Genomic DNA, 144,179 nt, shown 5'->3' with positions numbered 1-144,179 from the left:
GAACAAATCCCCCCCTTTTAAATAGTTTGTAAATAGAAGATGTTTTCTTCTTGTTTTGCTTAATTATTCTGGGTTTCATTGGTGGATAATTTCTGGAATTGTATGATTTGGTTTGTGAATGTTAGTGTTGTACATAAACTGTAAGCTGTGGAAAGCGTAAAAGAAACGCCCTTTTATAGAATTTCCTTAGTTAACTTGTGTGAGGGATGTGAATCCCTGATTTATTCCCCCCTGCTGCTGTGCATGCTTGGATGTTCTGGGCTGGGAACAGAATCAGAGCCAGCAGCCAGAGGAGCAAGGTGCTTCTCCAAGTTGGGGAATCTGGATTTTACGCCCTTTACTCCTACTAATTCAATGGTGACCTTTTGGGAAAGGTCTTTCCATGACTCAGTTTCCCCAGTGACAGAATCGATACTGCCTTCTGAAAAGCTCTCAGACGTGTTTACAAGTTCCAAATGCATTATTATTTGCAGGACAAATTGCAAATTTTAGATGAGATATTTCACTAAATTTTTATTTCCAGTGAATAGGCACCCTAAAGATTAACTTCTTAAGACTGTTCTAGCCAGTAAAGTTCAAAGGCTGAAATCCCCCAGGAAGTGAACTTAAAGAGGCTGTGGACAATATTGAGTGAAAAGTTATTTTAAGTTTCAACCTAGTATCTATGGACTGATTTTTCATAGTGATCACTTGTAGGTGTAGTCATGTTTGTGGGTAGCTCTATTTATTAATTTATTTATTTTAATTTTTGACCTATTCAGTGCTTTCTGTGACTTTAATTAGAGCCCTGAGGAGCACGCACGTTCCCACGCTTTGCAGATGTTTCTGCACAGGTACTTTTTGATCCATGCGAAGAGAGCTCTTAAATGATCTGCGAAGTCTGGGGTTTGGGAGACGGTGACTCTTCGGCATCACATGCAGCTCGGGTGGTCTGGGCTCCGCTGCCTTTCCGCTCGCCATTTCTCATCTTTGCTTTTTCAACACTTTGGCTTCACCATTAACTTGGATGAGGTTCACTCATCAAAAAGAGGGAAATCGAAACATATTGGTATTGGTCAAATGATTTCTCCCTGCCCACTAATTATACCTTTCCTTTTAGTATTTTATTCCCAAAGGAAGTCTTCTGGCTGGACCGTTGTTTAGAACTTCACCTTTTGCATTCACTTTCTAAAGGACTTTTGACAGCATCTGATAGAGCACCTCATACTTGTTCTTTTCTGAAATAGATTCCCGATGAGCTTCCACTGCTTTAAAAATAGTCCTTTGCGATTCCAGTATCTTGAACATTTAAATGCAGTGCATCAAAACAAAAACTCGTAGGTTTCAGTCACTTCACATTTAAAACAACAGGTTATTCCATGTCAGATCTGCTGGAATCGGTCAAGACACTGACCCAGCTCTGTGACTGCTGTGCTCACTGATTGCAGTGGGATCAGGATCTGGCCCTTGCTTAACGTAGAAGTGTGTTTGGTGGTCTCACGCCAGAGTACAGCTTCTAAGTTTGATAGAGCCACCAACCAGTGCGGGATCCTTGGAATATCATAACACACCATTGCATTTGTTGTGAGTCTAAAGCTTTGCTTTGAAGTTTGTTCCTTGTCCAAAATCTGGTCACTCTGGTTGTATTGATTATGAGGGGCTGAAAATATTGCTTTTCTCTTGTGCTGCCTCATGCTGATGAATACAGTTAATTCAACCATGGGAATATTTGAGTATTTACTATTCATAAATTATGAGGCAATGTCCAACCACAATGTGAATTATATTCTCACTAATTTAATAATGCAAAACGTTTTTTCTCACCTAATGTGTTAATAATAGCCTGTGTTGACACCACATGGATAATATCCTTCAGAGTGTATATTCTGTAAGGAGCTCATGTGAAACTGTCTTACTCTTCTCTGAGAGTAGATATTGTCATCCCACTTTATTGCATCCAAGAAGACACAAGTTCTGTTCAGAAATATGTATTTTTCAGTTAAAAAATACTGGTTTTCTCAGAATGTTTTGCTTGGTCTATGACAGCACTAGTAAGAATAACAGAATGAATTAATATTACTGCCCCAGCAGTGAAAGTTTGAATATGTATTGAGTTATTCTTAGAGTATTAAAGAGCAGACCCAAGAAACTGCATTCAAGCATATGCTTTCCTACCTCCAGAGTTCACTTTATTTCATTATACTTCTGGACTGGAGCAGCAGTGTGGAGAACTGTAAGATGTTTCTTTATATTGGATCTATTTTATATCTAGAGGCTACTGCTTAAGCTTCTTTAAGTTTGAACCCGATGTTGTGATATACTAAATTAGTGCTCTATGAGATGAGTGGGTATAGAAGTTTTCCAGATTTGTAACTTGCTGGACTTTTTTGGCATTAGAAATGCACACGATTTTTTTTTATTAAATTCAGTATTATTCTGTTTCCATGATGGTCAATTATGTCCATATATTCCATAATTTTGTTGGCTTTGAGCGTAGGAGACAATTAACGTTGATACTGTGCTGTGTCTGAATCCACTGACTGCGAAGTATGCAACATCAGATTATTTTGTTTTTAAGCAAATAAAATGTTTATGAAAGGATCTGCGTTGTCAGACGGTTGATGGTAAGACATAAAGTGAAGCTGCTCAAACCCAGTTGTGTAGAGCATGGTGTGACTACTCTGGTGGCTCATCAGCGTCACTCGGTGCTGGTGATTTCCCAGATATGGCATGGGAGCTTTCCCCATCATGCTGTCCTCTTGGTGCTTCCTCATTAATCTGCATAGACTTGAGGTGGGCCCCCTTCAGCCCTTTGCTGGTGATTACGGGGTCTCTCTTTTCCACGTCACCAAGCACTTGCGTGCCAACCTGGCCCACCACTTCCTCACTGGATTGAATGTTGTCACCTCCCTCCCTTGTCATTCCTAGTTTAAATCTCTCCTTACTGGTTGGCCAGCCTGTTGGCAAAGATGCTTTTTCCTCTCTTGCTCAGGTGGATCCCATCTCCTCCTAGCAGTCCTCAGTCCTCAAAGAGGGTCCCATGGTCGTAACAACCAAAACTCTGTTGCCAACATCAGCTGTGCAAACAGTTGTTGACCCACAGGACCCATCCATTGGGATATGGAGGGGCTCCCAATTGCCTGAAGTGTGGATCTGTAATTGTTTGTAATCTTTGGTTTTAAAATACTCAACTATGCTTAGAAATTCTTGCCTCCCTTCTTTTCTTTAATTCTTGTGGAAGCTTTTTGTCCACGCTTGAAGGAAGTGATCTCTTGTGCATCTTCATGGAGATGATTCCACGGCACAGATCTCCTGCCGTCGCTGTCTGTGAGTGATACTTCTGGTGATTGTTTCTGTGCAGAGGCCAGGTCATGCAAATGGATTATCCATATCTGCAGATTCCCTGCTGCTTTGCGATGTAGAGGTGCAGTTGGGTGGAAGCTGGTGTACCTGCCGTGGCTGCTTTACCACCTCCAGGTAAGCAGGAGGCATCAGTTGCTGGACGGTGAGGCTGACTCTTGATTGTGAGCACCACCTGTGAAACGGTTCCTGGTGAACTGTGTTTACTATTTCAGCACACTATTTTCAGTGAACTCTGTTTACTATTAACTGCAAACACGCCGGGATTAGACTGGGCAGCACAGACACCGTGCCTGCCCAACTGCAGCGTGCGAAGCAGCATTGCTATTCTGCTGCCTCGCGCAGGGCTTCAAACACACAATATTAATTCACTGCCAAACAAAATAAATTTGACAGCTGAGAAGGCTCTCTCCAGACTCGCTCCTCTGACACTGGGAAGACTAAACTGTTTGTAAAGACACCTATCACCCACTGACTTCTTTCCCGTGACACCTGCCTGTTCTGTCGAGATGCTTTTTTAATCCTGCCCCTTCAGTCAACACCTGACATAACTTTCGAGATCTAGTCACTCATACGGTGGTCGGTCATTCTTTGGTAATGTGTCTGTCATCGTGTTAAAACAGTCGTATGGTGACATACTTTATGGGCATGAACATGTTTTAGAGATGGACAAAAAGGATTGGCCTTTAAAAAGAAGTAAGGGTAGCATTTCCTTGCAGTGAAAAGACATATAATTTGAAATAATAGTATGTCAATAGTGCTTATAGGAAATTGTTGTAAAATGGGAATTTCAAAATCAGCCTTTAGCTGGGCAGGAGGACGGCGGTGCTTTCTAAAACAGGCCCCTCATCTGAGCGCGGCTCTGAAAATATTTGTTGCGCAGAGCCGGCGTGGTTGTTGTCAATGCGCTTCCATTAGCCGAGCCGCGGCGTTGTCGGGAGCAGATGTTAACACCGCACAGCATTGGGCTGAATCCTAATTGCATACCTTTTGACTGGTAATATCACATAATTTCAAAATGATTGAGTGAATGGTTATTTCAGATTAGGTGTAAAAGCTTACGGTTGTGATTATATATACGTATCCAGTACTTAACTTACACAGTGCTTTTATCAGGATGTATGTCTGAATATGTCTTATAGATGTAATTTTAAGTGACTCTGTTCGTTAAATCACAGATTATCCACTTTTATCCCAAACTATTAAACTATTCAAACTACGGGAGGTCACTGTTAATATAGCGAAGAATTAGAAGTGCAGAATGCTGTAAAGGGGTTCGCTGCCTGAGCGTGATCACTGGATGTCGTGCTGTAATTGCTCATTTAGCTAATTTAACAAATCCCAAAGCAGCTAGAGACTTTTATTTATTTAGATGTGGATTCTATATTATTTAAAGATGTTTTATTCGTGTGATTTTAAACTGTTTACTTTAAACCTCTAGAAAGAGAAGCTACAGTTCTCATTGTAATTTACTCTCTTTTTCTTTTCCTGGTTCCATTTGTTATTTGTGGGAAGTTACTATTTCAATTTAAAGAGGGGAATTTTATTACTCTAATTATTGTTTGCTGAATTACAGAAGTTCAAGTTATTTGAATGGTAACGAAATAGTTCTTGTACCATGTCGAAGTTAAAATAGTTCATAATACTGTATGTAAAAGGTATAATTTAAGATGGTTATAAGGGTGTATCAAGCAAGGCAGTTAATTTACAAGTTTGCTTAATTTTCTAACTGCTTCTATTTTCTTAATACATTTATGCTGTAATGTCCTCTAAACACATTAAAATGCATTATCAGTTGGTTAGCAAACCTCCCTAAAGATGTTTGTATTCATGAGGCAAGTGTAAACAGAAGAAACATAGCTTTATTTCACTTACTCTGCTGCTTTGTTCATTAAGCTAATTACTGTATTCTACATTCCTCTTTTTCATCTAGCTTGTTTCTGGAGCTTGATCCTTTCCCAACCCTGAATCGACTGTTACTGAACAGTTGAAGCTGAACAGGAAGGAATTGCAGGTGTCAACTCACAGTTTACAAATATGACATCTCCTCTGGCATACTGGAAATATGAAATATTGATTTATGTGCAGTAAAAGGTCTTATAAAAATGATCACATACACATGAGAGATTAATGCGCTGGAGATCAATAGAAATTTCATTCTTGACGCTAGACTGTCACCTATGGTGAAATGCTAAAATACAGAAATCAATATTATCTATGAAATGTCAAATTTATTATAATTATGAGGATGAAAGCTGGCCAAGTGGCTCCCAAGAGAGAAGGAAGGATAGGTTACTGTGCTGAAGCATCCTTCATGTCCCTTGTTCACTTGCTGCCAATTTGAGAGCAATATTGGTGCAGGGGGTTTTCAGGCATTATGTATCACTGTGCAGTAACAAATTCCTCCTGGAATATTTAACTCTTGAAACTGACAATAACACAAGCGTCTCCGTAGTCAAATGGTTTGCGAGTTTTAGGGGAATACAGTGCCTCGTCTGTGTGTGCTTATGTGCAAAATGCAGAGACATTTCTCAGCATAGATCATGATCTGATCCCAGCCTGCAGCCCACTGCTTAGCAAAGCTGAGCTTGGGGAGTTGCACGACGTTGAGATGATCTTCCTGAAATTTAACGTACTCTCACTTCTGTTCTTCGCAGTCATGTGCTGGGAGGGAATTTATCTGTTACCAGGCTTTGCATTTTCTATAGTCTTAGCTATCAGCTTGACTCTTAAAATATTGCCCTGCGGTCCCTACTGCGATGCGGTGATTCGCTGAAGGGATTTTTACGAGTTTGTGGCAGCTGACCCGCCTCATGTATCAAGTTTACAGAATCTCCCAAAAACTAACACAAAGCTAAAATGTTATGAACTCATCAGAAGACAATAAAAGATTACAGGTTCTTCACAGGTTTTTTTCTTTGTTTTAGAGACGTGATTTAGGTGGGAATATGCTCGGAGAATATTAGTAGGAAACACTTGTACATTGAGGGGTCTGTGTCAGGCTGGGACCCCTTCTGATATTACTACTATTGCTATTAAATGTATCATGCCATAAGAAAGGTTCTGAGTGTGGGACTTCTTGCAGCTGAACCCTATCTTCCTTAATAATACTTACGTTAGTTTTTATTTCTGTGGCGTGAGGTATTTGATTTCACTTGTCCAGGGTTAGCCACGTAAAAAAATTCCTTTTACGTCCCTTTTCTACCCTGTACCCCCTTGGTGCTTTTGTTCCGCTTTTACACTTAATCAGCCAAAATATCCTCATAAGTGTCTTTATTTCCCACTAGAGTTTTGTGCTCCGTGAGAAGACCTTCTGCCGCTCAAATGCCACAGGTAACATCCTCTAACCCTTTTTGAATAGCAGTTGTGTATAATGACTTTCTCTTCATTTTTATGGCCTTTGCCATACTTTTCTTATTTCAGTATTATCCTCTAGATGGGAAGGTGAGAATACTGCTCACTCACCATAATGTGACCTTGGCTACTGGTGCCTTTATCTTTGAAAGAAAAAATTTCTTTTGGCTTATCAATATTTCCTTTTCCTAATCTGCCGCGCACTCAGTCCTGATCTTGTCTGCCTTGCTTGTGGCTTTTTTGGGGGCAGCAAACTGGTATTCTCATATATCAGTAAAGGAATATAACTTCTGCTGCAGAAGTGGTAATAAATTTGGGTTAGAGCAAGCTCTGAATTTGACTGTACTCTTTTAATAGGCAAATAGCCTTTGAAATTTTGATTTTTTTTTTTTTTTAATATTCAGAGAAACGAAACTGGTACATATACCAATGCAAAAGAACATTGCATATTGCCACACTGCTGACCTGCAAGTGACACCTATAGTTATGAAGCCAGAGCTCCTTCTGAGTTAATGGACTCCTGGGAAGGACAAGTCCTGCTTTTCTACTACTTTTATGTGCTGCAAATCAATTGGCAGAAAAAATATAGAATCATAGAATCATAGAATAGTTTGGGTTGGAAGGGACCCCTAAAGGTCATCTAGTCCAACCCCCCTGCCATGGGCAGGGACATCTTCAACTAGATCAGGTTGCTCAGAGCCCCGTCCAACCTGACCTGGAATGTTTCCAGGGGTGGGGCATCCACCACCTCTCTGGGCAACCTGTTCCAGTGCTTCACCACCCTCAGCGTAAACAATTTCTCCCTTATATCTAGTCTAAATCCACCCCCCTTTAGTTTAAAGCCATTCCCCCTTGGCCTGTCGCAACAGGCCCTGCTAAAAACTGTCCCCATCTTTTTTATAAGCCCCCTTGAAGTACTGATAGGCTGCAGTAAGGTCTCCCCAAAGTCTTCTCTTCTCTAGGCTGAACAACCCCAACTCTCTCAGCCTTTCTTCATAGGAGAGGTGTTCCATCCCCCTGATCATTTCTGTGACCCTCCTCTGGACGTGCTCCAACAGGTCTGTGTCTTTCTTATGCTGAGGGCTCCAGAGCTGGATGCAGTTCTCCAGGGGGGGTCCCACCAGAGTGGAGCAGAGGGGCAGAATCCCCTCCCTCGACCTGCTGGCCACGCTTCTTTTGATGCAGCCCAGGATATGACTGGCCTTCTGGGCTGTGAGCGCACATTGCTGGCTCATGTCCAGCTTTTCATCCACCAGTACCCCCCAAGTCCTTCTCGGCAGGGCTGCTCTCAATCCCTTCATCCCCCAGCCTGTATCGATACTGGGGGTTGCCCCAACCCAGGTGCAGGACCTTGCACTTGGCCTTGTTGAACCTCATGAGGTTCACACGGGCCCACTTCTCGAGCTTGTCCAGGTCCCTCTGGGTGGCATCCCGTCCCTCTGGCGTGTCGACTGCACCACTCAGCTTGGGGTCATCTGCAAACTTGCTGAGGGTGCACTCGATCCCACTGTCTATGTCACTGATGAAGATATTAAACAGCACCGGTCCCAATACGGACCCCTGTGGGACGCCACTCGTCACCAACCTCCATCTGGACATTGAGCCCTTGACCACCACCCTCTGGATGCGACCATCTAACCAACTCCTCACCCACCGGACAGTCCACCCATCAAATCCACACCTCTCCAGTTTAGAGAGAAGGATGTTGTGGGGGACAGTGTCAAAGGCCTTACAGAGGTCCAGATAGATGACATCTGTAGCCCTTCCCTTGTCCACTGATGTAGTCACTCCATTACAGAAGGCCACTAGGTCAGGCAGGCAGGACTTGCCCTTGGTGAAGCCATGCTGGCTGTCTCGAATCACCTCCCTGTCCTCCATGTGCCTTAGCAGAGCTTCCAGGAGGATCTGTTCCATGATCTTCCCAGGCACAGAGGTGAGACTGACTGGCCTGTAGTTCCCCGGGTCTCCCTTTTTTCCCCTTCTTAAAAATGGGGGTTATGTTTCCCCTTTTCCAGTCAGTGGGAACTTCACCGCACTGCCACGACTTCTCAGATAAGATGGATAGTGGCTTAGCAACTTCATCCGCCAGTTCCTTCAGGACCCGCGGGTGGATCCCATCGGGTCCCATGGACTTGTGCACCTTCAGGTGCCTTAGATGGTCTTGAACCTGATGTTCTCCCACACTGGGCGGCTCTTCATTCTCCCAGTCCCTGCCTTTGCCTTCTGCAGCTTGGGCAGTGAGGCTTGAACACTTTTTGTCAAGGCAAAAAAGTCATTGAGTACCTCCACCTTCTCCATGTCCCAGGTAACCAGGTCTCCTGTTTCGTTCCGGAGAGGGCCCACATTTTCCCTCATCTTCCTTTTATCCCCGACGTACCTAGAGAATCTTTTCTTGTTGCCCTTGATGTCCCTGGCCAGATTTAAATCTATCGGGGCTTTAGCTTTCCTAACCTGATCCCTGGCTGCTCGGAGAATTTCTCTGTATTCCTCCCAGGCTACCTGTCCTTGCTTCCACCCTCTGTAGGCTTCCTTTCTGTGTTTGAGTTTGTCCAGGAGCTCCTTGTTCATCCATGCAGGCCTCCTGGCGTTTTTGCCTGACTTCCTCTTTGTTGGGATGCATCGCTCCTGAGCTTGGAGGAGGTGATCCTTGAGTATTACCCAGCTTTCTTGGGCCCCTCTTCCCTCCAGGGCTTTGTCCCACGGCACTCTGCCAAGCAGATCCCTGAAGAGGCCAAAGTCTGCTCTCCTGAAGTCCAGGGTAGTGAGCTTGCTGTGCGCCCTCCTCAGTGCCCTGAGGATCTTGAACTCCACCATTTCGTGGTCACTGCAGCCCAGGCTGCCCTTGAGCTTCACGTTCCCCACCAGCCCCTCCTTGTTGGTGAGAACAAGGTCCAGCATAGCACCTCTCCTCGTTGGCTCCTCTACCACTTGGAGAAGGAAGTTATCGTCGAGTTATATTGCTTGGTCCTCCTGAGAAATCAGGTTTGAACTAGAAAAAGTATTAATACTTTGTTTTGTTTTAAAAAAGAAAGTGATCATTCATGAAGAATAAGGTAGTGGATCACAGTTGCTTGCCTGGGCAGCACGGTTTGGTACCAGTGTTAGTCCAAAGATTTTAAGTTGGCATTGAAATCTTTTTACCCCATTTTACAGAGGATAAAGTTTATTCACAAGGAGATTTTTGCCAATTTTTCCAAAAACATTCAGAATTTAGATGTCCAACTTCAGATGGTTTGAGTCCAACTTTCAGCTATATTGTTTCCAAGGATTGGAAACTCGTGAAAGACACGAGCCCAAATCAGGTTCTGGGCTTTTAGTATAGATGCACATCAACAGAGACTGAAATACTTCTGCTCTTACGGCTTTTGCCAAATGCAAAGGAGTAAGCGCGTAATGGAGCAGCGAGACAGAACCCGCATCTTCCACGCTGTGTCTTAACACCTCAAGACCCCACGCTCTTCGGTCATAATCGTTCTGGGAAAGGATGGTTCAAAAAATAAAGATACTTCTCTTCAAAGGCTGTCTGTGTGGCAATTACATGCCTGCCCGATTCCTCCATGAGGAGGATTCAGCTACTGCTGTTTACAACTGAACGGACTAAACGGATCATTACAGTGAGAAAAAAAGAATTCTTTATCACCTTTAATTGCTAAATAATTTCTTATTCATACATCATTCATTTCATAATACTTTCCTTTTCCAGAACCTTTGCATTCTAACGCATAAAGAGTTAAGGAAACGTGTAGATGAAGTTTACTTCTGTTTGTAATACACACTTTTCTTTTTTTTTTTTTTACTTGTGGGGAGAGGCAGAGGAGGAAGAAAAAGTTTTTTTTTTTTTATTACACTGTAGCATTTACACAGTTTTTCTAAATAGAGATTTGGGGAGATTTTTCACCTTTTTCCCAGCTTCTTAAGGTTTTCTGTACCTCAAGTAGCCAAAGCAGTTCAAGTTAATACTTAATGCAACACACTTTAAGAGATAGACATTTCTTGCAGTCAGGTCTCAATTAAGAGATAAAAGACAAAAAGTGCAAAGCACTTGATAAAGCTCAGAATACAAGGACCGGCATGGAAGTGCTTGAAGCTGTCCATAGCGATAACTGGATAGTCAGCTGGAATCTTCTTGAAATGAAGTGGGTGCTCTAACTTATCAAATTCCACATATGGGGAAATTATTGGTGCCCACAGGGGTGATTAACACTAACTCAGTGGGTCAGAAACAAGCTGGGATAAAGGTGAAAACTGTATCTGACTATCAACACCAAATACATCCATTTAGAGAAAGATAGCGGTATTTTTTTTGCCTCTCTATATATCTTCAGTTGTGCAGGTTGTCAGGGTAGTCACACAGTAGAAGCGGCATATATAGAGTGTGCTGTGTAATGTGCAAATTGCAGTGCACATTAAAATGTAATCTATTTTAATAAGTCATATTAAGATTACATTTTAGATAATTGTATGTTTATCTTATACAACAAATATTTGCCCTGCTGCATGTATTCTCTGTCTCTGTCACTCTCTCTCTTTAAATTACAAGTACTAGCACCAAAAGAGAAAACAACATAACGTTTAGCTGATATAATGAAACAATCAGCTGAAGCTCAGGTAATCAAACCTAGGAGGTGATGTGTGGCTTGAAAGTCACGGCATCGCCACCAAGACCCCTGCAGTGGCAATGACCCGTGGTTCCCGTTCATCCCTGCGGCCAGTCCATGGGTAACCAATGGACCCACTGAGGTTGGTCAAGAATTCGGGGTCCAAAATTATCCCTGGTGTAAACAGGCACAAGTAACAACACTCATAGTCACTGAGTGGGTTCCTCGCCCTGGGTTTCAGGGCCGTTGGTGGCCTGTTCAGGTGTGTCTCTGGTTGTCCCCGTGGCAAGGAGCCTCCCGTGTCCCCATCCCGCTGCACAGCTCCATCGCGAACAGCCCCTGGGCACCTTCCTGCTCCTCCCCATGCTGCCCCTTACTCTCCTGCAAAATCCATGGAGCGACCGTACTGTCTGCCTTCAAATCCCTCCTCAAAGGTCACCTCTGCCATGATTCCTACAAAAAAATTGGCAGCGGGGAGGCAGCTACTGTGCCAAGACCACTGTTGCCACACTGACCATCACCCTCGTGTGGCTTCTCCCTGCTCCTCCCCTCCCGTGCCCCATCACCGGGGGTTAGGCTGCCAGTTTTTGGGGGGGTCGGTGCTTTTTTGTCGTGTAGTTTATACAGTACCCAGCAGAGGAGAGCTCAACCCTCTCACTGTCGCTACTGAAATAAAAATACATAAGAGAGAGGTCCTGTTAACAGGATTCAGAGGCCTGGATTAAGACAGTATTTAATGCTTAATTGTGAAATTATTTGAGTATGGGTTCAGGAATAGTATTATTTGGGTGCCCGTTTCAGGCTTTGGTGGTTTACTCATCATCTCATTCCTAGTTTGGTTTGTTTTTTTTTTCTTTGTGGTTACTGTTGCTCACTGTCTTTTTGTTCCCTGAAAGCTGCAAAACTGTTTGAGGTTTTTATTAGCTGTATTAGTAAGACAGGAGTTGATTAAGAGTTGATACCTGCAGTATGTTTCAAAGGTGATTAGGACAATGACTGTGCTACAGTAGAGCCATGATCCAGATAGTCTTTCAAAATGGTATTACTCCCATGGTTTAAATCATTAATGTATAATAAACTGACAATGTTTGCTTTTTATTTTTGGTCAACAGAAGCTGAGAATTCAAATAAAAAGATTCCTGGGTATCGGTTGCTGGAATATTCAACTGCCTATTTCTTCTTACTAGACGGTCACAAATCCTGGACACCCATCGCAGCTGGGGCTGTGGTAAGTATCTTTGTTCTGTGCATATACTATACAAGTTGTTTATTCAACCTCAGAGCCCATCACCCTGATTTGCTTATTCCATGAGCAATTTTTTTCATGTCTGGTAGATCTTTTCCTACTGTCTCAAGTACACAGTAAATTCAAACCTAGTATTTTGTCAGTTGACAGAAATTTAATCGATGATGGAAAATAAGACTAAATATAAACATTTCTTTTGTAAGAAAGTGTTCAGGAACAATCAGATGAACAATGGTGTCAGCAATAAAACTTTGAGTGAAATTGGACTGGCACTGGCTGACCCTGGCTGTAATCTTTGTTCTTGCGTATTGGACTTAATGTCAATAGGTTAGTCATGGTGACATCCTTCAGCCTTGAGAATTGAGGGCACCAAGCATCTTCTTCCCTGGCCACAAACAAACTAACAACTTCAAATGCCTCTTAACCTTCATCTCCATGAGCTTCAAAGGATCAGCATGAGACGCATCTTCATCCCTCATAGCAGCAGAAATCCAAGGACAATATGATCAGTGGGCTCAGGGGCTGCGCCTCCTCTTCTGCAAATGTCTTCTTTTATTCCCCTTCCCTTAAAAAGTAAGGGGATGGGAAGGCAGTTAGTATTTTGGTGTAGACCCTTATTTCCTGCAGGTATTTATAACTGTGATAGAGTAGATCCAAATTACTGATGTGAAAAATGTCCAGGGAGACTAAGGTCTCACTTGGAGTATTTTTTTGCATTTGTTTTCTATTTATTGCTTATAGTCAATAAGGGAAAATTTCGGTACCCAGAAACCTTTTCCTCTTTTTGCGTTTTTCCTCTGGTGCTTTCTCTTTTTGCTGTGAAAACTGCACATAAAAACCAATGTTAAAGCAGTGCCAGGTTTGAATAATTTAGCATTTCTGGGTCAGGATGTTCAGAGTGTAAGATGACCACCTAACGCTTGTGCGCTTTATTTCTTTTCATTAACACTGCATCAACAACTCTGTTCCCCCATTAAAAAGAGATGCTGTAATTCGCCAGAGGTAGTGAGAAAGCAGAGGAGCAGCTACAGTCTGTCTGACCACAGCGTCAACGTGGAGCAATAAAGGGGACTGATACCAACTGCTACCTGGGATGGGGGTGAAGCTGTTAGGAGATGCAGTTACACTAAGGGTACTTTCTAGTAGTTGCTTAATATTCCATGAGGTGTTTCCTGTTGCTTGGGCTGGTGCCTGGGGAAATACCATCCACTCCCTTAAAATAAGAGGAAATGTCTCCAGCAGCATGTTATACTCTAAGTAAAGTAAACTGAGTAAAGTAAAGGTTAATCAAAGTTGTGTCTTGCTAAAAGGACCTTGAAAGCTTAATTGTGCTCCTTGCATACGTGGCCAGAGGCTGCATAAATCCAAGAACGATCACTAATATTGCAAGCATTAAAGTGACCATGTTCGTTGCTCATTGCTGGTTGTTTTTACCCATTGGATTCAGTTTCCAGCTGCTTAGCGATGCTTCCATTTATTCATCAGACAGCCCTCTAGGTCAGCTCCAACTCAGGTATGTCTGCAGCTTCTTACCTGCCCATAAGGAAGGTAAGGAAGACCTGGACCAGAATGCAGTCTCTGATAAACCTGCACATCCCCTGACCACTTCTTCTCTTGCAAAAACCCTTTTGCTAACTCACTTGTACAACATTGAGTTGCAAGTCCAGATGTGTCTCAGTCCAAGTTCTGATGGCCAAGAATGTGAGAAATGTGGTGGGAATTGACTTCAGAGGGAATAGTATGGCATGGAAGAGCATGAGGGTGAAAACTCAGGCACTGCTGAAAATGACCCTCATTGACCAGAACCGCTACAAAGTTTAGCTTTTATCTAAGCCCTCTCAGGTTGAAGGAAACACACAAATCTCTAAATGAGCCATTAGGATTTAGTTCTCTGTTCGTACAGGAGATACAGACTTTGAGGGCCAAGCTCTTATATACATACATCTGTCAAGCAGCGAACAAGTCCTTCAATTCTCCCTGCTGTCGCTAATTACCACCTTGCAGACCCCTTGTAAGTCTGTGGCATTCCTTTAAGCAGTAAACTTTTTGGATCAGCTGGATCATCAGGGTCTTCTGATGCCATGGTGGGGCACGCGGTGTGACATCTGAAGTCCATGCTGGACCTTCTCGCTAGACCATTGTTTGTCAGCAACTTCTCCAGGCGGCCGTTTCCCCTGGTAAAGCACAGACAACAGTTCTTTCTTCATCACTTCTCTGAAGTATTTGAGATGTTTGAATCTGTTTAGGAAAAACACTGTGCTGTTTCTGACCTGCGCTAGTGAAACGAAGGAAGGACAAAAGAGGTAGAAGCATCTCCTGGAACGTGGTAGCTTTGCCATTTATTGCCCTGAGACAGGTTACCACTTGTGATGCAGATTTGAGGGCTGCCTGCTCTCTCCAGAGCTTTGGTCCGGGCTGTGTGCAGAGAGATAACCTCATCCTAGGTTAGGCATGTTTCTGTCTTCAGCTTTTATTTCTCGGGTCAGCAAGTATTGCTGAAATCACTGAAAATAAGCATAAGGAATGTCCCTGGAAAGAGGGAGAAATGGTCATTTATTAAACACTAGCTTTTCCCAGTCAAAGGAAAGCTGTACCCTGTCACACTATCTTAATTATATTTATTATTTCAAGCAGTATGGACTGGCACTTCTAACATCACAGCTAATATAACAGTCTACACAGGCTTTTCTTTTTCTTTTTAAGGCACAGGGCAGAAAGACAACTCACATTCCAGGGCCTGTTTGATAGCATGCCACAACTTGAGTTAAGCAGGTGGCAGGGTGAAATATAAAAGGCTTGCTAAACAAAGAATTTTTATTTCCTGGTTTGTGCCTGCAGGGGAGGAATTATGAAAGCAAAGCAGAAACCTGACAGCCAAAGAGCATCCAGAATTTTGAAATGAATGGTTTTATTGTTCTTTTATAAAGCTATGCAGATTAATTACAATTTACAAATAAAAGAGGTTTTGGCAATGCTGGACCATTAAAAACAAATAACAAATGACAAAATCGTTCGTTATACCTTAAGAAATTGGCTTCTAAAGCTGCCTGAATAAACTGTCTTCGTCCACTTGACTCTAGTCAGTGGACTCTACAAGCGGCAAAGCTCGGCTAGAGCGCAAGGTTTTTAGTCTAAGGCTGTGTGAAATGATACACAAATGGTAGCAGTTTCATTTTCCTGAGAGGTGAAATGTTTTTGCTGGGACCACTGACAACTGCCTTAGCAGCGTGCGTGGGTTTGGGGTGACCCCACGCCGAAGGCTCCGGTGCCGCGTTCCCAAGCCTTTGCTTCGTCTCCTTTGATAACAACCAAATACACAAACCAGCAGCTGCACTGCAGTCTCTTGCGCTGAAACCGTACTGCTTAAGCAATAAGCACCCCTTGCATTTCTGAAATTAATAAAGTTAGTTTGAACCTCAAATGTCACTTATTTGCTTTCCTATTTTCATAGGTGATTTCACTAAGCAGAAGCACTTGCTAATCCTACATTCACATAGATAGAAGGTCAAAGTTGGTCAGTGAGCCAAGAAATACCATATCAGGGTTTCTTTCCTTTCCAATTGAAAGAGGTATAAATTGTGGAATTAGTGTATTGATTGAAGGCTACAACTTCAAGCAATCAGTTTTTCTGGCTTGACAAGATTATTTTATCCTACTTTTCTTTTATTATTATGTGTTGTATTTGAGTCATCCTTCAGGCAGATGAAGTGACAGCTTGATTTAACTCAATAAAATCCACCAGTTAGGAAACCTACTGAGCCGAACAAAAGATGAAAACGACTGCAAGGGGAAGGTGCACAGTTAGTGTAAGCAAGCATAGCATGCTGAAAGAAGACAGTATTAACTGAAATTATGCTCTAATCAATGCATTTCTATGGAAACTTGGGAGAAATTTGTTAGACCTTTGTGCTGGGCCAGTGAACAGATAATGCTGGCTTTCTTATTAAAAAGTAAAAATAAAATTTCTGCAACTGAGTACTGAAAACAATACTTCCTTCGTAGCTGTGCTTTTGTGTAATTGCAGAAAGTTGGATAATGTTGCTTTTCTGACAAATTTGAAAGGAAATGCTTAACCAGGGAGTTATAAATGTGTGGTAATTAAAACAATATCAAGTCTTTGGACAGTAGGTCTTTGCTTTGTTATATATCAATAAACACAAGTTTGTTCTGTGTGTGTAGCAGACACAGGACTGTGAGCTGAGCTTGCAGGAGGGCAAGGGGGTGGAGGAGGAGACCCAGTGCTCTGCCCCAGCGGCTCCAGCCGAAGAGGCACAGGCGGTGTGTGCAGTGTCCTGCGGGATGCCGCCGTGCCCGGCTCTGACGCGGCGGGGGGTGCTATGGTGGCCACCCTGGGAAGGTGAGTCCCGGCGTGGCCAGCTTTGCAGAAGGTGCTAGAGCCATCTGCAGTAACCACAGGGGCTCAGGGGCACATGCATTGCACAGCGATGTACTGACGCCAGCTGTAACCTCCCCACTAACTAGTTGATGTTGACTGTTTAACCGGGGAGGTTAGAGGTAGATACTAAAATGCATATTTTTCATCTGCACACAATAGTTTTTCCTCTACAATCCTGTCTGAGTTGATCTGGGGAGTAAATAGCATAGAAAAAGGACGATGTAAGGTAGCGACCTCTTCCTCTTGCTGTTAGCCAGAGGTCCTGGTGCTTGTTCAACCCGGTTCTGAACATGTGCCTGAACTGCAGCCCAAATAAATAACCCATTTTTCACTTTGTCTGCATGGGAAATAGGTGCGGTACTGTACGATGGAGACAGTAATACGTTACGGGAAAGTGGAAACTTGCTGAAGTGAGTCTGTGAAGTGAAAAGTGTTGGCTGTTGGTGTGAAGGTGCCGGTGGCCAAGGTATAGCGGACAGCATTATCAATGAGATGTGGTACAGACGTTGCCTCTGAATTTCAGTGATGCAGCCGTATCTACCCACCGATACTGCTTTCTCAGTGGATGTGAATGGGAAAATGCTATATTGATGTGTAAAAAAAACTCAGTGTGTTATTTTGGAAGACAGAGTAGGAAAGGGTAACTTGAGACATTATTTTTGTAATTGTTTAGTCCTATTCCTAATCATGCTAGTTTCTCCTTCTATCGGAAGCCCCTAAGTCTCCTCTGGCTAATATTCTGTTAGTTGTACCGTTCACGTGGTGTTTTTCTCCTTACTCGGTGGACGCCTGCCACTGATCTATTATCAGCAAGGTAAGTGGTTCCTTTCAAATGGGACAGTGAGAACCATGTCATTCCAGTTTCTGTTGTTTCTTTAGAAATAATGTTTTAGTTGTCACAACCTGAGCGTTCATTACATGTGAGCTGGTACCAAACAGGACCTGGTGAGATGCTGAGTGTAAATATAGCAACTTTATGGTCCTCTACGCTGGCTATTAAGTGAGTGTATATGGCACAATAAATCTGAATTGTAGTACCTTGTCCTATTCTGGAAGGTTTCCTAGGCTGTTGATACTGCCCTTAGCAATTGGCCTTGATTTCCTTTGGGACCGTGTTACTGTTTGATTTTTTTCTTTAAAGAACTTCACCCAGAAGCAGGAAAACACAATTCTGACCATGAAGAGGTCACCGGTGTTTTACTCCTTCCTGGCCGGAGGGAAGGTGCAGTCCGGCAGCGGGTGCAGGCAGAAGGGGAGCGCTGCCCCTCCACGGGCGCGAGGATGCGATGGCACTGGGGGGCTTCATCTGGCACGACAAGGCAAAGGCTTCTTGGCGCGAAGGGCCGGAGGAAAGCAGCCGGGGGTTCTGCTGGGAGGGTGGGCACCTCCGAGAGAAAGGCTCGCGGGGACCTGCAGCCGCAGCGGGGCCACGCTTGCCGGTCTCTGCAGGCACAAAGCGAAGTCAGTGCTTTGTCTCGTGGTCACGCAGGGATGTTGCATCCGGGCCAGCATTTCTGGGTGATGTCTTTGCCACGCTGCCTTGCCGGTGTCTGCGTAAAGGAAGGTGGCACCTGCAGCACACTTGGGTAAGTCCAGGCAGGGGAAGCTCTTCAGAGTCCGCCCTTCCCTTCCTGAAAGCCTCAAATACCATATTTTGATCATTATTTTATTTGGGAGATGAGCTCAAGATCAAAATTATCAATGCTAATTCATAAATAATCTCTTGCTAAGTTATCTTATAGAGCCATTTGATTTACTGGTAGGTTTGGGGATTTTTTTTCCACTTAGAAGAATATATTGCACATGTGCAGTCTGCAGCATTCATGTGTGTTAGAATTGCTTTTAAAGTTACATCTCATAGTATATAAATATATATAAAATCCTCTGCTTTGAACAGTATTCCCATGACTAATAACTACAATTGCAGACCAATTGTATAACATTAACGTAGTTCGCCTGACTCTATTGCAAAAGATGTCTGGATTCACACTTTTCCTGCCTCTTCCATTTAAGTTCCTGTCATTAAGGTGATGTAAAAGCAGGAAAAGGACAACTCCCATTTAAGGTTTCATGTGAAAGACCAGACTGCTGCACGATTATTTTAAAAAACATGGTTTGTAACTTTCAGGGGAGTTAAGACCATGCATTAACATTCATTAACTTGTGTGTAATTTCTCCCACCCAACATTTCTTTACCATTTAAAATCGTTTTCATCTTTCTGAGGAAAAGCATATATTGTCATGATCTCCTTAAACTGCAGTTTGGTAAATGACTTGTTTAAATTTAAGGAAAAGAGGTTGTTGATAAGTATAGTTTTCTAATACTCTTCCTCAGCTGTCATTTACTTTGACTAAATTTATTTAAACCACCTTAACCTTTCAGAGAAAGGCCAGGAGATGTTTAAAAGAATAATATGTGTCTGACATTTTGGTTTACCAAAAGGACACCATCATAATTCTGTAGTGCCTCTGTTAAAAATAAGCTAAGAAAAGGAAACTAAAATCTCTTTTTCTTTCTGCTTAATTTTGAAAGAATGGAAAGAAATTTGATTGATAGTTGCATTAGAAAGTGACCTGCAAAGGTAATCACCAAATGCATTGATTTGTCACTGCACCAAGATGTGCTGAGCATCCTCCACGTACAGGTAGTCTTTCTCTCTCTAATAAACACCTGAGTGTTTTATTATCAAGAACATGCTTTTTTTTTGTGTTCTTCCTGGTACTGACCATTGACTTCTCCTGCGGCTCCTGCCTTGGCGTGGCACTGCCAGGCACCACCTCGTGCCGTGTCACAGCGTCAAGCGAACGCTTGCTGAGGTAGGGGCTGAGCATGGTTCTGATCAGGTAAGGTGGTCTTAAAAATACTAGATGGGTTTTAAATATTATTTCATTACAAATGCCCTTTGCTTTCTTTCTATTTTTGTGTGCTCTATAGCTGTTTTGTATAACCTAGAATTGTGGAAAGGAGGATGGAGAGCCGAAGTGACTATCCGTGGTTTGCACAGCAGTGTAGTTGGGTGACTGCGACTGAGCTTGCAAAGCAGTTTGCTCTGCAGAAGACCCAGGTGGCAACTGGTTTGTCTTCTCTAGGTTAGAAATGTCTTTGACTTTGGCATGGAAAATACAAACGTAGGCCAGATTCCCTGGCTGATTTTAACATAATGCTGTCTTGTTTTCAGCGTGTTTCCTCTTTGTAGCTATTTCTATTTAAACATTTCAAGGTCTCGGGAATTCATTGTCAAAAAACTTTATAAGTTAAAGAAGTGATTTTCTAATTATTAGTAATTTCAGAGTTACAGAGCTTCTTTCACTCATGTTGTTTTCTCAGACTGTGAATTACAGCTGTGTATCAACGGGCAACACAAGTACAAAAGTTTTACACGTTGTAGTTTTGTTATCCTGTGAGTTCGGGTACAAAGATATCTGGTAAATTCAATTAAATCCACTGTTTTTACTGTTTTTCAGCAGATCTGGCAAACATATCTGAATTTTAGCACTAGAAGAAGTGGCCAAATATGAAGCAAGACATTGCCATGTATGTGACTTTATTTTTATGTTTCATTATTATTATCCATAGGCCTTGTGGGAACTACGTGGACAGCGTGGTGGTTCTGAAGTGCTGCTGCAGGAGAAGGTGGTGCAGGAGAGCGGACGTTAATACACAGTTCCAGCCAGTTTCTTCTGTTTGTGCTGGGTGTGCATTTGCAATGGGTTACAAAAGAGACCCAAACATAACTTTATTATTGTGGGAAACCACCAGATTTATCTCTGTTTGGTGACATCACTTTCGGCAACTGACAGCCATATTGGATAAACATAGAGGAACCTGGAGCACAATGCAGTGTGACTTTATCAAGGGTTTTCAAACCCTGGTCAGTTAGAATGAGGTATTTTAATAACAAGAGAATCCCGTGTTCCTTTTGTCACCCTCTATGCATAGTGGCAAAAGCAATCTCGCCTCTAATTATACCCATTCCTGCAGAAATAACTGCAGCAAATGCGTGCATGCAGAAAAGCTGGCTGTGCTTGAAGCTTTTCGGTGCAACTCGGGCCGGGTGGGAATAAGCAGGGGTGAGCAGGAATTAAGTGAGTGTTTTCAGCTATATGTGATTGATAAAGGATCAAAGGTATTGTTTGTTTTCATTTTTAAGAAGTGATTAGGTGGTAGTGGATACTAACTTGCAAATAATCAGGAAAAGACTGCCTTTTCTTTGAATTGGTGGTTTGTTGTTGTCTTCTTGGTGCAATGGACTTTTTAAGCCCTGCTGCTCCAAGGGCTCAACTTGCACATAGTATTTTGGTTGTATTGTATTTCTTGGTGAGAGATTTTATTTTTCATTTCTCTATAACATTCAAAAGGCACAGTGATGTCAAAGTCATATATCCTGTCCCACACTAGCATTCACATTATTAGTATTATTTAATTTCTACAATAAAACTGGGATAATGAATTTTTTTACAGGGTGAACGCTTCATGACGTTCAAGTTTTCCCCTCTCTCCCTGGATGGAACAATAATCCTGCCCTGCTGCAGATTCCTGGCCAGCAGGCGTTCCTTTAATGGACACATCATTTTGCACTAAACTAAGACTTCATCAGATGTTCTAACCTTTTCACTAATAAGATGCAAAAGGTAACAAAATTCATAACTGCATGACAAAAAATGAGTTATAACAGCATGTATATATGCTTTTTGTTCAATCTAACATACTGATATATTCATTTGCGGAGGGCCACCGAGGAGGTCCAGGGCTGGAGCACTTGCCCTGTGAGGACAGGCTGGGGAAGCCTGGCTTGGTTAGCCTGGAGAAGAGACACCTTTGGGGCATCTAAACAGTAGTCCTGCCCGTACTTACAGGGGGGTTATCGAGAGGATGGAGCCAGGCTCTTCACAGTGGTGCATGGCGGGAGGATGAGAGGCAGCGGGCGTAAGCTGAAATAGGAAAGGTTCAGACTGGATATAAAGAAAACTTACTGCAATTTGAGTACAGCGAAGGAGTGGAAAAGGTTGCCCAGAGAGGTCTCCATCTTTGAGTGTTTTCAAGCCTAGACTGGCTGAAGCCCTGGTCTGACCCTGTCCCTGACCTGGCTTTCAGCAGAAGTTGGACTAGATGACCTTCTGAGGTCCCTTCCAACCTGGATTATCCTATGATGCTCATTCATTGTTTAGAGTATATAAATGACTACGTTGATAATATTTGAAATTGGGCATAGAAAATGAATATTTTTTTGACTGATGATTTTGGAAAGAGGTTTGGATGCATCAGGTATGCCTGCACTTTACAGTTGTGTCTGCATAATGCAGACATACTTAACCTACGGGAGGCCTGAGCTGTAAAGTAGCAATGGTGCAGGTCAGCTCTGCGTAAACGTATTAGTTCTGGGTGTGCACAGTTTCAGTAAGTTAGAAATAAGATTTTCCATTGTTTCTAGAAAGAACTGGAGAAAGTTTGCATAGCTTGTATTAATCGCCTCTTTCCTGGGGCTTGCAAATAGGTCTGGACTTTCCAAGTTTAGCTTGGCTGTCATTTTGGTTGCCCCTCACCATTTGTGGGTGTAAAAGGAGCTGGGCTAAGGTTTTGGATTTATTGAGAGAGATAATTTACATGGTGATGTGCATCCACTTGTTTTGTGTGATGCGGCCAGAGTGCCTAAATAACGTTATCTTGAATGTGCTCTAACCCTCTATTTGTAGAATTCAAGGCATCTGTTTTCAAATGATTAAAATCTTCTTTTTCTTAGCCCCCTCCCTTCCCCACCAAGATGAAAAGCAAACCCAAAACCTTTTAAATACTGACCATTGACAGGAAAGACTAGAAAGTAGATTTCTTACCCAAGGCCACCCTCTGTTGTTCTTCTTACAAAGCCAAGGCTGCTCTCTTCAGCCGCGAAGCCCCGGTTGGCCTGCTCAGGGTAGGGATGGCCGGCAGGGCCAGCGTGGTCGCCCACCGTCCCTTCGCTGATGACACCGCGCCACGCGGGGCTGTGGCACTTGCCTGGTGCCGGCTGTGTCAGCATAGGTGCACGGACACAGGTACTGGTACTATTCCTACAGGCACAAAACCAGGCTGTGCTGGTATAAGCCTTTTGTGCCATTTCTCTGTAGTTATTCTACTTTGACCACGCCAAGGGAGGTACGGTCTTTGGCTTTTGTAGAGAAAATCTGGGGTAGTATCTCTGTCCAGTATATTTAACTTCAGATAATGCCATCAGCTGCTCTGCTCTGCCAGCGTGATCACAACACCCCGTGAAGTGAGCATAGAAACTGTATTAAACGCAATTGACAATTTCTGCGAAAAATGTTTTCTTCTATTCAACAAGGGGATTAAAAAATTCTTTAAAATGTATTAAGGCATGGATACAAAATTTCAGAAATCAAAGTCTTTAAACTTGAGACCACGACTGGAGTTACACTCTTGCCCTCCCGCCCTTCCCAAAAGTCGTGTGAATTAAGGACAGTGTCAGCTGTGACTCTGCATTTCCCCGCTTTTGTCAGTTTGTGTCACAACCTTAGCGTTATTTAAATGAACTTTTTTTTTTTTAATTTAATATTCATATTCAGGTATTCAAGCCATAATTTCTTTTAGTAAAAGTGACATTTTGTAAAGTTCATTATTTTTTTACAGAGAAAATCTCCCGCACTTAAAAAAATAGACATTAAATAATGGAACGGCAGTGTCTCCAGGGTAGCAGTCATCCCTACGGCTTGTCATTTTAATACCTGAATACCTGTGAAAAAGAAGTTTGATAATACCTAGGTTATTTAGCCTGACCCGGGCTGCCTGACCGACTGGGAACTGCATCCCTCAGCGTGAGCTGCATCCCTGCACCTTCGCAGGGTCCTTGGCATCCCACGGGCACCCTGTGACTATGTTTCTTCTGACACTTTTGTGTGGCATTTTCAAGATGCGCCATGAAAACCTCTGTCAGGTTTGTCTCCAGCTTTGGTGTCATGGACGCGTAGCGCTGTGTGGGCACGGCGAGCTGTCTCATCGGCAGAGCCCTTCCCGGCCGGCAGCACCTCTCTGCAGAGGTTTGTAGGTGACGTGCACGAGTCACTGCACGTGGGTGAGGGCCTTGGGACTCCAGCTATTGTAAAATGAAGTTTATTGTTAATAATTTTTGTCGCTGAGAGGAAAGGTGAAGAATCGAATAACTTAAGATAGGTGGGAGAAGTGGATTGGAGGGGCATGTTGTCTACAGGCTCTTCCAGAAGTCCCCCATGCAGCAGTCTGGCCATTTGGACACTGTGGCCAGCATTCCCTTTTGTTCATCTTGTAGCAAAGTAACGTAAAAACTCAAAAGGAAATAGTTGTGCCTCCTTTTATTTTTAAGTGACATTGCCCTTCCTTGGAAGAAGATTGTGTTCACGAAGGAAAGCCTCCTTTTGTGCATTTATCTCAGCATTAGTTGGAAAAAAGTGACAGAAAAGGTGATTTTTGCCTATTTATGTAATATTTTTTGAACAAATTGTAGTATAGAATTATTACTGTTAGGAAGACCATAAGCATACCCACTGCAGTTTTCTTCAGTTTGTTAGAAATCCTTGCTCCGTACGTACCCTTCTGTGGCATTTGATAGCTGTGAATGCCAAGCGAGATCAGCACGTGCAGATGCTGCTTTTCTAACTGCTCCTTATTTTTCTGCAGCCCGCAGTGCGCTAAGCTCCAGAACAGCTCTCCTGAACCATTTAGGTTATGCGACTTTGTCAAGCACGTAATCCCACCACCTGAGCACCTGACTCGGTCCGAGCTCTTTTGTGTTTCCCCTCTCAGGAAGCAGCTGGCGGGTCAATACCTCCTTCAGCCGTCCCCGCAGCCATGCCATTTCAGGTCCTGAGGACCTGACTGCATGCGCACCAGTTTCAGGTGCGATACGGTGGAGAACAGGAGTGGTGAGCAGGACGCTGTCGTACGTGGGGGCTGTCTGTGATGCTATGAGGCGAGCAAGGAAGGTTTCAGGAAAACCTTTGTTTTCCAAATAGAAATAGGCCAACCAGCATGTAAAGTTTGATATTTTTAAGTCTTTCCTTTACAGGAACAGAATCAGAAGGAAAATGTATTCTGCAATACTTTTCTTAGGGTCTGGTTACGCAGATCCCTTATCATTTCAAAAATTAATTTTCTGTGTGTAGCTGGCAGATATGAAAAACCACTAAATATGAGGAAACTTAAAACATTCCTGATACTATCAAAATATAGAGTATATTTAGCCTACAGGTAAGTGGAGTAAACTTTGTTGATGTTACCGGAGCTGATCATATACTTCAAAATTGAATTTTGGTGGAAAACCTATGTTAATACCAAATTGCCTGTCTTAAGTCATTCTGTGTTTTAAATATTTTTAGAGATAGTTTCTCTTTTAAAAATAATTTTTGAATTTTAAGAATAAAAAGCTTCTTTGGCCATGAGCTATTCCTGTCTCTCAAACATGACAGTGTATATAGGGTTAGTGAATTATATAGTTCTAAAAGGTGCTAGTTGTCTGAGCAAATATGGATTTCTGACAAACACAGCAAACATACATGTTATGTTTTCTCTCTCTTCTCCAGTACTACATTAGGAATCTAATTTTTTATTTTTGTCTCGAGGAGATAATTTAATCTATTGTGTCCATTCTTTTTGATGGGCCATAAGGAGTCCCAAAAACTATTGTTTCTGCTGATGAAACTATTCTTATGCAAGAACATCATATTCATGTATCGCTTGGCCTTCAAAAACATTGGTGAAAATCATAGAATCATAGAATCATAGAATCATTAAGGTTGGAAAAGACCTCTAAGATCATCAAGTCCAACCGTTGACCCAACACCACCACCCACTAAGCCATGTCCCTAAGTGCCTCATCTACATGTCTTTTAAATACTCCCAGGGATGGGGACTCAACCACTTCCCTGGGCAGCCTCTTCCAATGTTTCACCACTCTTTCAGTAAAGACATTTTTCCTCACATCCAATCTAAACCTCCCCTGGCGCAACTTGAGGCCGTTTCCTCTCGTCCTATCGCTTGTTACTTGGGAGAAGAGACCGACCCCCACCTCGCTACAACCTCCTTTCAGGGAGTTGTAGAGAGCAATGAGGTCTCCCCTGAGCCTCCTTTTCTCCAGGCTAAACAACCCCAGTTCCCTCAGCCGCTCCTCATCAGACTTGTTCTCCAGACCCCTCACCAGCCTCGTTGCCCTTCTCTGGACACACTCCAGCACCTCAACGTCCTTCTTGTAGTGAGGGGCCCAAAACTGAACACAGTATTCGAGGTGCGGCCTCACCAGGGCCGAATACAGGGGCACGATCACTTCCCTGCTCCTGCTGGCCACACTATTTCTGATACAGGCCAGGATGCCATTGGCCTTCTTGGCCGCCTGGGCACACTGCCGGCTCATGTTCAGCCGGCTGTCGACCAACACCCCCAGGTCCTTTTCCGACAGGCAGCTTTCCAGCCACTCTTCCCCAAGCCTGTAGCGCTGCATGGGGTTGTTGTGGCCCAAGTGCAGGACCCGGCACTTGGCCTTGTTGAACCTCATACAATTGGTCTGGGCCCATCGATCCAGCCTGTCCAGGTCCCTCTGCAGAGCCTTCCTACCCTCGAGCAGATCAACACTCCCACCCAACTTGGTGTCGTCTGCAAACTTACTGAGGGTGCACTCGATCCCCTCATCCAGATCATCGATAAAGATATTGAACAAGACCGGCCCCAAAACTGAGCCCTGGGGAACACCGCTCGTGACCGGCCGCCAACTGGATGTAACTCCATTCACCACAACCCTCTGGGCCCGGCCGTCCAGCCAGTTTTTGACCCAGCGCAGAGTACACCTGTCTAAGCCATGAGCCGCCAGCTTCTCTAGGAGAATGCTGTGGGAGACGGTGTCAAAGGCCTTACTGAAGTCCAGGTAGACCACATCCACAGCCTTTCCCTCATCCACTAGGCGGGTCACCTGGTCATAGAAGGAGATCAGGTTGGTCAAGCAGGACCTGCCTCTCATGAACCCGTGCTGGCTGGGCCTGATCCCCTGGTTGTCCCGCTCATGCCTTGTGAGCGCCCTCAAGATGAGCCGCTCCATAATCTTCCCCGGCACCGAGGTCAGGCTGACAGGCCTGTAGTTCCCCGGATCCTCCTTCCCGCCCTTCTTGTAGATGGGCGTCACATTGGCAAGCCTCCAGTCGCCCGGGACCTCCCCCGTTAACCAGGACTGCTGATAAATGATGGAGAGCGGCTTGGCGAGCTCCTCCGCCAGCTCCCTCAGCACTCTCGGGTGGATCCCATCCGGCCCCATAGACTTGTGAGCGTCCAGGTGGCGTCGCAGGTCGTTGACTGCTTCCTCTTGGATTATGGGGGGTTCATCCTGCTCGCCGTCCCTGTCTTCCAGCTCAGGGGGTTGAATACCCTGAGGACAACTGGTCTGCCTGTTAAAGACTGAGGCAAAGAAGGCATTAAGTACCTCAGCTTTTTCCTCATCCTCGGTGACAATGTTCCCCCCCGCATCCAATAAAGGATGGAGATTCTCCTTGGCTCTCTTTTTGTCATTAATATATTTGTAAAAACATTTTTTGTTGTCTCTAACGACAGCGGCCAGATTGCGTTCTAGCTGGGCTTTTGCCTCTCTCATTTCTTCTCTGCACGACCTAACGAGATGCCTGTACTCTTCTTGAGTCGCCTGCCCCTTCTTCCACAAGCGGTAAACTCTCCTTTTTTTCCTGAGTCCCAGCAAGAGCTCCCCGTTCAGCCAGGCCGGTCGTCTTCCCCGCCCATTCTTCTTACGGCGTACAGGGACAGCCTGCTCCTGCGCCTTTGAGACTTCCTTCTTGAAGATCGTCCAGCCTTCCTGGACCCCTTTGCCCTTCAGGACTGTCTCCCAAGGGACTCTCTCAACCAGCGTCCTGAACAGGCCAAAGTCCACCCTCCAGAAGTCCATGGTTGCGGTTTTGCTGGCCCCCCTCCTTACTTCACCAAGAATGGAGAATTCTACCATTTCATGGTCGCTAAGCCCAAGACGGCCTCCGACCACCACATCTCCCACCAGTCCTTCTCTGTTTGTAAACAGCAGGTCGAGCGAGGCACCTCCCCTGGTCGGCTCACTTACCAGCTGTGTCAGGAAGTTGTCCAGGAACCTCCTAGACTGCTTCCTCTCTGCCATGTTGTATTTCCAGCAGATGTCCAGGAAGTTGAAGTCCCCCACGAGAACAAGGGTTAGCGATTGAGAGACTTCTGCCAGCCGCTTGTAGAGTAAATTGAGTAAATGCTTGCTTAAAGCCCTATTTCTAAGAGTAATAGCTTCAGTTCATTCTTTCTGTAGCTCTTGGTAATTCCTAAGGAAGCCTCAAGTTAATGAATATACACTCTCCAACTTGTTCCAGTATCAAGGAGTGCCAAAGGCATGATTTCATACACTGGTAGTACTTTCTGTTCGAGTCCCCAAGGACCAATTCTAAAAGTGCCACAGTAATTAGTGCCCTGTAACATTGTTGTGACAATAAATATCCTACTTTTGAGAGGGAAAAAAACCCTACCCCACACGTGAAGAATGAATATGAATTAATTTTCAAATCTACACACTACAAAAAAAGGTCAAATGCTACAGAGGTCAAATGCCTGCTACAGCAGGATGTTTTGTGAAAGCCAAGTGAAATGTCTTAAATTTAGATGAAACCTTAGATTATTTTTCTTTACCTTTCAAAAACATTCTTATTTTTTTTTTTTTACTTAGGGCAAATAATTTGTTGAAATTTTTATATGTACCATATTTTAGACTCCATATACTTTGTGAGGTCATTTCCTAGTAACAGATGGAATACCCTCAAACACAATGCCTGTAATTATTTACAACCCACAACAATATTAAAAAAAAACCCAAACAACAAAGGCAATGCAAAAAATTTAAGTGTGGATGTGTTCCCAATGGCTTGTTCTCCAAATGGAGCCTCGAGGATGCTCCACATAATTCACCTAGACACCATGGGCTAGTAATGTGGCATTTCTCTCAACTATGTCAGGAGAAGATATTTTAAAATATTGTTTTATGTTGAGGTCAGAAATGTCCAGACCGTTCTGCCCTGTCTATCTTGCTAAGAAATTTTTTGCAATTTTACTTCATCTAGAAACTTGTCTCTACATTAAAAAAAAAAAAAAAAAAAGAAATTTTTGTGTTTCATGGGCGGTTTTGCAGACCGTGTGTGTGAAGGCAGGTAGCTCTGCAAATGAGATATTTGAAAGCATCTAAAGAACGTATAAGCTTGAATGTAAGAGGACCAGCACTCCTAAATCACTGTTTCAGCCATGAAAACAGCAGCCTTACGATGAGTCTTATACCAGTAGATGCAATATCTCCTTTTAGGTAGTGGTTTTCAAAAAATTAGGAAAACAGGCAAACAGACCATCGTAGGAGGAGGCAGTATTACAAACACTGTGTTTTGATTTTGCAGTAGCCTCTCTAACTCAGGATCTGTAACTCATGATATATTATGAATATTCATTAAAATGTGGAACTTGAAATTGTTACTGTGTCTTACAAAGAAGGAAAGACAACCGCTTTTGGAATTTGGGAGGGAGCAGTTTACTGTACCCTGGAGCTGTTTCTGTGAAATGGCAGTGTGTGTAAATGACACAGGGATTTTTCAGCTAAAATGGTACTATCTATAGATATGTAATAATTATAAAATGGCATATGTGTACAGCATCTTCTAGTTATTATAACTCTCGTAATGTGCTGTCCAGACACACAGAAAAGCACAACTAGCCTGTCCAGTGATCTTCTGGTCCGTGGGGCTTTGCACACAGACTAATAGCAGGTCTGAAAGCACATGGGCATGCTGAGCACAGCCAAAAAAAGCCCCCGCGCTCCGAAACTCTGGCTTTTAACATGGCTGTTTGCTGAGACTTGAGGCATCTCCAATAGTGTTCTTGGGGTTTCGAACTGGCTCCAAATACAGACACGGATAACATGAACCTGCTTGCAAAGGCCAACGTGGTCTGAGAAGAGTAACAGTGAACTTAACAAACCGATGGGCAAGAGGTAAATACCAATCTGAAGGTGACTTTGCATGAATGAGATGTGTTATTTGTTAGGAGCAACCTCTACAAAGATATAAGTAGAGTAGTCTCAGTTGTTCTGGCTAAACGCCGGCTCAGATATTTAAGGTTTAACTTTGTTGGATAAGTTTCAGAGAACATCTTCCAGTTTTATTGTATGTTCGTAGTACTGGACCGACCACTTGGAGGAACAGCATCTCACTGTACCTGGTGCGGGGAGCGAGGGTGGTGGTGGCTCTCCACACTTGCTTCAGCCACCCAAGGGATTGCTGGCTGTTATTGCGCTTTAAGAGCCATCCACACCTGGAAACGTTATTTATTCTCCATCTCCACAGAGCTCTGTCTTCATGCTCAGGTTTCCATAGGGTGGCATTTTGCCATCTTTGGTGGCATTTAAGGAGAACTCTGGGTCGGTGCTTGTAATAACACTCATCTTTAATAAAATGACTTGGTAACTGAGAATATAGGATCCTGTAAGTAAGGAAGAGAGGGGAATCTGTTTGTCACACTCTGTGCCCAGCCACTATCACCAGCTGATTTTTGTATTATCTGAGCTGAATATTATAAGCTTTTTAAAGGGGCAGATCCCCCTTCAGTTGCAGTGGTGCTCCATCAGGTGCCTAGTGTCACATACCTTGTATGACAAACATTTGATGTGACACTTATGCATGAAGATTGCTCCAGAAATATTTTTATAGGTCAGACTAAATATCACACATCCAACCCTTCAGTCAGGTAGTGGAGCCGTCTGTGATTGCTGCTAATGGTCTTGGAAGTTGCTATGGTTCCTGGTAAACACTTCCCGTGGCTTCTGTTCCCGTCTTCATCAGAGTGAAGGGGCAGAGAGCAGCAGGGACATCAAGTGAGTTGGTGCCAGCATTAGCTCCAGGTTTCTCTGGACAATCAGCTAATCCAACTGGCCGTAATTTCTATTTCCTCCTCCCTGTTGGAACCTCACCTGGTATCCAGCTATCCCGACAGTTCAGCTGTGCCCAGCTTCCCTGGCCGTTCAGTGACTGTACAAACCTCCTTGTCCTCTATAAACCTCTCACAGGTCTGTGTTCCCTGAGTTGCTTGCCCCCAGCCAGGTGTTTTGGTGAATGATTGAAAAAGGGGTACATGGTGGTGAAGTCGAGGAAACATGAACAGGCAGGGCCTTGGAAACGCCTACATGCTCTGTAAGGATTAGATAATTAGGAAGGATGTTACAATGCTAATTATTATCTGAACCTCTTGGGTATGCAGGTGTGTCCCGGAGATGTTGGGAGACCTAGGGATGCTTCTGATGTGTTTAGTGCACAGTGGGGCCATGAATGAAATTAAAACAGGGTGTCTTGCAGAGTTTAGCCACTTCTCTTTCCAGTCCTTGTCCTGAAGCTGCATCCTGAAACAAAGAAATGTAAAACAATTTGAAAGCTGGGATGAAGAGAATTTTAATTATATAAAAGTTGGGAATAGTTTTTAGTATCCTATCATCTTATGAAAAATAACTGAGGAAAGTGATAGTTGGTATTTAGAAATGTAGTTGCATAAAGCAAATATGCGACAGTTTTTAATTTTATTTTAATCATCTCAAAGACCTATTTTGGCTGATAATTTACAATATATGTTTTTCTGATATTTCTCTGTTGTCTTTTGGGAGACTCTCAGGGAAGGGGAAGGGAACATTGCAATGTTGAAAGCAAGTGAGCAATCCTCTTTGCTTTGTCTTCCCTCTTCCTCCCACCCTTGCAGCTTGCTACGGAGGTAATTCAGCACAGAAATCTCTGATTAGCTCAATTTTCAATTATGCTTTCCCGTCACCTTTAAACAACTGCTGCTTAACCCATGTTACAGAGAATGAGTTGCAGATTCAGAAACAGATATCTAGCCAATTATATTCTTTTATGTATTCCAGATAATGCCAAACAGGTTTTATATTTACTTATGTAGGTTATTCTCATGCTATGTGTGCTGTGGGTGTTTTTTATCTACAGTTGACACCATAGGGACTCTATTGCAATGTGTGTCTGTGAACAACTGACTAAACGTCTTAAATGCTTCTAATATAAACACAGAAAAAACTCCATGTAGCAATTATTGAACTAGCACAAATGTTTCACTGATTTTAATGGCATTCAAGTGGTAGTTTTTTTCTTTATTAAGATAAACAATGGAACTAATTGGAATGCCACAAAAAACTCTGTTAAGTAACAGGAGTATCGGGAACTCTTTTCTGCTTGAAGTGACCAGAGGAAGCTGTCTGGCAATGGGGCAGGAGGAACACACTTGTGCGTTCAGGTAAATTTTGCTGTACATTTGAATTTAGGAAACAAATGTAACACACTGAATTTTGGAAGCATGACACTGGTAAGAAGATGAGAATCCACAAAAGGAGAATCTAAAGAATGGAGGCTGAAGAGATACTGAGGGACCATCTTTTTAAAAAGGAGCAATAAAGTGAAAAGAGTATGAATTATTACTTACATTAGAATATAATACATTATTTATTGTGCTAGGCACTCAATACTACGTAAGAAAGTCTTCCTGTCCAAAGCTACCATCAGCTAAAGAGGCAAGAAAGTGGTTGGATAGCAGAGGGGATGTCCTGGTTTTGGCAGGGATAGAGTTAATTTCCTTCCTAGTAGCTGGTACTGTGCTGTGTTTTGGATTTAGGATGAGAACAATGTTGATAATACACCGATGTTTTAGTTGTTGCTGAGCAGTGCTTACACTAGTCAAGGACTTTTCAGCTTCCCGTGCTCTACCGACTGAGAAGGCTGGAGGTGCACAAGGAGCTGGGAGGGGGCACAGCCAGGACAGCTGACCCAAACTGGCCAAAGGGCTATTCCATACCATGTGCCGTCATGCTCAGTATATAAACTGGGGAAAGCTGGCCGGGGGGGCCACTGCTCAGGGACTGGCTGGGCATCGGTCGGCGGGTGGTGAGCAATTGTACTGTGCATCACTTGTTTTGTATATTCTTTTATCATTATTACTATTATTGTTATTTTCCCTTCCTTTGCTGTCCTATTAAACTGTCTTTATCTCAGCCCACAAATTTTACTCTTTTTTTTCTCGATTCTCTCCCCCATCCCACTGGGGGGAAGTGAGCGAACGGCTGTGTGGTGTTTAGCTGCCTGCCAGGTTAAACCACAACAGGGGAGCAGAAAGTTTTCCCAGGGATGGCTGTCGGAGGGAGGAACAGACCCTAAGTCTTGCTGATGCACTGAAAAGATCATGATCATTGTAGATAGTGATGATTTCTGATGTTTAGCAGGAGATGTGGATGCTCTACTGTTCAGTATGTGCTCTAGAACCATAGCCATTGATTTGTATTTAATAGGTTTTTCTATGGATGATGCAGATTATAGTAGTTTGTAGTGTTTATGAATGATAGACCATGCTGCAGTGGTTTTCAAACTGAACCAGAGTCAACAGTGTTGTGTTATTCTGAAAAAGACCAACTTCACAGAGGACTCCATGAACAGGAAAATAACCTTAAAGACGTGGAGTATCATTTGCTCACGAAGGGGAAGACCTCAGCTGGGGTAGAGTACCCTATTTTGGGCAGCCTGTTTCAAGAGTTAGGAACTGCTGGAAAGAAAAGCAAAATGTGTGATGAGAAATGCAGCAAACGTGACCTATGGAGAAGTGTTGAGAGATGAGGCATTGCTTATTCTACAGGATACTAGAGGAAAGCGTATCAACAGTCTTCAAATACGTAGAAAGACTGTTGCCAGAAGGGGTAGGACGATCTGCTCTCCACATTCACTTGGATAGGATGGGAAAAGGTACATTTATATTGTAGCAAGGGAGGGCTGTATTAGGTATTAGGAGTTTCCATACAGTAAGACGAGGCAAGGATGACAATAGGTTCAGCACGCGGGGTGTATGGGATTCATTGCTGGAGGTGTTCAGGGCTGACATTGCCAGGAATGGTTTAGGTATGGGTGATGCTGTCGGGACGTGTGAGAGAAAACAGTGGTATTTTTTAGAACTCCTGTGTTGTTACTGGTGGGGACTAAAGAGTGCTTCAGTTATTCCTATGTAAACATCTGTTTGTTTACCTGCTGCAAACAAGGTTTAGCTATTCTAGAGGTTTCCCTCCCTGACCCGGGAGAAAGGAATTTTACTTTTCTGTGTAAATTCTCACTACATCACAGTTCCTTTCCTTGTAGTTGTTTTATGATATAGTAAATAATAATGTGCACTTGTTAAACTACCACTAGGCATGGCCTCCTACCTATATGTTTCACCCTGACATGTTCCACTGTAATAGGTTTAGTACATGTTGGCTGCATTTTAATCCAGAGATTGGGTCAGTGCAAAGTTCTTTGAGTTCCAGTCTGATGCAGCAGACAGTGAAGATCAGTTCATGATGTTTTTTCCTGGGGTTGCCTGAGATCTTTTGGGCAGGACTGACACCAGGTTGGGTTTTTTTTCCTGATGAATATCCAGAAAAATGTTTGAAAGACTGTTGAAAGACGTGTTGTCCCTGTCCACATGGTCTGGAGCAACCCAGTGAGCCACCTTTGTGGCGTCTCACCCCAGAACCCCGAGATGTGCTAGCTGCTCTTTCGTTTCCGTGTGCCTGTGAAGTCTGGGTAAAGTAGCAGCCTGCAGTGTCGGGTGCTTTGAGTTTGACCAACATCATCCCCACGTACATCTTGTTATACCTTTCTGATGCTTTTCAATATCTAGTTTCTTTTGTATTGTGGTCTGAATTTCAGCAGTCCTCAGCTAGTTAGCGCTCTACCTTTACTCCCTGCTGACATCACCAAACGGCCTTTGATACTTCCCTGAGCTTGGTTTGTGTGGTTAATATTGAGTGTATCAAGCTGCTCTTATTGAAATTTTTAAGGTTAGGTGACTGACAGATCTTTCCTTAATTTCTTTAACTTTCTAATAATCCTTTGTTTTTATATTTTAATGGCCTCCATGGGATGTACTGTAATGTATTTATTGGTACACACAATCGACGCTGAATTTACATTTTGAGTTTAATTTCTGTTTTGACAAACACTGCCTTTTCATCAGATATTATCAGTTCAAAATGAAGAGCCCTTCTCCCCTCAGGCGAGAGCTGAAGACTTTTCCTGGGGCGGGAGGAAGGGACTGTGACTCGGGACGTGTCGTCCTGATGCTCTTCCTCCTCGGGAGCTGTTCGCTTGCATCAGACTTCCCAAATTAACAGTGTCCAGACTTACTGTCATCTGGAACTGATGTTAGATTTACCCCAAACTGTTTGAACAAAGCTCAGGAGGGGAGGCAGCTGTCTCCAGACTCGCTGTCTATGCCTTTTATCCAGTTCTGACATAATTTATTGGAAATGAGAGGAATTGTTTCAGAACAAGCGTCTCTGACAGCTTGGCAGATTGATGGAGAGCTTTTCTGATTTCATCTCTTTTTCTTTTTTAAACGATGCCTTCCTACCACTTGCCAATCTCTCAAGTATCATCGGTGTCATGATATCAGATGCCGAGATAGCAAGTTCCTGAATTAGCGTTGCAGGGAGGAGGTTATTTAATTTACTGTGGTCTGTCTCTTGGCTATTTATCCTCTTATAAAATTCCTAAGTTTTTCTAGTGACATGTGGAACACATGCTATATGAATTGGATTTAGCCTAGGAAGGACCCCACCAGGTCACCTAACATGCCATAGGTGCTGAACTGAGACCTGGGCAAGCCGTGCCGTTTGGGATCCAACCCTGCAACAGGGAATGAGGCAAAACTCTCACTGTCTTTCTCGAGTAAATACTGTGTGCCTACTCCCCACTTCAAACGTGTCCTTCAATAGTTCTGTGGTTTAGGAAATCCCATACTTTGCCCTAGTGGAAATGCAAAAATGAAACTAACAATTTTTCCGGTTTACTTACTGGTGGCATCACTTAAATAGTGCTTGGGACTGTCGGCTCAATAAGGAACACTTCCCAGAAAGAGCAGTGTATAGTATGGCTTACTTACCAGTCATAAACTGTCACTTCAAACAACATCACATGAGCAAGTATGTTGATAAAGACACCTTAAAGAATTTTACCAAATCAGTAATTTTTAAAAGATTTTTTTCCTTCATTCAGAGGAAAAAAAAAGATTTCTCAAAAAACCCCCTTTAAATACTAGTATTTCTGTTTAGAAAATGAGCAGCTTGCCAGAAAGACTCTTCCTCTCGTACCTGCCTTCTTATCTTCAGCTCTGATCCTGTGAAACATGAGCTCAACTTCTGGTAACAGTTCCGTGCTGTTCATTGAGTATAAATATTAGCTACACAGGTGAAATTTAGTAGATTTAGTCCCTTGCTGTTCTTATGGCTTACCTGATTAGGTGACTGACGTTAAAATGAATTATAGCCACAAATTGTTTGTACTCAGGAAAAGAGGCATTAAACTGGGTTGTTTACATTATTCTTGCAGCCATTCCTCTTCCCCATATGTGCCATTTTTATGTAAGATCTTGATTCTTTGCAAAATGTCTGAATTCTCTTCCACAGTCCTGGTGTGAAAACATAGGTGTCCAGAGCAGCACAGATACTGGCCGACATCATCTATATCGGTTATAATATTTTCCTCTCTCTAGGGGTGTCTGAGGTTTAAATCCTTGCTACACACACACACACACACAAACCCCTTTTTTTCTGTAAAGTCACTTTCAGGTGTCTGCCTAGTAGAATTTTAGAAGTATTTATTATTCTCTTTCCTAGGTTTCTCCAGATGTATAGCTACAGGGTAATATTACTGAATAGATTAGTGCAGCTGGTTAGGAGACACTGTGCTAAATAAGTAGAGCATCTGTGGTTTGTCTAGGGAGGTTGAATTTCAATTAATTAAATGTGCACCTAACTTGCAAGGATCTTTTGCATTTCAGTTAAACTGACTTCAGAGCAGACCTAAGATTTATTCTTGCCTTTTAAATTAACTGCCAGATCCTTAGCTGATATAAATTGTTGAGCCTCTCTTGACATCAGCAGAGCTCAGTTTACACCAAACAGGGGTATGGATCATGACAGAGAAATAGACTTTGTATGAGCCCAAGTACTACGTGGCCGCTGCAGTAGTTCAATGGAAGTAAAACATTTATTTACTTGAAAAACAGAAGAATGTGGGTTTTTTTTTTATATTTTCTGATAGTTTTTTCCCTAGGATTATCATAAAAAGTATCTTTGTGAATTTAAGAGATTAACATGTTTTTAGTATTTTAATTAAAGTTGTTATTTAGAATTATAGCTGTTTGGTTTTTTTTAATATGTTTATTTTTGTTTAGTAGAGTGAAAGAGGAAGTCGGTAATTTTTCCCTGGTAAAATGATGTTGGCACAATTATTTATCAGAATCATAGCTGCAGTCTACACCACTTACGGTTATACCTGTGATGTTTAGATGAATTCCTGCCTTAATACTCTGTCAAAAGGTCTTCTATCATTATTCAAATATTTGGAAAATGGATTTTTATGAAAAGGCATTGTAATGCTGAATGCTATCAAAACCTTTCCCAGAACATCTCCAACAAATTAAAGAACCTGATAAACGCTAGGTATTAAATAAGATAATTTGGAAAGTGTAGAACTAGGCTAATGTTGTTTTTCAGATACACATTAAGTGCTTCGAACATATGTCACCTTGTGATACCAGATTGCTGCCCCTGGCCTCAGAACACACATGGCCCTTCTTCCCCTGGTCGTGACTTCGCACAAATCGTCAGTCCTGGATGGAGCGCAGGCTGAGCACCTGTATGTGAAAACATTTAAAATCGCTCTTCCTCCGACTGTCGCCATGCCCATCCATGGGGCAATGTTCTCCTCCCCGGGGTGTGCCGGGCACTTGGCACTCAAGGGACTTGCCTCAGTTCCCTCGGCGTCCCAAAGTCACCAAGATGACTAACTTGCCCCTTAAGTCATGGGAGAAACCTGCTGTTGAATTTCTAAAAGGGTGCACAATTTCTCAAAATCTTTGCACAGTTCTCATCTTTTCTTTGGTCTTTCCTCTCGCATCACGCAACGCCAGCCCCTGAGTTGATCCGTTCTAGGAATGCAAGCACCTTCTTCCCCCCCCTGCCCTGCTGAAGCCGCAGCAGGAATGTGAAAACACTTTTCCCCTCAAAAGGCTAACCAGCCCTTTTCAGATTCTTTTAAATAGGTATCAATACCTGGCTTTTACAAACAGGAGAAATTAAACTTTGTAGCATTTTGCTATTTGAATGACCTACTCAGTGGAATTACAGCAGCAAACTAATCCTTTAGGAGAGATGGCTCTATCAATCTTTGGATTTTTCTAATGTGGAAGCTACTCAATTGCATCTCAGAAATCAGGGAGGTAATTACTCATGCAGACAGCACAAAATGAAAAAAAAAAATGCAAGTTCTGCTGAGTATCCCTTTTAGAATAAGCAGTGGAACAAGGAAAACAGCCTCGATAATCAGTCAAATTCTTCCACTAATTTTTCAGGTGTTGAAGGCTATAGTGAGGATACATGCTATGAAAGTTAACAAAGCAAAGTGGCTTTAATAGAGGGTTTTACAAGAGAAAAAATGCCTCTTGTTAGGCAAACATACTATTTTAGATGTAGTTCCCTATGTTACAACTTCATTGTTTAAAATAAACATGCTCTGAGATAAATACATTTACAGATCTCTTCCGAGGCATTTTGCTAGTGACAACATCCAACCATCCAGTAATCAGTGCACCAGGGTAGATGCTGATTCTGTCTGATGAGCGTCACCAACCTGCAGATGAAGTCAGGGAGGTACAGCCTTAGTGCAGCACTCACACCCTGTTATCACTAATAAATGATAATGTATTTAATTTTAAATTCAAGTGCTACTAGATAGATACAAAGAAAGTACATATAGAAATGTATAATGTAAATAATAGTGGAAACAACTGAAAAGAACTAGTGGTTTTTTACATCTTGGATTGCTTTGAATCCTATCTAAACTATTAGTCTAAAATATTATTAGTCTAAAATATTATTACCAGGGTTGGATAGGCTCTCCTGCAGGAGAGGTTGTCATAAGGAAGTGGATAGCTGTATTTATTGAGTAAGAAGCTTCTAATCCAGGGGAAAACTTTCAATGCAGCATCTAACATGAACACCAGTAAACTTGGTATTCAGGTAGGTATGGACCATATTCTCCAACATGACTCCAAGAAGGCAGCTGCAATCTTGAGATTTTTCTCTCTTTTCGTCTAACGTGACTTTGGGCTAACTGCAGCCGTGCCTTCATGTAGTTACCACGGTCTGAGGCCGTGATCAACCTAACATTTGTTAGATTTATTATAATGGTCTACTTGTACATGGTACTCTGCAGTTCTTCATTGTCAGTGAGGGTGTTACTGGTAGTTAACTGGAGTGGCTGGTGCTCACTGTTAGAGACAGTAAGACTTTTGTTTTCCTACACTATGTATGACTTCTTTTTTGAAATATATATTCTGAACTGTGCTAAAACCAGCCACTGAAAAAAACACCATTTGAAGGGCCACCAGGTGCTGATGAATATGGTCACCTGAGATATACGAGGATGTACTTGATACCTCTGGAAGCATATAATAAGGTTTAACTTTCCAAATAGTCATTCATGGGAGATTGATTTAGTCTTTTAGTCCAGCTGTGTCCAGTCAGGTTTTGAATATCTCCAAGGATGGAGACTCCACAGCCTCCCTGGGCAACCCGTGCTGGTGTTTGACCACCCTCACAGTAAAAAGTTTTTCTCAGGTTTAAATGGAATTTCCTGTATTTCAATTTGTGTCTATTGCTTCTCGTTGTCTCTTGGCCTTTGCAGCCTGGCTCCATCTTCTTTATTCCCTCCCATCAAGTATTTGCACACATTGATAAGACCCCCCCAGCCTTCTCTTGTCCAGGTTGAACAGTCCCAGCTCTCTCAGCCTTTCCTCATGGGAGAGGTGCTCCAGTCCCTTAATCGTCTTTGTGGCCCTTCGCTGGAGTCTCTCCAGTATGTCCATGTCTCTCTTGTACTGGGGAGCCCAGAACTGGACACAGTATTCCAAGGGTGGCCTCACCAGTGTTGAGTAGAGGGGAAGGATCACCTCCCTCGACCTGCTGTCAACACTCCTCCTGATGTAGCCCAGGATGCTGATGACCTTCTTTGTGGCAAGGGCACATTGCTGGCTCATGTTCAACTTGGTGTCCAGCAGGACCCCCAGGTCCTTCTCTGCGAAGCTGCTTTCCGGCTGGGCAGCCCCCCAGCATGCCTGGGGATGTTCCTCCCCAGAGGCAGGACTTTGCATTTCCCTTTGTTGAACTTCATGAGGTTCCTGTCAGGCCATTTCTCCATCTTGTCCAGGTCCTTCCAGATGGCAACATGACCCTCTGGTGTATCAGCTACTCCTCCCAGCTTTGTGTCATCTGCAAATCTGCTGATGGTGCATCTGCCCCATTATTGACATTATTGATGGAGATGTTAAACAATGTTGGCTCCAGTATTGCTCCTGGGATCACCTTGCTGGTGACTGGCCTCCAACTGGACTTTGTGCTGCTGATCACAACCATCTGAGTCCAGCTGTTCAGCCAGTTCTCAGTCCACATCACTGTCACTTATGTAGTCCTTACTCCATCGCTTTGTCAATGAGAATGTTGTAGGAGCCAAGATAAGCACTATCCATTCCTCTCCCCTTTTTCACCGAGCCAGTAGTCTCATTGTAGAAGTCTGTCAGGTTGGTCAGGCATGATTTCTTCTACATAAATCCATGGTGACTATTCCTTCACATGTCTGGAAATGGTTTCCAGGATTATTTGCTCAATCGCCTTCCCAGAGATCAAGGTGAGGCTGACCAGCCTGTGGTTCTCCAGATTCTCCTTCTTGAAGGTAGAAGTGACATTTGCTTTCTTCCAGTTTCGGAAGCATCCCCTGATCACCAAGATCTTTCAAAGTTTATCAAGAGTGGTCTTGTGATGACTTTGGCCAGCTCCTTCAGCACTTGTGGGTGCATCCTATCAGGGTCCACAGACTCATGTCTGGTCAGTTTGTGCAAATGTTCCCTAACCTGGTGCTCCTCCACCAAGGCTAAGTCTTGTGTTGAACTTTCCCACTAGTCTTGGGGACTTTGGGTTGCTGAAGGCAAGTCTTACTGAGTCTTACAAGACTGAGGTGAAGAGGACATTGACTGCCTCAGCCTTTTCCATGTCCTTTGTCACCAGATCCCCTGCCCCATTCAGCAACAACATTTGCCCTGGTCTTTCTTTTGGTGTTGATATAAACGCGTAAGGACGACAACCATGGAACCGTTCAAAAATACTCAGCTCTGAGTCTTCCCGGTAAAGTGTAAAATATGCTTTTAATGTAAGCCACATACCTTTAAACATCCGTAAAAGATTAAGCAAATACGTTGGAGAGCGTTACTGTATTAAAACAACAGTGACTGCCATGTACGTTTGTTGATGTCAGTGTGGGCCTGTTGACATATGCAAGGGTCTTTTTCAAAAATTCATGAACTGAGAAGTCTTACTTTTTGTTTAAATTTTGAGACTCCTGAGGAAACAGGGAGGTAGCAGGGCTGCTATCAAATGCACCGTCAGTTAGAATAAAAATCAAAGGGATGTTTTTGAATGAATGTGAGGGCCCAGAGGGTCTCTTAGACACTTTATGCCAGATGCCAGAGCAGAAGTGAAAGTATGCTCTGTGCCTAACCTGAGAATTCGTACTGCGCTTCACCTGTGTTTCAGGCAGCCCAGCTTGTTCGCTCACACACGGTTCCTAATTTGAAATAATGATATTTGGAGAATACTGATTGAGCATAAATAAAGAACATTAAGTCCCTTAGTTCTTAAAGCTTTCTTGATTTCAGTAGAGCTATGGTAATTTACGCCCCTCCAAATGCAGCTGTGAAAGATAGCAGAAGTGTACACAAATTCCTGCAATTGCTTTATGTCTAAGTCACTCCATCTTATATGTCGGGGCACTGAAACACAATTCTACATAATCAGGTATTTTGGAAGTTGCCCTGTCACATAACAATTCACCCGTCCTTTTTCTTTTTAAAGCAAAACCAGAAACGATGCGGAGGTACTATGTTTTCTACTTTGCATGCTGCCTGGGACACCTGTGTTGATCTGCCATTTCACCGAACCTCCAAACTGTCAAATATGAGTTTCAAAAAATTAAACCCGCCACCACGAGTGCAATATGTGTTTTGCAGTGTCTGTTGCGGTGCTCCCCTGGGCACTCGGGAGCAGCCGGTTCTTGGGGTGGCAGTCCTTGGAGTGGGGGGACAGCCCGGTGGGACACCCCTCTGCACCACCGCCACCGGGTGGGAGTGCCCTGTGTGAGTTTGCCCTGCAGATCACCACCCACCGCGCTCATCGGGTGCTCTCCCTGAAGGACTCTCCTTCACCCTTCGCTTGCTCGGAATTGCAGCTTGGGCAGCACAGAGACCATCCTGGCTGGGGTAATACTAAAAGGACCGAGTGCTCGAGCCAAGGAGCTCTCAGTTCCTGAAAACTGAAAACCGCCGGGTGGGTGCTGCAGGCTGTACAGCTGGCTCTTCACGGACCGGAGACATTCATTTTCCTAACCTGCTGCTGCTCCTGTTGATTTCTCACCATGTTTAGCTGTGCTCATGTCTGGGCACCCGCAGAGACAACTGGGTTTTAGGGTTGGTTTGTTGGTTATTTTTGATAACGGCACTTGACTCCACCCAAACTACCCCACATACACCAGGATGTGGCAGAAAATACGGAGGTGAATGTACGCCTGAGACTAACGCCACCTCTCCAGGCTTTCTGAAAAAATGGGGGTAATACTCCCAGTCTGGGCAACAGCATCCAGTCTGTCCAAACCTCCCCTGTTTTCAGCTGAGGATGAAATAACTCTTGGCTTCTGTCCGAAACTGGTAATGCTGCTGTGCGTGGTGCAGTTATCCATTTTCATCATCCAACTCAGGGAATGGTTCAAGGCTTAATTATTCAGTATCTGCAAAGCACCTTGAGATCTGCAGATGAAAGACTCCACAGAAGTGCAAAGTACTATTTTTATTATAGATTTCATGGACAGAAGTGGGGGCATGCTTGACCTGATAACGTTAAAAGCCTGGTGGGCTTGCCAAGCTTTAATATGATCTGTTAAACGCAATATTAGTGGGGTGTCTGGGTCTGAGCAGCTACAGTTCTGATGACATGTAATTCACATTCCCTCTCTGCTATAGGCAAAACTCCTCGTGCAATTACCACTGGGATTTGTGAAAGGAGAAGATATTTTTCACAGATGGTTCTCTTCCTCCTTATTTTTATCCATTCGTAGCATCCTTCTAAATATTCAGACTGAGTGGATGTTTGCTAACTCTTGATATAAGTAAAGGGTTTTTATTTTTAAAATGTTTTAAGGAAATAATCCTTTTTTCAAGCTTTGTCAAACATTTGCCAAATTAGATGGAAATATTTCTTCTTCAGCATTTACAGATGATATATTTGTGCATAATTGATACAACTCATGTCTGTATGTTAGCAAAATAATTGTATTGTTTTATCTAATTATATATTTATCTAATAATTTTAAAGAAGATTAACAAAGAAGATCACCTTTCTCAACACGTGTACATTTATATATATGCAGACGCACTCATTTATATGTATATATAAGTATGCATGTGTATGTGCTGTAATGTATCTGTTTGGGATATTAATAAAAGCTTATAATTTGTACTAGCTTAACTTGCATAAAATCACAGACCCTCCTCCAAAGCCAATTCATTAATTGCTAGAACAAGAACAGGAAAACATAAATAATCTTTCAAGGGAATAATTTTCTAAAAGTCAGAATCTGCAAAGTATCTTATTTTTGATATCATGAGTATAACGGAAAGATTCATAAAGGTAAGAAACTCCCCTGTTTCAGGATTGAAATATTTGTTGCTCTTTTTGCAGTGGTGGGAGATTCGTGTCTTCATTATAATAAACTACAGTATAGTTAAGGGACTGGTCATGTTTAAAAGTGTTGCTTACTTTAAAAAACATGCATATTTGACACTTCAGAATTATTTTAGATTGCAAAATAAAGCAAATATATTTAACGCAGTACATTCTGCAGAAGCACCTTTTAGGGGAAGAAACCCCCGGAACCAAATTGCATGCACATAATCCACTGCATAGATCATGTTGTTCTTGTACAAGCATTTAAAAATCCTGATCAGATTTAATACGCTGGATAGAGCTACGTTAATCTGTAATCATGTGTTTAGTTACAAATTCAGCATGATATCCCAGAAAACGGTGCAAAATAAATAAAGCACTTCCAGATAAGTTCAAACTTGTGTCTTACTTCCATACATATTTTTTTACATTCACAGCAGGTTACTACGTTGTGCTCATCTTCATACTGGAATAAACTTTATTCTGTATTTTTTAAGCTCACAAAACTTAAAATATTTATTTATTTTTAACCTTTCTGAGGGGGGAAATAAATCTGCTAACATCACTTCCATTATCCCTTTTTCACCAATTAGGTCATCAGCACCCGGGTGTTTGTTTTTGGCCAGGAACCTTCAACCTTTAATTGGACATTGCACCAGCCCATCAGAGGTACATTTTGAAAATCAGCCAGAACGCCCAGAAATACAAATATCTCCCTCAATTTTCTGTGAAGCTCAAAGGAAATAGCACACGTAGAAAGGGTGCCGGCAAGACCAAGAGCCTGAAAAGCACCTGTAAGGGATGAGGCGTTTCCAGAAAGGCTGGGCTGTTGTCCCTCTGCCTCTCTGAGAAGCGAGGTATTTTCCTGGGGGAAAGCCCATGGCTAAAGCATCATTATCACAGGAGCCTCACAGCATGCAGAACAGCATCGCCCTCCTATCCGAGGCAGGCAATCAATGAGATTCATCTCATCTGACCTTAAATACCCCTAACAGGCACTTCTTGGTCTAAGCTAGTCATCAAGTCTTCTTCCACAGATAATGGAGTCCATGCTATGCTCTTAAAATATCTTGAGATAAACATAAGGCAGTCTTTCTTTTCCTATGGGAGGAACGTAAATGACGGTTTACACCTGCTAGCTAGCTAAAGCTTGGTGGGATGAGGCCCAGCATTAGTGCCTGGCAGGTGAGGCTCCGTTGGTATGTCTCTGGGGCTGAGCTGTTGCAGGCAGATCCATCAGGCTGCCAGGGACCTCTGCTGAGTCCTGCCCTGCGCTGGCTTCTCCTGTAGCTTGGAAGTTTGGTGAGACTCATGTCTGCCAAGGCTTACAGGCCTGATCAGGCTTACAAGCCAATGTTCTTCTGGACCAGGTATGTTTCAGCTCTTGTTTTGTGTAAACATTCAAGCAAGTCTAACAAATAACCTTCTATGAGCAGCTGCATCATTTTTTAATGTGACATACTGTATTGATGAATATTTCCTGTTTAGTTAATGTGCAGAAAAGAAGATCCAACTGACCTTCCATCAGTCTCGCAGTGATTTAACAACTGTAGATTTCAATAGAGTTACTATCAATTTATATTTACTTTTCATATCTTTTTCTGCTTATGTGACACACCATGAGACTCTTCATGCCGATCCAATAACATCTTTCTAGTTACTTCTCCCCTAAAGAAAAGTTTTTTATTTATGACTATGCCTCCCTCCCCCATCTGCCCTTTAGCCGATGTCAATCCATTTTATGTTACATTTATGTCTATTCCGCTTCCTTTCTTTCTTTAGACCTCAATCTCTGTACAAAGACCTTAATCTCTGATGTGGAACTTTGTCAAATGCTGTCTGGGAGTCGGAATGCGGCTGCCCGCTCCAGGAAGGCAGAAGTCCTCCTCTAACAGCAGAGGTATGGCTGGGCCAGGAAAATACTGTGGGTTTGCGTTTGCAGAAGTTTCACGGCACAGCTAGGCTGGTGAGCCTTCTCCATCCCCCTGCGTCCACCTACGAATGCACACGTTCTCTGTGGGTTATTTTCCCCTTAACGCAAACCACCTATCACTTGATGCAGTTTGTTCTGTACTGGGATTATGGCAGTTACTAACAGAATAGCTCAGCTGAAGTTGATTTTAGGAGGAACACTTCGGTCCTTATATTTGGCCTTGTATAGAAGAGGTGGTTGTGATCTTGCCTTAATTATGCAACAGAATAACAACAAAAACAAAGACTTGTTCTTGTGCCAGTTCACAAGGTCAGATATTTTCAAACATGTGGTCTATTATTAGACGCCCAAATCTATTAAAAATGCGTCTATTTTAGCATTACCAGATCCACGTTGTTTTGTGTAACTACTTTGTTTCATAATTGCTATTTCCCTTGGTCTGGCTTTTTCTTCCTCTTCTATGGTTTTCTAAGGAAACACAAAGATACAAATTTTATACAAAATGGAACTGTTGGATGGGAGGTCTTCAAGTGCACCAGCTGATAAATACTTGCAGGTGGGTTTGGTTCATGGTTTACAGTGCTGTTAAGTACATACCAAGTGTTATTTCTCTTGAAGTGTGTTTTGTAGGGAAAAGTTAAATTGAGGGCAGGAAAAGTTGTGGGTTTGTATTTTTTTTTTTTAAATATCAGATTTAATTTCTTTAGGAAGTAAATGTTATCACATTTGTGTAGAGAAGCAGTTGATGTCTATGGCATACTGTTAGTTTTGCCACTGCCAAACGCTTGGGAAGTCTCTTAATCTTTATGTGCATCAGTATTTATAAAATAGGTGATGTTTATCAGTTAGTGTGAGGGAGAGGTTTTACATGTCCCTTTGCATGGGAGACATCTTGGAAGTACAAAGAACTTTGGTGCCTGCGGTTTCTTGCTAACAATTCCTCCTTTCTGACTCATCTGTGATTTTAAAAAAAAACAAAACAAACCCAACCTAAAAACTTCTCCTAAACCGTAAGCAAAACAATATCACAAAAAATGCAATAAACAAACCCTTTCACTGGCCTCTACTTCATCACACCCTGCTCCTTCCCACGTGCCTGGCCAAACAAAGAAAAAAACCTGAGAAGCTGCTTTTCTCAGAGCTGGACAACAAAAACTAAGAACCAGCTGAAAGTGAGGCAATATGTGGTGCATTTCTCATTACTCATCAGCTAATTGTTCCTTACATTTCCAACTAGTTTCTCTTCCACACCTACATGAGCTTGCTTTTTCTGTGGTCAAATGCCCCTCTCTCAAGCTGAAGTCTTGCTGATCGTCAGGGTATTGATTCAGCCCACGAAAATATGTTGCATGTTGCAAGTGGAATTTACCCTCTGACCTCCAGCACCCCCTCTCCTGTGACCAACAAGTATTGTTTTCTCCTCCTTTCCCTTTCGCTGGCGAAAGCTGCTTTTCGCCCGCTGCAGACACTTGGTGCCGTGCCAGCGGCGGGTTTCCTTCACGCCTCCTCCTTTTACGTAAACCAAAGAAAATGCAAAATGGATTGTTTCCCTCTGCGGATGGAAAACCCCCACTTCTTTCCAAGTCCGCTCCAAACTCCACCCCAGACGTTATTTCTGAGTGGTGTGAGCAGCGGAGGGGCCGGGGGGCCGGCACAAGGGGGTAGATCTAAGGTGCCGAAGCTGGGACTTGCACGTGCAGTTTCTGAGCAGTAAGCTAACTCACGCTTCTTCTTTCTCTGGTGTTGAAAGACATGGCCAAGGCAGTCACGAGGAGCCTCGTTTTACCCCGCTTCGTAACAAGGAAGCGCTTTAATTTCAAGTACAGTCAATTTAGAAAAAATTAAAGGCGATGCCTCTTTCCATGCCTGCCACAGAGGGTTATCAAGTCAGATGCTGTGGCGGGATTTAGGAAAGGGCTCAGATAATTTTATGGCCTCTAATAAATTTTGTAGCTACACAAAGTAAAGTAATAATAAAGGTAATTAAGTCTCAAGCATCAAAATATAAACTGATTGACAGTGAAAATGGGGGAAGGAAGAGTGTGCCATATATACAGCAGAGCACAAGAGGCGGCTGTGTTTGTATTGCGTTAATTTACCAGTCCATGTAGGAAGCGGTATTCTGAGCTAATGGGATGTGTGCAGAGCTTCCCTCGCTTGAGGAGCTGATGATCTAATTGAATTGCTGATTGTTCCCAGAAAGGGATGTGCAGGAGATGCAGTATCTCCTGGCTTGGGTCCTAGTTCTGCTCTTTTGTCTTCCTCACTTTCTGCATCCCTCCTCTCTCTGTCCTTTACAAATACTCAAATACTGCCACAGCTGATTTCCACTTTGAACTCCTCCACTTCTGCGCAGTAACGTGTGCTGCGAGTAGCACGTCACAATTCTGCTGTAAAATCAGTCTGCGCTTTCTGAAAAATTTCACATACATGCTGAAAAGAAAAACCTCTTAAAAGATTCCTCTCTTGTTGTAAGAAAAGTTCTTTTCATGTGATGCTGTTTTATCAGTATTGTGCAGGCATCTAAAGAAAAGGCTTGGGAGGAAGAGTCGATAAAACTAGAAAAGGGCTCCAGACAATAATAAAAAACCCCACCACGCTGCTGAATATTAGTGAGGAATCGAGGAAGACCGTTCTCGATTTGGAAGCTGGTGCTGGGGAGAGAAGGGACCCTTCCCCTCCTACACCGTCTTTGACTTCTCGCAGTCATCCCTTCCAGCACCGCCTTTTTGTGGATGCTGCTCTGCCAGGAATTTGCCAACACTGGTAGAGATGCCGGGTGCTTGAAGGGGCTCCTTTGCTCACTGTTCAGCTGCTTTTCAGGTAGCAGATGGAATTAAATACCTTTTATTATTCACCTATGCTTTTTTTGTGGAATTAGATAGTGAAAGTGTAAAACTTGGTTTCAAAGCAAGATGAAAACGCAGTATTTCACCAAGACAGCTCTTTTGTCTTTTCATTATTAGCCAGTGATCAGTGTTTTGTTGATAATCTTTTTTTTTTTGTACTTTACTAATACAGCCAAGTTAATCCCAATTTTTGCATTACTGCTAATGCTAGTACAAACTAGCTAATAAACTGCTAATTTTTTCCACTGAAATTCTAAATCTTGATAAATTATTAACTGTAATTTTGATAGTGTCATCCTAATAATAAAAATGTTAGCAAATAGTTCATCAATATTCTGCAGATGGATGAGAACTCTTTTGCTTATTCTTTGAAGCTGTTGCTACCATTGCTAATTCATGTAGCACAACGCTACTATTTTAAACATGCTTGCAGAACCCATTCATTTATAGACACCTGTTTTTCTGTTTAGCATATATACATACACACAGAGAGAGACTCTGGCTATAATGAAGTTAAAATTAGCTGGATTTCAGAAAACTTTAAATCAGACCCTATTAAAAATAATTCTTGACTACTTTTGGGAATAGTGCATTAAAATGAAATATAATTCCGGAAAGCAGCAACAGGTGAAAAAAAAAAAAAAATACAATTTGCCATGCTATATTTTCATGTGCCACTATTGCTCAGTTCGTATTTAATTCAAATAGAGCCTAAGCCTGTTTCTTCCTTCTGTTATATTGTTTTATTAGAGAAGATGCTAGCCTGTATTAGCCACTTATTAGATAAATACAGGAAAACTGCTTGTCATTTATGGGTTTATCCATTATCATCTCGAACATCGGATAGAGTAGCCTGATTTCAAAGTGACAGCTGGTGGAACCTCTTCTTGATACATGCTAATCCAGTTTTTATTATGGAAAAATTGCCTGTGCTTTCAGAGAGTGAAAGGCAGTTACGAGATGTAGCTGCTGAGGGTGGAACCTTATGATCTCTGCTATAACAGCCTAAAAATGAACCATTATCTTCCAGGGTAATAGCATCCTGGTAAAATATGGACATAGGATAATTTATGGCGTGAACATGTCAAAATGTACAGTTACTCTGTCTCTTTCATGTGGTAAATAAAAAATAGCTGGTTCTCCAGCGACGCTAATTCATGTGATTAATGATTTTGTGGGAGTGGACAGAGGTGCACCTTTGGCTGCATCCGCAGATAACGTGGCGCCGGAACGATGCCTCTCGGCTCTTTGTCCTGGGTGGGAGAGAGCATCTGAGAATAGCATTGTGTGGACCCTGATGCCGTGGGGAGGACGCGGGTCATGGCTGGTGCTCGGGGGTCCTGCAGGCGGAGTGCAGGCTCTCATTCATTAGCCTTGATTGGGGCTGGTGTGATCGAGACAGCTGCTGAAGACAGACAGAGTTGAGATGGACCGGGTAAAATTCTCAGTAAAGTTTGTATAAACCTCAGAACTCGGTCGGGAAGGATGACGAGGGGCCGAGCTTCAAAATCAGAGAGAATACATGACTCTGAGCTGCCAAAAAAATATTGTGCCTCTTCTCTTTTTCAAAATCCAAACCAAGATAATGCAACCTCCGCTTGTGGAGTGCGGAGAAGCAGCTCGCTGGACTTTCAACTCCTGGATGACAGATGGAAAGATCAGCTGGCTATTTTGTTGCTCCCCAATTATTAATTTATCACTAAATATATTAATAGAGTCACTAGATAACAGAATATCATTTATTTGGGAGAATAATAGGTGTTCTAAACCTTGCTTTTTCTTTTCTCTTTGAATTTATCAGATTTCACTCACTCCAACGTGCCTGTCCAATCTCTGATTTAAGTCAAACATGCTAGTTTAAAACTTGAACTAGAAAAGAATTAGCATTGTGTTATCCATACTTGTCTCACTTTCTGAAGCTTAAAGTTTTATCAAAGCTGAGAGTCTACGAAGGTTAAGTGGCCTTGAATGTACAGACCCTTAAAGACACTTTCCTTACAGACACTGAAATGAAAGAAATACTCTCAAAAGGAGCCGTGTTTAAAAAAAAAAAAAAAAAAAAAAGGAGGAGGAAGAAAAAAAAAAAAATCTGTTCTTATGTCTGCCTCTGCTTTTTACTTTGAACAAATTATTTGTTTTACCTGTGGATATGTTCTGTAGAAATGATATGATTTTACCTATCTCAGTAAGGTAAAGCAGCATGAATTTGTGTGTGTGCATGAATGTCTAACTGCATACAGCATTTCAAGACTTTTAGGAGAAAAGTTTAATATGAATTATGAAAGTAATAATGAAGAAAATAGACCAGTGGCTTGGGAGGAGCCTTAGTTTTTGTCAGAGCTGGATTGAGCAGTCCCAAAAATCAGGTGTTTTTCTCCAAGTTGATGTTGTGTTGATTACGTCTTACGTGATGTTGACAATCACGGTTCAGATCAAGCTCCTTCAAAATGAAATTCAAGGCTGCACAGAAACAGAGGAACCCATCGTTACCAAAGTTCGATCTCTGCAACCTGATGCAATCTCTGATGCTATAAACAGACTAAAGAAATATATGAGAACATATATAAAGAGTCAATCTGCTCTCTAGCTCGATAGCCCTATTGCTTTTATAGGGCTTTCTGAATTTAACTGAGACCCCTAAGTATATTTGTTGCTATAGGGAGCTTATACTGTTGTTTAAAAAATTATATTGGCAATGATTCATGAATTTCCCACAATACCTAGAACCTGCATTTTCCAGAATGCTGTATTACACTATTGGATTACCAAGCAAATTAATTTTAAAGCATGCTCGGTGGGGAGGGAAGATATAAATGAATATGTACCAGATACAAAGAATTAAATAAACATGCAAAAATTGGTACCTACAAAATTGATTTTTGTCAATATTCTATAAAATGGTTGTCCTGCTCTTGAGGGATGAAATGTGTATTTCTTCCCCATTGTCCTCTTTTCTCTCCCCATTAGATATATTGCCTCTCCATCTCAAAATTGTTAGTCATTGCAATTGTCATTTAGGAGAAACATTTAGTTATCTTGCCTTGATTTTTTTTTTTTTTTTAAAGTATAACAAAATTCTATAAGAATTTAGCCTGACACTTAAAAAAAAAGGTGCTAATTACCACTGACTTTCAGTGAAACTGCAATTGATACACTTAAAACCTTAAAAAAATTCCCAGCCTCTGGAGGCAAGCTGTGAGATGTCTCATTGATCGACCACGTGCTTGCTTGTACGGGGCCAAAAATGTAGACAGAGCCCGGTTCCTGCACAGGGGGAGCCATGCTGGGGTCTACTTTATGCTTGGAGGCGCGGTGGAGGAGCTGGGGCTGGCGAGGTGACCGCCCCGCGGCCGGTGGTGGGTCTTTGTGTCGGGGACCGTAGGGCTCCCAGCCTTTGTCGGTGCTCCCGTCTGCTCCTGGGACTTACGACAAACCGAGTAATTAAAACGTTACAGCACCATCCTGTTACCGTTGGATTTAATTGCAATGCGAGGAGGATCATGCCCACTCACTAGTGTTTCTGGGGAATAAAAAGAGGTTCTTAATAAATTCAGTAAAAACCAGGAAGCAGTTCTTTGTAAGAATGCTGCAAAAAAAGAAAAAAAGGATATATTTAAAAAAAGAAAAAAGTTTCTTATGTGTTTTTTTTAATTTATTTTTCTATTTAAAGTAATTTTGGCCTCTAAAGAAACTATTGCCTGTTCCTGCACTAGTTAAAAGAGAGTCTGAGAACATTTCTCCCCAACATTATTTATTTACTGGCTCCCGGCTTCTCGGTTTTATGACTGATGCTGAAGACTCTCCCTGCCTCTCATCCTCTAACGTACTTTGATCTCATCGATTCGTGAACATTTACAGTTTTCTCAGGGACTGCTGTTGTAAAAACCTGGCTCTGCTGTAGACGAGAACACTTGCAGCTGATACAGGATGGATTTCTGCTCTGGTAAATGGTGGTACCTGGAACAGTTCGGAAAGCAAGCTGAGTGTTCCCCAATACCTACTCACTTCTTATCCAGACACAGCTGGGAGCCCCAAAAAATACTATTGGAAGTCCCCTCCAGAGAAGTATTTACGCTGTCTAAATTAGATTAGGTGGTTGGCTTTGATCTAGAACATCTCAAGTTAGCAAACTGTCTTTATATAGTCGAAGGAGCAATGTAAATATCTCCCATGTGTAATTCAGAGAGCACGAATTAGATGTGTAAAGGTAGGTGAGTGCTGCCCCAGGTAAGTATTGAGGACAGACCAGTCAGTTGGTCCTGTTTGAAATTTCTGGAGTATAAACAGGAGACGTGATTAAATATGACTTCAAAAACATGGCGAGCAGTTGGTTTTTGGTGAGGTCATCTTAATTATTTTAAAAAGAAATCAAGTGTGCAGCTACAGAAATGGCTTTAGCTGCTCGAAAAGGAGCTGGTTTAAGCTCCCAAAGAAGAATGGGGACTGTATATGGGACCAAAATTCGCTGCTGTACCCTGGGTAACAGAGTGGCTTTTTGAGTACAAACCAGCCCCTGCGCAGTAATTTGGGGTGGAAAGGCTCCCACGTGCTCCTCTTCCATCCTGGTGCAGCTGACAGTCTGGCCATAAAGTTTTTAGTGAAAAACATGCCTTGAACTCATATGAAATAGTTTTTTTGGGGAGCGTTGGGGATTTACTGTGTTGGGAAACTGCCTACAAATTGATCATAGAATCATTGAGGTTGGAAAAGACCTCTAAGATCATCGAGTCCAATGTGATGATACTTATTAATATTCCCCGTTCATACAAACAGTCCCATTTACTGTGGCGAATGTGGGCTGTGCATGTGTCTAAGAAGTCTTGTTCTGGGTTTTGAAGTTAAAATCTGTTTCGTTTTGTAAGAATGTTTCTCATACATATGGCATATGTTATTTTCTGCCTTTACTATAAAACACAGAAATCCTAAACCTTTAGAAAAATGCATGGAAAGGATGCAGCCATCATAGCAAGGAGATGGGGACCTTGCTCAGCCAGCACCGCTGTTCCCCGGGCTCCAAATTGCGACCGGTCTTGTATATCGCAGGCTCCTATATATATAGGCACATGCGTGAGCTAAGGATGGCGTTTCATCCGCGATTCTGAATTTCCTGGGTTCTGTGGATTTAACTTATTTGAACACAGTTTTCTGTGATTTAATATAGAATTATTTTAGATCAAAAACTGGTTGGAAAATAGCTGACACTCTTTTTGCTGCTGCTTCCCCCCTCCTTTTTAAAGGAAAGAGCTTTATCTTAATTAAAGTTTAATTAAGGATCACGTTTGGCAGTACTTTTCACACCGATCTACACCAGCAGATTTTCTAAGGCTTAACTTTATCGTGCAGAAAATCCTCTTTTATTACTCCCAACCTGTTGTAAAAGCTGTTGGCACAGAGCGATGGATGCTTCATTCAGTGGCCTTGTTTGCCGCTGGAAAATTCCCAAGTCTCTAGAGATAGCACCACTGTGGTTCAATTTAATATCTGTCCTATCACTACAAGACTCTAGCTCATTATTAATGATACTATTCATTAATTTCTTGTTGGGCTGATGTTGTTATTTATTAAAATATTAAAGAAAGCTCCTGAGACACATACATAATGAGGGACACCTCCATTTCATGAGCTATACCAGCTGAGGGAATGAATATAGTGTAGATTTACCCACACCGCCATACTATATCCCTCCCTCATTAGTCCTGCTACATCTCTGAGTGACACTGTAAATTCATTTTGTGCACTGTCCAATCGGAGCCTAATACAAATGTGGGGCTCTTTTTTTTTAATGAGCCATTCCTATGCAAAATGAATTGACTACTGTCTAACTCATCTAATCTGCCTGTGTTTGGGGGAAGGACTAAATTGCCTATATTTATACAGGAAATAAATAAAAGCCGACATATTTTTCCCTTTTCAGTCTTACATTTGGAAAATTTCAACATAATAAATTCTACATTTTAAGAACCTGCCACCTTAGTTAACTAAAGCCCAGCATGACATTTAAATGCATGATAGTTGTATTTAAAAAAGCCTCGACAAGCAGTTTGTACACTGCATTGGTCATTTGATGTCTTTCCTCAGGCGCTCAGGTATAGCCTACAGAAATTCCAAGTACACTTGATGTATTGCTCACCCTTTTAATCAGAGGGATTTCAGACCGCATCTGCTTTGAGCATACGAGGCTGGTCAGAGTCGCATGAAGAAACTGCGTATGGCAAAATAAATCAAATAAACTTGTAATTAATTTAGCGATGATGCCACACTTTTATTTTGGTTATTGGAAGAGAGGCTAGTATTAAGGGTCTTTTTTGGCTGAATGAAAATGATGAAATCTGCATAACAATTGAGGTAGCATCTGAAGGTAAAGTTTTAATTTGTTCTATATGGTTGTTATTTTCACCCCGTGCAAATAATTACTGTGGTGAAGAAATACCTCACTGTTTTAAGAGGATTAACTGGGCATAATTGCAGCCTGTTTTGATCCCTCTTTTAATAATGGATCCTCTCAATCCACATCCCGTACAGCAGCTTTGTGTGGATCGAAGGCTGCTTCCAAAGCATTTATACATACCTAGCAGGTCTTTGTACTGTATATTTATAGTCATTTGTTTCTGAGGAAAAAAACCTGTTACCTTGGTACTCCAAAGCAGACGATATATGGCACAGCACCCTTAGTCCCAGAGAAAGACCAAAAAATCACGAATGCCTGGCACGATGGGTTGTAATGACGTAGTAACGTACCGCTGAATGCACTGGTTATACAGCAGTGAAAATTTCTTTAGAAGATGAACTTCTGGAAGTTCTTCTTCCTTTTCTTCTTGTCACGAAATATGAATTTCCTGAAGTGACCACTATATTGCTTTAGTGATGTGTCTGTAAATTTAGAAACTCCCCTTGTTTCAACACAGTAAGTCCTTTATTATATGTTTCTTGCTAATAGTCTGGTCTGGCCTCATGAATTTATTCTTTAACTTTGATTTTTATTTTTTTCTTGGAGTTGACTCTAATTTAATGTATTTACAGATCCTACATTCATGCATTACATCAAATGGTTTTAGCTGGCACTCTGTCTGCAGCGGATCTGTCATTTGCGGGTGTGGTTTCAGAGACCTGGGCATTGGGATGTCTGCCTCAGCCCTGCGGCCACGGCGCTCAGGGTGAAACGCTCCTTCAGAAGGTTTCTAGTGGAAGTGTTGTCTTTTAATGTGATTTTTATAATCCCACGCAATAGATTAACGCACAGACCACTTGCGTTGTGATGCCTTACATCATCACGCGGTTAAGAAGGAGCGTTCACTGGGAGCTAGATCGCACTGTGACGATCTGCCCTGCGAAGGGCAGTGCACAGGTCCTGACCCACTGCCCGCTGTGTCGCGGCGGCTGCTGGTGGTCTATGCCAGCCAGATGTGACATGGTTGTCCATGCCGCAGCTGTGGGTGCTCCTGTGCGGGACACGGGCAGTGCAACCCTCCTGCAAGGAAGCCTTTCCCGCGGCGGTGCCCGGCGCGCTGGGATGCCCGCACTGTGCAGCGAGGCACTGGCCTGCGTGCAGCATCCTCGGGTCTGGCCTGGCGTAATTAACACTCATTTGTGTGAGGAGGGTTTGGCTGAAACAGTTCCAAGTGAGCATTTTTTTACACTTTTTACTGGTGTGGTGGTAAACGTGTTGAAGGCGTGTCAGCCTGAAGTGGAAAGTTCAACAAATTTGTGTTTTTCCCCACAATTTCATCACATTAAACATAAATTGTTTTACCAGGCAGTCTTGAATTTGATTTTTTTTAATAAACGTTGTGAGAGGATGTTTCCTGAAGGTACCCCATGAGTGTTTTCAGAAATCACGTTTAGGTTTTGAGGTGGGCATGGCTCCCTCGCAGGAGAATTTCCCACATGCCTTTGAGAGCTTGATCAAGTAGAATTGTATTTTGACAACTTGCTTAATACTCTGTTCACACTGTCAAAATCTCTCTAATGTGCGTACAGAGACTGTGTGTGACTTGAGGTCACCAAATGAGATAGTTATGGACCAGGAGGATCTGTGGGTGAAATTTTAATTTTGCCTGGACGGAGAAAAACTCTGTTCTGAACCTAAAAATGAAGGCATGCCACTTGGCTTCGCAGAAGGTATTCTGGTGCTCCTGTGAGAACTGTAACCTGTGCTTTGTGCTCAAAGTCAAAGATCAATATTATTAGTGATAATTAAAAAGATTGGGAAGTCTGGAATCCCGCAATAGCAAAGGATAGAGTAGATTGAATAAAACTACTAAAAGGAGACAGGTTCAGAATGCTGCGTCCCTGAGATCTGAGAAAACTTGGGGGAAAAAAAGAAATCTCTCCCCTGCAGCCTCCGAGCATTGACATCTCTGACTGACTGGAGTGCTCAGACAAGTTTCTTCATGTATGTTAAAGATACTCGGGCTCTGATCATCTAAAGCAGTAAGGGATTTTTGGACTAATTGTGCAACCGAGTTTCAACCATCAGAGTTTTTGGTCTGTTGTCTGGTGCTGCCTTCTCAATGCCATTCCCTCGTAGGGGTTTTTTTTTGGCCCATCGTTTGCTTGCAGAGGTACAGAGCTGCAGTATTGCCAAGTCAGCTGTAAAAAAAATTATGGGATCACACCCATGAATTTGCTAAATAATAATAAAAAAAATCTTTGCATGCTTTTGTTCAAATAATACATTTCATTCTTTGCATTTACCTTTTCAAGCCATTATAGGTTGCTTCAAGCTTCTTTTACAAAAACGAGCCCCAGAATATACTTGTAATTTGTCATATTTGTATAGCTCTAGAAGCATCCGTAGTCATGCGATATTCCTAGGCTCATGGTTAAGAGTCAGTAGCGCTGGCACTGTTAAGCACCAGTAAATCCCCGGCTCGCCTCAGAGTTGTCTGTGCTGTGAAACTGCCAGCGCTGCACCCAGAGTCCAGCTGCAGCATCCATGGCAAATCCGTATCAGCAAATGCATCTGGAGGGCAGTCCTCGCTGTGAAATTAAATAACTACTGTTGCTGCTTTCAGAGGGACCGGGGTATTTAGTACAGTGCTGTAATTAAATAGTCCCATCCATTTGATCACGAAAAATCATTTGTGAATTGTTCCATGAGAAACCATCACAGCAATATAACATTGTTATTTCAAAGGCTGTGATGTTTTCTTTGCCTTCTTTCAATTAACTGTTAAAGGTTTTAGTCTGAGTCTGTGATGTAAGCTTTTACTGAAAATATGTTGCCAAAGCCAATGGAGCCCTCGGCACCGCTATTGCATGTGATTTGTGGGAAGGGACAATTTGCTGGAGGTCTCTGAGGCTCTGTGGGGAGGGTTAATAACTCCTGGAGAGGTGGGAGAAAAGAAAGAATTTTGTCTCCTGCAACCTGCGAGACTATGAAATGTTTCCAAGTGTAATTTTCTTGAAGTTAAAGTTGAGGTTATTAAGGTTCACTTAGCAGATAAAGTTTGCCACAATTTTCTTGGTCTCTATGATAAGATGACAAGATTTCTAATTTATAAAACCAGAACAGTATGTTGGGGGCTATGAACCATGCTCAAGGGATACACTGAGGTACTTCGAGCTCTTCTCTCTCACATGTATTTTTATTTACAAGGAAATTTGAAAGCAATGTGTTTGAACTTCACTCAGTAACCCCTCAGAGTTGGTTTCAATTTGTTTGTCTTTGTAAATAGCCTGTGGTATCTGTATAACCACCGTGAAGGATGGGGAGCTGGGAGTCTTGCTGACAATATGGCTCGTTTTAGGCTGCTGGCATCCCAGACCTGTGGAGCTACTGTGTTTCTGACCATTTTATAAATGGTATCTCCGTTGAAACTGCTGGGAAAACAGGTTACCTTTGAAAGAAGAACGGGTTAATATCAACGTGGAGGAAGAAAAGTGCTTTTATATGGAATTTGGAAGATTATTACATTTCTGACTTCATGACTTTCATTGCATTCATTGTTCTGGTGCTTTACAAAAAAATGAAGGGGTGCCCTGTATAAATGTGCATTTATTGCATTACAAACATATAGGAAAAGCACATCCAGGACTTCTGGGGTGTGTTTCAGATGATGGAGATGTCTTGAGTTTGTAATGGCATCATTATAAAAAAAAAACCCAAAGAGAAATGTAAAGTTCAGCCAAAATCTGCCTCATTTTATGCTCTCCCTCATGAGTGCTAGCAAGAAAACCTTGCTGCTCCCTCATGGAAAGTATAAAGCCCTGGGCAGAAGTGAGAGCAACTGAGCTTGTCCTAACTACTGCTGCTGTGGGGTTAAAAGATTATAAAATGTTCTGGTTCATAAGACTATAAGAGAGATCCATAAACATATAATACTTCCATTGTTTCAAATTTATTTGAGACTGAATAACACAAATTCTACTGGAATTTTAGGAGGGTGCATGAACTCTGCTGCTCTTCTTCATCCTCTGTACACACACGCGTAACAGGTAAGATGCTGTACTGTCAGCAGTGTACCCTAACAAAACCTGCTCATGTGTGAGTCTGGAGGACAACACACGCAGCTGGAGTCCATGATCTGTCATGTTACTGAATTTCTGAGACATGGGTCAGTTATATCAGTGCACAGTTTTAATATTAAGTTTTACAAAGGCCCCCGCTTCGGTCTCCCTCTGCCTCCTGCCGCCCAGACCGGGGAAGCCCTCCTTACTCAGCCTCCTGCCCCAAAACTTCTGCATCAAAATTGCAGTTTCCATTTGACCTGAAGGACCTCCCTTATGAACGGGGCACTCCTGCTTTAGAAACTCATGAGCTGGGGAGTCAGCTGTGCCACCTGGAAAGTTTTCCTAATAACTAATTACTGGTACTTAAAAAGGTGCAGTTACTTCTAGTCCAAATGTACCTACCTTAAAACTGCCGGCTGTTGTTGGACCTTTTTAGTCTTTGCCTAGCAAATTAAGGGATGCTTTGTTCTCAGGAATTTGTAGCTCACACAAGTAATTTATGACCAAGTCAATTCTTAACCTTCTTTCAAATAAACTAAGCAGGTTGAACTTCATCTGTCTTTCCCTATGTAGCGTGTTCTGCAAACTCTAGTTGTTCCCATAGCGCTTCTCGGGACCTTTTTTAATTTTTCAACATCTTTTTTTGGAATGTGGACACTAGAAGAGGATAGATTGTCCCATTAATGGCCTCGCTAATACCATATACATTGATAAAACTACCTTCCTATTTTTACTTGATATTCAGTTTCCTGTCACTGACATATTAGATTAAGAACTAGAGAGAGCACGAAAAGTTATTTCTGTCTTCTTGCAGTTTTATTAGTGCAAGAGAACAGCTACCTTTCATATCAGCTATGTTTGTTGTATTAATGAGGGAAAAATAGCCATTAACTGGCCTTAAGCATGTACTTGAATTTCAATAAGTGGTTTCTTTGCATAACCAAGAACAGATTTCAGATCAGACTTGGATATGGCCAGTTTTTAAAACACGGACACTTCATTTGTAAGGTTTTCAAATGCTAAGGTTGGATATCTTAAATACCCGATCATTTAAACTCATCCAGTGTTTGATTTTTAGGTCTTACTGCTTCATCCAAGCTAAAGATGAAAAGAAGGGTGTTAAAAATGTATAAATATGCTCAGTTACTCAGCCATCTCTAATTGCCTAATACCCCTCCACACATTACTTAGAAGTGGATCATGACTTAAGAAGACTTAGGTATATTCCACAGCTAAAATTTATTGATTTCTTGAACAGGTCTCATGGTAGAAGAAAGCACAAAGGCAGTAGTATGTCTAATATAGCTATTTAAATTCTCAGAAACACCTTAGTTTTGGATATAATGCAACTGTCTTGATCATTGCAATACACTTAAATATTGAAAAACACGTATTCCTTCTCCTGTTCTGCAGAAATTGGTTACAAGAGCTTCAGGATGGGAAAATAGTGGCTGAGACTCCCTGGGCAGGCAGTGCCTACCTTGTTTTGAATCACACACATTAGAAGCTTTACTCACTGCTGCAAATTGATTCTGAGTGCACCTCTACGTTTAAATCCTGCCTCCCCATTTCCAGGTGCTATCAGTCTCCACTGGAACGTGGTCATCCCTGAGCAGCCTGCGCCTGCTTTTATCGTGCAGGGCAAGACATTTACATAACAAACCAATACAGATTCAGATCCTTTTTGTTGTTTTTGTATCCCTAGCAGCAGCTGTGTTTCTGGCTTTCTTTTTCCATTTGCAAGCTGGAATGGGAACATTTTGTGTATTTCACAGCTAAAGCCTTTCTGCTACGGTTTAAAGTCGTCCCGAGAGCACCAATAAAATAAGCTTATGGCCTCAGTTTCTAATGAGTGATGGAGTTGCAATCAGTACAGATAGAACCTGTTCAGCAGAGAGAGGGAGAGGGACGTGGCTGTGTTAATGTGTCCTGGTTATTATTTTTTTTTTCCTTCCGTAACTGTAATATGTTATCCATACTTAAATTGGTAGGCGGAAATAAATGGAGCCTCTTACTGAACTCTAATCTTCCTCACTTGCACATGCCCTAGAGAATGCGGCGCTGCTTTTCAGGAGATAATAATTACAGCCAAAATGATGTTCTGCGAGCTTCCCTTATCTTAAATTAGGACAAGATTAAGGTCTAAGGAGTCTGTTTGTGTTAGCTTTTTGGAAATAATGGATGTCTAGTTCAGATTTCTTCAGCATTCCAGAATATTTATTTATTGTTGAGTTTTTATTTCTTGCTGTGCACTCAACCTCTTATCTTTCATCGCTGAAAAAAAAGTAAAAGTATAAATCTATATTTCTCAAGTTAAAAATTTGGTTGATAGGTGTTTCAAAGGATTTATATGTATATATAGCAGTCCTTCTTCCAGGCATATTTGGTTTTGAAAGACATTTTTACCAAGAAAATACATATAAATAGTAGCTTCTCTGTTTAAAGCCACTATATTAATTCTAGAGTTATGCAAAAATATGTAGGTTCATATTCAGGAGGCATATCTGTTATACATAGACTCTTCATGCCATCAAACTCTAATGCTCTGCTATTTAAATTAAACAAAAAAAGGCATAAAACTTTCAGAAAGTTGCAGGAAAAAAAAACCACGTGACTTTGCCTATTTAGCGAAGCCATGTGTATGAAAATCATTTTTATTCCCTTCTTTTCAAACTCAATGTACATATGTTATGTGACTGTAATTACGCTCCTCAGGGTGTGCAAGGCAAAAGGTGGTAGTCAGGTGAAAAACAACACCGGGAGATTGATGATACTATGTTTTGCTAATACGATGCAAAAGATGCTAAAAGATTATGACGCTCACATTTCGCTGTTCTATTACTGTGGTCTAAATGTTGTTTCCTCGGTGGCTTCTGAACTGATATTTCACTTATCTCAACTGTCTTTATTAAAAAAATGATTAAAGCCCCCCAAGAAAAATGAAAACAGAAGAACAAAATAATCTCACCCTCGTTTTCTATGAAACCATTTTAAAGGCTCTCAGGACATTGTTTTTCATCTTCAGATTAGAGATGTGTGCTTATTCAGATAATCTCTTCTGCATACATGATGGGCTAATACTACCTAGCAAGATGCAGAAGGGAGATTGAGGATATGAAGGCAACTAATGCAAGCAAGGTTCTGATGTACTTTTAATTGGGCGATAACACATTATTGTCCATTAGTTTCCTGAGGACAAGGTCAGGTAAAAACATTTAAAAACAGGTTTTAATTGTAAGCAAGTGGTTTTGCTTGCAATGTAAGTAGATGTAAGTAAGTGGTTTTGATTAGCAGTAGTGGATTATAATAAGGTTCACACGTCATTTATATCCTGATGACGGACTGCATTCTTGGTTCTGTAACATACTTGAAGGCTGGAAGATCCGTAAGTGTTAATCTGGGTTGATATTTTATAAACAATATATGTTTCTCAACTGTCAGGAGTTCTTCAGTTACCTGATCCTGGGGTGGATTGAAATTAGTGGCCACTCAGTGCAGAAGAGACTCTGTTTGGTGTGGTCTGACAGTCTTCACTGCTGACCCTCCAGCTCAGGAACAGCCAGCGTTCCCGTTTCACACGTGGAGTTTCCCGTTTTATTTCCCTCTGCTCCAGGTTTCAGTGGATCCGCTGCTCTTCGGAGACCTCCCGCCCGCAGCTGCGTCCACACGTGGCAGGTTGAGGGTGCACCCCTCCTCCCCACATCTGAGCCTGAGCAACAGCAAACCTCCCAGGTCTCCGAGATCAGAAAGAAAACTAATTCGATAGGGAATGGGACGCTTCGAATATGTTGCCTTTTGCCTCCTTGCTTTTCAGCATCCCGTTGCTGACTGTGTTGTGCATTCTCCTTCTCTGTCCCCTTCCTCCCCTCCCCATGCAAAGGCTCTCCAAGAAACCAGGCTTGGGAGCACACAAATAGCGATTCCAGGCCCTTAGGTACTACTCTTACACCTTTTTCATCATTGCTTGCTTTCTTTTAATGAAGAGATCTTGCGCTTCCATGAATATAACAATAATCAGTCACTGCATTCAAGATTTATTCAAATCACCTTTTTATTGATGAGGACCTTTGGCCAGTCAGGGGTGGAAAGGGTTTTGTTTGGTTGTATCTTGGAAAATGAATCCGTTTCTCCTGTGACATTACAAGTGGTCGGGGATACTTGGGTGAGCAACAGCTCTGTAATGGTCTGGCTGGTAATGGAGGAACATGGTGTGCAGAGAGAGAGGGTGGGAGGAACGTGCATCATGGCTTTTGCATCTGCTGTTTTGTTTGCCGTTTATACTGTGAGTTCTTCAGGGTCAGTAACCATCTTCGCTGTGAGTTTAGTGCATTACAGAGTGGATTTCAGTCCACTTTGACAGTTTTGCACGCAAATATTGAGTAACAGCGATGGTGATGAGTTGGACGGAAGAACAATGATAGTTCTTAGCGCCATTTCTGAGCCTGGAGAGACACTGAGCAGAGGACCATGGTGTTACGTCTTGACAAAATGCTGGAAAATGATTGCAGCTACCTTTGTTTTCTGGATAGTTTGACAATACATGTATGGAAAACTGGTTTTTCTGTTTCACAAATATTCCCAGGTGAAGACTGATGCCTGGGTATATTTGGAATATCTTGTTGAGCCAATCATTTGGGAAACTGTTTTCCCCCAACAAACAGGAGTCATTTTTGTGACCTCAAGATCTTCATACAGCTGCCCAGATACAAAGTTGTGCTAGACAAGAAGTAATAGCCCACTGATATAGGATACAATAAACACAAATACACAACCCCAAACTTTTAAAATAAAATTGATTAAATATATGGCTTTCTTTCACCTTGTTTGCTGTAAAAACCTTTCATTTCTGGAATTTGTTGATGAGACTGTTCCCTGGCAGCATACCGCCTAACCATGCCACGTGAGCAACCTGATGGTTATCAGGCCAGTTTTGACCTCACAGCATTTGTATTTTCCCCAGTGTAAGTCTACGGATTTACACAGGGAAAGAGAGTAACTGCAGGATTCGCTAAGATCTTTCGCATCTCTAAAACTATCGCCTAGCTGTGAGTCTATGAGGTGACGAATTGGATGTTAAATTAACAGGGGGCGGGGGGGGGGAAGTCAGTAATTCTGTAAGGAATGCCGTGCCTAACTCCTTTGGCAGTGTTTCAAATACACTGCAGTATCCCCTTTTACCCTTAGAACCCTTTGGTCTGCTGCGGTAGCGAGGCGTCGAGATTCCCACCCGAGCGGTGTGGGCAGGTTTCGCTGCCGTACCACAGGTCGTCATTTAAGCGATCTCCTGTGGTGTCAGTCACCCCCGTTTCGGTGATGCTTAGCTGGTTCACTGTGGATGGGTCGGCTGTGGATCGCTGTGGATCAGACCCGGAGGCGAAGGCACCTCTGGAAAGAGGAGTCCGGGGGAGCTGGGCTAAGCTGGTTCATTTGCACCTTCTAGTTTGCGTAGTCACTAGGAAGTCTCGGCTTTTTTGATAGTCCTTGCATTGTTGCTATTTGTAAATTGTTTAATGTTACTGTATGCTAAACATTTCACCAGAGGTCATGGTTTTCCTAATGGAATTGCAAAGATGTTTCATTTGACGATGCTATGAAACGCTCCATTACTAATTCTTTTAACTTTTTCTTTCTAACTACTACATGTGAACGTCCCGCCCTGCCTTTTGTGACAAATATTAACCAGGACACAGCTTAACACACGAGTAACGTTCGTTTTGGATTCCTGTTCCTTATTTGCAATGAAGTGCAGTCGCTGAACGAATTGCTATAGATCCATTTCATGAATAGCCCAATTTCAATAGCGTGTCTATAATAGATGTCCCTAAAAATCAAACAGAAGAGGCCCACACAGTATAAGCTGCAAAATTACGGAATCAGGATGCACTTACATCAGAAACCACATAGTTTCTTACAGGTAACGGTACAATGTGACTTGTAGCTTACACAGAAATAATGTGGAATTTTTTGACAGGTTGCAGTTGTGAATTTGACTGATTTACTCTTTAACAAATGGGTATTTCTGTGCACCTGGTCACAAATATTACATGTACTTTGGCTGGGTTTCTTTGGTTTTGTTTTTTTAAGGAGACATCCTTTTAATCTGCTTTATAACAAATAGATTATTCTTTCAAAATATTTGGTGAACCACAGTTTCTCATTTTGCAACATACACCATCTTTTTCTTCTATTTTAGTTATAGGGAAATTCCTAGACCTGAAAAGTGGGCAATCTTTGCTCTTTCCTCAGAATCTGAAGAGCTAATATGCTTTAAAAAAATCTCCCAATAGGTATTCAATTCCTACTGCAGGCAGGCATTTTTTCTCTATTTCTGATGGTGGACTAACAGAGACACTTTCAAAATTTCTCAATAGCTTTGCACCCAAAATATAAGTGCCCTTACTTTGACTCAGGTTTGATTAGGACTGCTGGCACTTATTACAGATTAAAATCACATTCAAAGTCTCTGCGTTTTGAGCTTTACCGTAAACCAGGCAAAATCGCCATCACTCATCTGATTCTGCACCCCCTTTTTTTCTGAAGCTTTTTGCCACCTGCGTGGAACTCCTGCTATCTGATTTTTTTATATGCTACTGCCATTAGACTGAAATGATTTTTCTTCAGTTTGCTCAAAGACAGATTTAAAGTCAGGTCCCAGAGGTAGCAGGAAAGTCGATCCCCTAAGCTACTCAGTCATTGTTTGCTTTTTTACATGTAATATCCTATTTCTAAGCCAGAGTGTAATTTAAAATACAATACACACTACATAAACACATCCTTTGGAAATTTTGTAATATGACATTTAATGGAAATTAACTGCTTTTATTGTCGTGTTTTGTTGCACCCCCAACCTGAAAAATGGATAAACCTACTTTATATCATTCAGAAATATTTCTCAGTCCTTTCTTTTTGTCAGAGTTCCTTGACTTTAAATCAATGTAGCTGTAATAATGCTGTTGAGCTCATTTAAAATACATCCAAAGATATAAAATTTTAAGTACAGTAGTCCACCTAAGAATTAAATCTGTATCTCTTACCCATTAGTTACCTTTTAATGCCACTTGAAAACATACAGATCTGTAGGGAAATACCAGTTAAACCTTCATATTTATTGCAGAGCTGAGAACAACAAAGGGTTACTTTAGCCCAGGCATTGTAAGTACAAGCAACAGGACTCCATTGGCTTTAATTTGTCCATGTCTTTCATTTGATACTACCAGTATTAATAGCTTTGCAAGGAAATTCTGCAGTCATTAATCATAATAATTAATCAGATCCAATTATATTGCATATAAATGCGAACAAATTGCTGAAAAAATAATGATCTATCACCAACATGTCACAAGGAAAAAGAGACTAAAATAGTAATTAGAAGCAGGGATTTAGTTGTGTACAAGTACTCTGCAACTGATTTTAGCAGTATGATGATCTGATGATGTAATTAGTGGAAAGAAAGTCTAGCAGGCTTTTGCAGCAGACCCCTTAATGACTGTGCAACTCAAAAAAATTAAAATCCTTGTATTAGTGACTGTTTTTACATTCACCACTAATTCCTTGTTTTTTACAAAGAAGAGTAGAAAAACATGGCTTCAGGCATTTTAGACCAAGCTTGCCTTGATATATTTCAAAAATTTTCAAAAGCCCCTCTAAAACTGGGGTGGGGCAGCAGCATTTTCCCCCAGTTAAAAGGGTGTAACCTAGTATAGATTTGTACAGTTCAGTGGAAATATTCAAGTGGAAAAAAGGGACCCGTATTTTCATTTCACTGCCATGCACTGTATAACCAATTTCTGTTCAAAGCAGCAAGTTGGGTTGGGTTTTTTTTTGTTTGTTTGTTTGTTTTTTTTTTGTTTTTTTGTTTTTTTTTTCTTTAAATGGTACTTGCATGTGGCCAGGATGCTCCCATGCAGTTCGTTAACTCTCGACCCACCCTCTCCCCCAAATCCATACAGCCGTTCCTTTCCCTCCAAGGCAGATTTTCAGTGGGGCTTTCGGTACAGCATAGCTTTACAACGCGCTCTGCTCTTGTTATGCACACTGCTGATTAGCACGCTAATGAGTATTAAAACATTCTTTTTAGGAAAAGCACCCCCAAATCTTTAAAATGTTCTGCATTGGTCCAGCGGATTACACTTGAAACAGTTAACTGAAGATTGATGAGCAGTTTTATGACAGATTTTCTACTTGAAAATAAATGTTAAGTTCATCATAGTTTTCAATACTAAGCACTGCACTTTACTGCCTTTGATCTCAGTGTTGTGACTACTACAAAGAAATAAAACCTTATCTTACCTTTTCCAGCATCTACTGCAGAAGACCTCAATAATGCATAAGAACATCTGGAAGTACGGTAATTTCAGCTATCAGAGATAAGAATTGACACAAAACAGGTAAACCCTACAAAGTCATCATGTTGAAATGAGCTGATTAAGGTCTGGTAACATAAAACATCATGTATAGTGTTTTCATGCCTGCTACATCTTCCCATTTTATATATAAAAAAAGGAATGCCAATTATTTAATCCTTTTCAGTATGTTTAATAGGTTGATTAGCTGGAAGCTATATTATATTTTTACATAAAGAGACAGAAGTGACGGCAAATCTATTGCCATATACATCTATTTAGAGTTAACTGTGAGTTCATAGAAAATACATGGGCATAGTAAACAGGGTTTTGAAATGACAATTTTTTACTGGTTGCAAGTGCTAATTGCTAGTTTCTCAAGGGTATAGAATTAATCACCTGCTAGATTTACAGTCTCTAGGTTGAGACCTGAGGATGGAGGCAATAAGAAAAGCTCTTGAGGGACATATCATATGGTGAGTCTAAATATCAGTCTCTATGCATATGTAAATTGGCAACAAAGTTTTTTCAAAGCTCAAGTATGCTAATTTCAAACAGGCAAGACTAAAGCTAGCTTTTAGCAGCTGTTTAACGTCTGCCTGTGGGTGGTAGAGAGAGCTTAAAATACAAGCAAACAGTGGTGCATAAGTAATTAAGCAACATTTTGCTGGGCATAAATAATTCTGTTTATATTGCTCTTTGAAGAGTATAGAATACAAAATAAGAGATCAAGTGCACCTTTGGTCACCAGAGGTTAACTGTTCTTCCTCTTTACCTTTCCTTTGGTTTCACATTTTTAGGGAAGAATTAAATGAGGGTCAATGCGGCGCTCTGTCATTTGTATATTAAAGAACTTCATTTAACAGTGCGGCAAAACAAATGCTTAAAAGTTTTTAACGTACCATATTAACAGTTCAACAGCTATTCTCAAATAATTTCGCTTCCTAGAAACTTCCCTTATGCTATGAAGTGGGTCTGAAATGGCCAATTTATCTATTTTTAGAGCACTGCACTTTCACCAGATTAGACAAAGTTGATAAAATTATGCTATATGTGCTATTTTGTTAAATTGTAAAAATCAGTGAGTCAACTTGACTATTTTCAAGGTCATAAGGCTGTTGATAATCCATAAAACAAAATAGCCTGACTTCTGCAGTTGTTATAATTTAAATTATTGCATGCATTAAAATAATAAGATGGTTGCCATTATGGTATTCTCCTAAAACCGAGAGTTACTGAAGTGACTGAACACAAAATGCTCGTGTAATTTTGATAGCTGCTCTGAACTAGCAGAATTGACTAGAAGCTTGAAAAACTAAAACAGAGAGATTTAAAAAATATCTCATTTCATTCAGTAAAGACCTTGAAATTAATCACAAGGAAGATGAAAGATGTAACATGATTTGGAAACATCTAGTCTGGAAAAAAGGATTGTGAGTACTAGCTGTGATAAGAGTCAGGATTTTAAAACTTGGTTTTGATTTAATGTTGATGATTTAAAGAATTAGTAGTTAAAAGAACTAGTGGTTCGTAGAGGAAATCCTCTGTACCTATGTGCTGTGTTTCTATAGCAAAAGCTAATGCAAATATTACCACCGTTTTGGCAGAACTACTGTTACCAGTTTGTTGTCCTGGGGAAGGCAGACAACTGTCGGAGAGGAAAGAGACGTGTTCGTGCAGCAGAAGTGCTGACCGCAAGAGTGTTTGGCATTTGCAAAACGGGGCTCGTGCCTGTGCGCTACGGGTAACCTCTGCGGCGCGGGGTTGTGGGGGGCTGCAGCCGCCGAACGGGAGATCCTGGGGAAGCTGGCAGAGGCGGGGGGCCGGCACGTCTCCTCTATTTTTGACACCTCCGTATGTCCTTGGGAGTCCAGTTTAGTGGATTTCCCGGGTAGGTCCTGGCTGCAGCATCCTGCGCCCAGGATGTTTGTGCAGGGCAGGGGCAGCGCTGGGGGCTCGCTGCTGTCGGGGACCCCCGTCCCTCCCCGCTGCGCGCCTTGGGTTTGCCTTTCTGAATACCTGCGAGTCAACCTGGCTCCCAGTTTCTTGTAAGTCAGGCGTTTTTTTTTCCTCCCCTCAGAATCTCCTCACCTATTTCTTTTAGTTTAATTATTCATTTCCTAATTCACTTGCCTCTCCCTGCAGAACTCGCCTGGCAATTTGTCATTGTGGCTGAACAACGCTGCGTGGGTCAGAGCCGAGGTGTTAACGCTAGCGTCGAGACTGATGGGGGAAATGTTCTTTGAGCCCAGCCACCAACACAGCTCATTAAAGACCCCAGATTGGCCATACTTGTATTTAGTGTTGCAGAAATATCACTTTACAGGCTCCAAATCACAAGCAAGAAGTGGCACGCAGAATTTGGAGATTCTGCATCTGTACCCATATCTGCATCCGTAGCTGTTCCTGCCTCGTTCAAAATGGGGACTCTTACCCGCCATTGTGGGGGTTTCCCATAAAATGAGCATAAGGAGGAGGATTTTGTCTGGTCACGAGGACCAGTGGTGCTGAAAGAGGAGATGAACTGGAAATACAGTTGCATAAATTATTCTAGGTCACTTACTGGTGACCGTATAGGGAGGTGGCGGCTGTGACGCTCTGGGTATGGACAGAAGAAAGCCTCAAGAATGGGCAATATACTCTGTATAAACATGATGAAACAGCGCAAGAAAATACAGATGTGAATGGTCCTCGAGACATTGAAGAAAACAAACCCAAGCAGATTTTGGTTATGCCCGATTCATGGTATTATATGTTAAAACTCTGAGAGAGTTGAAAATTTAGCTTTTTGCTAAATTGCTGTCACGATGCTTGCTGTGTCAGAACAAAGCTATTTAAAGTTGTTCACACTCTAAAAGAATATTACATTTCTCGGTGTGTACTTGGCAGTTGGACTAGATGATCATTGTAGGTCCCTTCCAACTGAAATAGTCTATTCTATTCCATTATACTTTTAAAATACCTAGATATTTAATTCCTGAATGATCAGCCTATATTTGCTGTTTTGATTATAGTTGTCATTTTCTACCCCTTTTGCTAAAGTTTCTTCTTTCTTGCCTATAAATATTACTTGTTCAGGCTCGTTTTCTTCTCTGAACCTCTTCTCTTTCACCTGCTTTGGGTGGTAGTAGCTTTTCTGCCTCTCCAGTTGGAGGAAGCCAGTTTTTCAAGCATTCTTGCCTTTCGGTAGTCAGCATCAAGAAAGCAGTAGATAGCACTAAGGACAGTCTAGCAATTGAGATATTTTTGGTTTTGTAATTATTTGGTCAGAGGAAGAGGTGATAAATGTGTTCACATTTATTTTTTGTCTTAAAAAAGAGTTGTTTACGACCTTCAGGCTCCCCTTCAATAACTGAGCAGATATTCTTTTTTTTTTCCAGATTTTTTTTTTTGTTCTTTTGAACAAACAAAAAGGACCCTTCTGTCTGAAAGACAGTTTGTTCCCTTCGTGGCTTTTTGATTTTACAGGGTGCCTCTCAGGTCATAGATGTCACGCGGGTTTTGAAGCCTTCCCCGCTGCTAGGCGGGTTGGATGTGATTCCTCAAGCCCTCTTGTTCTTGTACTCGCGATGGTCAAACCTGTACCGCCTCGTGTAGAGGAGTCTGCTTCTCACGTGGCTTTGTGAAAAATCAGGCTGTGTTCACCTGGGAAAGAGGCATTTATTGATCTCCTTAAAGATTTTCCTTGTTAATCCATGGAACTTATACTGAATATAATTTCTGCTTTCAGTTAGCAGTAAGAACCAAACTAAGGAAAAAAAAAAAAAAAGGAAGAAGAGAAAAATATAATTTGCAGCCAAACTGCTAGTTACTGGAATAAGAGAATTCTTGCAGAAATATTTAATGTAATCAGATTTCTTGCCAGATTTATGTTCTGGGCTTTCACTTTTGCAGTAGTTAGGGGATCTCAGAAAACTTTTGGGTGTTTTTGTTGACACTGTAAAATCCAGCAACACAGGGAAGCTTTCCTTGAGAAATTTCAGCTTTGATTCCTGTCCGTTTAGGCAGCTGTCTTTGCAAAGCACATCACCATATTCAGGCTGTGCTCTCCTATGTGTCTGCATGCGGCTTCCTTCAGGCTCAGTAGGATTTTTATACATATGAGAGGGGAGAATTTGTCCCTCAGCTTATCTTAGAGTAAAAGGATCATCCGTTACAGGGGACAATAGTGCAGCTCTGGAATACTACATTTTATTAGTATATCTGGAGAACAACATCCTGTATTGATTTTTCATTTTATTTTGTTTTTCCTCAGGGCTTTTTTATTGGTGTGATTATGTGAGTTTGCTTCCACCTGCTACCAAGCACTTTCTTTCATCTTATAGGCACTAATTTACATAAAACCTAAAAGCAAGAGATAATAACAAATATTTGGCTATTTCATGAATTTTAAAATTGTTTTCATTATGAGGGAAAAATATTTTTGCATAGCCTTTATTTCCTACTGAATTTTTGACTACTATCTGTAAAGTAAAAAAAAAAGGGGAATTTCCTATTTCTCTTCTTTTGACTAGTATTTTACATTTGCTTGAAGATAAATGTTTTACAGTGAAAGCAATCCGATTAAAAGAAAGTAACCTGCTGCCAGTGCTGTTAACTTCCCAATAATATTATGGGATTAAAAAAAAATATGCAGTAAGCTAACAGCCCAGTCAGTTTCCACCAATCCTAGAAAGATTTCTTTAAGCTCCGAGAAACTTGCACATTATATTAAAAAAAAAGCTCTCTTCAGCTGTCACGCTGCTGTGGCAGAATTTAGTTCTGTTCTCAAGAGCTTCCTTGTCCCATGAGTGCAAAGACAATAGTACACTATATAGAGAGCCAATAAATCAATTAGCTTTAACAGCCAGCGTTCAGGAAATGCATTTATTCTCTTCAATGAAAACACAGTTTTTACTTGTAGCCATACTTCATACTGTTAAGGTCAATTTTTCATGTGGAAATTAAATCCAGTGGATGAAAAACTGCTTGTATATTCCATAAAACGGGAAAGAAATGTTCTTCGTGATGTGGGATCGCAAGTTTGTTTTATTTGTAATTATCCTTCTTTAGAGTAATTGAGATTCTAAACAGTGGCTAATAGCTTGGCTGTCTCAAATTGCTACTGCCTGTAACTTTACCTTTCCAAAAATAAGTGATCTTTTCAATTGCAACACAACTACTAAAGCCTGGGTCATTTTAGAACAATTAATTGAGAGAGGTGATTAATAGCTTAATAATGGGTTGCTCTGTAAGTGCAGGGAACGCACAGAAAAGGAATATGCAATTTTGTTTCCCTAAAACATAGCCTAATTGAAAACTCAGTGGTTAGCCTTCCATGCATGCCCAAGACGTTTCTTTTGAGACCGTGGTTTGATGTCATCTGAGGCAACCGTAAATCTCTGCTTCCACTTAATCTCTTGGGTGCTGTGAGCTGAGTGACTCCAGAGGAGTGCAAGGCTTTGGACAGTGACCTGCACCTGAAGGCAGGTAATGCCGGAGAGCCTTTAAACACGCAATGCACCGGCTACGCAACGGCGCTTGCAAATGGGTAGATACTATCAGTCCCATTTTACAGATGGAGGCATGAGGAAGAGAGGCCCGAAGAATTGACCAAGGCAACAAGCCTGGAGAAGGGGAATCCAGGACTTCCACTCCTGTGCTTCTTCCCCTGCTTCAGAGGTGTTCGACATCTGTATTCATGGGTCTGAGGGAAGTCTACGAGCTTTTCCCAAGGGGGAGAGAAGCTGGAGAAATGCAAATGTAAAGGGAAAAGAGCAGGTTTATTATCAGTGGTCTTAAATTCTTCACATGGGAACCATCAGCTCCAGGTTGCAAATAAAAAAAAAACAAAACCACCTAACAAAAAATAAATGTTAACGGAGAACGACTACTCAAGATCATGCCTCAGTGAGACAGAAAAAAGCATGGTACCTTGCCTTGCTGAACGCACAGATGCTCCATGAGCAGATGCTCACGCCAAGCTGTGGCTGTGAAGCAGGGCTGGATTTGTAAACAGTCCGCTTGTACGAACTGAGAGTCACCAAGGAAGGCAGAGCCTGCTTGAGCAGAACGGGTCAGGACTCGCCCTGCAAAGTGTTTCAGGTCCCGAGCTGGTATAGATGCGAGTCCTGGCTTCCACTTCTGCCCGCAGTCAGGAAAAGCAAATTCTGTGCCTGAAAAGCAACTTCTGGTTCACTTTCCTGTTTCTGCCTCTTTCCTGGTACAGGTCATGGAGGTACAAGGTAAAAGGTGTCTTCTCCACGGCCACAGTGCATCGTGAATAATGTGCTCACACTTTTTACGTTCGTGTAGGTAGTGGCATTATGCAGACACGCTTGCGTGCAAGGTCAGCCCTGTCTTTGCTTTCTGGGGCAATTTCAGTAACTTTTTGAAAATGTAGCTTCAAAGCCCCAGCTGAGTGTCCGCAGAGGTTAGAAGGACAGTGCAAAGGTCCGGAGCTACTGCTGTATGCACCACACACCATTTTGTACTGATTCACAGGATCTCTTCTGGGCTGTGACAGCACGGGGAGTGATGGGTCTTTATTTCTGCCCCCTCCTTTATTTTTTTTTTTTCTCTGTGGGCATAAACAATGTTTACAGACCTGGTAAGGAACTGGTTTTGCCAGAGGACTTTGGGGGGGTCTCAGGCAACAGCTAACTTGAGCTTCACCACTCTGGGTTGCACTGCAAGTCCGACCTCAACTACCTGTCTGCCTATTAAAATATGTTAGAAGAAGGTGCCGTAGCTTGCTTTATGTATCAGAACTAGTGTGGCCAGCAGGAGTAGGGAAGTGATCGTGCCCCTGTACTCGGCACTGGTGAGGCCGCACCTCGAATACTGTGTTCAGTTTTGGGCCCCTCACTACAAGAAGGACATTGAGGTGCTGGAGCGTGTCCAGAGAAGGGCAACGAGGCTGGTGAGGGGTCTGGAGAACAAGTCTTCTGAGGAGTGGCTGAGGGAACTGGGGTTGTTCAGCCTGGAGAAAAGGAGGCTGAGGGGAGACCTCATCGCTCTCTACAACCACCTGAAAGGAGGTTGTAGCGAGGTGGGGTCGGTCTCTTCTCCCAAGTAACAAGCGATAGGACGAGAGGAAACGGCCTCAAGTTGTGCCAGGGGAGGTTTAGATTGGATGTGAGGAAAAATGTCTTTACTGAAAGAGTGTTTAAACATTGGAAGAGGCTGCCCAGGGAAGTGGTTGAGTCCCCATCCCTGGAGGTATTTAAAAGACGTGTAGATGAGGCACTTAGGGACATGGCTTAGTGGGCATGGTGGTGTTGGGTCGATGGTTGGACTCGATGATCTTAGAGGTCTTTTCCAACCTCAATGATTCTATGATTCTATGATTCTATGTATGAAAACTGCACTGGTGAAGATGCTTTGCTCTGTGTACCTAACCGTTGCCTCTACCCAAAGTCATGGGTGTAGCTTTTCTGGTTCAGATGTCCAGAAATCAGCAGGTACAGGTGCTTGATGGGGCTAGCGGGCTTCAACTTTATAGGTGATGTGATTTCCTGAGCTTCTGGTGAAGAGAAGGGAGTCATTGACGAAGCTGCTGTCACTGATAATTTGCCTTGAGATTTTTGTACTGGTGAGTGTGATGGTTTTGGGTTTTCCTCACCCTAGATATACAAAGTGAGCAGAACTGCACTTTGAAGCTGCATTGGTTTATCTTCTATAAACTGTGGTTTTGGGGTCTTGCACTGGCCGGTTGTACAGCTTGCACGGGGGGTGTTTGCGGCAACAGGCAACCTCTCCAGCCCGTGGCCAATTTCAGGGGCAGTGCTGGGGTACTTTTGAAATTATAAATCCTGTGCATTTTTGAAACAGTTCTGCCCAGGTTATGATCTGTTGCTGTGTTTAATCTTTCTGGAACAGAGGGCTCAGGGTAGTTGCAAGTTTGGACAATTTAAAAATCTTTATAAAGGAACATAGTCATGCAATGTTTATAGGACAAAAAATTCTTTACAGCCTTTGTCCTCAAACTTTTGCTGACCCTTTGTGTCTCTCATGTTTATAGATCTCAGTTTCTCACACAAATTTATCTGTGTTTGCTGCTACCCATGCTGTTTACAGACAGAACAACACAAATCCTTCCAGAGGTCCCTTCCAGCACTTGTTCCTTGGGTCTTTGTTGTAATGCAAAAACCAATGCAAGTGAGAAGAGCAGGCAGTTAAAATGAAACTGAGTCCCTTCTTTGTGTTCACGGGGAGAAGTGGAAAAGGTTCTGGCCCTGCTTCACCTGCAGAGAAGCAGGACTAGAGTCCGTGCTGCATGTTTCAAAATGATGAGCTATAGTAAAAAAATATTCTTTATGCTTGGTAGAAGTTTAAATAAACTTCATTTTAAAACCAGCTAATGCATTCATTTACATTAATTAATGCATCCTAAACTATAGTAATTAGTTGTAATTATCATTTGGCTGGAGTACAGGTAGAACTTGGAGTGTGACTCTTCAGTCTGATATTTTTGCATTTTCCACAGACAAAGCAATGTCTGCAACATGTGAAGACATTCTTGAATAGCAGATATTTCTGTATAGATTTGTATATTGGACATCAATGAAAAGATTCTCAGAAGTTTCATGAAAAACAATTTAAACTGTCTTGCAGCATTACGGGGACAAGATTCTTCAAATTCACCAATGGTGAATTGGTCTTGGTCAGTAGCTCCAGTATACAAGCAGAAAGCCTGTGTTTTGCACCAGTTTTATTTGTGCAAGGTTTAGCAGAGCTCGTGTGGCAGAGGACGGTAAGAAACAGCAGTTTGGGAGTCCCAATGAGAACGGTAGAACTTGTGAAGGAAGCTGAGCATGCCCTAAATACTGGACCATTGGAAGTCATACTGGCACTGCAATGGGGAAATTGGGTGGGAAGGGATTTTGTAAATCTCTGTTGCAGTAGTTGACCTCATGCTGAGTTTCCTCAGACTCGGGTCAATAATGAACACATTTATTCTCTCCTTTTTGTCTGAGAAGTCCATCAGAGAGAGTGAATGGAGGTAAATAGAACAGGGCTCTGAAAAGGAAGCAGAAAATAAGATTTTTATTGTAGCATTTGCATAATAGTCATCTTGCAAAATTGCTTGGAAATAATAGGAGGAGGAGATGGGGATGAATAGGTTAAGTAGAAGGACAGTCAATTTTTAGTCATGTTAGAAGTGGTAATGTTTTCTCCTCTCTTTGATGCAAAGAGTAGTACCCCTCATGTAAAGAGGGGAGTTTATGGCAAGGTGACGTGAGGGATTAACCGAACAAGGTGTGCAAAGCTAGAGGAACAGTGTACTGTGATTCCAGCCCAGGAGATACCTGGTCAGGAGAGAAGACTTGTGAGGTCATTATTAATGCTTCAAAAAAAGTATTTTAGAAACTCTTACAAAACCCTGGTGCTTAGGACTTGTCTTTAAGTTGTCGGAGATCCTCCCATCTTACTGAAGGAATGAAGTTTTACTTTGTCTGCGTGTTCGTGTGTCCTTGATTTTTTCTGTGGATGGGAGGCGTGACCCCTTCGTTTCTGGGCTGGACCTGCCTGCGGTTGGGCAGCCGTCGCCGCGGGATGGAGGTGGTGATGGGTCTTGCCGCGAGCCATGCCTGTCCCGAGGTGGCAGCTCCCTCCAACTCCAGCACCCAGCGGCTAGAGACAGGCGTCTTTTTCCTAATTGTCGGAACACGTCCCAAAGCAATGCGTTTCTGCTGACCAGCCACGTGTTGGTGTCTGCCGTGATTTGCACGGGCGGTGTGAGCAGGCAATCCGGCGTGAGGAGGGTCCGTGTGGGTGCACGAACAACCAATCTCAAGGACAGCTCATGTTGTTTCTCCATGAGAATCTAATTTTTTTTGTGTGCAAAAGGTGAAGAGCCAGGTAAAAAGAACTTATTACACTCAATACATTTTAGTAACCGTTAACTATTTTACTGATTAATTGACAGCTGACCTCCGGGTAGAACTCGCTGTTCTGTACAAAACAACATCAGCTTATTTCTCCCATTTTTTGCATTTGATCTGCGCTTGCAAATGGTAGGTGGCTTAGCACGCATCGCCTTATCCCTCTGAGCTAACACAGACGGGTGGGTCGTGCTGAGATTGGGGAACTTGGTGCCCGGTTCCCACATACGGACCCTCTGCTGTACTGCAGACCAAGGGAGCAAGACACCGTCTGTTGTCACACTACAGGCAAATTTCCCCACTGGTACAGAGTGCCTTTGAGGCTGCCATTTACATAATTTTTTTCTTTTCTTTGTGTGTTTTTGTTTTCCCCTATTATTGTAATGTCAGCAAAGAATATTATTTAGAGAGAATTAACTTATTTTTGAATAACTTCATCGTTAGCAAATTTATCAAGCACCCGAAGTTTCTTCACCTTATGCCATCAGAAATATTTAATTATGTAAAAATTTTAAGATTAAATATAACGATAATGAGTAACCACAGCTAAACTGACAGAAACATGCTTGTTTATTTTATGCTAATTTTTTGAGGACATTGTAAGGTTTGGCAAGAATTTAAATTCATGCTCGAAATGTATTGATTAGTGAGACTTAATTTTTCTTTAGCTCTCTCTGATAGTGTTGTAAATATTTTCATTTGTTACACATAACAAAATATACATTAATCTGTCAGAAAATAAATGGTTTTCTTCTGGCCACTATGGCTTGAGGGATTTATTCCAAGTCAGTCGTGTTACTGTTTGCCCTCAGGATGTATAATATATATTTTAAGGTAATGTGGATTACTGTAAGACACTTATATTATTTGTGTGATTAATATTAGTATTACAATGAATGAGGTCCTGTGGTCTTACTTTGCTCTTATAGTGACTTAATCATTTCTCACAACAGTGAAGTCATCTTAATAAAACATTCCATAGAGTAGTTTGTTTTTTTCTCAGATATGACAAATGCAGCTACAGTAAGATGTGAATTTTCTGTTATTAAATATACAGTATCATGAATTTAATTTACTGTAAGACATGTACATGATATCATTATGTAGCAGAGTGAAATTTGAATTCAAGCCCATTTCTCCTCACCCTGGTGGGACTGGAAAGAAGACTATGGTAAACCAGTATATTTTTAAAGTTCATTTCTCAGCACAACCGACTTATTCCTGAAGTTTTGGATGTGGAATTTCACACGCTGAAAAAGGTCAGCCCTGTAGATGCGTATTTAAAGTTTCCTGTGTGTAATTTGCCACGATACGCACACAGACTTGGTCCTCTGCATCCCCCAAGTCACAGTACCATGTCCCCCAGCACTGCATCTTCTCTTTCTTCACTCTGAATGTGTGGACCATCCATGCTGGGGTGTGACCCGTCCTCCTGCTGCCAGAGTGAAGTCCAGTTTAAACAATGAAACCCACGGTGGGAAAGAGATTAAGGCTACCACTTGCCCTCCGTGCTGTGCTCCTTCCTACACCACCTCGAGAGCCTTGCCACGCCGGCCGCAGGGTGGGGAGAAGTCCCAGCTCATTGCAGATGCTCTTGAGGGATGAAATATCCCAAGCAAAATTTGGGTCCTCGGCATGGGCTGAGAGGTGGCCAGCAGGCAGGCTTTGCCCACTGCCTTTCCTGAGCAAGGCGGAGGATAGCTGCCGCAGCGGCGGCGTGAAGTCCAACCACTGCCACATGTCTCCTAGCGGGTAAGCTGTTCTCTGATTAAATTATTTAATCATATTACTTCTTAACTGCCATCAAAGCCTTAATGGCTAAATCTTAAATGGGCTAGTTCTGGGATTACATTTCTGCATGGGGCTTGCAGAGTTGCCCCAAAACTGGTGGTGGAGCGTCAAAAGCGCTGGGCTCCCGCGTCCTGCCCTGGGCAGGGGAAGCGCACGGGAGTTACCCTTTCTTGTTAAGTAGTGAGCATATGTGTATTGTTTTAATTAGCCTTTAGGCACGTTTACTATGACTGAGGCAGCACAGCGAAAGGTTGGCCTGGTACCCTTGTACTTCTTTAAAATCATTATGTTAGTAAGGTGTTTTACACACAACAGCACACCATGCAGTTCAGTGTGCCATATTTGCTGCGATGGACATTACCATGCACAAAAACCCCAGTGAAACATGTATACTGTGTGTTGTAAACACTCAGTTAAATAATGTCCCACCTGAATAGGGTATCTGTACCCTTTCTGTGTGCCTGATCACTTAGGAAAAAGTCTGAATAGATAAATCATCTTTGCAGTGTCTCCAGGTTCAAACCCTTCGCCCCGGTGGCAGGAGCCCCATCCTCTCCAGAAGCACCATGTCCCCAGCGGGAGATGCACTAGAGCCCTAGAAAGGGCTTGGAGCAGAGAACGAACACGTTTGTGGCAGAGGTGTTCAGACCTAGTGTCCAAGGTGCGTAGATATTGCCCCTAAAATTTAACCCACGTACTGCTGTGTCACTCCCTATGCCGCTGGCTGCCTGTCGTCAGCGCTACTTTACGGTACAGCAAATGATGGGTGTTCAGAAAGCAGAGTCCCTTCTCCGAAGCTTTGAAAACAGCTTATGTGGTGTAAACAGGGTGCTTTATGAAAGAACCTCAGTAAAACACTGGCCTTCTTACATAGCAAATATGTATCACGCATTTTACGGTTTAAAAGTACTTAAAATTATCATGCTTCTAGTGAAAGTTGTCTACAGTGCAAAAGAATGATGTTGGTAATTACAATAAATTCAGCTAGGATACGGTGGACAAGAGCTTTAAAAACTTCAGAAACATCAATTAAAGCCCAAGTTCTGTGCAATAAGCATCAAAAATTGATAAAAACTCAAATTTAGGTTTTTAGATTTAGTGTTTAAATCAATCAACTGCAAACAAGATTTAATTAAAGAATATTATTTCAAAGTGTAATTACCTACTGGGATTAGAATGAACCTCTATTGCCCATAATGTTCTCCTACTGTGATCCCACACTGAAAAATGTTGAGTTTTAGATTAATATGCATCTTGTAAGTACAAGTCCTAATCTCAATCTTAAAGGACATTTAAAACACACTTGGAACCTTCTATGCAATCAAGCACAGTGTGACTACAATGTCCACCATGCTAAATTTGTGATTACATTTTTTATGTGCATGATTTAAATCGCTTTAGCAGCCGTCCAGGGAGCATTTTACCCTGCATATTAATTACACAAAGGCTTTGTCATGTGAGGGTCTCAGTGGTCATGGTCTGTAATCCAGCTCATTTGAACTGTGAGTACAGTTTTTGAGCATGCTGTGCACATCAAGCTCAGCTTTAAAGCTAGAATATGCTGAGATGGTTAACAGGTATGGTTCCTGCTTAAGGAATGAATGCCATTTACTTAGTGACACCTGCAAACTAATTGCTTAAAAATCTGAAACTGAAAAAGCATGCTCACAAAGCTTTTGCAAATATACAGAAAGACAGGGTCTGGTATTCCAGCATCTGTTATCTCCAAAAAGCAAAATCCCAGTAAAAAATACTGGAAACCAACCACAATTCTTACTCAAATGGATACTTATGTTATTCTTTTGATTCAAACTACTGGTAGTTAAAACTACTTAGTACTTAATATTTTTAATTACTTGTTTTCTTCCTTTTCATCTGAATATGCTTTCCTTTTTAAAAAAAATTATCTCATCTAGTCTAGGGTTTTTTTTTTATTTGTCCGTCTTATTTGGATCATAAACTCTTAGTCTGCAAGGAATTTACTGTTGCGTATAATGCCGCAAATCAATCAAGTGTATCTATAATAAAGCTGTAGTAAACATTTTGATACACACTTTTCTCTGCGTGTATGTATCTTTTTAGAATCTGCTTTAGCCATTTAAAAATCTGTCATTATAGTAGCTATGAAAAAATATGTCTTATGGTTAAATTTAGGAATACAAGAGATGAAAGATCTGATGAGATCCTGGAGAACCCTGTTCTAGTGCAGGAGACCAGGCTGGACCCCATCTGCCAGGCGCACTTGCACAGTCCTATTCTGATCAATAGACTTCTTCTGTCAACAAAGAGCCCAGGATTTGCTTTTTTAGTTTAGTCATAGGCCAGATTCTGCAATCCTTAATTATTTCTCACTTAGGAAACATTTAATTGAAGCCATAAGTAGGCCATATTTTTATTATTCTAATGAGATTCATGGGACTAATCACGTAGCAGAGACAGACTTGGAACCTCCGTTCTCTTTCCTTTTGCGCAAGAACAAAATGAGACTAATGATACTTAAAAATGGTGCTCAAACCTTTAGAAAAAGCACTTTTTGACAAATCTGTGCGAGTGGTTTGTGGAAGGCATTCCCATGCAAGCTCAGAGACCTGCAAAGATTTGAGAGAGGGGCACGTTTCTCACTGAATGTGTCTTCCGAGCTGTTACGATTAACGCTGTATTTTTTTGGTAGCGTTCCCAAACCCGGCCACTGGTGGCTGGCTGCCAGGAGCACCTCTCACAGCGCTCAGCCGAAGTGCCCCGGTGGCTCCACGTGATGAGCTCTCAGGAGCAGATGCCACGGCTCTGGAGGTGGAGGGGGCTCCTCGCCCGCACCTTCCGTGGCCGGGGGACCAGGCGCAGGGATGCGTTAAAGGGCAGCAGGTTTGTCCTCTGCACCTCCCGCACCTAATGCTCGCCCCGCGGGTTCCCCGAGAGGGGAGCGGGCTGCACCCGGGTCTCCCTCTGCACACCTCCGCTGGGAAAGACAAGGAGCTACGGGCATCACAGGGGGGATAGAACAAAAAAGGTCACTACAGTGAATCATACAGAATTCCGTGGGATGACTGCTGTATTAGGTGTTTGCTGCGTGCAGGAGAGCCTTGCCAGGCTCTCGCGCTGTGCTCAGCGGAAGGGAGGAGAGCGTACGCTGTGCGGTGACCAACAGGATTTGGAAAGGAGAATTTGTGACTTGACTGCAGATGGACTTTTCACTCTTTGTCTGCTTTTCTTGGAAAGCAGAGATTGCTTTTATGTTCTTGGAGGTTTGTACAACTTCAGATTTTCTGAAATTTGTATTCAGAAAAATCAACCACATTTCAAGTGATAGGATTTTTCAGTTACTAAAAGGCAATTTCCTCCGTTTTTAAACTTTTTAAATTAAATTTCCAAAAATACTTTACCAGTAAGAAGAAAAAAAGTGAAAGCAAATCAATTTGGAAAATGCATTTGTGTTGCTCTAAACCCTGTCCATAGTTGTGCATATTTTGTTGGTCTTAACCAGCAGTAACAAAAAACCCCAAACCCTATTCTAAATAATCTGGAGTAGGATTTGTTATAGTTCTTCCACGTGAAGTCTGGGGAGTAGTTTGCAAGGCAAATGTGGTAGGGATGCTGGTATGACTCTCCAGCTGGTGGAAGAAGTAGGAGACTGATGCCCGTGACTTATTTCTCAATTCACTGGCCAAACTTAAAAGAGAAAAGAAGTAACTTCAGTTGTATCGTTTGAATGAAAACCCTTCTTCTTCCATTTTCGTAAGATTTTGAACACTAGACAAGTAAGCAAATTGGAAGGGAAAACACTGTTTCAAGATAAAAAAACCCTTCATTGTCTAGCTTTGAAATACCTGTATAAAATATTTGATTTTTTTTTTTTTATTTTTCACAGTAGAAGCTGTTCTTCAGATTTAGCCAAATCTGTGAATTTGGTGTTTTCCTGTTCTTTTTGTTTTTCCCCGAAATATGATTAGTCCAATCAAAATTCACACAAACTTTTAATATTTTTTCTTTTTCATTCCTACTTTTCCGGCGTTTCCTGATGGGAACAGGTGGTAACCTCAGAGGAGCTGGTTATTTCCCCTGTCTGCTGGCGTATGCTCAGCGGTGTGCGGCTGGGACGGCTCCGTGCCGAAGGCAGAGATTACCCGGTGCCGCTCTCCCAGCGTTCCAACAGAACTTTCTTTTTCTTGAAACTTATGCTAAAAGACCCATGCATGTTTTTGAAGTGAAAATGCCATTTCAGTGCTCAGGCCCTGCCTCTAATGTGTTTTATAGTGCCTTCTAATAGAGATGCACATTAATGAAATCTGTACTCTCAAGTTGGGAAGCTATTTTTCTTGAAAACCCACCCCAAATCCGTGGCCTTTTACATTAAATTTTAATCAGTCTCGAATTTTGAAATCTCAGCATAAAGCTGTTGATATCGGTCTCCTTTGATAAATTATAAAGGTAAACTTTAATGAACAGTGAATAGAATCACCTTTGCTACTTGGGGGTAATAGAATAAAAAAGCAAACAAACACATTTTTCTTACTGCCACATGCCTCTCCTTAATAATAAGTTTTGTGTCTTCTGCAGAAATAGATGCTGTATAAAGTCTCATTAAATTAGCTGACTGATGGAATAAATACACAGCCCATGGCTCTCCAGTCCATAGTAAACTAAGCAAGGGTCTTGATATCTTAGAGTTCTGCTTATTTACACATGCCTCGGACTCTTCTCACAGATATGTAAATTATTCTGGTTAAAACTAAATGCTAAAGTCTACACCATTAGTCTTCCACTTCATGATCTCCACATGGGGCTGTTAGAGGGATAATGTACCATACAATACACGGTTTACTTTTAATTAATAGAAAAAAAATGTGAAATGAATATTAAATGTAGCTTAATGTGAAAGAAACCTCAAAGCAGTATGGTTGTTATTTTTTTTTTAAATATTCAGCTCTGCTTCAGCATTAGAAAACAAGAAATGTAGTAGCAGCCTGGAAACATCATTAAAGCATGGGGAAAGAAGGAGAAGCAGGTAAAGGCAGTGGGAAAAGGAGGTCAGTCCCAGGCTGTTTGCCCTGGAGGGGGGATTCTCGTCCGGGGAGGCACGGGGGCCTCTGCTCAGAGCCCCCGAAATATTGTGAGTGGTTATGCTCACAAGTCCCCGGGCACCCTGCTGGAATCATACCCCACCATGTAAAGCATGAATTGCAGAATCTGGTATTAAATCTTAATATAAAAAACCCTCATCAAATAGAAGCATTTAATTAAAACACAAGATCTGTTTGTCTGCGTTATAATTCAATGTGTCAAAATTAATGCCCCTGTTTTTAATAAATAGAATTACCAATTCACAAACAGTTTATCACACTGTTCTCAACAACGAAATAGAATTTTAATTATATACCATTATTTATTGCAATGAAATGAGCGTGTTCCATAACATTTGCCAACAGTACAAGTTAAGATTTAAGAAGAAAAGCTCCACTAAGTCGTGCTTTTCTTGGGTGGCATCCCCTTTGTCTCATTGGGCTCACCTAGGATAAGGTACGAATCTTGCAATGAGACAAAGACTGTGAACAGCCCTGCGGAGGCTTTAGGAGATAACAAGGTACTCGCTGAAGGCACTTATTTGTAAGATTAAAGGGTTTGAACTAAAGCCTGAAATTAGTAACTTTTCATCCCTTTTACCAAGACAAGCCAGTGTTTTGCAATAAAATAAAGACCCTGCATTTTAAAGCCTCTTCAGCAGGCGGAGTGTGAAACTAAATGCTACTTGCTCATTTCTAAATTATTCATACATTCTTAATTGTGATGTTATCCTTATAAATGATAGTAATGGTACCATTTAAAGCCTAAAAACCAGCAAGCACCTGCCAGTGAAAAGGGTTCATTTAATGCACGGCAGCTGAATCTTTAATACAGGGGATAAATGAGAACGCTCTGCTGGCAAAAATACAGCAAAACACTTGATTTTTTACAATGAGGCGTTAAGTAACCTGAGCTGATTGCTGGGTGGGATGGGAAATCCAGTGCCTGGTTCCCGAGGAAAACTCACAGACAGGATAGTTTAACTGTCCTGGGCTCTGTCTGGAAAAGGGGGCGTAAAATACCGGCTCAACTTCCGAGGAACATTTCTGCTTTTACTGGCAAAATGACGTAGCTTGCTCACCTGCATGGAACGAGGTAAAAGCATGAACCTCAGCTGGAGACTGGTGGTTTCACCCGAGGGGCTCAGGCTGGGCTGTTGTCCCAGACCGGTGGTGGTCTGAGGTGGTGGCGCAGGGAAATTTCCTTGCCATGGTCCTTGCTCTGTCCTGTCATAGGTAAAACCATGGGACATACCATCCTGTAATCAATTGCATGGTATTTCTTCTGGGAAACAAGAAGAATTACAGAAGAAATATGGCCCCTAAAGAAGAAGTAGGACCTGGAGTGGGTGGTGCCAAGTCCTCTTTCAGGCACCTGGAGGTAAGTGTAGGGCTGACCCGGGTAATGCGACAGTCAATGTTCCTATTTCAGAGAGGGTACAAGGTGTGTTTAAACAGGTAGCATCCCTTCTTTTTGATTGAAATAACAAAATTGTTCCGAAACTTGCACGTTTTAGGGATTGGTCATTGAAAACAAAAAATGAAGATCATAATTTCAAACACTTGTTTAAATTATTTAAAGTGTGCAAAATCATGTTGTTTCAAAAACTTCAAGGAGGTGCAAGACTGGAAATTTTTTTTAAGTCCACTGATCAACAACCGAGCATTAAGCTTTCGTGCGCAAAGCTATATTGATTTCTTTGTGATTCCCGAAGTGGGTCACAGTTTGGGAGGCTTTTAAGGGCTTTTACATCCTCGTATTTTTCCAGAGACTCATTCCTACCAGGCTTGTTTGCAGGCGACCCAGTCACGTTACTTTTGGAGACAGCTGCTGGGGCTTTAGCTGAACCCCACCAAAGCTGACCGTGTGTTTCCACAGATGGTGGTAATGGCAATCACCCTCCTCGTTGTCTTAGTGTGGCCAGCTGGGTGGGAGGAGGAGGAGGGAGAGGAAGAAGAAGGGTGCCGGTAGGGAGGAGGGTCCTGGACAATTTCTGTCATTAGCTGGTGGGGCTGGAGCAAAGCAACTCTCAGCAGCGCAAAGTAACGTGCTCTGGTGGAGTCCTGGAAAGAAGAGTGTTTAGGTAAGCTCTTGATGAGTGGAAGTGGAAAAAAGCTGTTATTTTGCCATGAAATGTTTGTATATTATTTGTACTTTCTTTAAAAGCAATAATCAAGAAACATATTTACAATACAATTTTTGTGTTAAGACGTGTTTTTGAGATTCACTGAGGCTGCTGATAACTCGCATTTTACTCGGCTCTGATAGAAAGTAAATCAGCGTCACTTTTGTTTCTGTTTGGTTTCACTTTCTGTTTCGTGTACAACATCTAAAGGCCACCGAGGCACAGACGGAGCTGGCGGGGAGTGAGCTGCGCTTAGGGACTGTGCTGTCCCGGGGAAATGCTGTAATATGCCTCTGTTTCTTGATCTTCTGAGAATCGTCACTGTTGGTTACTAAAATGTTAAAGTGGGGACAAGGATAGGGAAACTCTGGAACTGTTTTGGCACAGCCTGAGATTCCCTGAAACTCTTTTAGTGGCAAAATGGGCTTTAGAAAACCTTACGCGGTCTATTTTCCACAATATACGTTAGGCCCAAACTGAACTGATGCTGCCTTAACAATATTCTGGATAATTTTTATAATTATGTTTATTGGATGCTCCTTTGGGATCTCTCAGGTTGTCTCTTAGAGTTAAGTCCCTGAGACTGGTGATGGCCGGGACTTTCCGAGTCTGTTGGATGACACTAAAGCTAGGGGAAAGGTCAGACTGTCCAGGGAAATGCTTTTTGTCTTCCAAGATTTGGCTGTAAAACTTGGAAAGGAAGCTTGTTTATTAGGGCAGAATGAAATATCTGCTTCCCAAGTAAGTTGTGAACCTGCTCCGTATTGACCTTTTTCCATGCGGGCCACACTGCAGGGTGAAGTGTCCCTGTAATTAGATTCTGTGGTTTTAGTTAAAAATGTAGAAAGATCTGGTCTCCAGAATTGGTATTTGGAACCTCACCTGCATCACAGACCCGATAACGCTGGGAGCCTCGGTGTCTGATTTTTACCATTAAGGAATATCGTGAGCTGCCCAGTCTAAGGGGAGAGGGGCCAGAAAAAAAACGACTAACTTCTTTTTTTGGTGTGTGTATTAATACACTGGGTTTACACTCTGCGACTTTAATTTCCGATAGTCGTAGTGCAATGAGTAAGTTGGTGTTTTGGCAGCCTCTGCTGATGACTATCTCGGCGTTGTCCTGTGTTTGGCACAGTTTGCCGTTGCAGCATCCCCGTGGCCCAAGGACATCCTGGGATGGTGCTGCTGGTTAGGGCTGGTGTGTGTCGCAGTCGCCCTTTGGAAATCTGCTGCTCTAGATGAGGTCCGCAGTGAAATTATCACTGCGAATCCTGAGTTTTCCTCAGAATTAAAAGCAAACAAACAGAAAAACTATGCAAATTCCTAGTGCGCTCCCTAATATGTCATTGGACCATAAACTACAAACTGAAGATAATGAATGCGTTCTCGTAATACTTTCCTGCACGTTTGTTGTAAAATACTAGCATTTCCAGTCTCTGTGTTGCAGGAATACACTTAGCCCAGGCTTATTACAAGCATCACATTTAAGATCATTCAAGATCCCAAAAGCCAAAATAAATATATTTACAGATGAATATGTCCCAGCGCTGTAACAAATGCAGCAAATTCCCAGTGGGATTCCTTTTCCATGCTCGCTTCAAAGCGTGAGTCACAGACAATTTTCTGTATGGGTTATGCCTCAGGGCACTGTTACTAGGGGGGGAAAAGAAAAGTAGATTCATTTAGTTAACCAGTCTTTATGCCTTTTCTTCATAGTCTGCTCTAGGTAGAGTTTTCATTTTCTAAATAACAGGGCCCAGAGCTCTGGTTTGGGAGTCTCCTTGATGCTACAGAGTTCAACTTTTGCACAGAATAAAATAACAGTTTCTGTTGTCTTTGGGTGTTTGTTTGTTTTTTTTTCTTTTTGTTTTTATTTTTAATCTCAGCAGAAGGAAAAATACAGTCCTAGCAAAGCACAGGAACAGTAGGTAAATATGAAAGGAAATCTGTGCAAAAGTTGTGTTTTGAGAACAACTGCGAGCAGCTCGCTTACAATATTAGCAGGATGAGCGGATGGAAGCAGCTCTCATTCCTCGGGCAGGCTGGGATCGCTAATGCTGCGGTTTGAGGGGCCTCCGGGCGCTCACCCCTGGGACCGCGGAGGGATGGTAAGCTCCTGTGTTCACAGCTTCCTTGGTGTTCTCCATCTGTGATCTTGTATGGCATAAGCCAATCTTCTATAGGATGGTTAGATTCCTCTGTCCTTCTAGTGAAGAAAAGAAATTTATTCAAACATACCTTTAGTGAAATCTGAGCGCAGTGGTTTTATAGACAGCAGGGACAGTCTTAATTCTGTAGATGTGAGCGTTATTTGCAAATAAATGCCCTTCATAATCTCTAAAAATTATTATTCAGGATGTCTTCCCATCTCACAGATGAACTATGAACTAATGGTTCCTTTTTGCATAGCTCACTTGACAAAGAATTGGTAGATTTTCTGTGTAATTTGCTATTATCCTAAAACTCTCAGCAAACCAAAATGCCAACCTGGGTTTTAAAATGTGATGTGTTTGAAAATGGAAATTTGACCACTCCAAATAGCAAAATCTTCATTTCCATTAGGATTTTTATGAACTGTCTGATTATAGACCAGAAAAACTCACACTGTTCTACAGCCTCCTGCGATGCACTAGACAAAATGATGAAAACAAAGGCAATTATTTGTACTGGGAATGGCATGTTTCATTTAATGATTTATCGGAGAATATAGTCACATTGGAGGCTATTACATTTTCAAGGATATATTTACTTTTAAAGGCCGTAAGTCTGTCTCAGACCCTGTACTCTCTTCTCCATGGAGAGCAAGTGGGAGCTCCCCAGAGCAGAAAGCACTGCGGCGGGCATCACACCCGTTAGAGTTAGGATGCCTCCACATCTCCCTGACATGTCCACCGCCCCGGGGACATCGGGGATGCTCTCCCCAGCAGAGGCGGGGACGGTGGGCACTGCCATGTCCTCACCTTGAGCTGGGTTACTGTGTCGTGGCCAACATCTTGTGAGGCACCGGGGGGAGGACAAGAGGGGTGGGCAGGGGCGGCAGCCTTTCCAGGGAAGCCTGTGATGAAATTTTGGAGAGGTGGATTCCTTCAGTAACAGGTTTTTTTCCCTATTCTGTGGATTTTTCTTCAGTATATTGGCTACAGGTGGAATATATTGTCAGTATGTGAGCAATAAATCTCGCTCCTTTGTAATACTAAAAATGTTGCATTTGCCGTTCGGGATGCTCGTGTACTTTGGTGGAGAAGGTGCAAGGGTGTGGTTTTGGATCTGACCAGCCACCTAGCTGATGTTGCCTCTTTGGCAAATGGCTGTCCTGAGCCAGGCTATCGGCAGTTTTATGTTAATGTGCTCCATGTTTGCTCCCTCCTCTCCAAGTGAGGCTCTGCCGTCCCTGGGACTCCCCAGCCGGCTGGATGCACTATTGCCTAAAGCAACCCGGGCACAAAGGAAGCTGCGATTTGCAGTAAAGTGCGATTCTGTCCCCACAAATGTGTGGCGCAGCTGGAGGAGGTCTCCAGCAGCTCATTTGTATCCCTCCTCTCCCCCGGGGCTGAGCCCGTCTTTGGTGTCTAAGCAGTGTCTCGGCAGCGGTGCCAAGCCTCGAGGTTCCTGCGCTCTCTCACTGCAGCACAAATCTCGAGGACTGATTTAGGATCCCTGTACGCTCCCCGACCAGATTCCAACATCACGAGCAGACTGCAAAATTATGATGCATGTCAAAACTGCCAATGGGCAGAGACAGGAGCAGCAGGAGGAGGAAAAAAATACAGTTCCGCACTACTCTGAAAGCTCGCTTTGCATCAAATGCTCGTGCCAGATTGTGCTACGACATGTGTGTCCATTTCTAAGTAGGTCCCTTCACTTGGTTGCTAATCTATACAGTCTGACTGGTGTGAACTTGTATGCATACTGGGAAGGGGTGTTTTAACTTGTTGGATGCAGGTTTTGTCTACTGTTTCTTCTTAGCACTGCTCTCGGCGTTTGGAACAGTTCCACAAAGAAAGTTACATTCAGATCATAAATGAATTATATCCCAGCTCGTATCACGTGGGCACCCTGGGTTTGGCAGGATGCTTTGACTTCAGAATGAAATACTGTATGGAGCAGAGCCTAGGCAAAACGAGGAGGACGCAACTCACAACAAACCGCTGTGCAAACAAGTTCTTCTAAAACAGCCATACAGATCTGATGCCACACTCTATAATATTGTGACAAATCCATATCTACGAGCAGTCTCATGCCTGTCACCACCCTGCAAACCGTGCAGACACGGCACCTCTTGTCAGCGGTTGAGTGGGACTTTGTCCGCATCCTTGCAGGCTTGCCGGGGGGGTCAGGGCTGGCACTGGTGGGTAGAAACTGGGCATCGCTGCCTCCTCGTCGCTCAGCAGGGGAGGGTGAACTGTAAAATAAATAAATGTGTACATATGTGTATGCAGTAAGCTCGGAAGGCAAGGTCTGGGATTTTTTTTTTTTTTGAGGTGTTTTTTTCCTGTTAATTATTTCACTCTCTCAATAGCCAGAAAGATTAACAATTCTAGAGCGGGTTTTGTCTCTTGCAGACTCTGAGGGTATGGTCTTTGGAAAATAACTTCTGCCTGTGCCTTCACGTGGGATGGAGCATTATGGGTTCTAGACCAAGTTTAGGGATAATTAAACTGAAGTGTTTGGAATTTGATTTAGGTGGCAGAGGTGGGAATAAAGTGTGACAGTCCTGACTTCCAGCCCTTAATCTTCTCTCAGGACCACCCTGCCAGGGATGGATGCTGGTTAAACCTTTAAGGCAGCTCTGCTATCTGTGGTCTGAACTCCACTTTCCAACACAATTTTTGAAAATAGCAAACCAGTGCATTGACACATTAGTTAGTCACTGTTTGTCACACACGCAAAAACTCTTCAACGTATTGCTGGCTTTGTTTGTAAATTAAAGCATTGCCCAAGTGTGGCGTGTTTGCTGTAATCCCACCCTTGCCAGCAAGAATTTCTTTAAGTAGGTGTTTTCTCTGGCATTCTCTTCTTCTCACAACAGCTTAGCTATCCTCGTAGTTTTTGTAGCATCCATCTCTTATGACCCTTGTAAAAGAGCCCAAAGTGTCGTAATCTAATCCCCTGATCAATTCTTACAAGTGATCTGTATTATCTCGGACCGTAATTTATCTCATCTTCCCTTCTCTCCCTCCACTTTTACTCCTGGCCACTCCGCACGTTTCTGGTTTTCCTCTTCCTCTCCGTTCCCAGGCTCTGGATTAACACAAGTGTCAGCAATCAGTGTAGGTGTGCAAATGCAAACGGGCATCGGAACGGCAGCCGCGGTCCTTGCAGACGGGCTAAGCACTGATTTCAAACAGAGAAAGTATGGAAGTTGAAGTAGGGATTTACCTCCGGTGGAAATGGATGTGTGTTCATACTGTTGCATGGAAGTGGAGCTGGTCTAGCATACAGATACGTTTTGCAAATAGTTGGGTTTTTTTAATAGGTGCAATAATTTACATGGGAAAATATGAGGTCTTAAGCCCAAAATGTATTCTATCAAATTTTTCTAGTAATCTGGTAAAGAAAAAAAAAAAAAAAAAAACAACTTTAAAATATTTTGGTTTGGGTTCTGTTCTTTTTTTGACTCTTTAATGGCTTCTGCAACAGATGTCTGTTTAAGCGTGCAGTAGGAAAGCTAAGTGCTGCAGCTCAATGACAGAGAATAAAAGTGGTTCTGCTTTTAGTGAAATTCTAGAAATAAAAATTCTGAGTATTTGTTTCTTTGTAATTATTCTCATGTATTTTCATTTTGCTGCCAGAATAGTTTTATTTAAACATAATCTTAATAATCTAAAATCTAAACATAGTGATGCTCTTCCTAAGCAAAGAGAGATGTTGCAAAATATTAGAAATTACAGGATACAGTAATAGCCAGTTTTACAGTATTTTAATGATGTCAGGAAGAATCTTCCAAAGTGTATACAAAGGCTTGTGTCTCGTTTCTGTTGACTTTCACTAACGGTGGCCAAGGACTGGAGTGTCTCTTCTTCTTATGCCGCTGGGGTACAAAACCTGTAATTTGGAAAGCTTATACTGTATCAAAATTCAGAAACGTGATAGGCATAGGCTTGGATCTACTCCAACAAAGTAAAAAATATCCAAAAAGGTAATTATTATGGAAGGTCAAATTCTATTCTTTGTTTGTATCTAATGTGTATTTAGCATATTTTTGCTAGTCCTAAGAAGCAGTTCCGCCAGACGGAAAGTGCTAGATCTGACTCTTTCCATATTGGGATGGCTTTTAAAATTAAAAAAAAAAATGGATTTGGAGCAGAACTCCAAATCTGGAGCAGCAGTTTTTCTAAATACACCTATTTCCCTGAAGGGCTGCTGCAGCCCGCCGGCACCAGACGCTGCCTGTCTCCTGAGCTGCTGTTTGCTCTTTGCCGACGAGTGCGTCGTTTTGCAGGTCGAGCCCCTTCCTCCGGCCCTGGCTCCCGCGCGCGGCCCCGGCGGCAGCAAACACTGACCCTTTGTCGCTGCCGAGCAAAGCGTTGGCGTTCCTGTCCCGGGGCTGGCTAATGCCGCCAGAGCGATCGTGGCGCCCGCCGCTGCCGACAATGCGCCGCTTGTGCCCACTCAGGGCGGCGGGGGCTGCGGGGGGCTGCCTGACTCACCGTCACGCACGGGTGCCGCGTCTGCTCCTGAATGACTGCGTGCCTCTTCCCACCCCTCGGACCGTGCTCCCGGCGGGGCGAACAAACTCATCCAAGTGAATTTTTCAACTGACCCAAACTTCCTTCTGAAGCTCTGCTCAACAATGAATGTTTTTGGAGGTCTGAGAATGCAGTTATTTTCTTCTGCATTATAGGTTGGTTTGGTATTTTTTTGGCAGTGGAAGCCTGAGATTTCTGATCTCTTGTGGTTTTTCTTTTCTTGATTAAATAAGATTGGGAAATAATGCTGGAGATGCACTTCTCTCCTCGGGAGCTGACTGAGGGGGAAGAAGAGGTGTGATGGTGTCAGTGGGTGCCGGCCGGGACCCCTCGGCTTTGGGTGCTGGCCACTGCTCCTGACGGACCGAGCTGTCCCTCTGTCCCACCGCCTGCACGAGTGCTCACTTGCAGGCGACGGTGCTCACCACTGCGGTGGAGTGATCCCTCTTCCACCAAAGGGATTGCAAGATAGAAATCCCAAAGGTTAATCTATCCATTATTATAAATATTTATAAATGGGTTGGATAAATCATACTGTGTAATTATCTACCTAACTAGTCAAGCCATTAGGACATTAAATAGCACAAATCAGAACTCATTTGGTTCATCATGATCCTGATATTGTTATGAAACAGCTGAGCAGTGCTGTGAACCTTTAAGGGGTTTGAGGGCAGGGAGTCGGGTGGGACTTCGTCTGCGAGGTGTGGCGGGACTTTAAACAATGGCAAACCTGAGGTATTTGTTAAAAAATGAATGTCTGCAATGGGAAGGTCCTCAAGCACTGAAATGTTTTGTCAGCGTTAGTAAGTCAAATGCTAATACACCAACAAAACCACAACAAAACTAAAATATACCGTTGAAACATCAAAATCCTTTTCTCTGTTTTGCAGCATTTTAATGAGAATGCTTAATTTACGTTGTTTGTGGCTATGTACTGCAAATGAGAGGGACGGCACTTTTTTTTGCCTCGAAGACTTTCAAGCATATTACAACCAATTGCAGAGAAACTGTCTATAAGGCGTATTTTCCCCATGTGCTTTCCATGTAGTTAACTACTAAACTTCTACAAAATACCCATGTGTGCTAGGAACTTTAAAGAAATCGCTGGAGAAAAACCTAGGTGTGTGGTTCACACTGCTGAGTTTAGCTTTTAGTCCATACTTGCAGTATTCCTATCGCTGTAATGACCAAGCCCTTCTTTCCCGTGTCTTCTCCATCAAAGGGGAGATTGGTGCGACTTCATGCAGCCCCCTGGTTGGTGTTGTGTAGCCAAATGGGCTCTTTGGGCAGCTGAAAGAGAGAAGTCGGTGTCTGCGCTTCTCTCAACCCATTTTCCAAGTCCAGTTTGCAGCAGTGAGATAAAGGTACAATTGTCTTGTTGCACTTCTACATTCCAAAATAACTCCCAGCAAAAGAAAAGAGGGTGATTGTGGGTTTTGGAAGTATCCAAAACAGCACAGCTCAAGCCTCATGGATATGGAAGTTGGGGATGAGACAGAAGTTGAGCTGCTGTGGGTCCCAGCCCAGCAGTGGCTCCACAGATGTGGCAGAGAAAAACCTATGACAGGAGTTGTGTGGAAATGGCATTGGAGTGGATTAGCAGGATTCCTCAGTAATAATCAACAAAGAAAATTTATCTTGTCTATTTAAAAAAAAAAAAAAAGCCATTGTAGTATTTCCACTTGAAGTTGACTTTTTGTAAACAAACAAACAAAACCAAAATTATTCTTTCCTACCAAGCCTAAATTTCACTAACTTCTGACTCATTTAAATGACAAGAGCCACTGAGTAATTAGTACTTACTCTCAAGCCCCTGAATTCAGCGTGTCGCTGAAGGGGTGCACGGTAGTTCCTGGGTTCACGTGCACCTTGTGGCTGCGCCTGGGGGATTTTCCCTCTGCCCTCCGCAGAGGATTACTGCTGCGTTTTCTCCTGTGGGTGCCCACCACGGGCACCCAGCCTGCCCCAGCCCCAACGAGGGGTCTTGGGCGTGAGCCACCTTTGCATGGGGTTTTCACCCCTAACATAGCAAAAGTGGCTCTTAAAATACAGGAGTGATGAAGTGTGGATGCTATCATCTGGCCACTGCCGCTCTGCAGAGTTCCCTTCCCTTACCTGACAGTGTCCTTTAAACTTCAGCTTTCCATTAGTTTGAGGGAGAAGTATTGAGATTGACAGTGGATGCACCCAGCACCGCCGCGCTCGGCAGCGGGGCGAGCAGCCTGGGGGTACCGGCAGCTGACATCCCCCAGGCAATCTGCAGCGATACCACTGTGATCTGAAGCAGCCACTCTGGATGTGTAGTGCCGAGCAGATTTGCTGGGGTTTTATCTGCTTTTTTTTTGTATACAAATTGGAGAAATTATTTTGCTATGACATTTAAATAACAACGATAAAAAGTAGGATGTAACTCCTCAGGAGTATGTTCTTCTCTTGGTGTCTGCATGTAGCTCCCACTGGTATTGATGGGAATTTTCCAGATGTATCCGAGGAAGAAAAAACCTTTAGCATTGCATAACCAACCTGAATTTCTCTTGAGACTATCGGATACTGAAGCAGTTGGTTGAGATTGCTGCATTTGAGAAATTATTTGTTTTACCTGCATATTGAACTCCAACTTATATTTTTATTTCAACAGCATATTGCACATCCTGCTTCTGGGAAAATACTGCACACGCATTCAAGTTAAATGATATTTCACACTGTGCCTAAATACATTTACTGAAATGAGATTCAAACAATTAAGTATGTCTTCTATGATTTTCTCTCTGTTAGTCCAGCAGCCTAATAATTATCTCAACTGTTTTAATATGACTTGCACTGTGTTGTCGATTTATTTAGTTGGAATTAGTTTTCTATTTCTTTTTGTAAGTGTTGCCTGTTTACTTAACAATATTTGGCTTTGCCTAATGATATGTACAGAAGACAGGGCTAAGTGGAACATCAGCTGTTTACATCAGCTCCAACAATTAATGCATGTTAATTTTTAATTACAGTGATTGTACTAGAGGCAGAATGTATGTTTTTTCACAGAACAGATGTACTAGTCAGCTTTGCTGGTGAACATGCATATCGATTAGATGTTGATGCTGCCAGCATTTTAGAGGGTGTCAGCTCCTAATGTACTTGCAGATGTATGGATTGCAGTCCCGAGACAGACAGTTATGCGCACGAGCTAACCGCATACATCATTTTCGGCAGGGAAGATTATGTTACAGCAGCATCCAGGTTGCTGTGGGGGGCCCTGCAAAGTTAGAGAAATCCAGGGCTGATTGCCTGCAGGGTCTTAATCCACCCTGAAGCTCTTTTAGTGGTTAGTGACTTTGTTTTCCAAGTAGACTGAAAGGGGTACCAATCCCAGCATTTTTTTGTCAACAGCATTGACTGTTAGATCTGTGCCAGAGAAGGCAGTTAAATGGCCTGCAGAGCAGTTCCCTCTGCCCTGACAGGCATAAAATGTGTATTTTGCTGGTGGTTTATTGAAAACCTTCAGTGAGCAACAGTGGACTGTTGGGAGTTAGTGGGGTTCCTGGCTGTGAAGAATCTGCCCATAGAAACAACAAAGCAAAGCCTATGTTTGTCTTTGACGCAAATGTGTCAAAAGTATTTGACACGTCTCTGCTGAAAGGTGGTGTGACAAAAGCTGTGGGCCGTGGGCTAATGTTAGCTTTTGCAGTCATGGCAGCGCGTGGCAGCCCGTGGGCAGCTGTTGGGGCGAGACCGCAGAGAGCGGCTGGGGAGGCTCGCCCCCCCCAGTGAGGTGGCAGGTAGCACTGCCCGTGTTCTCCGTCTGCAAAACCAGAAATGCTCAGAGAGTTGTCTGCAGGTCTCTGAGCTCAAGTACCTGGTGAGCAGAGCCTGGGAGGGATGTTTCCAGCAACAGCAGACATGTCTGCCCTTGGGTTGATCTCCCTCTCCCATACCAAAGTCCAGCCCTGAATGTTGGAGCTGGGCCCTTTAATTTAAAGTATGGGGACTCTTGAGGTTTTTTTAATATGGTGAATTTACTTTAGACTTTGTTTTCACCTAGTCTCTGTTGGTGGGTGATATTTTTGCTTTGCCTTCTCAAAACTTCATTCTAAAATGGGGAAGAAAACTGAGAAGTCTGCCAGACTGATGAGTGAACATTTGGCAATGCAGGTTACGCCTGGAAAAACAGACATGGGAAAGGGCATATGAGGCAATATCAGCAGCACTGGTAGCTCTTTTTCTAGTATTGTACCTGGTGACCTCCTTATCTGGGACTGAAACTTGTTACGGCTGGTGATGGAGCCTGTGTTCAGCTTTCGCCCTGAGTCACCTCTGGTCGCCGTGCTGCATGTGGGGCCGCGTGGCTCTGCCTGGCCGCGCTTCTGCATCTCGACCCGCGTGAAGCTGCTGGGCAGGTCAGAGGGGTCTGCTGTGCTGTCGATGTGCCCTCGCTTCCTCAGACCTGCGGGGTGCAGTCAGACGGTTTTACCGGTGCTCGGGCGAGGCTGAGGCTTGCGCGTTACCTTGTTGGCTGAGGTAAGGTGTTGGTATTGCTGTTACGTCAAAGGAAGTGCTGGAGGTGCTTTTGAAGAACGGTGCCTGTTTTTTGTTACCAGGCTTACCATCCAGGAGTTTCAAATAACCTGTGGGTGGTGAGGCAGTGGCAGCAGCCCAGAACGAGGGTGCTTTTCTCACCTGGTAAGAATGTTAAAGCTGTCTGTCTGAGATGTGGACCACGATCACGCCTTCCATGGCATCTTTGCAATCCTTTTGTGTTTGATGAAACAGACACCTCTTTGTTTTCACCTACAAAAGGTCACAGTCTAGTCTCCAGAGTTGCAAAGTGCTCCGGAACAACCCATAAAGGAGCATTCAAGATTGAATGCACCATTTTGATGGTGAAGTTAGTGAAACCGTTGCACTAGAGAGCAAATTTCATCTTCAAGACCTCCAACGTGCAATTCAAGCCGCAGAAAATTATAAATTCTTTATTGCCTTGGAATGTCTTGTGAATAGCCAGCTGTCATTAAAACCCAAGATACAAAGGCTTGGAACCAAGGCAAATTTGTCTTAAGACCAAATTATTTTTTTTTTTTAAATTGCCTTTAACCTTGTATGTGTCCTTGCTATGCAAATGTTATGATAAGCACACTAGGGTGACTGGGACCCTGTTAGACTGTTAGCTTTATGTCCTCAGTAGCACTAACAGGCAGTATTACTCTTTCTTTTATCAGGTTGGTTTTGTGTTCAGCACTTTTGAAGTTCTCATCAGGCAAACACTTCTAAAAAACAAATACAAATTTATCAGAAGTAAACTTTTAAACAGAAAAACTGGTGTAATTCCAGGGGGCTGTAGAGAAATAAGTAACCATATTAAAACGTGCCTCTCCTAATTGGTAACAAACTCATTTACATCATAAGTATGAGACCAGAGTTGCCAGATTGAATGTAATAATGGTCCTGTTTCACAACATATTCACCCTGATGTGCACTCCTGCATCTGTTAGGTGTCTAAGTAGTTATTAAAGAATTTAAGAATTACAAATATTGCAGGTAGCAGACTTTTCATGCATAAACTACAATATTCATGGCGCACCAGCAAAGCCGCCTAATGAGTAGTAAAAATGAATCATAGTCCTCTCACAAGACATATTATGCGCAAGTATTATAATGGTTGTTGAAGAGAACCTTTCTAGTTCTGTTATATCTCGTGGGCCTCACATACAAGCAACGGTGATAACAGTTATAGGAAAAAAGGAGAAAAACAGAAATACGTTGATGCAATATTTCCTCTTTTCTGTCATTGGAAATTACTGTAACAGTGAAGTCTTGGTCCTGTGGAAACCAATGGGAGTTCTGCTGTTTACTTCAATAGGACTAAAATTTCTAGACATCGTGAAGATCACAAATGTTTGAACGCTGTATGAAGTTAAACAGTGAAAGACAAACTGTGAACCTAAGGCCTCCTGTAGGTAGTGTGGTGGCCAGACAAGTTGAGAAATGCCAGATACAGGTAACGGAGAACATTACCAGGGATGTGCTAATGCTACACAACTAGTCATAACTATTAGGTTACAAAAAAGCCAAAATTAAGCATTATGCCAATAAATGGCCAGTGAATGTGAAATATGACCTGGAATGCTGTTTTTGAGTAGTTGAATAAATAGTGGTTCCAGAATAGTACTGAGCTTCTATGTGGCAAACTTGATAAACAGACCCTTATTTTAATAAGCCCTTGGAATATTTTTCCGTAGAAAATCGATCTAGTTTGCAGACAGAAAATGGAGGTGAGGATTTAAGCCAAACTTTCACCTTTAGCATCAAGTTTTGAACCCTTGCATTTTGAACACTCAACTTCAAAGTTCAATAATTGCCACTCATACACTGTTACAATTTCTTTTAAAAATGAAGTAGACATATCCAAGTTGGAATCTAACACGAAAGTTTGTATTTGCATGGTTAATACGAGTTTGGACTGAAATCCCCCTTGAACCCATACTACCTGCCCCTGATACGGTATGATGGTAGGCCTATATGGCGTGTTCAAGTGCTGTGTAGGTATAGCTGTAGATAAGTTAGCCAGGGTGTGAGGGGCAAGATAAATTCCCCACCAAAGCTCTGCGGCTGTGGAGAACAGGTAGTTGGTGGTGCCTGAGCCGGGTCTGGTTTCTGTCAGGTTGAGGCTGTGGACCTGTCCATCAGGAGGGTGGGTTCTCCAGGAGTAGGGCCATCTGGCTTTGGGCTTCCTGTCGCTGGTGGCACGGAGGGCTTCACCTATTTGGTGTGTGCTGCTGGTAGCTCCTGCTCCAATTTCCTTTCCTTCATCCTTCACTTCTCTGTGGGTAGGAGGACTACAGAAATACCACAGAGCAGGTGCTTATCTATTTTGGGGTTTTCAACCCAATCTTAGAGAATTTGAGCTCTGTGGGCGTTGGTAGATCATTCCCTCCGAGCTAGTGTGTAGGACATCCCTAGGTCAAGCGAGCATGGCCATGGCACAGTCAGTTTTCGTTGAGTGCAATTTGTGCCATAAGCTTGGGTCCTGTGTTATATCGTGCTCTTATCGAGTTTGAACGTGCTCTGTAAGTGCAGTTGTGTAACCTCTGTGGAAGGAACCTACAACAAGAGTTTGCTTCACCTTGACCAGAACTACAGCCGCCTCTGGAGGGAAACATGACAGCTCAACAGCACGCAGCAAAACAGCTTGGGAGACGGGGACAGAAAACGTGTGAGGGTTTGTGTATATGTACATATGCGAGTAATGTAAGAGTCTGCACGAGCTGATAGCTCTGAGGTCGTCGTATGGTGGTAGAATGCAATTACCCAGAAGAAATTTCCCTTTCTTGGTAATGTGCTCGTAACGCATTTTGCTCCCTGGCGCAGGCGCAGCAGAAGTCAGCAAGTCCCAGCATCGAGGGGTGAATGAGAACAACCTGCTGTATTCGTTATCTCTGTTAGCGAAGAAGTGCCAAGAAACGGACAACTGGCTTTTTTTTTTTTTTTTTTTTTAAATTTACCTTTGGTCGCCCGGTAAATACAGCTGTGTGTTAAAAGTGTTTTAATGCTTTGTGGTTTTTGTGGGTCCCTGCCTTCTCCCCTGTTCACCCTGGCAGCACGGAGGGGCAGCAGCGGCTGTCGGTCCCCCTCTGCCCGGCTTTGGCCAGGGGCACGGAGGTGGTGCAGTGCCCATATATTTACTGGACACAGCTCGGAGGAAAAATGCTGAAGCGCACAGAGCCACTGACCAGCATTATTCACAGGAGACAATTCCCTCCCCTCCGCTCCGTCCCCCCGAGTACCTGCAGAGAGACCGAAGTGCCCAGGGAAGGGTGCTCCGGGCACTGATTGCACTAATCGTCTCGGACTGGAGTGCAGCTGAACTGGAACACACAGAGAGAGAAATGGCGGCACCGGTACCTCCAGCTGGGCTGCTTGTCTGCTGCAGAACTCCGCAGAGGAAAAGTTAAGGGAACGCAAATGGAAATATTCGCTAGTTAGTGTTTTTGAAGTCCTGAATTTTTTAAAGACTGTAGATAATTCGTGACTTGCTGTCCCTTTTAAGGACGCCTTGCTGCCCATTTCAGCTGCTCCGACGAGGGCTGCCCCATGCTGGGGTGGCGGCAGTGCCCTTGGGCAGGGATGGACCCTTTTCATGCTTGCCCCACCTCTTTGGACATACCTTCCTGATGGAAAATTGCCATGAAAGTAAAAATAATAATAATTAAAAAAAAAAGCAAGCCTGTGCCTTCTGTTCCTTTATGTGGCGCAGAAGTTTCATGCAGAGCTGCGAATTGATAGTTATTAAAAATAATTTTTTCTGTAGTGCATTCTTTTTCCAATTTCTCTCTCAACCTTACTATGAAATTCACTTCGCAGAATATGCGTTTCACCAGCTCCTGTGCGCGCCTATTTCAAACTGTCACCACCGTGCAAAGCTGGCTCCCCAACGGAGGGTGGTGCACAGGTAATCCTAAGGCGAAGAGCTTTTTCCTTTCATGCTGGCCGTTGAAACTTGGGCGCACGTTGCACGTGAGCTGGATTAACAACATCCCTCAAACGCCATGGGGCGGGGGGGAGAGAGGCACGTTGTTTGAAAATAAGTGTCTATTAAAAATAGCAGTATCACAATTAGTCGGATGGTAGAATGAAGTGTCGTGGGCAGTTTGCCGGTTGCCCAGCCAGGTTACGTCAGCCCCGTTCTCCATCATTCCCCCGTTTTCCTCATGGTCGTTGTGAGGAATCCGATTCCCTGCATGCACGCGATGTTGAAATAATACCTGAAGTGAATTATTTTGAGCAGAAGCCAGGGATCATTTCTCGTTCTCGGCAAATCCTCCTCGTGGAGGATGCCCCACGCGCTGCAGGTGTCCCAGGGGCTCCCGGTGCCCCGGGGGTGTGGGTGGCCACCAGCCGTGGGGGGGTAACGGCCCTGGAGCTGGCTGCAGAGAGGGGCCAGGGGAGCAGGGGGCTGGTGGCCAGTGGGCTCCGAGGAGCGGGCAGCGTCGGTCCCTTTTGGGCTTCCTTGTCACAAGGGAAGCGTTGCTCGTGGTGCTTTTTAAATGTGAGCAAAGTCGTGTGAATATTTACAAGGGAGATGGTGTCTTTTTGCTCTTTATGGAAAAACATATTGCTCTAAACCCATTTTTATTTTTCTGTGGACTTCTTTAAAAGTTATCATTTCTAAGAGACTTTTCTTTCTTGACTTATATGAGCACAGGCACATATATGAGGGACTGAAATTATTAAGGCTTTCTCTCTAGTGTGAGAATAGTTTGCATATATATGTGTGTGTGTGTGTGTGTTTAAAAATGTTTGTGGTGGACCAGGTACCCATAAAATCACTTTGGGGTTTTTTTGATGCATGCAAGCAACAGTATCTAAAACTAGTGTATTGCAATCTATATTTCAGAAAGACAGCAAATATATTAGTCCAGAGGGAATGCATCATTTTAAGTGAAAAATCTATAAATAACAGCATTTGGTGGTTTTTTAATGTAAAAATATGTTCCTTTTTAATTAGTCATTATATGTATTGATTGATGCTTACTGTACTTCTGATGCCTTTCCTTCAGGGCTTTGTGTATTTCATAGATTGTAAGATGTAAAAATACTTTAAATCAAAGCAGTAAAATAAGCATAGTTAGAGGGAGAACATGAGGGTTTTTTCTTCATTTACATTCATTACATATTATGAGTTTAATTACCTCCCTCAAATAATACCAGTATGAAGGAATGATGCTAAAGAAGGCGTACTTCTATGATGATTTTATTGATTGTGACTGATGGATGGCATCAACATTTCATAGTGAAGAATCATGGTTTTGTTACATCAGGAAAATTAAATTGGGAGAGTTATTTTCTTTCCCAGTGATAGTGGCAGTTAGAATATTTCACCTGTAATGAGATGTGTGCGTTATGTGCCATAGTGAACCACTGCTGAGCCATTAAATATATGTAAATGAAGAGAAACACAAGAGAGCCTGGGCATAATAACGTGCAGAACAGAGAAATGGATCCTGGAAAGTGATTAATTTATTTGATGATGCCTCAAGTGAGGAATTTTAGGTCACAAATGAAGTGACAGAATGACAAATTACCATTTTAAAGAATTTACTGGGCATCATTACTGAACAATTGTCAGGTAGTTTATGGTGGCTGAGAAGATGGTATAAATATAGATCTTTTCCTTATCTGAGATGAATTATTAATCACCTTTTTAAAAATCTTTGTGAGTGATGGTTGGCTGTCTGATTGGAAATAATGTGTTCTACAATTTTAACTAAATTCTAATATGATATGTAACAGGAATCTTTACAATTAAAGTCTCAGTGGAGAGTGGTAGGAGGTTTACAGTCAATTGCAGTTTTAATGTGATAAAAGAGGATGAATTCACTAGCATATTTCAATAGGTTTCCTTAGGTATATTATCCCTGCTGTGATGTTATTCAAATGTTTACAGTTTATTTTCATTTGAAAAATGACATTCAGATACTTAAATTGTTTTCCTTGGTTTATTAGTTAATGAAAATGAAATTCTTGTAATTACTATATTTTTGCTGCCTGCCACATTATTTAAAGTGAAGTGACTGGCTTTGTCAGCTGGGTTGTAAATGCCGTCGTCTTGTGTTTTGTTCAGCTTCTGTTTGCTTTATGTATGTCATGTCCCTTCCCTGTCTATATGTCACTGCCTGTGGTACCAGTAACAGCCAGGGTATATAAGGGAAAAAAAGCAGATATGGGAAATTAAACGAAAAGTAGTAATGCTTTTTCTAAGTTCATTTCATCTGTTTGATGAGGAAACCCACTCCAGTTTGTCTTTGAGCAGAAGTTGTGCTTTAGTCCCCACTGGTAAATTTGTTGAAGCTTCTGACTTGAAATATTATTGAGGATTTCTGAATATATGTGTGCATGCTTTATTGCTTGCTCGTGGCTTTTTTTCCCTAGTTGTGTACGTGTATAAACATTTGTATACTCACACGCAGCCCTACGGAAAGAGAGGTTTGAGCGTACAGTAGGCATTCACAAAAGTGCATTAAAAAAGGTATTTACTCTCTATTTCTCAATAGAGATTTGCTAGTCAATCTGCATCTCGTATTGTTAAAATTCTGTGGTTTTGTAATCACCCTTCATATTCAAACGTATTGAAAGAATCAGGATAAATACAACCGCACCGTAATTAGGAATACTGAGGAATTTTCTTCCTTGTAATTTTGTTTGTTCATTTACTGGCTGGTTTGCAAAAATCCACCACTCTGGTGGGCTGGTGGGGCTCCACCGTCGTGCAGCTACAGGGCTTTGGTCGTTAACTGCTGCTTTGGGGGCTCTGTTTAGGTTAAGGAGAGGGGCAGACGTACAGAAGGTGGATGCGGGGCTGGGAGCAATCCTGGGATCTGCCTGGAGAAGCTCCCGGTTGAGCTCTGCCCTCCTGGAGGAGGGTGTTGGAGCGGGCGGGGGGGAGCTAAGCTGCTGCCAGAGGTCTTCAGAGCCGTGATGTGCCTCAGTCCGCACGCCCAGTTCCCTCTCGCGCCGTAACCAACCCGCCACGCATACGTTACAAAACTTCTGAGCTCCTGGTGGTAATTTCTTTTTTCATTTTATAATTTAATACTCTATTTACTTTTTTAATTTTAGACGTTAGAGTAGCTTATTTCACTCTCTGCCCATTGAAAAAGTAACTCTAGAATTAAAAAAAAAAAGTTAACCATCGTTGACTCTTTCTATCACCATTTTGCATTATTAAAGGTGAAGTAAATCGAAGTGAATTTATTTTTATCCACTTCTGAAAATTTTCTCCATGTTTTTCGCCCGACAGAGTATTGAAAATCAGCTGCTTTGCTTATTGCACTTTCCTTTTGTAGCTGATTACCTGCTCAGCATCTCCTGCTGCCACAGCGCTGTTACGTCTGGTTCTCTGGCAGCATGTGTTTTGGATGAAAAGGACTACTTCTAAGACTAAAAATAAAAAATAGGTGATGAGGCTGCTTGGTTTAGGTTTGTTTGAAAAATAAGCCTTGAATGCATAATTCCACTCTTACGGATGTTTTCTTGGTATTTACTTTAACTCACCTGTCTCGAGTTCTACAGGATACACGCAGAAAGAAGTTACGATAACCAAATCTGTCCTGTATTTAACATTGAGGAGTAGTGTTATCTGTTGAATCGGTGCTTGTCATTGACTGCACCCACGGATTTGTGCTCTGCTGCAGCAGGGTCTATTCCAGTGACAAATGTGATCATTTTTGATGCTGTCGTATACGGCACCTCTCAGAGACATCACGAACCGTCTGAGTACTGAAACTGCTAATTACCTGTTTTGCTTGTGAGATGAGGTACCCGAGATCCTCAAAGGACGCACACTTAGAGTCACGTTGAGGAATTCTTTCCCTCTCGTGGATTTTGGATTACTCCCTCTGGTTGCTCAGGTTCATGAGGAAGAGAAAGACCTTTTCGTATTCACACCTCATAATAGCAGTAAATAAAGAAGTAACTCGGCTGCTTTGGGTTCCAGGCTGGCTGGGGCATAAAATGGATGCAAATGATCTTGATTTTCTCTTTTGCAACAATAATTCTTAAAAGGATTGACATTTTGCAGATAACCTAGCAAGGCGTTAAGTAAGAGGTTTCATTTCTAAGGACATGAAAAAGTGAACAGCACTAGCGGGGCTGTTTGTGTCTCTCCAGGATTCACCCTGACTGCAGCAAAGGCAACTACTAAGTTCTGGCATAACTCACAAAGGGCACTTTGCCTCCTCTGGTTTCTAGAAGTCCTTGGGAAGACCTGCAGGCACGCGGCTGTGCGGAGCTCGTGGCGGGGGGTTGGTGATGTAGTAAAGTAAGTGTTTGTAAACTTTTGTATACATCTGTTATAAGGGTTGTTGTCATAAATTCACCTTAATTGTTGCTTACTGATGGGGTAAAAGAAAGTACATGATGGATGAAGCCCGGTGGAGATCCAATAAAATATATAATCTATTCTAGTCTACAAATTTTGAGGTCGTAACTTACTGAGACTCAGATCTGACAAACTCCAAATTACATATACTGTAGAAAATTTAATATTTAATAAAATCCATTCTCTGCCCTATAATCCTTAATAGACACACTGTATTTTAAGAGGAGGTAAGAAAATAAGAAAGTAGTACGAAAAAAATACCCAGTGTGTTCTCTGTGAAAGATTCAATAATCGCATACCAGGGGAAGGATTTGCTCCCACGTTATTTATTTCAAAACATACAGACACCTGAGGTGTTTCAACACTGCCCAGTGCAAGGGGTCCTGGGATTGGAAAGCTGCAGTTTTAGGACAATAATTCTACTGAGAATTAAGAGTTTTATGTCGCAGATAAAGAATGGACTGAAGGTAAACGCTATGCCGAGGTGCCGTACGTAGTTTGTGATCTGTTGAACTTGCCTTCGCTGAGTCAAGGTTGCTGCTAAGCTGGTATTTCCAGAAGGCTATGAGCGGTGTGAAATGGATGGTGTGCCAGCAGGCTGGGAACCACGGCCGGACGGTGAAAAAGCTTTGTGATAAAGGGAAGCATAATTCTGTGCTGAATGTTAAAACGTATTTCTAAATAAAATCCAGATTCGTCGTGAAGTCGCAGCATCAGCAAAAATACCAAAGGGTGTGATTGTGGATCAATGATTCCTGTAGGCTTTTAATTAAACTGAGGTCCATGCAGCCTGCCCACACAGGAGAGCCATCCTTTTTTGTCAGGGTTACAGGACAGTGATGGGTTGCATCACAGTCAATTTAATTTAGGTTTGTGAATTTTTACTTGCTGGATGTGGAAAAAGAGACTCTCCTGTGTAGTGATTGAGCTAATGGCTGCGGTGCCCCAGGGATCATTTATAAGCAGCGGAGAGGCGCTCAGGAAGGTGGAGATGAAGCTGTAGGGAAAATGCGGTGCTGAGAGGAAGAAATGCTGCTACAGGAAACAAGCAGCGTTGGGTCCTGGTGGACACCAAGATAACCAGGAGCCAGCAACGTGCCCTTGCTGCAGAGAAAGTGAACGGTGTCCTGGGCTGCATCAGGAGTAGTGTTGCCAGCAGGTCGAGGGAGGTGATCCTTCCCCTCTACTCAACACTGGTGGGGCCACCCTTGGAATACTGTGTCCAGTTCTGGGCTCCCCAGTACAAGAGAGACATGGACATACTGGAGAGACTCCAGCGAAGGGCCACGAAGACGATTAAGGGACTGGAGCACCTCTCCCATGAGGAAAGGCTGAGAGAGCTGGGACTGTTCAACCTGGAGAAGAGAAGGCTGGGGGGGATCTCACCAGCCTGAATACCTGAAGGCAGGGTGCGAAGAGGATGGAGCCAGGCTCTTTTCAGAGGTGCCCAGTGACAGGACAAGGGGTAACGGGCACAAACTGAAACACAGGAGCTTTCCCCTGAACATCAGGAAACACTTTGTCACCGTGAGGGTGACTGAGCACTGGCACAGGTGGCCCAGGGAGGTTGTGGAGTCTCCCACCTTGGAGGTATTCAACAGCTGTCTGGACATGGTCCTGGGCAACGGGCTCTGGGCGACCCTGCTTGAGCAGGGGGTTTGGACAAGGTGACCTCCAGAGGCCTTTTCCAACCTCAGCCATTCTGAGAATTAAAACTTCGTTATCTGCCTTATTTCTAGTGTAAAAGGAAAGAGACAGGACTCCAATTTCTTCTTCACCGTTGCAGAACGTGGAGAGTTCTCCCTCAAAGTCAGAAAGGAGCAAGTCTGGAGCACCCTGCTCAGGAGTGGTTTTTCCCAGCTATTTTATCAGTGAGAAGGCTGCAGCCTGCAAACAGTGAAGGTTATTCTGCTCAAGCAGAATTCCTTGAAGTGCACGGAGCTGTTGCAGAGGTGCAGCTCCATCTCACTCTCTCCCGTTTCTGTTAGAAGTTCTGCTTCTGTTTTCTGCAATTTCTTTTATTCCCAAAAATGTTCTGTACCAGACTTTGACTTTTGATATGTGACATTGTGTTAACTTGTGGTTTTTTTTTTTTCTCTGTGGGGAAGCCTTGATGAGAAATTATTGCAATTTGTGAAAGCTTTATTTGTGCTGCTGATGAGTCAAAAGTTAGTAATGCTGCTTTGCTGTGATTACTAGGTTTAAAAAAATGACACAAATGAAAGTGGGACTTTTTGATTTCAGCAAAAGTACTTTGTTTGAGGCAGAGAATAAAAGTATTTTTCATCATTAGCTTTCACTCATTTCGGAAGAGCTGTGCTTGTTAATAATTTTAAAAGACACAATGAATCTAAAAGTATATTAATCCACTTAGTGCACTTCTAACAAAATGAATAAGCAAATGCCAAACAGGAAACCTTGGGAGCTTTGGGGAAGGAGTGAGTTAAAAGCAAACTTAAGGACAGGGGAAATATGTTAGGTAAAGAAAAGATGCTGTATTTTACTGAATTGTCTGAGAAGCTGTAACCGAAAGGAATCCTTGCACTGCCTGTCCTCAGCTGAATGAGGTCCTTACGATTTCATTAATATCAGCCTTCAAAGGCAAAAGCAAAGCTGTATCACCGAGGCTGCAGGAAATGTTGATGTCTGAAGTGAAGGGGCTAGCTGAAATGTGAGGGCAGTTCCAAAGCGAGATCCCTGTCCTAGAATTCTGAGCGGGGCGTTTTGGGGGGGGCGTGGGAGGGAGCTGGGCGTGGGTGGCAGGCTTGGAGGTGCAACCAAAAAGAGTCTGAGGGGAAAGTGTTGCCAATTTCTCTTTGCAGGGTGTGTGGTTTTTTTTTTTTTTTTTTTTAAAAGGAGTTTCAAAATGAATCTGGGAAAATTAGAAGGGGAATTTACATGGTATTTGAGGGATTTCCTTTATTTTACAAATATTTTATCTTTTCTATTAAAAAAACCATTAGGAGGCCTGAAAGGAAGGCTAGAAAAGGTCAAGCTGTGTGCTCATTTGCTCTGGTGTAAGTCCGGACCAACACCTTTAATATCAGTGGAGCCGCTCTGGATTTGTCAAAGTGCGGACGAGCAAGATCCGAGCACGAAAGGCGTCTGTGTGGCTTGGGGTGGCTTGCTCTGTGGAGCAAAAGCAGAAAAGACGGATGAACTTGGATTTTCTGCAGCATGGTGTACAGGCTGTGGAAGGAAAGGGTGTAAAGCACCCCGAGATTTGGAAGGACTCACTTTTTAAAAGTGTCATGCGGGTAGGGTAAACAGCCAGATCTCTGGTGTGGCACAGTTGACTCTTTACGGAGTTTGATGGAGTCAGGGATAAACTTGTTTTGGGGTGTCCGTGGCAATGTCCTCGCAAATGCAGTTTTGGAGGGCTGCTAAATTAAAAATAGCAATTCCTGGGAAAACAGAATCAGGAAAAAATTGCTTCTTGGGTGCTACTTTTAATGTTGTGGTTTTGGGGTGTTTGGTTTTTTGTATTTTTTTTTTTTTAATGCGTATTGCCTTTGAATTAATACCTTTCCATTTCATCAAATAGACATACTAAGTATGCGTCTTTTATAAAACTCCTCAGGTATGTTGATATGAATGGGGGGGGTGGGCATGGGGGGGACCATTTCGGATTTGGCAAACCAGCACATCCCAGAGGCTGAGCTGGGTGCTGACAGCCTCAGGCTCCAGCAGTTTACCCACTCCTGGCAGAAAAACACAGCAAACAAATTGCCCCATTGGAGGGAAAAGAAAAAACCCAAAGTAGTAGGAACTTGGTTAAGCTGGCAGTGGAGCAGAAGCCGGGTGAGGCTGAGGGTCTGAGGAGCCCAGCTGCCCTCACGAGGAGCCTGCTCTGGGCTGGACGTAGCAGACTCTTGTTTTCTGCTTTTCCCTTCATTCTGCCTGTATTTCTTATCCCTGCGCCTACATTTTTAAGGAGTGAGTATTATTTCTATGGAGCAGCAATGTACTGAGATAATTCAGTTTATGCATCAGTGATTTCTTTAAAAATGTGTTGTATTTCTATAATTGTTGGTATTATCTTTGTTCATATCAGAGTAATTGATAGATCTCCTCCCCTTTCTTTTTCTTTTTTTTTTTTAATTTAAGGTGATGGAGCTTACACTTGGGCTGTGGGTTTCTTTGTGTTTGTTTAGGTTTTGTTTTGTTTTGTTTTTTGTTGTTTTTTTTTAATACTGTGTTGTATGAAGCAATGCCTGGTCCAGGGCACAGAAGTAGAAAGCCTACAAGTGACCACATTTGGTACCACACTTAGAACCAATATTTTATAATTTTTTGGTAAGTCGTTTGTTGCAAATGTGGTTGTTCTTTTCCTTTGCCAGTTGCTCAGGGGTGCCTGAGGGACACTGGTGACGTTCCCGGTCCCTGACGTGCCCTAGCGATTGCAGACCTGAGGGTGTCTCTCTGGATGGTTCCCCATTCTCCTTTCCCCATTCTCCCATTTCCTCCGCTCATTTCCATATCCTTGCAATGTTTATCTGTGGCTTCTAATTAAACAAATGAACACTGTCTCCTTCAATAATATACAACGTCATTGTTGTACAATATTTTTCCAATGTAAACAATTTTTAAGTTGTGCTGGAAGCGTGAGGGAGAGCATGGCAGGAATGCAATAAAGTATTGGATGAGTTTTCTTGGCGATGTTGAGACTTGTGCCATTGAGCTCAGTAAGTGCAGGCATTAGAAAAGAGTGAGCTGCATTTAATGGACTACTTATGCAAATGACAGCAAAAAAACATGACAATAAATAAAGGCATTTATTTTTTATTTCGCATAGGCCATGCTGTGGAAAGGTGTGTAACCAGAGCTCTGGAAATATAATTTGCAAAGGTCAAAGATTGATAGCAGAATTCATAAATGCCCCTACTTAACAGAACTGGCCAATTATTCTTCGTAAGTAACTTACCAAACACTTCTGCATCTTGTGTCAGACAAATTTTTAGCTATTGGAAAAGCTTTATTCTTAGATTCCCAGTCCACCCTCTTTTTCAGATTTCTCTGTCTTCAGGAAAGCAAGTTTATCATCTCAAAAGTCTTTTGCTTACAGGATACTTTAAAAATCCTAACCCAGAAGAGGAAACGGGAATGGATAGCGAGGTACTTGGGAACAGAGTTAATTTTCATCCCTTCTTGCAGCAGATGAAGCCGGATAGATGAATTTTGCGCCAGGCACTGTATTGGATATTCCCCGTCCAAGATGCACTGGCTTACAGACACAGAGGCTACTCGCCTACCAAAGCTTTGCTGTTCCTGTCCAGCTTGCCAGACCGGCAGAGCTTGTTCCCCGCTGCCTGGTGCGCACAGCCCCTCTGTGGAGCCCTGCTTCAGCTCTCGCACACTCCTGTTCTGGAAGCGGCTTGGGAGAAACAAAAGCTTTCCAGTAGCGTTTTTCCTTCTCTCTTTTATTTTAATAGAAATATGAAGGATGCATCCAAGCATCCACATTTCTTCTTCTGCACATACTCTCTTTCATGCTAGTGCTTTCAGGAGTGTGTTTCTTTCAGTTGGAAATACCAAAATGATCAGTGGCCCCGGAGGGCGATGGGCACATCGGGCGGTGCTGAAGGACCAAACTCTGTGCGCGGGAGGTGGTCAACTTGACTTGAGAATCTGCAGCGAGGATGCAGGCACTTCTGTGGGTGATTCTTTGGGTGGTCTAGGGACATCTAGATCTAAAAAAGAGGAGATGGGACAGTTGAAGTTTAGTGCGCTCATTCAGAGAAGTGTTTAAGCATATCTCGGTGTTATTATAGTAGGCAGTGCCTGAGGACATCAGCTGAAAGCAAGCGGTACTGGGAACTGTTGGGAAAGGGATGGGGAACACAACCATGGACACTGTTGTCCCGCCGTGCACAGGCAGACCCCTGGCATGCTCACGTCCTGACTTGTGCATGCTGCTGTGGTCCTCTAACCTCCTAACGACCAGCAGAGCCGGAGGAGGGACACCGAAAGGTGATCAAAGCTGCTTAGCAGCTTCCGTGTGGGAAACGACCCAGTGGGTCTGGTCCTCCCGGCTGGCAGGGTGACAGCGGAGGGGCTGCGACAGAGGTCATCTGGGGGAGGTCAGCTCTTGCCTCCAGGTGGTTTCCAGACACCAGTTGTTGGCTGTCTTTTCCCACGCAAGAACCGGAGGGCACAATATTGCAGAGGCAGGGCTCAAAGCAAACAGAAGCACTTCTCTTGCACAAGCTGTGTACCTCCTCAGTGCCGAAAGCGTATGGAGATTCAAATGGCAGCTGAGCAAGACTGCTGATGAGATGAAGGCTATTAAATACAAAGGCCCGACCTCTGGCTCAGGAAATCCCTGAGCTGCAAATAGTCAAATTGCTGGGAAAGTGTTCTGGGGAAACATCACTGGGTGTTCGCTCTATGCTTAAACTCTTCCCCGAGGTAGACGGGTCTTTGGTCTAAGCCAGGACGGCCACTCGTGTGCTTTGTTCAAGGCTTATGATCTGTTCCCGGCAACAGACTTCAGTGGGAAATAAGCCCAGCTGAAGTGGGCTCCGCCTGAGTTTCCCCATTTTCCTAGATGAGGACGAGCAATTTGAACACAAGTTCCTCCTCTTTTTTGCTTTGTATTGCTGGAGTCTTTCCCTGGCCAGGTGAAACTTTAGTGAGCTCGCTTTCAAAGCATGAGACATACTGCCACGGATTAAGCGTAATATTGAATTGGGTCTGGTTAAAAGATGATGAGAAAGGAAAAAATGCAAGAAGTACTGACAAAATTATATTTATTGATTTTTTTTTTTTTTTTTTTTTTTTGGTGTGTGTGTGTTTATGCATATAGCATATGTGGTTAAAATACAAGTGAGTGTGAGAATATTAGCAGATGAAGAGATATTTGAATTTTAGCGGTAAGTGCCGTAGCTATCATCATATGGGCTGGACCATGAACTTGCGCATGTCTGGAAGGCAAACCTGTTAAACTGCGTTAAGAATGCTTCGCACGCAGCAGCCCAGTAGTGTTTGTGGGGAGGGTGGGAGGGAAATAAGCTTTAGGTTACAAGTAGCTATGATCATGGAAATACCTTGAAAATTGCTGATTAGTTTTGTCTAATAGGCATATTCTGAAAATAATGTTTCTGCATATATTTTGAAAATTCACTCTAAAGTCTCAACATTTTCCATGTCTTGCCTCAAGAAAAATAGCTGCAGTTGAAAATCAGGAATTGTCAGTGTGCATTGTCAAAACAACTTTATTTTATCAAGTCAAGATAATGTTGAGAGAAGTCTATACCCACTTTAATTGCTTTGACATTCAATTAGCAAGACATTCTACTCCTCTCCAATAGAGTGAGCATTTGTGTGGCTCATAGGAAAACATGGTTGGAAAAGCACCAGGGGATGTCATCGAGACCGTGTTCCCAGCATGGTTCACCTTACCTATCTCACTGCTGACAAGGTATACATGCTCCCTCCTCTCCAGTGTTAGAAATTCCCCAAGAAACCTATTCCAGTGCTCTACTCTCCCATGTTGTTGGTTTTGTTTTTTTTTTTTCTCCCCTGCCACGAGACCTCTGAGTCTCCCTTGCTGCAATTTAAATCCTTTATTTTTTTGCCCAGTCCACCATAAATGTGAAAAACTGATTTTCCTTCCATCTTTGCTACAGCTGTCGGCATAGTTGAAAATAGTTATCATGCCCTCTACTAAATATTCTTTTTTAGGGTAAACAACCCCAATTCTTTTAATCTTTCCTCAGATGTCAGGTTTTCCAGACCTCTGATTAATTTCATTGCTTTCCTTGAGATGCATTATGCTCAGTGAATAATGGCTCTTGTCCCCTAGGATAGGTCATTTATACGTATAGGCGAATATTTATTCATTTAATCATTTTACAATATGTCGATTGGCATAGCAGCTGAGCACTTGCATAGTTCTTACAAACATGAGCACAAAACTGCAAGAAGACTAAATAAGTGGTAACAATTAAATCCAATAAAGATATTTGTTGTGCTCTGAAACTTGTTAGAATCTGGCATTAGCAAACTGTTCAAGTGAACCTTAATTCTGATGAGCTGGACTTGTTGCACACAGACATTCAGACAAACGCCTCTGGAGTTAGTGTGGTCCTGCTGTTGTAAATACATTGAGTGTACCCAAGGAGTGGCGAAAATCCTAACTCATGGAGGGGAAAGAAATGAAAAAAGTTTGTGCCATGTTCTGGTTTTGGTATTTAGGCTTGCTTAAATACGGGAAACTTTGCTCGCCCTGTGAAATCGTGAAGGACTTTAAACATATTTCTACATAAAACGTCTGTTGGAGGCTGAGGTAGTTTTAAGTGAGAGCTGACAAAGACATGGACTTAATAGGCTTTGTAGGTGATTAGAAAGTCTGAAATGTGCTGTAATTAATGAAAATGTTCTAGACCGCTGCTACTATCTGCTATTCCTGGTACTCTTTCTGTAAGGATGGAAACTGCAGGCTGCGAAGTTGCGAATATGGTGGTACATTCAAAATCCAGTACTAATACATCTAAAACGGTTTGTAATTTTTGCTCTGCTTACAGTGTCAACAGACCTTGTTTCTGTTTGCACTGGCACACTGAAAGCAACTCCCAGCAATGTATTCTTGGGTTGCACAGTTTTCCTCTCCAAAAAAAAAATGGAGTTAACTGTATTTTCCTGCTGTAATGTGTTGGGGATTAACACATCCATTTTTAATAAAGCATTTGAGCTTTCCAATGGGAAGCAGGACAGAAGGGAGAAGGAGGATCAGATGCAATTTCTGCATTCTGTTACGTACTGTTCTGACAAATGTTTAATTTTAGAAGATTTAATAATTTTATTAGCTTCATGAGAAATTTGAAATTCAGAAAAAAAAAAAAATCCCAAGGAGCAGGGTCGATGGGTGAATGTTGTTTTTCCCAAATTGTTGACAACCTGAAAACCAGAGGGAAGGGAGACAAACAGAGTAGGAACCAAAATGAAATGATTGGGTGTTGTGCTGGTTTTGGCTGGGGTAGAGTTAATTTTCTTCACAGTAGCTGGTATGGGGCTACATTTTGGATTTGTGCTGGAAACAGTGTTGATAACACAGGGATGTTTTCGTTATTGCTGAGCAGGGTTTGCACACAGTCAAGGCCTTTTCTGCTCCTCACCCCACCCCACCAGCGAGCAGGCTGGGGGGGCACAAGAAGCTGGGAGGGGACACAGCCGGGACAGCTGACCCCAACTGACCAAAGGGACATTCCATACCATGGGACGTCATGCTCAGTATATAAAGCTGGGGGAAGAAGAAGGAGGAAGGGGGGACGTTCGGAGTGATGGCGTTTGTCTTCCCAAGTCACCGTTAGGCGTGATGGAGCCCTGCTTTCCTGGGGATGGCTGAACACCTGCCTGCCGGTGGGAAGCAGTGAATGAATTCCTTGTTTTGCTTTGCTTGCGTGTGCGGCTTTTGCTTTATCTGTTAAACTGTCTTTATCTCAACCCACGAGTTTTCTCACTTTTACCCTTCCGATTCTCTCCCCCATCCCACTAGAGGGGAGTGAGCAAGCGGCTGGGTGGGGCTTAGCTGCTGGCCAGGGTTAAGCCATGGCAGGTGTGTTTTCCACTCTCTACCACTTTCATTTTTCTTTGAACCAAAATATTTGCTGGACCTAGAATAGAATGCTTTGGTTCACTTTTTTTTTCAGTTATATAACTTATTTTAAAACTTTTTTCATCCTCTTTAGAAATGTTTTAGGATAATTTTCACCAAAATGATATCATGTGAAACTTTGAAACAAATTTTTTTTGCCTTGAGTTTGGTCAAAGTACTTTTGATTCAACAAAAATAAAATAATTATCATCTCTTCTTCTCCCTCATATTTTAATAATTCAAAATAATTATTTTTGGTCAAAAAATACCTGCCTATTTCTAGGCAAAAGAGTCTTTTTTTTATTCTCTCATTTGGAAAATGCTGGCAGCATGTTCGAAGAATGGATTAGGGCAATGTTACAGGTACGGGCAGACTCACCACAAAGCAGCTGCAGCGCAGGGAGCATCTCAGGGCTGGCCTTGCTTCAGCCGACACGTGGCAGGACACAAGTCCTGGGTCAGACCTTCTTCTGCTTGATCACCCGTTCTGTGGACAAATGGCTCCATGTCCTGGTGTTTCCCTGCACTTTTTGCTGAGGTTTGTTTAAGGAGGTAGGGAAACCACCAGAAACCAGACCCCAGGCAAAAATAAATGGTCAGGGACTCTTAACAGTGGGTTTTAGGATACATTTGTCTTATGAAAACATAAGTGAAGCCATAAGGGCAACCAATTTCTCACTTTTCTTTTTCTTCAGAATAAGTTTCAAAACCACTAAACAAATCATCTTGCATTAAAATAATGTTCTTCTGTAGAAGCCAACAGGCCACAGAGGAGATCGTTCCAGCTGTACCATCCCTGACAGGGCATCCCTACTTAGCAGAGACCTGCCCCTTCCAGCGTTTAGTCAATGGTTCTTGCTCTTTCTCCCTCATCTCTTAGAAATGCGCAGGTGTCTGGCTTTCAGAGTGGCTTTTAGAACAAACAGCTCTTTGTTTTTGTGTGCTAATAACAGTCTTTAACTTCTGCACATCTGAGTTATATTTCTAGATATTATTCAATGCATAAATCCCTTAGATTTTATTATTTATTTATTTACCTCCATCGTGCAAAATTTTCTCTAGTGTTTACATAGTTACAGAAAAAGTGATTTGAAGTTGGAAGCTCCAAACTTCCTTGAGAGTTTGTTTCTTTACGTTGGTTGACAGCATGGGCAGCGTCCCTACCCCACCCCCGCAAGCAAATAAACGAGGAAAACCAGCACTGAAAACTGCTGACTTGGCGTACTTGATCAAAACAGCAATAAATTTGAGAAACACTTTGCAACGGCTTGCATGAGAGGGGTAGAAGGCAAGAGGTTTTGAAGAAATCGAGTGGGAATGGTTTGCCTGAGCTTGCCAGCAGAGACATGCTGGGGACGTCCCTTACTTCTCCTCTGCTTTGTCTTCGTGTCCCTTCTAACGTACCAGCAATAATATATGTCGCTGCTACTAGTGCTGGTAGTCAATGTTTATAGCGTTGTATTCTGTGTTGGAGCTGCATTGTCCCTGATGCCTCAGAAATAGGGAACAGAGCCAGTCTACATCCCAAACAGCTTTTGGGAGGTGCTGGCATGGCATGGACACGCGTGGGGAGCCTGGATCTGGAAGGTGTGCTCCTTCCAAGCACCGGAGCGAGGCTTTCAGGCAACAGGCATGTAACTGATCTGTTTTATGCTGGATCCCAAGTTAATAGTGTACGATAACCTAATCTTCATCATCTTGCGGGCGACGGCCGCTCGGCTGCACCGCTCGCCGCTGCCTGCATTGGCACATCCCTCCCTGCACACGCGGCAGTGGTCGATTTGTCCAGTCCTGCCTAGCCGGGGTCTAATCTGCATCAAATGGTAAAAAGAAAACACGTGTTTTGCATTTCATATCTGCTCTGAATGATTAGGTAATTTACACTAAATCTCAGCCTGATGTTAATTTACTTAGCTCTTTCGTTACTAGATTGAGAACTATCTATCAAATTTACATGTAATGAATTTTTGATAAACAGGTTAAGTATAATTATGTTTAGAACGGGGGGATGTTCAGAGGGTGCGGTGGGAAGAGCTGCATTGCCAGTGCTTGAGCAACACAGGAGACCTTGCCACGCGTGTCAGGACAGGTCTCCTTGGTGTGTCTGGGGCTTTGCTGAGGAGCTGATGAGCACAAATATGTCCTACAACCAGCTGCGATTTCTTCTATCTGATTACAGGAGGAATAACTCTTATGCTGGATTACGTGATCCGAAAAACGTCAGCCAAGGCCGTCAAGTGATAGTTCCCTTTGGGTATCTTAACTTTTAATTTTCCCAGCTCAAGTATTTTGGCCCTGTTTTTGAAAGGTGCTGAGTATCTCCATCATGGAAATAGTAGAAAGAAAGGGAATGGGATGTGAGACCTGAACAAAACAAAGAGCAAAACTCTTTCTGGAAAACCATATTTTTCCGTTCTAGGCCTGCATGTGTTGAATATTTGATATTTTGAGCTGGAGAAGCAGAATTTGCAACTGGCAGTTTACATGTGCGTATAAGCATTTGACTGTCTCCAAAACAAACCGACAGAAAAGCGGTTCTCCAAAGCAGGGAATAAGGCAGTGTGAAAACCGTTGGTAGAGCTCTTTAAATTACAAAGTCTCTTCTTTTAACCCATAAATATTTACACTCCACATTTCTTGAAACATCTGTTCTAAATACACAGACAAGTAGCCCCATAACCGTACATATGACACTAATATTTAAACTGATAAAGAGTAATAATTAATGTGAAATTTGCAAGAAATTAACTAGCTAATTTGCATTTTGAGATTGTGCCATTTCAGGAAGTGGTGAAGTATGGCTTTTGCTTGTGCACCTCCGACCTCCTGGGGCGGGTGGGAAGGTGGTCTTGGAGAGCTTCTCCCTGCAGGTTTCACAGTGTGAGGGCACCCTCAAGACATTTTCCAGGGTTTAAACAGTTTGTGCCTTGCAACCTGTCATTTTGCAAAGCTGTTTGGTAAGTGAGTATGTTTTTTTCTTCTTTAAAATGTGTAAAGTGGAGAAATTTCTATGACTTAAATTAACTTGCGTGTTGATGGGAAGATGATCTTTACGTCTGTGGGACCAGGCGGCGTGTGTTGTAGTGAGGTAGGGTTTGTTGTACTAAAAAGACATCGTCCTTAATGAATACCAAATTTAATGGGCACATGACAAGTCAGCTACTGTTGCCCTGAGGCGATCCAAACTTATAGATCCTATTTTTTTTTTTTTTTTAATTTCAGACTATTTTAATTTATATGCATACTTGAAATGTTAGGACACACGATATTCTTTTCTGGCTGGTATTCTCATTTAGTGCCAAGTGCCGAGGTGCAATGAAAAGATGGAGACGTGTGTCGAAGTCTAAATGGCCGCAGTGTTTTTAGTACAGCCGCAGCATCCGATCACAGCAGCATCTTAGCAGTCTGTGCCCAGTGAAACCTGTGCTGGGCGAGCTCTCCTGCGGCTCACCCCCTGGCAGGGCTTTGGCAGTGCCCCTGCGGGGTCTGATCCTGCAGAGCATCGCTGCCTCCCTGGTGGCAGCCGGTCGCAGGCTCTGCAGTCTCAGTTCATCCTCTACATAAGATCCAGCGTCCTTGTAGCCTTAGAGGCTAGATCTAGATTTCAGGCTGCCGACCTGGGATGAAGCACCAGCTGTGGGACCGGCTTTGGCAGCAGCCTGCTGGAGCTACCGGGAGATGTCTCACGTGGTGCTCTCCAGCACCACAGCTGAGGGCAGCTGCTGTGGTGGGTTGACCGCCATCCAGAGGAGACCTGAGTGAACAGGGTTGTTGGTTTGCTTGCTTAGAGTATTCCTGATACCCTATGTGTGTCATGCTACCTCTTGCAAATAGGTAAAAAATACAACCAGTAGAAAAGGATGTTGAAATGCTGTCTGACGCTCAACTTGCACCGCTTGTCTTCTCCATAATCCACATTACTGTATAAATGATGCTCTGTGAAACAGATTTTCCAGCTACAGTTGTTTATGATATTCTCCAGGTAAAGGTATATCTGAGCTGGAACACAGATTACCAGCCCTTATCCTGTTTATCTTTAATATTTCACGTAGCAGCTCAGCTGTGCTGGGTTTTTTTAATGATAAATTGTGGCTATTGTAAACAGAAGTACTCAAATCATGGTCTCACTGCACATGTCTTTCATGAGTGTGCTGCCACAATAATGAGAAATGGGAGATAATGACTTAAGGAAAAAGTGCTGGACTAAGTGGGACAGTAAATTAGGCATTTATCTCTCTCCAATGGAGGCCTGTTTCCAGTTCCCTTCTAGGTCTCAGCTGAGCTCTATTTAAAAGTAAACCACGTCGTATTTCACAAAGCCAACCCACTCCATAGAAATCAGCATATAAGCGCTCACATTAAATTACCATATTACCCAGGAGGTCCTGGTTTTCAGGAAGGTCAGAGTTGAGGTGTATTAGCAAGAAAAAAATAAGGTTATACCATTCTATCTTTTTACTATGCATCCAGAGTATGGAAAATTCCCACTTACTGTCTCTCTCTTTCTCTCTGTTTTGTTTTTTTTTTTTTCCTCCCGTGTGTTTTAAATTCTGGTAATTTTTAGACTGTAAGAAAACTACTGTGTACAGAAATCGCATGCCTGCAGTTTCCTTTCAAGGGGAAAGGATTGTAATGGTATTAGATTCAATGAAGTGTGTTTGACTATGCATACGCTAGAGCGTTTTACTCGGAAAACTATGGCAAAGATTATTATTACGGTTGCAAAGTCATAGGACCCTTGCTTTATTTAATTCGGAAGGTTGAGCTACTCAGAGGATGACTCGAGATTGCATAATGGAGAAGTCTGTTCCCTCTTGCCTTATTTGTTGCAAACGTGGAAGGGGTTTCTGAGGAGAGAGACGCGGGCAGCTGAAGCTGGTTTTGATTAATTTGATGCTCTCCCTATGTCTGGGACATATTTGCAGTATGACGTTACTCACAGGGACAGAGGATCGGTAAGACTATAAATGTTCAGTCTTCTGCTATTTTTCAAGCAGCTACATCATATAATTGTATGAAAATTTACTAGTTTTCCCCCTTCCATTAGGCCTTATGAAATGCTGTTTCAGAACTTTATTCTGACTGTAGGAAACCATCATTCATCTTTAAATGAAAATATTTTAATGGGCAGGTTACACCAACTGTTCTTCTGACAGCAATATTTTTAAAGTTGAATAAATGTTCTTGCTTCCTAGCTATTTACTGCCACCTAATTTATTTCATTAACAAAAAAAAGAAGAAATGAAAAATCACGTCCCTTTTCAGTCTTCATTTTGTTCACTGAGCTGGCCAAGCTCTTTTACTCCTCTTTCCACAAATAGACTTTTGTTTTCTTCCCTTATCACCTTCATAGTTCTTCCATTTTGAATTCATCTTTCTTGAGCACTGTGCTCTGGAACTAGACACACTGTCCCACAAATGGTACGTTCTTAATGATGGATAATGGTGGTAATGATGTCCGTATAGGTATTACCTGATACACCAAGTCACATTAACTAAGCCTTTAACTGGTGACCACTCCTGTGGACGTGTGACTTCGATCTGATTTGGAGAAGTGCTGAGGTCTCTTTACCGCAACTTACATGTATGGGAGCTACGTTTTAAATAGGAAATCGTAAAAATATGAGTTGTTTATGAGCAGCAGATCTCAGGTTTCCCAATCTGTTTCCCGTGTTGATCTTCTGACAGCTATTAGGTCAACTTAGCCTTTTTTTGGGGGAAACACACACACACACCCCCACACCCCCACCCCATCTAGACAACTAGGTTCAAAAAATACGGAAGAACTGGAACACTTTCTGTTGCCTACCATTCTGCTGGGTTTCACTGAAATTAGGCGATGTCTGCAAAGTTGTTAGGAGGGGACACAGGAAAGAATTTGCTTCCTCGCGTGTGCGCACACAACAGTAATGTGGTGGCTTTGCAGGCTAAAAGTGATATAGTCTTCTGTAATTAAAGACTAAAGCATCTCTGTAACCAGAGTCAATGAGTGTACCATAGGCAACTCTGGCATTTCAACTGGGTCCAAGGAAAACAGTACCAAACTCCCATGTTTCTGTGTGAATTACAAACCTCTGAGACGTGTTTTCAGTTCTAATGGCTGCACAGCCTCCGATCTCTTGATTGGGAAAGATTATTGAAGAGTTGCTGAAGTGATGCTCTGACAGTTCCCGTTTCCTCTGTTTCACTGGATTTCCATTAGTTCTCGTATTGAAATGCCTGTGGATTTGTAGAGGGACTGCATATTTGTCACTATTGATGAAGGATATTTTTTTTTTTTTTTTTTTTTTTGGTGCCAGCAGAAGTGTCAATGGATATCTTTAATCAAGGATCTCTTGGATCTGACTCCGATGACCGTCATGACTTTCTTTTTGAAGGGATCTCAGGGAATGGCATTTCTTTTCAGGCCTCCCACTACCAGATCAGCCTTCTGTCCTTGCTTTCAATAAATAGCTGAATACTGGCAAGCTTATTCCCAGCAGTTTGTGCTGGAAGTTGATCTCCTAGTTAGTTACCTTGTAGGTCAGAACACCATTAATAAATTGCATTAAGTGTTGAGGCAAAGGTTGGAGAAGACAGAATCCAGATCAGTATTTTACTTGGCTATAATATTTAATTAAAATATGTAAAATTATATATTTCTGCATACATATATTCTCTTCATGATGTTTTCTAAAACAAATTTCCTTTGACTTACAAAAAGTAATGCAGAAACATATTCTCAACATTACAGAATCTACATCTAAACTCAAGCAGGGTCAGAGGGGCAAACTTTTTAGGTGTTAGCACCATGGAAGTTGATAATCAGGAAAAGGAGGCTGATACCATGAAAATACCAATGATTCTAATTGCTGCGAATTCAAGTCCTGACCTTCGTTTCTAACAAACTTTGCAGATTAATTCAGACCTGAGATATTTATATAGCATGATCTGAAACGGTTTGTAACTTCCAATTTTCAAGGCAAGAATATTATCTTGAATGAAACTTTATCTTAGCAAGCAGCTCCTGAGCACTGTAGCAATAGCAGGTACCAGGAGTTAAGGTTCTCATTCATGAGAATGAGAAAGAGAGAGAAAGGTAGCATAACGTATAGCTGAAACAGTATGCAAGTCATCCACGTGAAGGACTGTAGATGGAGCTTGTTTTCTGTTACAGTATGAATGGAAGGAAACTCTGAAGGTGTTGGATAGGAACAAGAAAAATGTGATGTATAGCGCATATCCTATAACTTACCATAACGTAAGTTCACCTGAAGCGCTACCTAATTCCCTGTATCAATAGGGACTATTCAGTCCAGCGTTACGTTTACCCGCCGGTGCTGTTGGTGCAGCTGCGTTGTGTGTTAATGCCCTGCCCGTGCCAGCAGCAGCACGTCCTTCTGGTCGCTGCTGGGGCACGGCTCCTCTTGCAAAGTGGGTGTTTGCAAAAGCAAGGGAAAACCCTAACAGTTCTCTCTCTGCACACACTAATGTGTGTGCTATTAGAATAAACACATTAATTACAGATAATAAATGTAATAAAATATTGTTAAAATACATTATAAAGCCAAGAGAGGAAGGTGAGGATAAACCAGGAGGAATCTTTTCCTCCAGTTCCTTGCTTTCCTTTCACTCTCCAGGTTTCTACTTTCTTTCTCGAGACATCTTTGTCGTAGCAATTTTATTTGGTTTCTCGTAGGCAGAATAATTGGGTGCCTTCCTGCCCGTAGCGGTATCTTAGCTTTTCCACGCAGCTGATATCACAGCTGTGTATGAGAGCCCAGCCCAGGGAAGGGGTCCTCTGATTGCTGGTGAATGCAGCTGGTTCTGCTGCATTTTATATTTACTTCATTCCGTAACAAGAGCATACAGAGGGGTAAACGTGGCTTAATTATGAACGCCGCATTTCTATGTATAGGTTTACTGTAGGCATTACCAAGCAGGCTGGCCCGAGTACAGTGACCAGAGCTGCACTTCCCAGTCAGTGCAATTCGTCTTGTCCCCAGCAGTCTTTCTATACCCTTATTTTCTCCCTCAGAAAGGACACATTCCCTATTTTCACGTTGGTCAACAGAATGCATGTCCCACATCTGACAGTGCAATCCAATACCCCAGCATGGCACAGCAGGTGATAGAAGCTACAGCCTGAGCTGAATACACCTGGAATCCTTCCGAGGTGGTCAGAAAAGTGGACTGAATTTCGGGATCACAGCACTTTGTCAAATAATATTAGTTGAATCCATACATTGGAAGAAGTCCATCTGTGTCGGCATCTTTGCTTTTACTTAGGAGAGGAGTCCTCTTCTTTTCTAGATTTTCCGTAGTCTTAAGACTTGACTAAGTTGCCCATGTGCACTGAAATTCATAAACTGCCTATTTGCCAAGATTTAAATACCTAACCTTTCTGATGGCACTTGGGATTGAACTATGGTTCTTGAGAGAGGTTATTAAGCCACTGTGCCCGTTATGCTTAATTTTTGAGAATAGGAACTAACGTCTGCACTGTAGCCAGAATTCGTCTCTTTGCTCAGCTCAGCATATTTTTTAATGTCAACAATTAAGAATTGCCATTAAAGAGTATCACAATCAAAGAATGTCTGCAATCCAGGACAAATTAATGAGGTACACTAAAACCTCTACCACGTTTTCTGTTCCTTGAGATGCTTTGTTTCTGTCTTCCTTAGTAAAGCCACCTGTAACCATTGTAGTTCTTAATGACTTTAAATGAAATTATTCAACTATTACTATAATGATAAAAAGTAGGCAGAGGTAATATGCTGGCAATAAGGATATGGACGCATACATCTAGAACATACATGTCCAGACCTGCTAATGCGATGGCCACGTTATGGGCTTCCCGTGCGTGACCTCTCAGGCACGTACAGAGTGAAGAGCGTCGAACAGACTACGGCGAGGCTGATGCTGATGGAGAAGTACAGCCCGCAGAAGTAACAGCCCTGGTACTTACCAGGCTAACAGGCCTTCAGCAATCAGAAAATGAAAATCAAAGGTGGCATCCAAGGTAAAATGTTGAGTTCAGTGCAATGGTTTTATTGATTTATACAGACTCAAGGTTTTGCCTCCATAGGCTTCCTAGTTTCTGTACAGATTGGGGTCTGTTTGGTCACGTCTATAGAACTGAATGTCTGACACTTCTCTCATAGATGACACTTCAGTAACTCAGGTGTAAAGCGTAATTCCTATTTTTATTAAAAAAAAAAAACACAAAAGAAAACTCTAGAGAATTTTTTCCATTGTATGATATTCCACCAGCTCTAGCTCTGAGCAGCCTTTTCCTGGTGACGAGCAGGATTCAGATCCCACTCTTTCTGGGAGGCTGCTAAAGCAACAGTTTCTACCTTGAAATATTTTTGTTTCAGAGTAAAACTGTGTCAGCAGAAAAAAAAACCCACCAAAAAACAAACAACAACAAAAAGCACTGACTGCTTTGCTTGGGAGGTGTGAATAGCATCTTCAAACAGATTTGAAGCAATTTGCTTTTTAAATTCTTGTGTGCACATCTCGCCATGCTTTCTGATTAACACCTTGCAGAATTTTTCATTTCCTTTCCATTTGCCTTTGCGATGTGTGTTTCTCAGACTGGTGTTTATCCTGTGGGTAAGCATTGCTCTCAGGAGGAAACGATCTCAGGGAGGGAAATTTTATTTTCAGAAAAACTCTTTGTTCAATGAATTATGTGAAGCTTTGTGGTTTATGCTGCTGGGTTTCTCGTCAAACGATGGTGAGACAGGAGGAGGTGATGCTGGTGGTGAGATCCAGGGGAAGGCTGGGCTCAGACTTGGTGCTCACCTTCTCGGGCATTTTCACTCCAAGACAGCAGTGGGTTAAATTGTAAGAGTGGGCAATTTTAGCGACTGAATAACATACATCTCCAACAGCCCCTGAAACCCACTGGGGGATGTGATTCATAACAGCAGAGAGGAGGAGAAGTGAGCTGCTGTGGGACGAGACGTTTGAATGAACCTCCCTCCATTTCCTTACGAAACTCCATGAAACAACCTGGCTGGGGGCATGGACCGAAAAATCCTTGTGAAGCAACGTTTTGATTTGAAAAGCCGGGCAATGTTTTGATTTGAAGCAGTGACCACAGTGTGTAAATGGCACAACTTTGTTTCCAGAGAGCTCTAAACTTAATAAAATAGAATTGAGGAATTATTTTTTTTTTTTAATGAAACATTGGTGACCACAACCCCCGGGGGAATTCGGACACAGAGTGGGGGGAAATGCTTGCAGTCTCGTCCCAAAGCTGGCAGACCTGAGGCTTTGTTGTGAGATGAGGAGATACGTGGCTTTACCATTAAAGGATTTTGGAGGAGAAAGGAAAAAAAAAAAAAAAAAAATTGTACTTCAGGCTTAAAAATTGTGTTTTGTTTCATGTGTTGGGCAAAGGGAAGATGTATTCAGGCTCTTTTTTTCATTTTTTTTTTTTTATTTTTTACTCTCCAGAAAGCACTGGCAGCTGGATTGCTCTGATCAATAAAATTATAGCATGGTAGCAAGTCGCAGTTTGTCTGCAGGTTCAAATCCAGCTCTAGTGAGGTAATCAATAACTTTGTTTATAATGACATCTAGCTGGCAATGTGTGGTTGTTGCTGAAAAGCCTTATCAAAAAAAAGTTGGACTGAGTAGTAATTGTATTTGAATTACCATATGAGACTGGGCATGGTCTCTTCCCATGCAGATTAAGATAAAATACCAAGGCAGAATGGGAAGAAACACAGGTATGATGGCTTCCTTACATGCTTGAAAAAGAAGGGCTTAATTTTGTACTTCCTTCTGATACTTGTGAAGAATGACGTACCTATCCTGTCGTGATGATGCGGTTATACATCCCGCTTCCCTGGCAGTCCAGGACCACCACTCGTGAAGGTCTTTGGTTGCTTGCAGGGAGTTTTTCTGCCATTGCCTCTATTTTTGTCAAAGTGCTTTGAAGTGTCCATGTGCTCCTGGGTCCTCTCTGGTTTGCTGTTCTCAGCCTGTTCCTTGGGCGCAGGTTAAAATCCCGGTCTCTGTCTAGTCCGGAATATATAATATATATATAATATAATATGAGGATGCTGGATCAGGCTCTGAGGTATTGGACTAATGGATGGAGAAAGCAGGGGCGTAATAAGGCTCTTTAAAAATAATTTTGTTTTGTAACTACTAGAGATCATATAGAAACTTTTAGATAACATGAGGAAAACAAATATTTATTAGTTTTTAATTACAATGTGATAAAAAATGATGGCCAAATGAAAGACGTACTGTGCCTTTTTGCCTGATGTGCTATGTGAGTTTCTGCTCGTTGTGTTTCTCATCACTTTTTAACATTTAATCGAGTGCTCTGGCTCCGTAACCTGGTGCACGGCTGCCATGCCGGGCTGCGGGACGGGAGGATGATGAGGAGGTGGCCTCTGGCCAGGTAGTTTGCCTTGGGTGCGATGGTGCCGCGTCGAGGCGGCGCACGGGAGGATCCAAGGGCTAATTGTCTGTTTTCGGGGAGTTAGCGTTATTGGCAGCTGCCATTACCCCATCCGGGCGGCTGTCACCGGCCCAGCCGACCCGCCTGCGCTAATTGCAGTGGCCTTTTCATCGCGCAGGATCACCCGGCTAACCGCAAAGAGCTGTCTCTCCATTAGCGCCGGCGGCCGCCGGCTCGATCGGCCGGGCTCGGCGGGCATGATTGGACTGTCAGCGCGCGGTGACGTGCCGGCGTCGGGAGCGTTTAGCCGGCACCCTTTGCCCCTCTCTCTGCACCTGAATCCCCTAACCTGACCGCCCTGCTCGTTTCCGAGGGTGCTCCGGCTTCGCAAAGTTCAGCGAGGCACAATTGCAGGCGGGCAGGCGGTCTCTGACAAGAGATCAATACTGTCCTCCCCGGCGCGGGAGCGGGCTGCCGGCCCTGTCAGAGGGATGTGTGCCGTAATTGGATCACGGATGCGGGAGCCATCCCAGCCTCCCGTCAGCACTGTCACAGCTGTCAGATGTCATCCCTCCGTACAGCTGTCACTGCGGGAGGGCCGGGGCTCCTTCTCCCTTCTAACCCAATGCAAATGTCCACTTAGCGGATGAATATTGAAGATATTAGACACTTCTCTATGCCTTTATGCAAAATAAAGATCTGTGTCATCTGTGAATTTCATGGAAATAAGTTGCAATTTATTCACTGTGAGAAAAGTGAAGTGAAGCCTGTAAAAATGAGAAATTATTTGGTTCAGGCTATTAAAAAAAAAAAAAAGAATATTTTCGAGAATAAACAAAATATGCAGATTTTCTTCTGAAGACTAAAAACTACCAGATAAATATATTTTTATGAGAATAGAGTAGCAGTTTTGTATTAGAATATTATTTTATGCAAATAAAAATTCTTCATTTCTGGATACCCTTACTGAGAGAGAAAGCAATGCAGTTGGAGCAAACTTTGATTTCTGAAAAAAAAAAAAAAAAAAAAAAATTACTGAGAAATATAACCTTAATGTTTGTTTTAAAATAAGTAGATGATGAAATCTGAGAGGCACGCTGATAGGTAGAACGGGCGGTTGCTATACAGCTGCCAGATGGGAAGATAAACCTGCATACATCAGCTCTTACAAAGCCCGTTGCTTCCAGCAGTAGCTGCAGCGAAGAGCAGAGCCTGCCAGCCGGGAGCGGGGATGGGAGTGCTCCGCTCCGCTCCGCTCTGCCGGCGCGCTCCCTGCTTTGCCGCCCTCTCCGTGCCGAGAAAGTTTTCAGAGAATGTGGCAAAGCAAATGCAAACTGGAACAAATATCCGTGGTTTTGTTTTGTTTTGTTTTGTTTTCTTTTTTTCTTCTCCCCCCCCCCCCCCCACCTCTTGTCAGTCCTCTGACTTGCGCGTGGATATGGCATAAACCAGACCATTGTGGTTAACTTAAAAACATGATTCAGTGAAATAACAGAACCCGTCAATCTGTTGGGGATGAAGCACGAGCAGCGCCGTGGGTAGACTGGGCAGCAGCCCTATGGTGTTATTGTTCCCTATAATTGGGAGTGTTTATATACAGCAGAATAGGATCCAGATCTCTCTTGCTGTCATTAGAGAGGAATAAACTACTATATTATTTGCTAAGGAATTAAAACCCAATAGACTACTGGTTTTTGGACACATCCTCCCCCCCCCCCCCCCCCAAGATGATGTTAACATCATCCCTGGCTTTCGGTCACGGCTGTTCCCGATTTGGCTGGCTGGTTGTTTGTTTGTTTATTTATTCATTGCATTTCTCTGCTGGAGCCCGGAGCCCTGGGCTGCCCCTGTCAAGCGTGGGCTGCCCCGCTGACGGAGGAGCGTGAACCTGATTTCCACCACGTAACCCCAGAGCTCGGCGAAGCGCTGTGGGAGCCACCGAACCCCTGTACAACCTACCCCGACCGCTTGTGCCCACGCGCCGGGGAAAGCCGCGGCCGGGCTTGCCGTTACGGCCATACGCAATTTGCAACACAGGAATAATAATAAAAGGGCAAACTGGAGGGAGCAGCAATGGTGGTCCATCGGGGCAAAAGCAGGTCCTAAGGGGGACTTGAAGGAGGTGGCCCGAATATTAAGTTAAGATGCAAAATTTCCATCGATTTCGATGGCAGCAGGATCAGGCATTAACTGTTCTGCTACATGTGCTCTTTGGAAAGTTAAGAACTAACCAGGCTTTGCTTCACCTTTGCTTTCTTCCAGTGCGATACTCGTAAAAGCCAAACAGGTAATCCACATATAATAAAAACGAGAGGCTGGGGCGAGGGCCCCGACATGGGCGGGTGGCTGTAGCCCTCTTTGGAGCATCTCCATCTCCACGTGCAAGTCTGTGTGCAACTGTAGTGACAAAGGAAGTACCTTTTTTTTTTTCTTTTTTTCCTTTTAAACGTGGTTTATGGCTAATTACATCAGAGATCCAAAACAGTCCTCCTTACATTTGCATTAATAAGGTGTATCACATGATCCATACTGAAGTAGGAGTATACATCAAAGGTAGATTAAAGGTTGGTTAGGCATCAAACTATGTTCTATATGTAAATTTATAGCAATGATGTGCTGTGGAAAGATAGCTTACCCTCTATTTCTGTGCTACTAAATAAAATTAAAAATTCACAACTCTGGTTTATGGGATTTTAAATGAATTTGATCTCTCTTTTGGGCAGGGCAAATAAGTGTTTTGTGATGTATTATTTTACAAAAAAAAAAAAAAAAAGACCATCGTTCTGGCTCATTTAATTTTGCGAGTGAATGATCTAAGATTAACTACAGACTAGTCAGTGCAGTTTAAAAGCTGAAAGCAATTTTCAGCCATAGATGGTAATGCCACATTTAGTCCACAACCGAATGACTCTAAATGACTAAGCTGCAAGGTCTTTGTATATGACCACAGGGCCTGATAAAGCCATAGGAACACAGTAAAAGCACAAAAATAGTTCCAATTTATTTGGTGCCATCACCTTAATGAGATTAATACAGACGTGTTCATGTGCCTAATTGGTGATTTTGTTTTAACTGGTAATGAAGGATTAAATCTTCAGGCAACAGGCTACTTGCAGAAAAGGGGATTGGAGAAAAAAAGTTTTTAATTATAAAAGGCAGCTAGTGAAATATACCACTACAAAGTTCATAATGCATCTTTAATAAAAAATATGTATATGTTGCATTTGCCACTTCACTGTTTGCCTGAGCGGTTTTAGGGAGCGTTCATTTGGAAGAGAGGGGTAACGGTGAACTCGGTCGTGTGTCGTTGGCATCTTTTGGTGCTGAGGGAGACGAAAGCTGGGCGTGCAGCGTGCTCCGTTTCCAGACCTGGGCGTCTGGAAAACCCACCGAGTCCATAGACTCAAAATATTTCTACAGATCCTGTTCTATCCTTAGACCTTACGTTATGGAGCGGAGTTTGGGGAGAAGCTGGCTCCCAGGAGGGCTGGACTGAGCTCCGTCCTGGCTGACGGCAGCTCCTCTGATGAGCAGCCGCACCAGAAGTGTGAACTTCACCCTGAACGGCAGCGAGCTCTGCCCTTCGGAGTCCGGTTGTGACCATTTAAATGCTAACACTATTAAATATGCTGCCAAAACACAAACACCCAGCCTAAGTCATTAAAATGTAATTACGAGGGGGCAGCTGAGCCTGGTTTGAGTTTTGACTCAGAGGAATCTTGCAAAAGACACCAATGCATAAACCCAAACCCACCCCAGCTTCAGCCCGAGCCTGTGGACCGCTTACAGGGAGTAATCCCGTCTGCCTCTTAAAATGGCTCTTTGCAGGCATTTGATTAAATCTAGCTGTTTTGTTGGTTCCCCCCCGCCCCCCCCTTTTGTACCTTTTACAAATGGATGTATAGCGTGGGCCTTATGGCGCTCTTCTTTTAACTTGAACTTTCAATAGAGACAATGGCATAAAAGGTCTTTAACACCTTTGATGTAAGATACCCTTGCGTTTTTAAAGTGTTTATTACTTTAAATTGCATGTAAGTAAGGTGGCTTTTATCAAGCAAATGGCTTTTTATAAAAATGCAGCTTTTGGATTTGTCTTGGCGAAAGAGCAGCTCTGTCACCCTGTTTTATTGCCTCTCCTCTGTTACACGTGAAACCGAGAGCCATCGTCTAAAAATTCTTCTGTTTTCCACAATTTTATTTTGCCACTGGCAGAGATGGGGAAAAAACCAAACCAAAACAAATCCCAAAACCTCAACAACCACCAAAAAAAAAAAAAAGGCAACCCATCAGCTCACTGTACGGCAAAACAAACCCTACCCACATACTCCCAGTGCTTGTAACATCTTCAGACTTTGATGGTATATTAGGAAGCGCTTTAAAAGGACCCTGGGTAGTGATACCCCACGCTGCAAGATGCTACCTTCCCGGCGAATGAAGACAGAAATATATTTTACATTTCTTGTCAGATTGAACTTTAAGACATCTTGACTGCTTTCTCTATAATTTAAACATCGCAGCCCAAATGGCAACACGCTTTGCTCGGTTCCAGTTGCGTGGAGCCTCGGTGCTCCACTGGCTCGGGGCAGCGGCAGCTGGCCCCTCCGCCGGCATCCCGCTCTCCCCGCAGCGTGTCAAGCCATTATACCGGGGACCAGAATGTCACCCTGGTCTCAATGGTTCGTCAGCTGAAGGATATGGTTAACAAATGTAAAACCAAACTTCAGAGGAGCTGCTTTTCTGTGCTAAGTGATCTGTATTCCCTCTGAATTTACTTTCCCCTAACCCCGTGAAATTAACAGTACTTTCTGACATTCGACCCCCTGACCTCACATATAATAAGAATTTAAAAAGCACCATGCATGAGTGTGTCTGTGTAATGCAAAACTGGGAAAAATGACCATGTCACCGTTTTATTATACAAAACCTTCTCCATCTCCATTGCATGCTTCATATATGAGTGCTCAGTTTAAAGTTATTATAAAGAAAAACACAGTTTTAAGAGTAATAACTCACCACTCGTGACTTTTATAGACAATAAATTGTAGCAAATACATATTGCTGCACAAGAGGCCTGTACTCCATTAATGCAGATATTTACCGGGATAAGTGTTAAAAATAGTCTGCGGGAAGAGGCCGGCGGTTCAGAGGCAGCGGCTTCTGCGGGGCTGGCTGCCGGGGGTGCAAGTGCGTGCACAATGTGTAGGTCTCAAGGTTTAAGAGGCAGAAGCAGAAAAGTGTTATGTGGAAATGATTTTGCAGTTATCAGGCTCAGGGGATGACAGCATACAAGAGTAAGAACAAGGTGCTATGTGGCTTTTTCTTCACTGTGAAGTAAAGATTGGCAGCTGGAAGTAAGGCTTACAGGCAGACCTGCACACAGGACCTCTTCACCCAGGACTCATAATCACTACTCAAAGGAAAACGCATTTACCAGTAAAAAGCGGCTGTAGCCATCAGAAGTGTGCTTAAAACACCACTTAAATATCACTTTATACGCTATTACTTGCAAACTGTGGCTTGGTATTAAATTATACTTGCATAGGCTTTTGCTTAGGTGCTGATAATGCTTTTGAGGTTGCATTGGTGAAGAAGAATTTAGGCTGCTTTACAAGAGACGTGACTGGAATATCCCCCGGTGCTGACAGTGACAGGGTGAAAAATTGCAGAACTGTACTTTCTTTCCCCATATAGATTGTAATTTTAATTGTCATTGTGGCCCTTCTGTTTTAATTATGGGACTTCTTTGATATATACCAGGACATCGTATTGAATGAAAATATGGTGCTATAATAGTCTCTTTATAATTAATGACCACATGTAGATCTTGGTGCATAAAAGGAAAGGAATAAATGAACAATTTATTTAACTAGGTTTTGGATTTCTTTCTGTCTTCCAGTGAATATAAAATGATCCTGGGGCTTCTGAGGCTGTTTGATCTAAGAACTGCACTGAATATCTAATAAAATTACATTGGTGTAGATTACAAAACATATTAGGTGGTTTTATTTAAAAATGTGCCCGTTACAGATGGTAAATTTCTTCTATTTACTGTGTTAGCCTCCCTTGGTTTTAGATTTTGAAACAAATGATCATTTTCTTTAGTTTATTTGCAAAAGAGTTTAAAAAAATTAAAGCAGATTTTACTCACGAAGCCAGCAGTTTTGCAGGTGAGCTCTTACGTGAACTGTAGGTAACATCTCCTCTGGAATGTAATTTGTATACCTATTGCACACCGCAAATAGCCGTTCCTCCCCCCTAACTTTTGCTTTCGAAATATGATGGATTTACGTTCTATTAATTTATGGCTGAAGAGCTCACTCTGTGTGTCCAATCTTAAGCAGGAGTGGTTGTAGGAAAACACAGTAAAAATATAAATGACCGGTAGTTTAGTGTTTTTTACATAGTCCAGGGAGGAGGAAAAAACCCCAAAATAAAAGCCTGCGGGGAACGCCACGCCATCCCGCAGCCAACCCTCGCAGGTTTTCACCATACAGGCACACACAGACTTGCAAATACACCCGGCTGATATACATTTCAGGAGGGTAGAAACCTCTGTGGATTTCTGAAAAGCAGACATATTTGTCCAGTGTCTGTCAGTGTAAAACTAGAAAATATACCCTGACAAGCTTCTGCTAATTTTATTGCGGCGCGGAGCAGTGTGCATGCATCCTGGGCGGGCTGACTGCAGTTCAATTGCCGAGCAGGATGAAATTGGATCGGCAGAGACAGGGACTACCCTGGGGTCAGCCGCGACCATGCCACTTCCATGTGATGTCTAGTTGGGGTGATGGTGTGTAAATAAACGTGGAGAATTGCAAATCTTGTCATGGCCACGCAGAACAGCTCAAGCATTTAAAGATGGTTGCCCGCAAACCTAACTGGAAGGTGGTTGCTCTGTGTGGTGGCTGAAGAAAAACTCCCTTCTTCGCCCTAGTCTTCTCCTTCCTGACATCTCCGAGAGCACTGACCCAGCACCGCGTTGCTGAAGGGATTAATCACCAAATTGTTTTTCATTTTAGCGGAAAGTAAAGAAACTAACTAACCGCGTTCTAATACTGTTCTTTTAAAGCCGGGCTGCGCCGAGGCTGGCAAATGCTTTGTATTTATGTTATCTGACTTGATTTATTTGTTTTTTAAAATGAGGTGAGGAATCTTAATGTCCTACTGTTTAATGAATTTAGGCGCATTAAAGTTCCATGAGGTCTTTTCATTATTATGAACTTTACTAATGTTAGAAAATAAAATATTATATAATTCACATTTTCTGCTTATGAATCTAATTTTATTTAAATACTACTTACAATGGTCATTAAAATACACTTAAATTTTGCTACCTTCGACCAGTAAGATGTATTTTTTACCAGTTTTACATTTACACATATCTGTTTTTCTGTTACTTTTCCCACATGACAATTACCTTTCATTACAAATTTATAAAATCATTTACATTTTAGCAGTTTAAATGTTTCTGCTGACATTTTGTAACTATTACCCTCTTCTAGAATGGCATATGTTCAGGCAGTTAATAAAAAATTAAATGGAATAGCACTAGACAAGGTGAAGCTTTGTATCAGAGTGTTCTGCACATTTCTGAAAATACCATCTTTGTGTTGCAAACTGTGAAGTGAGGTTAGGGCTATGCCAATATGTGTATTTGTCATAACTGTCACAGAGTCCATGAACTAGCCAATCATTCCGCTCTTAATTAGACAGTTACATTTTGCTTTTTAGAAAGCATCCTCATGTAAAATGGTGTCTGAGATTCGAGAAAGGTGCTTGGAGCAAAGGGGGCAGCGAATACCAGCATCAAAACACTTTTTATCTGGATGAGGCAGAGTTTTTAACTGCTGCCTGACTCCTAAACGAGGGATATAGGTTGTATACCGTTAAGAACCCTCTCTGATTTTAAACAGAGGAAATGTCGTCTTAGACTTCTTGAAGATGGAGGCAAAGAAACTGCTTAGGTGTAGGATATTTAGGTACGTGCTGCATCTGTAGCATAAATAAATCAGAATGGCCATTAAAAAAAAAAGAAAAGGAAAAAAAAAAGGTGTACCCCTGGCTTACTTGGAGATTGTTAAGCATCTGAAGACTGCGCTTGGGTCGTGTGTGCTGGTATTAGGCTAGGAGGGCTTGCCTGCATAAAGCCAAGGCTCTCATCAAGAACACTTTTTCAGTCTCATAAATCTGAATTGATTTCACGAAGACATTTACAGTGCGTTCTGCTAAATACAGATTCTGTGGCCAGACTTAGGGTAAAGAAAGCAAAAAATATTAGTAAAAATAATCCTGCCTGCCTGCTGTATTTCAGTTTCCTTTTTTTTTTTTCCCCCATTACTCTATGTCAATAGGCATTTGGGATTATTATTTTTTAAAACAAAACAAACCCTAAAATTGCAGTTCTTTGTTTATGACTATGTTGTTTACAGCTATATCATAATCCTATGTTTAAACATGATCCTTTTTAAAGATCCTTTTTAAAAATAAACGTTGATTTACACTGCTAGGAGGGCAGGGTTTGTCTAATAAGTGCTAGGTGTCCAAGAGGGATTATTAGTGTTTGCCACTAAATTCACCTTGGGATATGACTGATAAATTCCTTGACTCCTTATTTAAGCAAAGCGGCACTATATCGAATTCAGAATAAAAGAGAAATTCCATGTTCTCCCTGTTAATGGCAACTCTGCTTTCTTTTCCAGCACGAGTGCTCCAGCGATGTATGAAATGTTTGTAACAGTCCAGAATTCCCCCTTTGCCTTCTGCTCGGGGCAGGTTATTCGCTGTGGGGTAGTTTGAAATAAGCTGTCGATAGTTGTCAAAATCCGGACAGTTGGGCAGCAAATGCAAAACGAAGAGTTCTTTGCGGGGTCCCAAAAGTGCAGCCCAAGTGGGGGATTTTCAGCTCCTCTTCTGCCGGTGGAGATGGTGTGATTCAGGGCAAAACTTTAAGGAAGAGAAGAAATAGAAAACAGTTTGGGGTAACCCGCGTGGTTCGTCCTATTTTAAATCTTTATTCAATAGGCATATCACAGAAGTTTTAACAGTCATAGCAGATTAACCTTGCCTGTGCATTTGGAGGCTAGTCATCTGATGAATTTACATGCAGCCGGATGAAAATGCTATTTGGAGAGAGATTGAGAGTTTATTTGATTAAATCCCTTTCTCCAATACTTTGACCTCTTTCTTGTGAAATAATCAGAACTGTTTAGCAAGAATATTCTGGCATTAATAATGAATTGCTTTGGAGCAGGTTTTTCCTGCTCTGTAACAAACCCACTGGTGCCTGTGCTTTTGGGGGGAAGTGGGGATGCCGCTGCATGCTCTGCGTGGAGGGAACACCGCTCAGAAAATGCTGAAAAAATGCATTTTAGTTTTTCTTTTGAAATTTACAGTCTGACGGACAATTTGCAAGCCAATTTATTATTTAGGGAGTGCATCCTCCTGGCACATCTACCAGTAACTATTGTTTTTTGTGACTTCCTGATGAAAATGAAGACGGAATAGAGGAGCTTTTTGCCTGTTGGGGTGGGTTACAGTTCTGCGGGTACAAAAGGCAGCTTTATCCGCAATAGCCATCGCGAGCACTTAGCAAGCGGCACCGCGAGGCGACTGATTTTGTTGTGTTTAACTCTTGTGTTGATTCACGCTCTGCACTTGATCCTGCGCTGTGTTTGAAGTAGTTGAAATGTGCCTTCTGCCCAAACTTCGCTCCAAGTGCACAGTATTTGAATGCTAATCAGCTTTGTATTTGTTATTTTGGAAAGAGCATTTGTCAGTCATGATCACAGAGTGTATTTGAAGCCAAATTGATGACTTTATAGTATTACTTGACTTTAAGGTAATGAGCTTACAGGCGAGTCTGAAAAGGTACAGTGCTGTTGCCTGTGTACGTTTGTGCTGGAGATACTTGAGCTGCACATAAGTTGGTATAATAGCTCCATAAGATACCTTACTACATTGTCAACCGTGATAAGGCTACAATATCTTCTCTCCCAACTAAATTAAGCTTCATTATAATTTGTTTCTTAATAACATGTACTTCACTGTAATATGTAAAATGCTTGGCTTTCATGAACAACTCTATGGAAAAGCTGTACAGTATCTCATTTGCATTTAGCAATTATATTATATTACAATATATTAAGCTGCAGAAAACCTAATCTAACATCATAATTTAAAATCATAATTTACAGTACTTTACAAGGAGCATACAAGGCAGGTTACAATAACACATTGCCTTTCCATATCAGCCAGTAAAATTATTTACTCATCTATTATTTAGTTTTCCAAAATGTTCTGGGTAAATTTTATTCATAAAATTCAGGGAGTCCTTACAGCAAAGCTCTGTTAGGATGTCCAAATATACTAGCATACTATTTACTGAAATTTAGTGACTGGTGCTCTTTCTAATAACTATTTGGGTTGAATGTTTGCATTAAAAGGGGTGTGGTTTCAGAAAAGGAAGGTTGTTCAAGGAAGTCTAGATTTATCCAGATCTTCTTTGTGGCTAAAATCAAACGAAAGGAGGAAGGATCCATTTTTAAAAGACTTTATACAGGCTGTGACACAGCATTTGATGAATCATTTAATATGCGACACGTGATGCAGAGTGTCAACAACTGGCTCCTGTTGCAGTCTTTGTTTGGAGCTCAGTTTGACTCGGTCTCAGATAAACTTCAGAAAGCAGCAGATTGGAGCCAGCTCCCAATGTTTGTAGTCACTCGAATATTTTGAATAAGCTTTTGTCAAATATGTATTACTGTTTAAATCTAGCATTAAGAATCTAGTATTAAAAGGAATATGGGCTACTTAGCAGCTGATTTACCAGTTAATGGTTTAATTCTAGTACAGTATCTGGCTTAAATTTCTGATTCCAGTTGGCAATGTTTTATCTGAGTATGTATTAAACAGTGCTACTGAGTTTGCACTACAGAAGCAAGCAAGGTGCCTGTCTCAAGTGTATATAATCTAAATCTTTGGTATTATAAGGAGTACAATACACCGATGACCAGCACTGTGACAGTAGTTCAGTCTCGATCGCCTCTGTGAAATACCCGAGAGTGTGTGCGAGCCCCTGGGCATTATGAACAAGGAGGGTGCTCCCAACCTTGAAGAGAAGCTGGTCGGCACTTGGCCACCTCAAGCTGGCCAGGCAGGGTTGTGATGGCACCTGGGGATGTGCCACACGCTCTCGCTGCCGCGCTGCAGAGCCTGGTAGGAGATCAGGTCTTGTCTGGCCACCAGTCACCCACAAAGGGAGGTTTGCAGAGACTGCCTGCCCACCAGGTTGCATTCCAGTTTCGCACTGAAACCAAGCCTTAGTGAAACTATTAAATGATGATGGAGTGACAAAAAGGGAAGGAGGAGTGTCTTTTTGCCTTCAATAAAGTAAAATGAACAAGAGGTCCTTCTTGCTCTCGTCCCTCCATACCCAGCCCCTGCCAATCAGTGTTTTGGTGCTGATGTGTCACATCAACGTATGAGGAGCACAGCCCAGAAAATGCCTGAAAATAAGAGAATCTTAGATCTAAGAGTTATTTTTAGTTTAAAAACACATTAACACAGTGATAGTTTGCGCTGGTATGGGATCCACCTCTCGGGGGGGGGATGTTCTCTGGGAATAAGCCAGACTTTAGGAAAACAGGGAGACCTCAGTTTTTGGATGCAAGGTCTCTTATGTAGCAGGAGTGGCTCCGTACTTGAAGCAGTATACTGTACCAGTGAATGATGCCTATGGTCTCTGTCGTGCTTTACATAAACAAAAATACTTTGCATACTTTAATTGAACTGTATGGTGAATCATTTTGCACAGTGATATTAATGCTCCAGTCTGTGACATTAGTGTGCTTTCCTTGTTGAGAATATTAATGATGTCATTGTGCATTTGCAAGTATGTTGGCAGTTTATGTGATAATTGTATAATTGTCAAAACTAGAAATTGCCCCCAATAGCTTGGGCTGCAAGATTTATTTTGTGTCTCTGTGAGGAGCATTTTATTTGGCATGACTATCTCCATAATCGTGGTCTCACTAAGGCATGCATCTTGAAGTTTGGGAGACTGGAAGAGGTCGCTGCTCTTCCCGATGAAACTGGTGGGCTCTTTCTTCCTAGGAGCTGGATTTTAGAGGATCCAGCTCAGTGCTAGAGAGTTAATACAGATTAGATCTTGATAGAAAAGACTGCCATCCCACAGCGAAGCTTTCCAAATTTACATCCATGTATTTCATTTTCACAGTTCCACCATATAAGTGATGAAGGCAAACCATTAACTGCAGTTAGCCTTTTCTTTAGCCCCTTTCTCTGACCTAAGTGCTCCAGTATATTCTGGCCCTTCTCATCTCTCAAGGTGCCTGTGGTGGACAATATGAGAGAAGGTCCAGCATTGCTCTCTCCTCATCTGCCTCTAATCCTCACTTGTGTACAGTATTCTCTGTCTCTTCAGACCCTTTTATTTTTTTCCTTTTTCTTTCAAATATGATAATCTTTCTTTTTCTAGCTTTCCTACAGACTTTCCTTTCACACCTTTCCTTTCACGCAGAGCAGGTTGGTTGTGCCCTGCTTTTCTTTACCCAAATATTGCTTTTCAAGATTTCTTTGCTGTGTCATCACACAGCACGTTCACATTAAGCTCTTTGGCCATGCTCTTATGCTCATCCTCTGTGCGTCCTGAAAACCTGCCTTTCTATTCCTATGAACTCTTGGAGCTAGACCAAAGTTCAGTTTTCTCTTCCAAAGGCTGAAATGGGGACAAAGTCTGAGACTTTGCTAAATCCTAAGCCAGCTTCTTACCACCTGGCAAAAAGAAATGAGATGCAATTTTTCCACCTCACGCTTCCAAGCTTCATCTTGCACTGAATCCCAATTGCAATCTGCGGTTCGCTCTACATTCTTAGCGAAGGCAGCAAACAACATCATTTCCATAGAAAGCCTATGCTCTGTGATGTCCCAGTGAAGTCTTCAGTATAAATGCTGTGGGTGTGCAAATTACCACCTACTTTTAAAATAGTTAATGGATTCCATGATTACAGGTTGTAAATCAACTCCACTGTTAAACTTTATCTTATATTCTAGCAATTTTCCTATATTATGATGAAGAATAAACAATAGTTAGGGAAATAATTGTGTATAAAAAGAACAAATCTAGGAACTACATGCACAGCTAATATAGTATATTAACCTTCCAATACTAGTGAAAGCATAGAGCAGAGTTCATGCAGTTATTCTGTCCAACCTGTGATGTTGTTCTGTGATAAATTTAACCGATGAAGCCAAGACATGAAAAAGATGAGTTGCAGTATTGCCTGGCAAAAATATGTGATTAAAATTTGCCCTCGCCTTCAAAAATGTTCCAATTCAGGTTGCTCTTCTGGGGCTTATGCCTATATTTTGGAGCACTGTTCCCCGAAATCGAAGGTGTCCTTTGTTTCCGTATGTGATTCTGATCCCTGGAGCTGACTTCTAGAGTATATAGACTTCTATAGACTTCAGCAGGTTGACTTCCAGCCATAGCAAAGCCCTAGGTGAAAAGTCCTTGAACTTTCTATTCATTGTCATCTTCTTTATTACATTTGAATTGATTGACTCTGCAATGCCATTATAAGTATAATATTTCCCAAGTTATTTAGCTGTGCTCTATTTTTGCTGGGGACTTGTAATATATTGAATACTCAGCCGTGACAGACCTCCTTCTATATCAAAGTTTCTTATGTCTGAGAGATTTCAGGTAATGGGTGGAAAGTTCTCCCTGACAAATACCTTTGTTTTGGGAAACCCATTTCATGTGTGTACTTAGGACATGTTAAAAGTCAGTGAAAAAAAAAGAGAAGTGGAATCTGAATAATACATTCTCTTGAGCTAAAGGATAACTATCATGTCTAATTTTTTTAATTGTTGTAGAGACAATGTGAGTGCAATCAACAGATCTCTCCAGTCAGAGTGGAAATGCCATTGCACAAATAAAGACCTCGGAATACTTTTGTTTGCTCCTAGGGCTCAGGCAACTCCACTTTGGAAATTACTCTCGGCTATAGGCTGGAGTTATACAAATTACAACGAGAAAATTTTCCCTCTCTCTCCCCCAGGCACCAGCACGCAGCGCTGCCGGCACCCCGGGGTCTGCGCAGGCAGGGTTGGGAGTCCCGACCTGTCCCGGGGTGTCACGGGCTTTGCCTTCCTACCTGAAATGGGCTTACCTACCTGCCATTTCGTACGCAAACAGAACGGCACGAAACAGACCAAATGTAATGCTTGGATAATGTCATCTCTTGGTCAAAATAGGAGCCGTATGATTAAGTGCATTCAAGTGCACACAGCGATGTCCAGAACAATTTTTTTTTTTTTACATATAGCTGTAATAGTGAAATATAAAAGTGACCCTTTTATCTTTTCCTTGCTTGTTTGAACATATGTTTTAATCTTGACCCTCCAGACAAAACAAAGGCAATAACCAGGTACTGCAGAGCACATCCTGCCTTTCCTCTAGCTGTGCGGGTGTCTGTCCTTCCCTTCCTCTGCAGTTCCTCACATCTGTGAGACAGTTGACATTAACGACACAAAAATATGCACTCAGAAGTGGTTAAAAGGCATTGCATTATGTTTTAAAAAGTGGCTTAAGTATTTTAGTTACTTTCTGCAAATTCAGCTCTTGGACCTCCAAACTTTCAGCATCCTCGTAGCCCCTGTGCCTTTGTCAGCGAGACCACCGGCAGCTTTCCCACCTCAGCTGGGGAGGTGCGGGGGGGTGGATAGGAGGCTGCTGAATGCCCTGGTGTGCACAGAGAGATCACTGAAGTCTTCGAAGAATAAAGGTGGTACTATTTCAGCTCAGCATGAAAACGTAAGAAAGAGTTGCTCTTTTTCTGACATATATTTTTTACATTTTCACGTGAATATATGTTTGTATGAGTCACCACAATGTAAATATACATCTTTTGGCTATAAGACAAAACTGACGTCTTGATCGTTAAAGATTGCATGACATTTTTATAGCGGTACAGGTGTTAACCTTTATGTCTTAACTGGGTGCAAACGTGGATAATTACCTTGTAAGCGATCCTGAGACGTGCTGAGTGCTTCCTGACAGCGCTGAGCACTTTCACCCTGCGCCAGCACCGGGATCCGCTGGACCTGCAGGACCGGGCTCCGCGCAGAGCATCGCTGGAGGAAAAGAACTGAAACTATATGGTCAGCTTCAGCAGGGGGGGGCGAATGTGTGCTGGCTCAAGTTTGACTTGGTCTAAATTACAGGGGGACAATAATCTCCTCTGAAAAAGGCCCAGATGATTAAGGAACGCCGTAACCAGCTTGGCAGCACTGCTGAGAAGTCGGTGCCTGTTATCGCAACAGCAAGCGCATCAGACCATCTTATCACCAGGCAGAGCGGGTGAGATAATGCTGATAATCTCGAGTTTCTTGGTTATGTGCGATGTGTTTTTAACACCTCACAGAGTTTTGAGATGGAAAGGACCACGAGGGAAGAAAAAGATATGTACATATATATATGTGCAGAGTATCTTTTACCCTTTATTATGCAGGTATTTTCGGGAGTTTTAAATGCCATCTTTGGAGCAGAAGATTCAGACGGCACATGGAGGGAAGGGAGAGAAGCTGGGAGGACCTTCTTCTCAAGCTCACTTGAAAGAGCACGATATAGGTAAATTAATTGCCACAACATTGCTATCTGCCGTGGGTGAGATGATATCCCGCTCTGGTTGAGGGCCTATAAGCCTCTATGGATGGTGTACGTGAGGCGTGTATGATTAGGGGTATCCGTAACAGCTTTTTCTACTTTGGAAGACGGTGGATTCAGAAGCGCCATCTTTACATCCGCTCACTTTCGCTCACGTAACGTGAGCGAAATTAACGCTCACGTGTTAATTGCAACACAATTTAGAAAATTCAAAAGTACCGTTTGAGCAAAGTCCTTTTCCCTACCCAGAGTAACCTCCCTGTGAAGGTACACTTGACTGCTGGGGGTTTTGTGATAGATTAGGACCAGTTTTAACAGGGTTTAAGCAACGAAAGCGCCTGGTTCTGGGCATCACCTTGGCTGGGAGCAGCCTTACAAAGACAGGCCGAGGAGAAGCCACGCTGGCTCTGAAGTTAACAGCCTTTCACCGCAGCGTTTAAATTGAGATGTTTTTACCCTATGTTTTCTTTCCCATATTTTATTTTATTCTTCTCGCATAGTTTCCTCATCCATGCAGTGATCAGCCCTGATATACGATAGGGATTTTCACTTGAAAGACTGTGCATCTTTAAAATGTCTTCCCTTTATTCTTCCTAGTTCTTACACATGTAATTTCCCCTTTAATTTGACATCATTTAACGGCACATTACACGTCAATGATGTGATCTGTGAATATTTACAATGTTCGTGTCATTTTTATTTTCTAATCCAATTTAAGTAGCTCTGCTTTTTATGACATCATGAATTCTTCAGTCTTTTTAGTCTTTTTGGAACTAATTATTCCATTAGTTCCTTTGAACTAGCTCCGTGTTGTCAGTCATTTTCTTCCCGTTTGATCATAAGACCTTTGCTGCCCTCCTTTGCATCTGCCGCCGGAGCCGGAGGAGGATGTGACCACTGCTAATAACTGCGCCAGGCGCCTCACCCCCGCCCCCAACACACTTTTACTACTGAAACAAAATTATATATAAAGTCCTTTAAATATATTCAACTGGGCAACTTTCTTCCAATTCGAAGTTTTATGTCTTTACAGTAAATGTCTTTATGTTGTACTTTATGATGCGCGGTCTCCGGGCTGTAGAGGACACGTTCCCAGCTGTTTGGCTTTTTGCTTCTTCACCTATCAAGAGATGTAACAGAAAAAAAAGCGACTGGTTTTGAGTGTAAAGTGGGAAAGACAACACGAAACAGATTTAACTCGCTACCATGTGGTCCAGCTCATATATTATGACTCATGCTTTATGCTTATTTTTAATATCTGGGTTTGATAAACTGACAGGAGACAGGCTTAACTTGTTCAGCAGTCCAGGCTTACCTAAGACCTTCCAAACCCGCTTGCCTGTTAGCATCCAAAGGAGGCTGAAATGTGTAATAAACAGTCTCGGACCGCGCTCCAGCAAAGATCCCTGGTCTGCCCGCAGGACCAGCCTCTCCCAGCTCCCTTGTTTACTGGGAATGTTTAACATTTCCTCTGTAATGCTAAAGAGCTCTGTTGTCTGTTGCTGCCCTCTGTAGTGATAGAGTAGAGACCACAAGATTTCTCTTGTGCAGCAATAATTCTGTTTATTAGCAATTGCAAATGCATCACGAAATTAACTGTCACTGCAAATGGAGGGTTTTCCTAGTTTTTGCTTCTGTTGCTTTCTTTTGTTTAGGATTATCTGATCTTCACAAAATTATCAGATTGACGGGTCTTCATTTTTTAAAATTTTTATTTCTTTTCAATTAATGTTTAGA

This window comes from Aptenodytes patagonicus, chromosome 6 (assembly GCF_965638725.1).
Source record: "Aptenodytes patagonicus chromosome 6, bAptPat1.pri.cur, whole genome shotgun sequence".
In the NCBI taxonomy this organism is placed as follows: domain Eukaryota; kingdom Metazoa; phylum Chordata; class Aves; order Sphenisciformes; family Spheniscidae; genus Aptenodytes; species Aptenodytes patagonicus.
Note: the sequence above shows the minus strand (reverse complement) of the source record.